Source organism: Microcebus murinus, chromosome 19, assembly GCF_040939455.1.
Source record: "Microcebus murinus isolate Inina chromosome 19, M.murinus_Inina_mat1.0, whole genome shotgun sequence".
NCBI classification, from domain to species: domain Eukaryota; kingdom Metazoa; phylum Chordata; class Mammalia; order Primates; family Cheirogaleidae; genus Microcebus; species Microcebus murinus.
The window spans coordinates 50,612,577-50,751,821 of record NC_134122.1 but is presented as its reverse complement, the minus strand read 5'-3'; the positions used below and the strand labels follow the sequence as shown (position 1 = coordinate 50,751,821).

General features: G+C 42.3%; 2 protein-coding genes and 2 pseudogenes across 3 annotated transcripts; 1 reads left to right on the top strand and 3 right to left on the bottom strand.

Moving 5' to 3' along the window:
- Positions 1 to 53,209: 53,209 nt before the first annotated feature.
- On the top strand, positions 53,210 to 54,074 carry C19H1orf202 (chromosome 19 C1orf202 homolog). The gene has a single exon (XM_075994890.1). It carries the CDS (start codon positions 53,454 to 53,456, stop codon positions 53,826 to 53,828), a length of 375 nt encoding a protein of 124 aa, XP_075851005.1. The 5' UTR covers positions 53,210 to 53,453; the 3' UTR covers positions 53,829 to 54,074.
- A 15,336-nt stretch (positions 54,075 to 69,410) lies between these two features.
- DESI2 (desumoylating isopeptidase 2) lies at positions 69,411 to 129,837 on the bottom strand. Of its 2 annotated transcripts, XM_012751304.3 has the most exons (5): positions 129,658 to 129,837; positions 89,734 to 89,806; positions 87,031 to 87,124; positions 85,131 to 85,272; positions 69,411 to 72,823 (listed from the first exon to the last, which is right to left on the bottom strand). In XM_012751304.3, the coding sequence occupies exons 1-5, from the start codon at positions 129,697 to 129,699 to the stop codon at positions 72,590 to 72,592; spliced, it is 585 nt and encodes a 194-aa protein (XP_012606758.2). In that variant the 5' UTR covers positions 129,700 to 129,837; the 3' UTR covers positions 69,411 to 72,589. The 2 variants fall into 2 exon arrangements, with proteins under 2 accessions (XP_012606758.2, XP_075851646.1); XM_075995531.1 differs by lacking the exon at positions 87,031 to 87,124 and having other exon boundaries at positions 85,131 to 85,267.
- LOC142862464 (heterogeneous nuclear ribonucleoprotein A3 pseudogene) lies at positions 114,006 to 120,547 on the bottom strand (annotated as a pseudogene).
- Positions 129,838 to 132,639: 2,802 nt separating the features above from the next.
- Positions 132,640 to 136,728, bottom strand: LOC142862379 (V-type proton ATPase subunit G 1 pseudogene; annotated as a pseudogene).
- Between the last annotated feature and the right edge of the window lie 2,517 nt (positions 136,729 to 139,245).

The following is a 139,245-nucleotide window of genomic DNA, read 5'->3' as shown; positions in this document are numbered from 1 at the left end:
AATACAGCTTGACCCCATCTTTAAAAACAAATTAGCTGGGCTTGCTCCTGTAGTTTCAGCTACTCAGGAGGCTGAAACAGGAGGATCGCTTGAGCCCAGGAGTTAGAGGTTGCTGTGATCTGCACTCAAGCCTGGACAACAAAGCAAGGCTCTGTCTCTAAAAAATAAATAAATAAATAACACCATATTCTTTTTCATTCTGTGACATTCACCTGTAAGTAAAAACCCTACAGCATGCATAATATTTAAGTCTAGAATTTAATGTGACAACTTGGATGAATCTCAGAAGGTTGAGTGAAAAAAGTCAAACATTAAAGAGTATACACTGTAGCTTACCATTTATTTATTTATTTATTTGAGACAGAGTCTCATTGTGTTGCCCAGGCTAGAGTGCCATGGTGTCAGCTTAGCTCACAGCAACCTCAAACTCTTGGGCTCAAGCAATCCCAGCCTCCTGAGTAGCTGGGAATACAGACATACACCACCATGCCCGGCTAATTTTTCTATATATGTATTTTTAGTTGTCCAATTAATTTCTTTCTATTTTGAGTGGAAACGGGGTCTCGCTCTTGCTCAGGCTGGTTTCAAACTCCTGACCTCGAGCAATCCGCCCTCCTCGGCCTCCTAGAGTGCTAGGATTACAGGCGTGAGCCACCGCGCCCCGCCTGTAGGTTACCATTTATATAAAATTCAAAACCAGATATGTCTGTGCTCTAGAAGTTGGAGGGTTGGGTCAGTGAATGGGGGCAGGCAACAGAGCTGGGTGCCGGCATGTTCTTGACCTGGGTGTTAATTACAAGGGTGTATTCACTTTGTAAAAAATCATCTAGCGGCCGGGCACGGTGGCTCACGCCTGTAATCCTAGCACTCTGGGAGGCTGAGGCGGGCAGATCACTCAAGGTCAGGAGTTTGAAACCAGCCTGAGCAAGAGCGAGACTCCATCTCTACTAAAAAAAAAAAAAAAAATAGAAATTAGCTGGACAACTAAAAGTATATATATAAAAAATTAGCCATCCTACTTGCTGAGGGGATTGAAAAAAAATTAGCCAGGCATGGTGGTGCATGCCTGTAGTCCCAGCTACTCGGGAGGCTGAGGCAGGAGGATTGGCTGAGCCCAGGAGTCTGAGGTTGCTGTGAGCTAGGCTGACGCCACGGCACTCTAGCCCAGGCACTCAAAAAAAAAAAAAGATTGAACCTGTGTTGAATCCCATTCTGTTTACCTAATCTTAATCTCCTCATAATCTGCTTTGTTTAGTGATCTTTTTACCTTTTTCTTTTTTTGATTGTTGTTCTAACACCTATACAGTCATGAGTTGTATAACAATGTTTTGGTCAGTGATGGATTGCATATGTGACAGTGGTCCCATAAGATTACAGCACTGTGTTTATACTGTACCTTTTCTACGTTTAGACATGTTTCAATACACAAATACTTGTCATTGTGTTTATAATTGCCTGCAGTGTTCAGTCCAGTAACATGCTGTACAGGTGTGTGGCCTAGGAGCAATAGGCTACACCCGTAGCCTAGGTGTGCAGTGGCTCTGCCATCTAGGTTTGTGGAAGTCACTCTGTGATGTTTCACAGTGACAACATCGCCTAATGATGCATTTCTCAGAACATTTCTCTATCTTTAAGTGACACATGGCTGCACTTTATTTTTCGAAGAGAAATGAGGTCCAAATTTCTTTTTATTTTTTTAGGTCTCTGTCACTTTCCATCAAAAATTTGAGGCAATTAATACAAATTATTAATTAATCAACAATTGAATTATCAGGTTAGCATTCTGTGTATTTGAGACATCAATCTAGGTATAGAGGGATCTATTACAAGGGTTAAAACATGGTTTCTATCTTTTAGGAGCTTAAAATCAACTTTGGTCATACTGGCGGTTGAGAAGTGGTCACATTCTCTCATGCAAGTGCCTGGCGCTGACCGGCTGCACCCGGAGCTCCGTCTCCCTCTCTCCTCCATCTGAGACCTTAGTATGTCCCCGAGGTCCTCTAACAGCTATCCAGTAACCTCTCCCACACGCCTGTGCCACGGTGACAGGCCAGCGGCCTGCGTTTTACTGCCAGGGCCACATGGAAGGCGGGTGGGATGTGGGCCGGAGGAAGCCTAGATGTTGGGGACCCCTTGGGGCACTTAACAGGCCCAGAACAAAATGTGTTCCTGGGGGCGTTCTTGAAGGAGAAAGGCTGGACTGTGGCTCTGGAGCCGAGGTGTGGGTTCCGAGAGAGCACCAGGCTACCAAACACCCAGCCCTGGGGATCTTCTAGCTGCAAGTCCTGGCCCGCGGGTCCTCCTCTCCTCTTTCCTTTCTTCACAATCCATCAACACTCCTCCTGTCACCACCCAGACGCGGGATATGGCGGCAGGAAGGACGTGTGATTCCAGGGAGTCGCTAATGAAATGGTACATGAAATCTCAAAAAATAGCCAGAGTGAGTAATTCCTATTCACTTAGACAAACGCACACCCCTGTACGTGCGTGGACACAGTGTCATACTTTAGGGCTCGCTGGAAAGGTGTCAGAATGGAATCATTAACAGCTAAGGTCAAAAGTCAAGGTTTTCTGTTGTATTATTTATTGCAGCCTTGTAGAAAGACTCTAAAACTCAAAGCATCTTTCTTCCCCCCAGCCTGTGAACAATTCGTGAGATGTTCATTTCCTTGGCAATACAAAGCATTTGCGATCCATGATTTATTGACAGAAAGAAGTTGCATCACCTATTCTTCTCCGTTGAGAAAAGATAATCAGCGATTACAGGAGAGCCTCCTTCTCAGCTAAGATGTGGCCCTGTTGAGCTTAGCATAAGCTCATATCAATAAAATAAAACGTATTTTACAGGAGGAGAATGCTACAGTATTTTCACTGCATATGGGCGCTGTGTGCAAGTATTTATCTGTTGGACTGAACCTTCCAAATAAAATGTGTTAGTATTGGCACTCACTTATGTAGAGCATGATCAAAGAACTGAATAATCTTGCTCTCTCTTGATGCTCAGGTGGAATCACGGGAAGAATTTAAAATCTCCCTTTTTCCTCATTAGTACAGTGGTAAAAGAAATAAAACGAAGGAAATTTTTACAAAATTATATATAAAAAAGGAATAAAATCCCTCCTTTTCAGTGCAGGCACAGATGCTGAGGGCAACAAATTGCGCACCCTAGTGGCCAATTTTAGTAATTATCATTGTAATATTGTAAGAGTAAAAACAAAGTTACAAAAAGCCCTCTATGTATTTATGTTGTTGTGAGAAGATTTCACATATTTCTTTTCTTTTTTGAGACAGAATCTCACTCTGTTGCCCGGGTGAGAGTGCCGTGGCATCAGTCTAGCTCATAGCAACCTCAAACTCCTGGGCTCAAGCAATCCTACTGCCTCAGCCTCCCGAGTAGCTGGGACTACAGACATGTGCCACCATGCCTGACTAATTTTTTCTATTTTTAGTAGAAACCAGGTCTTGCTCTTGTTCAGGCCAGTCTTGAACTCCTGACTTCAAGTGATCCTCCCCCCTTGATCTCCCAGAGTGGATTACAGGCGTGAGCCAGAGTGTTTGGCCCTTCCACTTTCTTTATATTATTTTTAAGCTTTTCGTTGGAAAATAAAACACAAATGCAGGAAATATCACAAGAACAAACATATAGCTTAATGAAGGCAAACACCTTTGTAACTACAATCCAGGTCAAGAAATAGAACTTTGCCATCCACTGAGAAGATCTTCCACACTCCCCAGCCCAATCCTGTCCCATTCTCACACCCCCCGCCCCCAGCCTCCAAAGAACAAGACAAGAAACAATCACTTGCTTGTGTTTCTTTATAGTTCTTTTGCCCACGTGAACACCTGGGACTTCACAGTTGTCCATTTAAAAAATTCGATATGATTTTAAGTGTCTGAATCTGCAAGTTTCCCCTCTATTCCTCGTTCTTACAATCTCTCTGTTGAAAAACCCGAGTCCTTTGACTTGTGAAATTTCTCACAATCTGGCTTTTGCTGACAAAATGTTCTTGGTATAGTTCAACGCGTTCTGAGTTTCCTACAATTTGGCAGCTGGATCTTGAGGTTTGAAGACTTAGCTGCAGTCCATTTGGCAGGATTATAGGTCATGATTTGATCTTGAATCAAGAAGCTCTGGTTGACTCTCTTGTTATGTTAGCACTTATTGATGCTTAATGCCTAATTCATTAATTCATTGGGAATTACAAAATGGTAATATTCTATTAATAATTCTATCACTTCTTTTTCATTTATTTGTTGTAATACTTTCATAAAGAGATACCTCCTCTCATGTACCTTTTCATTACCCAGTTGTATAAATCATGTAGGGAAGGCAGAGAAAATATGTTTAAATATTTTCTATTATTTACAAGATCTTCAAGATAAAAAAATTGGTTCCTCACATCCTACAAATGTGATTTTAAAAATTTTTGAGGGGGGCTACAGGATCTCAGTCTGCTGCCTAGGCTAGTATGCAATGGCCTGATCACAGCTCACTGCAACCTCAAACTCCTGGGCTCAAGAGACCCTCCTGCCTCAGCCTCCCCTAGTAGCTGGGACTACAGGCACATGCTGCCACACCCAGCTAGTTTAAAAAAAAAAATTGTAGAGAAGGGGTCTTGCTATTGCCCAGGCTGGTCTTGAACTCCTGGTCTCAAGAGATCCTCCCACTTTGGCCTTCCAAAGTGCTAGGATTGCAAGCATGAGCTGCTGTGCTCAGCCACCACTAGGCTGTGTTTTGACGTCTCTCAAAAAGCTCTATTTATGCTAGTTCATTTGCCTTGTAAAAGGAGGAGGGAAAAACATGACCAATACGTCCATGTTGACATGGTTTATACATAGTAAATAACATTTTATAATGCCTACTTAATAAAATTCAACCTGCAAACTCTGTGAACTCTCTTGCACATATGAGTTGGAGAATTTCACATTTATGACCCACTATCCAGTCTTTGTGGTTGTTGTTGATGGTGGCGGTGAGGAAAGTAGGGAAAAAGAAAGCTGACTTCCTTCCTTCCACTAGCCTGGACCAGTACTCAACCTTAGCACTGCTGGCATTTTGGGTCAGATAATTCTGTGTTGCGTAGGGGCTGTTCGTGTTCTGTAGGATGTTTGGCAGCATCCATGGACTCTACCTGCTAGATACCGACAGCACTCTTATTCCCAGTTGTGACACCAGAAATGTCCCCAAACATTGCCAGATGTCCCCTGAGGACAAAATCACCCCTGGTTGAGAACACCTGCCCCAGATGTTGCTGTTTTGACCCTCATGGATTGGATATATTGTCATTTTAATCAGTTAACCCCTAAGTAAAAGGGACATATTGTAAAGTACAAAGTCCAAACTAATGATGTCATTTTCAAGTAGTATTAAAATTCCGTGAAAGGGAAATCTGTAGCTGAGAGCTAACTTTGTAACAATTACTTATATTATAATAATAGCTAATATTTATAATAATAGTCGACATAGTATAACATAATACAAGACATTTTTTACTTATTCTATTATACTATTAAGTGAACTAAGTAGGGATTATTAAATCTTCCTGTTTTGTAGATGAGAAAGGTAAGGCCCAAAGTGGTGAAGTATCTTGCACAAGGCCAGAATAACAGAAAGCAGCAGAATAAATCACCAGGTTCTCATCTTCATTGACCGTGTCTTGGGTCATGTCTATCCTTAATGCACAAGTAGAACCACACACACACACACACACACACACACACATACGCATTTTGACACATACTCATGTTCACACATATTCATGGTCGCACATACACCATTTCTTGTTGCTAAACCTTTGGAATGGTTCTTAAAATTTAAACATTGTTTAATTTTATTTCAGGAATAAACCAGGAATCCGCCCTTCGAGGAGGTTCATGATGTGATTGCATATCTTACCACCAGGTGTCGCCATAGTACACTTACACACGTTTCTTCCCTTGGTGAATTCCTCCTTTCCTAACCGCTCCCAGGATTGATAGCTCAGCTAATTGAAATAAGTGTATCATGCAACTCGAAACAGCCAAAGAACACAATGAGGATTAAAAAGATGAAGAGGGTGATGTTATGAGAACACCAAGGAAATAGGAACCACGGTAAAAAGGGATTATTTTTCCCCACTTTACATAAACCAGGAAGGCAAATGCTTGGCACAGAGCCCATGCTGTTTTTCCCATTGTGATTTTCAAATGATGTAGGTATACATTTGTTTAAGGCCATTTAAACATTGCTTTTGGATTCCTAAGTACTTGAGTTTAATTCAGAACAGTCTGGAGAAGGAGGGTGAGGTCTGGGTGCAAAGGCTGTTCCTACTTTCAAGAAGCTTAGGGTCTACCTGCGGAGATAAAAACGCCCTTGTGAAAACAGAGTCTCCAAGGCAGCTTAGGATCAAGGACCAAATGGCTTTTCAGATGGTAAGGTTTGTGTTGCAGGCTCTGAGATGGATGCCGAGACCATGGTATTTATGACAGTCTGCCCTTGGGACCAGCACCTGTGCAAGGGAGGGACGAAGCCAGAGGGCAGAGGGAGAAGCTGAGCTGTGATGTGGGCCAGGGACAGCCTCGGCCAACCCCCAGGGAGCTCTGCAACAAGAACGGCCCTTCAGAGTCATTTTGAGTTGGGCTGAGATGGCTAGACCTGCGGATGCCCTCATTTGTCAGCAGTGGATGTGGGCCACTCCAGAAAAGGGGTGAATATCGACATATGAATACTAAATCGAAATGGCATGCCTTGAGTATTATTGACATTTTTATGCTGGTAAGATGGATGAGTGATCACCAGATCATTCGCTGGTCACCAGTTCATGGAGACCATCAACATAAATGACATGGAAGTAGATAATTTGATCATCTGAAGGTCAAGACCAAACCAAAGCCAATTACCAGATTTGGGCCAAATACTGAAATCAAAGCTCAACTTGAGTGGGTCTCTAATCTTTTGACCTGGAACTCCCACTTATAGGAGTCTACTCTAATTGTAGAGGACACATGCGGACTGCACCCCTTCCCTTGGGGAATTTCACCTTGGGCTGGGAGGCTCTCCGCTGCGCGGTCCCACGGCACCTGAGCAGCAGGGACAGCAAGTCTCATTTGAAGGGGAATCGGATGGGGGTATCACAGTGTCCTCCACTGGCTACATGAAGTTGTCACTATGGGAGGGAGGAAGCCAAGCAGACCCAGATGGGAAGGGGAAGAAGGAGGCATCACAGGGGAAGGGGCGGAAGGGGAGAGACGGGGCAGGCGAGGGCAGGGTTTGTTAGAGGAAGCCTACCCAAGAGGAAGTCATGTGATCAAGCTGTCCCTCTCCTGTCTTGCTCATTCATGTGGAAGGTGGAGGGGTGGATTGAGTTGGGAAGAGGAAGGTGGGAAGAGGGGAAGATTGTCAAACAGTTTGTCTCCAAGGCTGTCATATCCTCGATGGCTCTGGCTGTTGCTACCTTCAGATTCAATCTGACTTTGTGGCAGGCCAGTCACGAGAAGCAAGACACCCACCTGGCTCTCCGGTTTCTCACTTGCTTCACCAGAGCCTGTTTCTTACTGCTGGAACACCATGGGTAAGTGCCACCGTGTCTCACTGTCTTCCTCACTTGAATCGATTGCATAGAATCAGTAACGTCGTAGAGATCGTACTGATTGATCTTAGAAGTAGCCATGGTTTCTGCCGTATTGTTTCGGATTATGTGAAGTCACATATAGCCCTCTTGGGGTTCAAAGATAATGTAGACACTGGAGAAGGTGAAAATGAACTGTAAGCATTTATTTGCTACTTTGAAAAGAAATTTATTATCTATTTTTATTTCAGTAGATTTAGAGGGTACAAGTGTTTTTTGTTTACATGGATGAATTGTATAATGCTGAAGTAAGGGCTTTCAGTGTACCTGTCAGCAGAATAGTGTGTATTTTACCTGACAGCTAGATTTTTATCCCTCACCCCCCTCCCGTTCCTTAGTTTTCAGTGCCCGTTACAGCACTTTATGACTATATATACCCCTTGTTTAGCTCCTACTTATAAGTGAGAATGTGTGGTATTTTTTCCATTCCTGAGATACTTCACTTAGGATAATGGTTTCTAGTTCCATCCAAGTTGCTGCAAAAACATTACTTCATTCCTTTTTAATGGCTGAGTAGTAGTCCATGGTGTGTATGTATACGTGTGTGTGTGTGTGTGTGTGTATATATATATATATATATCACATTTTCTTTATCCACTCATCAGTAGACAGGCACTTAGGTTGATTTCATATCTTTGCAATTGTGACTTGTGCTGAGATAAACATTCGGGTACCTGTGTTGTCTTTCGAAAATGACTTCTTTTCATTTGGGTAGATACCCAATAGTGGGATTTCTGGATCGAATGGTAGGTCTACTTTTGGGTCTTTGAAGAATCGCGCTACTGTTTCACATAGAGGTTATATTAGTTGACATTCTCACCTACAGTGTACAAACATTCCCTTTTTATCTGTGCCAACATCTATTATTTTATGAACTTTTTCTTTTTTTCTTTTTTTTTTTGGAGACAGAGTCTTGCTCTGTTGCCCGGGCTAGAGTGCTGTGGTATCGTCATGGCTCACTGCAACATCAAACTCTTGGGCTCAAGCTATCCTTCTACCTTGGCCTCCTAAGTAGCTGAGACTACAACTGCATACCACCATGCCTGGGTAATTTTTTTCTATTTTTTGAAGCTTAGTTTTGCAGGGAATAAGATTCTAGGCTGGGCATTGTTTTGTTTCAGAAGAGTGAGAATGGGACCCCAGTCTCTCCTTGCTTGTAAAGTCTCATTAGAGAAGTCTGGTGTTACTCGAATTGGCTTTCCCTTGTATGTTACTTGCTTCTTTCATCTTACAGCTCTTAGAAGGGCCTCTTTAGTTGATATTTTGGTCAGTCTGATGACTGCATTTCGTGACGTCTTCCTGTTTGCATTGAATCTCCCAGGGGTCCTCTGAGCTTCTTGAACTTGTATATCGAGATTTTGAGCAAGGCCTGGGAAATTTTCCTCTATTATATCTTCAAATAGCTCATCCAACCCTTGAGTGTTGTCTTCTTCCCCTTCTGGTAAGCCTATGACCCTCACATTAGGTTTCTTCACATAATCCCACATCTCTTGTAGGCTTTGCTCTTTTCTCTTGTTTCTCTGCTCTATCTCTGTGACGGTTTTATTTAGTTGGAGGGTGTTATCTTCAAGCTCTGAGATTCTTTCCTCTGTTTGATCTACCCTGTTCTTGAGACTTTCCACTGTATTTTGTAGTTCCCCGAATTGATTCTTCATTTCCAGGAGTTCGGTTAAACTTTTCTTCATTGTGTCAATTTCTTTAGTGAACTTTTGTTCCAGATCCTGGAGGCTTTTTGTGGTTTCTTTGTGTTGGTTATTGAGTTGTTCTTGCAGGTCGGTGAGTGTTCTTATGATCCACATACGAAATTCCTCTTCTGTCATTTTGGTTGCCTGATCTTGGTTGGTGTCCATTTCTAGGGGGCTGGTGCTCCTCTTTGGGGGTGTGTTTTCCTTTTAGTTCTTCATATTTCCTGAGTTCCTTCGCTAATTTCTTCCCATGTCGATCAATTGTTGTTTCTTTCCTTTAGGTTAATGTTTGGGTATTCACACACCTTGTTTAGTTTCTGAGCTGGTAGGTGGTGTCTGTGGGTGAGATTCGACCACTCCCTGTATAATGAGTCAGTAGGTGCCATGAAAAGGCTGTGCAGGATGTCCTCCCTGTCAGTAGATGGCGCTTGCTTGGAGGAACAGGCTACGCTGTTGTTTTTGTGTCCTGTTATCATCTCTTGTTCCTGTAGAGAGAACTCTAGTGCCTCAGGTGGTCGGTGGGGCCCTGGGACTTCCAGGTGTGTCCTCTTCTCCCCTTCAGTGAGGGCTGGTCTGGGAGAGAGTCTGGGCGGAGCTGGGTTGGGTCAGCCTGCCCTCAGGCACCACCAATGCCTGTAGCAGGGGTCAACGTTCTGTTCTCTGCTTCTGGGAACAGCTGTCAGGGAGGGGCTGGAATGGCCCTGCTTAGTCAGAGAGTCTGTGTGTGGGGATGGGGCTGTCTGAGACCCACAGTCTGGAGCAGGCCTTGCTTCTTTACACCGTCCCCAACTCTGTGGCTTCTCCTGGGCCTCTGCCAGCAGGCCAGACCACACGCCACCAGGCCTCCCCGGACTGTGGTGCCGTCGGGGAGGTTCCCTGCGCAGGAACGCCACCTGGGCTGGGCATATGGCCTCCTTTTGGGAGGAGGGTTGCCCTCTAGGACGCTGATCTTTCCCTGAAGGCACACACACCTCAGGAGGCTGTTCACGTATGTCCCTTCTGTGCCCCGGGCAATGCGAGACCTCGGTGCACGGGATCTGGTCTGCAGGTCTGACCTCTGGGTCCCAGAATTCAAACTATATCCCCACCAGGGAGAGGAGTGCCAGTCCCAATTCGCCCACAGGGAGCCCAAGCTGGGTCTATGTCTCTCAGCCTCAGGGTCTGCCCCGTTCTCCTGGGATCACTGTGCCAGCAGCGCCTGGGAGGGCTGGTGGGTAGGGAGCTCACAGTCTGAGTTCCCCTTAGTCAGCTGTAGGGTTCCAAAAGGGAAGGTCCCATTTCCTGGAGATGCCTCCGGCTGGTGGTTGTATTGTCTCTTTGGGCAGCCTCGGGTAGGGTCGGCGGAGGGGAGGAGGAGGCAATATGGCGCCTGCCACGTGGCTCGGGTCTGTGCACACGGAGGTGCCCCGAGGGATTTGGGAACCTGGTGCCGCGTCCGCTACAGGCTCACCACTAGCTGGCGGCGGCCGTCTCTGGGCTGGTGTCCACAGGTCTCTCCACCCGCTGGGGAGCCCACCAGCAGTCTCAGATGCAGGGGAGGGGAAAGGTGACTGATCCACCTACCCTTCCCGCTGGTCTCCGGGCTGCTCTGGCGGTCTCAGCTTCCAGTTCTCCTCTGCAACCTCCTTCCGTGGAGTCTCCCAGGGTCTCAGGTACCCCTCCTTCCGGCCCTGGTCCGCTGTATGCTCGTCTTCTTGCTTCTTTTTTTCTAATTTCTGCTAGAATCTGTCTTTTTTGCAGAGACACTTTGTCTGGCGATGTTTCTCGTCCGCCATCTTGATCCTCCCCTATTTTTCTATTTTTTGTAGAGATGGGTCTCGCTATTGCTCAGGTTGCTCTCGAACTCCTGTATGACTTTTTTTTTTTTGAGACAGAGTCTCACTTTGTTGCTCAGGCTAGAGTGAGTGCCGTGGTGTCAGCCTAGCTCACAGCAACCTCAATCTCCTGGGCTCAAGTGATACTACTGCCTCGGCCTCCCGAGTAGCTGGTACTACAGGCATGTGCCACCATGCCCGGCTAATTTTTTGTATATATATTTTTAGTTGGTCAATTAATTTCTTTCTATTTTTAGTAGAGACGGGGTCTCACTCAGGCTGGTTTCAAACTCCGGACCTTGAGCAATCCACCCGCCTCAGCCTCCCAGAGTGCTAGGATTACAGGCGTGAGCCACCGCTCCCAGCCCCTGTATTACTTTTTAATAATGATCATTCTGACAGGGTAAGGTGGTATCTTATTGTGGTTTAAATTTGCATTTTCCTGAGTAGTGACGTTGAGCATTTTTTCATATGCTTCTTGGCCATTTGTCTATCTTTCTTTAAAAAAAAATCTGTTCATGTCTTTTGCCCAGTTTTTGATGGGGTTATTATGCTTTTATCTTGCTGATTTGTTTGAGTTCTTTGTAGATTCTGGATATTAACCCTTTGTCAGATGTATAGTTTGCAAATATTTTCTCCAATTCTGTAGGCTATTTGTTGCTTATTTTCTTTGCTGTGAAGAAACTTTTTAGTTGAATTAAGTCCCATTTATTTATTTTTGGTTTTGCTGTATTTCCTTTTGGAGTCTTAGTCATAAATTCTTTGCCTAGGCCAATGTCCAGAGGAGTTTTTCCTGTTACCTTCTAGAATTTTTATGGTTTCAGGTCTTACATTTAGGTCTTTAATCTATCTTGAGTTAATTTTTTGTATATGGTGAACTATAAGGATCCAGTTTCAGTCTTCTGGATGTGGCTATCCATTTTTCCCAGCACCATTATTGAATAGAGTATCCTTTCCCCAGTGTATGTTTTTGTCTGTTTTGTTAAAAGTCAGTTGATTATAACTATATGGCTTTATTTCTGGAATCTCTATTCTGCTCCATTGGTCTATGTATCTACCTTTATACCAGTACTATGCTGTTTTGGTTACTATAAGCCATAGTGTAATTTGAAGTCAGGTATTGTTTTACCTCCAGATTTTTCTTTTTGCTTAGGATTGCTTTGGCTATTTGGGCTCTTTCTGGGTTTATTTCTTCTAATTCAGTGAAAAATAACGTTGGTATTTTGATGGGAATTGCATTGAATCTTTGAATCCTTAAATCACTTTGGGCAGTATGGACACTTTAACAATATTGATTTTTCCAATCCATGTTTTTCCATTTGTTTGTGTTATCTGTGGTTTCTTTTGCCAGTGTTTAGTAGCTCTCCTAGTAGAGATCTTTCACCTCCTTGTTCAGTATACTACTGGGTATTTTATTTTATTTGTAGCTATTGTAAATGGTATTGAGTTCTTGATTTGACTCTCAGCTTGACTGTTAATAGTTTATAGAAATGCTACTGATTTGTGTACATTAATTATGTTACCTGAGACTATACTGAATTTATTTATCAGTTCTACGAGTCTCTTGGTGGAGTCTTTGAGATTTTCTAGTTACAAGATCATGTCATCAGTGAAAAGCATAGTTTGACCTTCACCTTCCTGATTTGGACACACTTAATTTATTTCTCTTGCCTGATTGCTCTGGCTAGGACTTCCATCACTATGTTGAATAGAAGTGGTGAAAGTGGGCACCCTAGTCTTGTTCCAGTTCTTAGTAGGCATGCTTTCAACTTTTCCTCATTCAGTATGATGTTCACTGTGGGTTTGTCCTATATGGCTTTTTATTTTTTTTATTTTTTTGAGACAGAGTCTCATTTTGTTGCCCAGGCTAGCATGAGTGCCATGGTGTTAGCCTAGCTCACAGCAACCTCAAACTCCTGGGCTCAAGCAATCCTACTGCCTCAGCCTCCCGAGTAGCTGGGACTACAGGCATGCGCCACCATGCCCGGCTAAGTTTTTCTCTATATATTAGTTGGCCAATTAGTTTCTTTCTATTTATAGTAGAGACGGGGTCTCGCTCTTGCTCAGGCTGGTTTTGAACTCCTGACCTTGAGCAATCCACCCACCTCGGCCTCCCAGAGTGCTAGGATTATAGGCATGAGCCACCGGGCCCAGCCCATTTTCCTAGTATTTTCTGAAGAATTTATGCATGCATGTTCATAAGGAATATTGGTCTGTAGTTTTTTGTGTTTTTATTTATTTATTTATTTTTATTTTAGTGTGTTATGGGGGTATAAGTGTTAAGGTTACATATATTGCCCATGCCTTCCTCCCCCCTTGAGTAAGAGTTTCAAGTGTGTCCATCCCCCAAACGTTGCACATCTTACTCGTTGTGGTTGTATATACCCATACCCTCATCCCTCCTCCCACCCTCCCAATACCCAATAAATGTTACTCCTATATGTCCACTTAGGTGTTGATCTGTTAATACCAATTTGCTGGTGGGTACATATGGTGCTTGTTTTTCCATTCTTGAGATACTTCACTTAGTAGAATGGGTTCCAGGTGTATCCAGGAATATACAAGAGGTGCTATACACCATTGTTTCTTAAAGCTGAGTAGTACTCCATGGGATACATATACCACATTGTAGTGTTTTGTGTTTTGTTTTGTCCTTTCTTGGCTTTGGTATCAGGGTGATACTGGCTTCATAGAATGAGTTAGGGAAGATTCTCTCCTTCTCAGTATTATGAAACAGTTACCGTAGAGTAGGTATGAGTTCTTCTTTGTAGAAGAAGGTAGAATTCAGCTGTGAATATGTCTGGACTGGGACTTTTTTTATTGGGAGATTTTTTTATTACTGTTTCAATCTTGCTACTTGTTATTGGTCTGTTCAGTATTTTTATTTCTTCTCTATTCAAGATTGGGAGGTTGTGTGTTTCCAAAAATTTATCCATTTCCTGTAGATATTCCAGTTTGTGCATAGAGGTTTTCATAGTAGTCACAGATGATATTTTTTTATTTCTGCAGTATCAATTGTAATGTCTCCTTTTTCATTTCTGAATGAGCTTATTTGAATTCTTAGCTATTTCTGGTTAATCTTGATAGTGGTCTATCAATTTTGTTTATCTTTTCAAAGAACCAATTTTTTGTTTTGTTGATTCTTTGTATTTAAAATTTTTTGTTTAGTTTTGCTCTGAGTTTTGTTATTTCTTTTCTTTTGCTAGCTTTGGGTTTGGTTTATTCTTTTCCTAGTTCCTTGAGGTGTGACATTAGGTTGTGAATTTGTGATCTGTCTTTTGATGTAGGCATTTAAGGCTATGTACTTCCCTCTTAACATTGCTTTTTTTTTTTTTTTTTTTTATAGACAGAGTCTTGCTTTGTTGCCCAGGCTAGAGTGAGTGCCGTGGCACTGGCCTAGCTCACAGCAACCTCAAACTCCTGGGCTCAAGCAATCCTCTTGCCTCAGCCTCCCAAGTAGCTGGGGTTACAGGCATGCGCCACCATGCCCGGCTAATTTTTTCTATATACATATTAGTTGGCCAATTAATTTCTTTCTATTTATAGTAGAGATGGGGTCTCGCTCTTTCTCAGGCTGGTTTCAAACTCCTGACTTCGAGCAATCCACCCGCCTCTGCCTCCCAGAGTGCTAGGATTACAGGAGTGAGCCACTGGGCCCAGCCTTAACATTGCTTTTGCTATAGCTATATCCCAGAGATTTGGGGATATCTTGTGTCATCTTAGCTGATGAATTAAAAAAATCTTTTGGTTTCCATCTTAATTTTGCCATTGACCCAAGAATCGTTCAGCAGAAGTTGGTTTAATGTCCATTTATTTGTGTGGTTTTGAGAGTTCTTGGAGTTCATTTCTGGTTTTATTCCACTGTGGTCTGAGAAGATACATGGTATGATTTTGATTTTTCTGAATTTGCCCAGACTTGTTTTGTGGTCTAACATATGAGCTATCTTGGTAAATGTCCCATGTGCTGATGAGAAGAATGTGTATTCTGCAGTTTTTGGATAGAATACTTTGTAAATGTCTGTTAGGTCCATTTTTTCTAAAGTCCCATTTAAGTCCAGCATTTCTTTGTTAATTATCTGCCTTGATGATCTGTCCAGTTCTGTCACTGGAGTGTTGAAATCCCTGGTTATTATGATGTTGCTTAAATCATTATTCCTTGCTTAAATCTAATATAATTTTTTTTATGAATCTGGGAGCTCGTATGTTAGGTGCATATATATTTAGGATGGTTATATCTTCTTGTTGAATTGCTCCTTTTATCATTATATAATGATCGTCCTTTGTCTTTTTTTTTTTTTTTGCATTGTTGATTTAAAGTCTATTTAAAATGATACGAAGATAGCTACTCCTGCTGCTCACTTTTGGTTTCCATTTGTGTGAAACATTTTTCCACCCCTTTATGTTGAGTCTGTGAGAATCTTTGCAAGTTAAATGGTTTTCTTGGAGATAGCATACATTTGGGTTATGTTTTTTCATATTTCAGCCAATCTATATCTTTTAAATGGAGCATTAAGACAGTTAACATTCAATGTTAGTATTGACATGTGAGGTATTGTTCTGTTCATCATGTTGATTGTTATGTAGTTGCTTTGTTTTCTCCCTTGTGTTACTATTTTGTTTTATGAGAGGCTGTGGGTTTTAACATTCAGGTGTTTTTACTCCGGTGGGCATTGATTGTTTTATTCTGTGCATAGAGCACTTTAAAGCATGTCTCGTAGGGCAAGTCTAGTGGTGAGAAATCCCCTTGGTGTTTGCTTGTCTGGGAGAGACTTTGTTTCTTCTTCATTTATGAAACTTAGTTTTGCAGGACCTCAAAATGGCACCAGCCGCAGGGCCAGTGTTTGGCAGCCAGCCGTGCCTCCCTCTGGGGCAGTGACACTGCACAGCCTCTGGTCAGGGTTGCTGCAGCGGACGGTCCTCCGTCACTCCGGGTGCAATGTCCACAGGGGAAGCATGGAGCCCCAGGGCTCTCTCCTCTGTCCCCCCACCCCAGTTACCTCCGGTCCCGCTGAGGGCTCATCCCACTTTCCTCTTCTTCACTTCTGGTGCCTCCAGTGGCCTTTCTGTTAACCCCCGGAGCTCTCTCTCAGACAAGCGATCTGAAGTTGAACGTCCACTCGCCGCGTTCGAGCCTCCCACGAGAGCCGCGTCGTGCAGGCTGCTTCTACTCTGCCAACTTGGCCCTTCTCCAGAAACTTGTTTATTTTTTAGTTCATTGTAAAGATAATATATACTAGCATTTTAAAATTATGACAAGACAGAAAAGTATAAAGAATAAAATGAAAATCACCAGAAATATTCCATTTTCATATGTGTGTGTATCCCTACATCTCAGTGACAATCCTAATGTAGTTATTGTTTTAGTTTTGTACCTTGCCTTTTACTTCACAATATATCACAAGGCTTTCCATGTCGCCAAATATTTCTAAAAAACACACATTTTAAATGTTATATAGTATTCCATCAATGGATAAGCCATAATTTGTTTACCTGTTCCCCTTACCAGGCACTTAGGTTTTCTAATTTCTTCCCATTATATATACCACTATCATGATATTCTTTCTTTTTCCATGCAGGCTAGAGTGCAGTGGCATCATCATAGCTCACTGCAACCTCAAACTCCTGGGCCCAAGGGATCCTCTTGCCTCAGTTTCCCAAGTAGCTGGGATTATAGGTATGTACTACCACACCCAGCTATTCTTTCTATTTTTTGTAGAGATGGGGTCTTGATATGTTGCTCAGGTTAGTCTGGAGCTCCTGACCTCAAGCAGTCCTCCTAACTCAATCTCCTAAATTGCTAGGATTCTAGGCGTGAGCCGCTGCATCCAGCCCATGAACATTCTTCATATGCATCCCTGATCATTTCCTTAGTATATAAATAAGAACCTCTCCAGCCTGAGCAAGACCCCATCTCTACTAAAAATAGAAAGAAATTAATTGACCAACTAAAAATATATATACAAAAAAATTAGCCGGGCATGGTGGCGCATGCCTGTAGTCCCAGCTACTCAGGAGGCTGAGGCAGGAGGATCGCTTGAGCTGAGGAGTTTGAGGTTGTTGTGAGCTAGGCTGATGCCACGGCATTCACTCTAGCCTGGGCAACAAAGCGAGACTCTGTCTCAAAAAAAAAAAAAAAAAAAAAAAGAACTTCTCAGTTGCAAGTGATAGAAGCCCAACTCAAACTAGCTTAAGCGAAAAAAGAAAAAAGAAAAGAATGTCTTTGCCCACATCATGGATGGGGAAGCTGCCCCACCGATGGCTGGCCCCAAGGGCTCAAACAGAAACCCCTCTCTCTGTCCTCTCCATGTCTCTCTAGGCTTGGTTTCATTCTTTCCTACTCTATATAAGCTTACTGTATGAGTTAGGGTTATGCTCTGAGGTAGCTCCAGATTTAAGTTGCCCCAGAGGGAAGAAAATACTTTTTTTTTTGAGGCAGTGTCTTGCTCTGTCGCCAAGGCTAGAGTGCTGTGGCATCAGCCTCGCTCACAGCAACCTCAAACTCCTGGGCTCAAGCGATCCTCCTGCCTCAGCCTCCCGAGTAGCTGGGACTAGAGGCATGGGCCACCATGCCCAGCTCATTTTTTTAGTAGAGATGGGGTCTCGCTCTTGCTTAGGCTGGTCTGGAACTCCTAACCTCAAGTGATCCTCCCACCTTGGCCTCTCAGAGTGCTAGAATTACAGGCTGAGCCACCTCGCCCAGTACATAAAAGACTCTTATCTCCAGCCCAGCACATAAAAATTCCTGGCACGGGCTCTGACTGCCTGGCTTGGGCTGTGTGTGGACACCCACTTGGGACCAGACATTGTGCCCAGGGGCTGAGCTCTGTAATCCCGCACAGAGCCCCGTGGTTCTGGTGAAGGTTTCATCAGAACCACATGGTTGAAAACGAGGTGGGAAATTCCTCAAGGAAAGGGGCTGCTGTCCCCACAAAGATGGATGCTGGGCATAGTCAACATATGTCCACTACAGTCGGACTCCTAGAAGTGGCATTTCTAGGTCAAAAGGTTAGAAATGTACTTGAGTGTTAGTTTCAGTATTTGGGCCCAATCTGCCAATTGGCTTTGGTTTCGTCTTGAGCTTCAGAAAGCCAAACCCCTGTTTCCATGTGATTTATGTTTATGGTGTCCGTGGGCTGATCACTGATCCTGTGATCACTCATCTGTCTTACCAGTGTAAGAATGTCAGCAATAAGGCATGCCATTTTGATATACAATTAGTATTTTAACATTCACTTTCAAACATAGGTAACATTCTTGATGTAACTTGGGGTGAAAATCTCCTTATGCACTTCATGTCGGTGTTCTGTCAGTTGATGCAGCACTCGTGGAACACAGAACCTGTTCTTCAGCTAAGGTTATGAGCGCGAGAGGGAGGGGAGGAAGGGAGAGTCCACAGGGCTTCAGCCTGGCAGCCATCTGCCCTTGACCTTGTGTGCTGGGTTCTGTCCATCGCCGCCAGCTGTCTGGCCAGGGGCCAACTGGGCTTGAGAGGGAGGGGAAGGCTTTTGCTGAGAAGGGAGAAGATTTTAAATTTTGCTGCATCTTTTATGATGACTATTTAAGATGTTTGCGTTGGCCATATTTCTGCACCTCAGGCAAATTCCCGATGTCCTTCCCTGGTTTTGATTCTGTGAATAGGGCGCAGCGCAACAATAACTGCAGGAAACCAAATCCTGTATCCTGGCATGGTTCTGCTTTCAGCCAGGCTCTCTGCTAGGTCTGTGGCTCAAAGTAAATGACACTGAACAGAGACAAGAAATCTGGCTTCTACCCTCTGCTCCGCCTCCAACTAGTTGTGCAATGGGAGATGAGCCATTTAACTTCCCTGGGCCTCAGCTGCTCTCGTTTCTTCTTCCTTTTAAAAAAGATGCACTTCTAGAGGGAAGTAAAACTCAATAGAAATATACCAGGGAGGAGGAGGGGACGGGTGAAAAACTACCTAACGGGTACAATGAACACTATTTGGGTGTCGAGCACACTTATAACCATGACACATGCATTATAAAAGAGATCCATGTAACAAAAAGTATTTGTACCCCTGTAATACATTGGGAAAAAAAATGCACTTCAAGTGCACAGAAATGGCTTAATTATATTGCTTGCTCATAACATGTTTTTTTAGTTGTTGGTCAATGCAAAGCTCTTTTTCATTCATTCATTGGTTCATTTATGATTTAACATCTATGGATATACCACCCAACACAAAAACCAGGTCCCCAGTATTTGCTCACTGTTACCTAGTTAGTAATCCTATCCCTTCCCACTGCCTGCTTCCTGCTTCCCACAAACTCAGGAAACTCCCGTTCTAGGTCTTACACTCATCATTCCCTTAATTTTTTTTTTTTTTTTTTTTTTGAGACAAAGTCTGGCTCTGTTGCCTGGGCTAGAGTGCCGTGATGTCAGCCTAGCTCACATCAGCCTAGCTTATACTCCTGGGCTCAAGTGATCCTTCTGCCTCAGCCTCCCCAGTAGCTGGGACTACAGGCATGCGCCACATGCCTGGCTAATTTTTTCTATGTATTGTTAGTTGGCCAGTTAATTTCTTTCTATTTTTAGTAGAGACGGGGGTCTCACTCTTGCTCAGGCTGGTTTCGAACTTCTGACCTTGAGCGATCCACCTGCCTTGGCCTCCCAGAGTGCTAAGATTACAGGCATGAGCCACCACGCCAGGCCCTTACTTTCCTTTCTATATAATTTTATCATGTGTATGTGTATTTCTAAAAAGATATATTTTTTTGTTCCAGTTGTTTAATTTTAGAAAAAGGGTATTCTGTGTAGGCAATCTTTTAGTTCTTATTTTTTTCACTCAAAATTAAAAATTTAGACCAGGTACAGTGGCTCATGACTACAGTCTCAGTGCTTTGGGAGACTGAGGCAGGAGGATCCCTTGAGCTCAGGAGTTTGAGGTTGCTGTGAGCTATGATGAGGCCACTGCATTCTGACCTGGGCCACAGAGTGAGACCCTGTCTCAAAAAAGAAAAAAAGGGCTGTTACATTTTAATCCAGTTGAATTTTGGGGTGGTTTGCTATACAGCAATAAATGACAAGAAAATATGATTGCATGAAGTATACTTGTGTATATACTGTGTATATACTTGGTGTATATTGTTTCATTCTGTGACTGTAACACAGGTTATTTATTCATTCTCCTGTCAGTGGGCTTTTGGGGTGTTTTTGTGGTTTTGCTATTGCTATTACAAATAGTGCTCTTATGAAGATTTAGGTGTATAAGCATCTTGGTGTTCAAGTGCAAGAGTTTCCTTGGGTATATATCTAAAAGTAGAATGCTGGATTGCAGGATATATAAATGTTTAGCTTGATAAGATTATCTTAAAATGTTTATCAAAATGTCTCTATCCATACCTGCTCCCATGAGCAATGGATAGCAGAGCTGTTGCTCCATACCCTTCCTAACACTTGCATCGTCAGTCAGAATTTTTGTCCTTCAGATGCAGTTAAAGTGCTATCACCCTGTGGTCTTGATTTGCATTTCTCTGATTGTTAATGAGATTAAATATTTCTATGTCTGTTTATTGCCTGTATGTGTTTTCTCGTCTCAGAAATGTTCTTCATGTCTTTTGCCTATTTTTTTTAAAACTGGGTTATTTTTCATTTCTATTGTTGCTGTTTATTGATTTGTTGGAGTTCTTCATATATTCTTAATACTAATCTGTAATTCTTATTTGTTGAAAATATTTTCTCCTAATTTATAACATGTCATTTCACTTTCTTTAAGATGTCTTTGATGAATAGACATTATTAATTTTAATAAAGTCACATTTATCAATTTTTTTGGTAGTTGTACTATTTGCACCTTGTTTAAGAAATCCTTCCTTATCCCAAGGTCCAAAATATATTTGCTTATACTTTCCTTTAAATATTATTGACATTTAAGCCTTTAATTGCCCTGGAATTTGTTTTTGCATATAGAGAGAAGTAGAGCTCTAATTTCTTGTGTTTGTATGTGTGTGTGTTTGTAACCATTTTCCTCCCAGCTCCATTTATTAAATAAAACTCCTTTCCCCACTGATCTGCCATGGAACCCCAGCCCTACACTGAAGCTCCATGTCACGTGGCTGCCTTTCTGGGTTCTTTGTTCTATCCCTCTGGTTAATTGTTCTCTCTCGTTATATCATACCACACTGTCTTAATAACTATAGACATAAGTTCTGGAAAACTCCTATCCTAAGATCTCTTGACTATTCTTGGTCTTTTACTTATCTACATAAATTTTAGAATCAGTTTATTAATTGCCATGAAAAACTGTTGATATTTTAGTTGTAACTATATTAAGGCCATAGATAAATTGGGAAGAATTGACATATTATATTAAATCTTCTAATTCATGATCATGGTATCTCCCTTTACTTAGGCATTTATTTATTTTTAGAGACAGGGTCTCACTATGTTGCCCAGGCTGGAGTATTGGAGTATGATCACAGCTTACTGTAACCTCAAACTCCTGGGCTCAAGCAATCCTTATGCAACTACACCTGGCTAATTTTTTTATTTTTTATAGAGACAAGGTCTCACTATGTTGCCCAGGCTGGTTTGAACTCCTGGCCTCAAGTGACCCTCCCACCTCAGCTTCCCAAAGTGCTGGGATTATAGGTGTGAGCCACCATGCCTCGCCTATGTAGGTATTTTTAAAGCCTTTCAATGTTTTACAATCTTCCCCATCTGGGCCTCTGATTTTCATCTGTAAACAAAATATTTGAGTCATTTCCAACTATAAATATTGCCCAATTCTTCATATTCCACTATCTAAACTGAATGGTGAATTATGCTATTGCCACTGTTTGTGTTTGACTCTGTTACCCTCCTTGTGGGGCCCATTTAAGCATCACGTTTGGCCGGTTCTGTTGTTAGCCATCTTGTGTTCATGGTCATTTCTGGGATATTATGGTATTACCAACATGATTTTAGTGTTGTTAAAACCCCAGGCTCTAGAGACAGATAAGATGAGCTTAAACGGATCACAAGCCTTTGGGAATATTTTGATCGTTGCTGTGATACGGTAGCCTTGGGTTGGCAGTACAGTTTTCAAGTGAGTTTCTTTAATTTTATTTACTTACTTATTTTTATTTTTAATTGTGGTAAAATACATGTAACATAATATTTACCATCCAAACCATTTTTAAGTATATACAGTTTAGTAGTGTTAAGTATATTCACATTGTGCCACCAATCTCCAGAACTTTTTCATTTTGCAAAACTGTAACTCTGTACCTGTTAAACAATAACTCTCCATCCCCCCCACCCCGCCCAGCAACCATCATTCCGCTTTCTGTTTCTATGAGTTTGACTACTTTAGGTACTTCAGATACATCGACTCACACGGTATTTACCCTTTGGTGACTGGCTTGTTTTGCTTAGCATGATGTCCTCAAGGTTCATCCATGTTGTGGCATATGTCAGAATGCCCTTCCTTTTTTATGGCTGAATAATATTCTATTATAGATAATACCGCATTTTGTATATCCGCTCATCTGTCCATGGACACTTGGGTTGCTTCTGCCCTTTGGCTATTGTGAATAATGCTGCAATGAACATGAGTATAAGGTGAATTTATTTTTAACTAACTCTAGAGAATTAATGTTGAGAACTCTAAAACCCATCCTGTGAAGGCTAATTCCCCCCAGCACTCGCTTGCAGTGAATGACGATTTTTTTTAACAATGTTGAGAGCCTTTCCCAAGACAGATGAGTTTGAGAAAAATAAGAAAACATAAGAGCCAGCTAATGATCTCTTTTAAAGTAAATACAACTATAGCAGAAGTCATCTTTTCTCATGCAACCAGCACCAATAATTGGTGAGTCAATGAAGTAAAAGTGGGAATTAAAAAGAAAAAGATCCACATCAAACATTTTAACCTAAAACACAAAATGAATATTGCTTTGTTGATCTCTTAGTGCAGTGGGCCAAGGCCTTCTCTTCGAGTGTGGATCAGTTGATTGGAGTTCTGGGTACTTTCTTATGTAGCCACACTCATAATTCATCATGAACAGTATCCAGTTTGGGTTACATAAGTGGAGCAAGAATTCAGACAGATGCTAAACAATCTGAATGCTGAATCCTTCCAGATTATCACGGAATTTTCCTCTTAATTTTTGACATGTATTTTGCCCATAGATAGCATTTTTAACACTATAAAAACATGCGTTTATATCTAGTCTTTCTAAAGCTTTCCACTTAGTTTTTATGGAAAACGTTTACCTTTATGTTTCATTAGTTTACATAATTTTTTTTAGGTTACATAGTTGTAATAAGTGAGATTAGTATAATATAAATAAATTTGTGAGCAACAAGTTTGAATGTTTGCAAGCAAACAATTTACACTGGCCAAGGGGGAAGCTCCTAGGGATGGGCAAAGTAATATTTACAGAAATAGAAAAGATTAACGCAAAGTACTTCATTTCTTTTATTTGTCCAATAATATTTCATTGTATGGACAGACCACATTTTGTTTATCCATTCATCAGTTGATGGACATTTGGGTTGGTTCCAGTTTCTGGATGTTATGAATAATGCTGCTTTGAACATTTATGCTCAAGTAATTGTGTGGATGTGTTTTCAGTCTAGAAAGGGAATTGCTGGATCATATGGTAACTCTAGGTTTAACATTCTGAGGAACTGCCAAACGGTTCTCCAAAGTGTCTGTATCATTTTTACATTCTCAGCAGCAGTATGTGGTTCCAATTTCTCCACATCCTCACCAATATTTGTTATTTGCCTTTTTTTCCCCTTAAGACAGGGTCTTGCTCTGTTACCCAGGCTGAAGTGCAGTGACACCATCATAGTTCACTGTAACCTTGAACTCCTAAGCTCAAGTGATCCTCCTACCTCAGCCTCTCAAGTAGCTGGGACTACAGGCATGGACCAGCACATCTGGCTAATTTTTCTTCAATACAAAAAATGCTATTTTTTGTAGAGATGGGGTCTCACTATGTTGCCCAATCTCCCAGCCTCAAAGCAATCCTTCTGCCTCTGCTTTCTGAAGTGCTGGGGTTACAGGTGTGAGCCACCATGCCTGGCCTAGAGTTCTTTATATGTTTGAGTACAAGTCCTTTATCAAATACATGAGATGCCAATTTTTTCTCCCAGTCTGTGGGTTGGCTTTTCACTTTCTTGATGGTATCCTATGAAGCAGAAAAGTTTTTAACTTTGATGAAGTCCAATATATCTATTGCTTTCTTTTGTCACTTGTGCTTTTGGTGTCATATCTAAGAAGGCTTTGCCCAACCTAAGGGCATGAAGCTTTACCTTTTCTCCTATGAGCTTCTTAGTCTTAGCTTTTACATTTGCGTCTATGATCCATTTGGAGTTTTTTTGGTATAAGGAAGAGGATATCTAGTCCCTGTACAACTTGTTGAAAAGATTATTCTTTCCCCATTGAATTGTCTTGGCACTCTTGTCAAAAATCAACTGACCATCAAAGTTAGGGTTTATTTCTGGACTCTCAATTCTATTGAACTTATCTGTCTGTCCTTATGCCAGTACTATACAGTCTTGATTGCTCTACTCTGTACTAAGTTTTGAAATTGAGAAATGTGAACTCACCAACTTTGTTCTTTTTTTTTTTTTTTTTTTGAGACAGAGTCTCACTTTTGTTGCCCAGGCTAGAGTGAGTGCCGTGGCGTCAGCCTAGCTCACAGCAACCTCAAACTCCTGGGCTCAAGCGATCCTCCTGCCTCAGCCTCCCAAGTAGCTGGGACTACAGGCATGTGCCACCATGCCCGGCTAATTTTTTTTTTTTTGTATATATATTTTTAGTTGGTCAATTAATTTCTTTCTATTTTTAGTAGAGACGGGGTCTCGCTCAGGATGGTTTTGAACGCCCAACCTCGAGCAATCCGCCCGCCTCGGCCTCCCAGAGTGCTAGGATTACAGGCGTGAGCCACCGCGCCCGGCCTGTTCTTTTTTGTCAAGATTTTTTTGGCTGTTCTTGGTTCCTTGCATGTCCATATGAATTTTAAGATTAGTTTGTTAAAAAAAAGTCAGCTGAGATTTTGATAGGGATTGCAATGAATCTGCAGATTAATTTGGGAAGTATTGTCCCATATTAACAATATTGATTCTTCCAATCCATGAATATAGGATTTTTCCTATTTATTTTTGTCTTGTTTAATTTCTTTCAGCAATGTGTTTCAATTTTCAGAGGACAAGTTTTGTACTTATTTTGTTACCTTTATTCCTAAGTATTCTATTCCTTGCAATGCAATTATAAATGGAATTGTTTTCTTAATTTCATTTTTGTGCTGTTCCTTGCTAGTATATAGAAATATAATTGATTTCTGTACATTAATCTTGTACCTTGCAACCTTGATGAATCTATTTATTAATTCTAATAGTGTTTTTAGTGGATTCCTTATGCTCTTCTATATGCAAGATTATGTCATCTTCAAATAAAGACAGTTTTGCTTCTTCCTTTCCAGCAGATGGCTGCCTGCCTGCCTGCCTGCCTTCCTTCCTTCCTTCCTTCCTTCCTTCCTTCCTTCCTTCCTTCCTTCCTTCTTCCTTTCTTCCTTTCCTTTCCTTTCTTTCTTGCCTAATTGTCCTCCCGTCAGATTTCTAGGGCTGTTGTTACCATCTGGATTGGTTGAGCCCTTGATATTTCAAATGATATTCCAAATTTCACATTTCCAGTCATGGGCTGAGATTTGGGTTTCTGGCTGAGCAGAGCCAATGGCCTCTATCCGAGTGGGGGTATCAGCTTTTCTCCCAAGCTCTGCTAATTAATACTTCAGTGGAGGAATAATCTGAGGTCAGTTTCCTTCACAGTCCAAGCAGAGAGTCTCACCTCTGAACCCCCGAAGGCACACATCCCCTGCAGGCCCCCGGTGAGGTGTCCCCAGCCCTGTCTTTGCCTTCAGCCATCCCAGTCTTCTTTTTCAACACTCTCTGCTAATCCCTGCCACTCTACAGTTTGCAAGGGACCAAGCTCCTTTTTTCTGAATACTTACAACACATTCGAACATTTTAAAACTTTTCACAGTAGAGAAATGTGGGTGTATTCTCATTTTTAACTCACAGGAAAGATTTAGGATTAGAGGGATGCTGACATAACTAAGTCTCCATCATGCACATGAACACACACACACACACACACACACACACACACACACACACACACACACACGAGTAGAACAAAGAGCAGAAACGCCCCGTGACTGTAAGGGAGGAGGAACGAATGTTATCTTCTGTCATTTTCTTTCTGCACAGACCTCACTGCTGTGACGTGTGCAGGCGCAGGCCCAGGCCGGGGGAAGGACTCCCCAGGGACTGGCCTGACAGCCTGGGTGCTGGCATTCCTGGGCTGCTTGTGGGTGGGCGGGCAGGGCAGAGTGGCCGCCTTCTCCTTCGCTGTGTGGGAATCTTGCCCTCCAGCAAAGCGGGGAGGAATAAACCAAGGGCGGGCATTTTTCTGGCACTGGCAGTTGCTGGGGCGAGCTGCGGGCTCCTCTCCCTGCAGCTCTCTTGCCAAGTAGAGCTCAGATCAAAACCTCTGGAGTGCCAACGCGCAGCGCAGAGCGGTTATGCTAGACACCTGTCACTCTAGCACGCTGGGGGCTCTGTCTCCAGAGCAGGGGCGTTCAGTTGCGGGGACGAGTGAGCAGAGGATCTGCTGATCTGTTCGTTTTCTTGCTGTCCCTGGCAATCGTTTGTTTTCCTGGCCAGTCTTTGCAGCTGAATTGATCACATTGCAATCTGCATTTTGACAGAGTGGTAAGCGTTTTATCCGATTTGTGTATATCATGATGTTAGGAGCACCCGAGGAAGACTTAACTGTTCAGAAAGAAAGAACTGTCACTTCCATGGTCACCTGCCTTCCCCTCAGGTCCTGAGAGGTCGATTTGTCTCAGAGGGACAACAAGAGGAGTCACCCCCTGCCCCCACCAGTCCCTCGCCATGAGCGGAATGGCACGTCCTTGCCCCTCGGTGCGGGATCTCCCGCATGCAGGTGTGGTGGCCTCTGTTTTCCATTAAAGTCTGGGAATAAAACCATGTATGGTTGTACGGATTGCCACTCTTGAATTCAGTGCCGACAGAAAGACCTTTCTGCAGAGACGGAAGTGCCCTGTGCCTGCAGTCTAATACCTTGCCACTTGCCGTGTGGCTGTTAAGTGCTTGGGATGTGGCTAGTCATTCCGAGGAACTGAATTTTTAATTTTATTTAATTTCAATTTAAAGAGTCATATGTGGTTAGCGGTGGCAGTGGCGGACAGCTCGGCTCTAGACAAAACAGGAGACAGACACCAAAGGCCCCCATGACTGAGACGCGTCCACTCCCAGGGCGGCGTTGCAATACAGAAGGTATCGCCTCGAAAGTCTGACACATCTAAATAAATTAAGTCTTTTTTTTCTTTTTTGCTAATGAGGATAAAATGTGTCAATTCCCTTAAAACATTTTTTTTTGAGACAGAGTCTCACTTTGTTGCCCAGGCTAGAGTGAGTGCCGTGGCATCAGCCTAGCTCACAGCAACCTCACACTCCTGGGCTCAAACAATCCTCCTGCCTCAGCCTCCCAAGTAGCTGGGACTACAGGCATGCGCCACCATGCCCGGCTAAGTTTTTCTATATATATTAGTTGGCCAATTAGTTTCTTTCTATTTATAGTAGAGACGGGGTCTCGCTCTTGCTCAGGCTGGTTTTGAACTCCTGACCTGGAGCAATCTGCCCGCCTCAGCCTCCAAGAGTGCTAGGATTACAGGCATGAGCCACCACGCCCGGCCCCTTAAAACATTTTTTTAGCACCAGGAAAAGGTTTCATTGCAATGAAAAGAATTCAGAATGTTTAAAAGAAAAAAAGATCTGACTTTTTTTCTCTAAAAATATGATCTTAAACAAACTTTTAACACCAAAATAAAAGGGTTTTGGGGATTGTGGAAATAATATACTAAGAGGAATTACAGTGGTTCTCAGCCCTGGTGGTACATTAGAATCACCTGGGCATCTTTTAACAAAACACTGGTACCTGGGCCCCCTCCCCAGAAATTCTCATTTCTAAGTGGTCCAGGCTGAGCCCAGACCAAACTTCCTAGGTGATTCTAATCACTAAGGACTAATTATCTAACACCACCAGGTGATTCCGATATGCAGGTGAGATGGAGAGCCCCTGGTCTGGAAGGCAAAGCTGTGACTCTGGTCGCCCTGATCTGCCAATAGCATTAACTGAGATACAGACTCTAAAACTGGCTTAAATAAAAATTCGAGAGTCCTACATTTTAGCTTACCTCCTTCATGTGGGAAGAGAGGGATAATAATCCCCTTCTTGCCTAACTCGAGAAAACTCAAAAGTGTTTAGAAAACCGAGAGGGCAATTTTAATGGTATTACTACCAAGGAAAAAAAATCAAAGGAGATGATCAGTATTATAAATATTTTAAAGAATAAAGATCTTTTTCAAAACAACCTCTGAAATCTGAGGATCTTAGGAGCTCATTTGCTTAGAAGTAATACTTGCAAGGGTGGTGCTGTGGATTGAGCGTCCTTCCAAAACTCGCGTTGAAACTTAATTGGCGTAAGAGTGTTGAGCAGTGGGGCCTTTAAGAGGCGAGTAGATGACGATGGAGGCTCCACGCTCGTGCATGGATTCGTGCCATTATCAAGGGAGTGGGCTAGTTACCACGGGAGTTCGGCCCTTGTTTTCTCTTGCTTGCGTGCTCGCTGCACGATGCCTTCCACCAAGCTGTGAGGCAGCAAGAAGGGCCTCACAGAGGCAGTGCGGCGGCCTTGGATTTGCAGCCTCCAGAACCGTGAGAAAGACATTCCTGCTCCTTACGAGTCACCCGCCTGTGGTGTCGTGTTATAGCGGCAGAGAGCGAAGGAAGGTGGTTTAGGATGCAGAGCAGCACCTGCTTTTTCCAGCTTCAGCGAAAGAGCATGCTTTCCTCCTTCTCATCTTCAGGTGATCTCTTTCAACGGCGTTGGAAGAGCCTGCAGTTTTCAAGGCTAAGTGTTTGCATTCCATCAGTAAGCAATGAGAGAGCGGGATGAAAAGCAAGCTGAGGCATTGAAAAATTTAAATATGGATTGTTTGTTTAACAAAAAAGGGCAGAGAGGAGTATTAAATGGAGTTTGGGGCTTGTACTATTTTGCAACTGCAAAATATTAGTTAACTAATTAGTTAATAGTTAACTGTTAGTTCAGAGGTCTGGTCTGGAACTAACCATTTCGCCATGGAGTTTGCAGCATCTATGTGGGAGCATCATATTTGTGGCTGTTTTCCCATCTCAGACCTTTCACCCAGAAATGTTCAGGGTGTCTGCGACTAGATAAAGCAGGACACAGCCATCCTTAAAGATCTGTATTGATGAGATGTCACAGCTTCTCTGGATAAGCCTGCCCCCACGGCTGCTACGTCTTAGAATTGAACAAGTCTGTGGGTTACCTTGGCCCTTCCTTTGCAGCTAACGCATATTTTTCCCTGTGTTAGCTTCTGTGGAGACAGTGAGTGACCCGTCTACATCCTTTCGATAGTAAACAAGCTCTTTTAAATCACTAGTGACATTTTTCCAAAGCCAAACACCTGCAACTTTTCTTACTACTAATAAAAATAATTTCAGTTCTCCAAGTGCCTGCTATGTGTCAGGCATTGTACTAAGTACTTCACACAAACTATCTCACTGAATCCTTCAATAGTCCTATGAAGCAGGTAGCATTATTCCCATTTTACTAATTAAGAAACTGAGGTTTAGTGTTTTTTCCAGCATCAAAATACTAGATGTGCTGGGCATGGTGGCTCATGCCTGTAATCACAGTACTTTGGGAGGCTGAGGCAGGAGGATCTCTTGAAGCCAGGAGTTCAAGACCAGCCTGGGCAACATAGCCAGACCTCTTCTCTACAAAAAGTTTAAAAAAATAATTAGCTGGGCACAGTGGTACAAGCCTGTCATCCTAGCTACTTGGGATGCTGAATCAGGAGGATCACTTGAGCCCAGGAGTTTGAGGGTTGTGATTGCACCACTGCACTCCAGCCTGGACAACAGAGAGACCCCGTCTCATTAAGAAAAAACAAGAACAAAACCCCAAACCCCAAAACTTGAGAGGCCAAAGTCATCCCAGGCCCTGCTGACTCAGTAGGCTCTCTCTACTGCCTTGCCATGCGTAGGTTCCAAGGACGAGGGTCAGAGGGGGGCCCCACTGCGGTCCTATTTCTGCGGTACACGAGGGAACAGGCTCTGAAAGCCACACTCGTGTGAGGGCGGAGGTGGTTTGGCCGTGGGACCCCCGTTTGCGCGAGCACAGGCCTTCCTGTCGGAGCAGCGCGCGCCTGCGCGCGCCCACCGCGTCCTGTGAGGACTTCCCTGGACACCGGGATGTGGCAGTGACCCAAACAGACCAAGATCCCACCCCCAACCCCCGCCACTGGCATTCCAGAGCGAAGACAGACCGTCACCAAGGGAAGCCACGCAACGCGCGCGTTCAGCTGGCGGTTGGTGCTAAGGCGGTGGAGGTAGCAGGCGCGGCGGCTGGGAAACGCTGGGGGGGACGACATTTCAGGAGTGGCTTGTCCGGGCGAGCAGCTTGCCAGGCAGAGCAAGCAGAAAGTGCCGGCCCTGGAGCGGACGCCTGGCACGAGCGCAGGGCAGTGCGGCCGCGGGGCCGGCGCGGGCGCCCGGGTGGCGGCGGGGAGATGAAAGGTAACTGGGTTTGGGGTGCACATGCGGGGAAGAGTAGTTGAGGCAGGCCCGCGAGGAGGTCAGCTACTTCTCCCCACGGAGCCAGGTCCCTAAGATAGGGGTCGCCACAGAGGACAAGGAAATTGATAGGCAACAGAGAGAAATAAAAGAATACGCAGAGACTAAGGTATAGTTTGTGGTTTTATATATATAAAAGGTCAGATGTAACCCAGCGGGGCGTACCCAGGAGACTGGCGGATCTCCACAAACGCCAGCAATATGGTTAGATTCATACGGGTTTTTATAATCACAGACATCAATTACCAGTTGTCAGGGTAACATATTTGCATATCAGGGAATGCAGTTGCTAGGGGAGACAGGTAGTGGATTAGGGTCAAAAGTCCTCTCAAGGGGCTTCTAATCTATCTCGGTGAACAAACAGGTACAAAGTCTTTCAGGGGCTAACTTCTAAGTTCTAAGAGGTAGTTGTCAATTAACAGAGATAAAACAAAAGAGGTATAGTGACTCTATATATCTTTAATTAGCTATGGTGGACTTAAAGGTAGACAGACAGGAGAGAGCAGGAAGCCCATCTCTAATAAAACAGGTTGTTTATAATGACCCCAGGGGCTTCTCAGGGCAAAGTGCACTCATTGTCTCCGGCTCCCATCCTGTGGGCCATGTTTGCCTTGCCTTGTCTTTCAAGATACAGGGAAGCTTTCAAGATACAGATTTTGAGATACCGGGAAGCCTTCCTGGAAAACATCCCTACCAGAGATTTGAGAGCTCTCCCATGCGAGCAGCCTCTAATAAGTGAACCATTGAGTCCACACATTCCTCCAGGGCAAAACCCTGCAAACTCCTGTTTCTGTCTTTAATAGAGTGATATTGGGCTATACAATAAAATAATGATCTTATGAGCCACATTTCATTAATTCCTCAATCATATTTTCCCAACATACACATATTTGGAAAGCATAGCCAACATGGTTTCCTGATGAACTGGAGGTGGGGCGCGAGAAAGAGCTGGGATGGCAGCAATGCCTTTGGTCTGAGCAACTGGAAGAGTAAAGTTGCCTGGGACAGAAGCGGGGAGACGGCCGAAGGGCCCGCACGCGGGGTCGGGCTCAGCTAAGCGGAGACCGCGAGCCACCCACGCGAGGGTCTGGGCTGCCGGGGCGGGTGTGGGGCTCAGGAGGGTTCTTGCCTCCCTGAGAGAAAAGTCTGAGAGTCGTCAAGGTATCCGGCACGTCCGTAGACAGCCATCAGATGCCCCCAGCGCCGAGTGCAGACGTGCGAGAGAGAGGGAAGACTGCGCGGGCGCGCGGGCGATGGGCGCGCGGGGCGGGGAGGGCGGCCAGGGCGCGAGGGCGGGAGTCCGGGAGAGGCCGGGGCCGTGGCCGCGCACGCGAGCAGCCGGCGGGTCCAGGCCAGCGAGCGCGTCAGCCGCACGTGCCACTGGCGGCCGCGGGCAGCGGCTGGGGCCGGGGCAGCGGCTGGGGCCGGGGCCGGGGCCGGGGCCGGGGCCGGGGCCGGGGCCGGGGCCGGGGCCGGGGCTGGGGCGGTGGCACCGCCTGCACCTCCGCCCGGGAGGCTGCGGCGGGCGAGGCCGCGGTTCCGGCGCGGGGCGCGGACGCTGGGCCCGGCCAGCCCCGCAGCGGGCGGAGGACGGCTGGTCGGCGACGCGGGATTCTCTAGGGACCCGGGGGCTACTTGGCGTCAGTTCTTTCGAGGAGTTCCGCCGTGAAAGGGGAGAGAGGGCGAGAGGGGGCTGGGGCGTGACGAGACCGTTCTCAGGCGGGCCCAGTGCGCACGGAGAGGACGCGCGGCTGGAGGCCCTGGGGGCGCGGGCGGGACGGGGCCGCGCGGGGTGTGTAGGAGTTCTTCCCGCCCGCCGCGACGCGGCCGCGGGAGGCGAGCTTGCTGGAGGGCGGGTGGAGCGGAGGTGTTGAAGGTTTGCGGAGAGAGGAGAAGGTGTGAAATCATCACCTGGGAGAGTGGGCGGGAGAGGGAAACGCTTAGATGGGCGCAGTATGTCTGTGCGCTGTCATCAGGGCCCGCTGGCTTCATCACGAATGCAAAGGGAGGCAGGAGAGTGTGCGCCTGGGTCGGGGGTCGGCTCAGCCAGCGCAGTGTTTCCTCGGGGACAGCCTGAGCGCGAGGGGGCGAGGGGGTCGAAGGCCTAAGGGACGAGGGACCAGAACGAGTGGCCATGGAACAAGGGGCTCAGGAGGGAGGCGGGCATGGAGGAGGCTGGGAGGCAGTGAGAAGGTGGGGAGGCCTCCACAGCGCAGGTCTTGGTGGGGACAGAGGGTTGCAGGCACCGGGGAGCTGACGGAGTGAGCGGGATAGACAGGCGTGGCCCACGAGTGGTTTGAGAGCGCATTAGGGGGTAATGACACGGTTAGGGACGTGACTATGGGGTGCCTGACACAGGAGGGGGGGTGTCCAGGGCCTGGGAAGCCGGGGTTGCCCAGGCTGCGCTAACCCGGCTCCTGTGGGCCAGTCAGGACCCTGGAGAGCTCCTGGAGGGTTGCGTGAGCGCCCTGCTCTTTGAGCACAGGTGCCAGCGTCTTTGTTTGGGAAGGGGCCCCGTGGTTAACCAGTGGGACATAAAGGACAAGGAGAGACAGAGGAGAGGATCAGAACAAAGAAGAATCTGCTTTTACATTGGGCACCAAATTTATGATTTTGACTGCTTAGCTATATCTTCCACTCTGTGATCACAGGCAACTGATGAGTGATTGTTGAGTGAATGACTGATGTACTCAATGAGACAGTTTGTGAGAGGGTGCAGCTCTGCAGCCACTGCCAGGCTTGAAGCCAGGGCTTGCTGAAGGGCGCCAGGACAACTAGCTTTCCCTTTATTCCACCTCACCAGAGTGTTCTGGGTTTGTTTTGCAGTAATAACTGGCAGGTGGGGAACAAAGAGGTGCATATTCAGTTCCAGGAGAGGCAGGTGAAGAGGGGAGATGTGTGTGTGCATGGGGGTGTATACTGGGGGCAGGATAAATAGGTGCAGCGCCCAACCTGGGAGAATAGCTGAGGTGAGCTTCTTTTGTCTACTGGAATTCTCACTTTGCATACATGACCTCCAAGGCTGTCCTTTCCTGAGGACCTGCAGATCCGGGCAGATTCTACCTGCCTGGGAGTCAGCCGTGCTGTCTCTCGAGTGGTACAGCCATCTCTGCAAGTTCCTGTGCTCTTTGCTATGAAAGAAACTATCTGCTTTCACGCCTGTTAGCATTTTGCCGTCCATCACTCCATTTGCCTGCTGTGATAACCATGCAGGCTGGTGTCCATCGAGCTGATGAAGGATTTGATTTACTTGGACTAAAGAGGCATTTGACTTTGGGAAGTCACTTAATCTCTCTTGGGCTTAAATTTCCTGATCTGTAGAAATGAGTAATAATTTATACTTTTTAGGGAAGGGGATAAAGTGGGGAGGTTTAATGGGTAAAAAAATACAGTTAGATTGAATAAGATCTGGTATTCAGTAGCACAATAGGGTGACTATAGTGAACAATAATTTTTTGTATATTTTAAAATAACTAAAAGAGTGGAATTAGAATGTTCCTAACACAAAGAAATGGTAAATGCTTGAGGTGATGAATACCCCAATTACCCTGATTTGATCATTACATGTTGTATGCCTATATCAAAACATCACATGTATCCCATGAATATATATAACTAGATGTACTAATGGTTGTTAAAAATTTTTAAAAATTAAAACATATTTTCTATAAAGTTGCTAAGATGTTCCAACGAGATATTTATGAAAGTGCTTTGTAAACTGTAAAGCTCTAAAAAATGTTACTTGGTATTGTTTCTTGGTCTTTGTAGAAATAGCAGCAAATGAGTACAAGAAAGGTGAGAGAGAGTGAGGGAAAGAGGGAGAGAGCAAGAATTACATGCAGGTTAGAAGGAGACCCTAAATAATGCAAGTCCAGAGGAGCCAGCCATCCTAGACCAGATTCCCATAAAAATCAAACCAGGAAGAAATAAAAGGAGTTAAAGTTCATTGCTGAAAAACCATGTTTTTCTTTGGGCCCCTGTGGGAGGGAGGTATTATTTTAGTGTGGTAACAGGACTGCAATTCATTTTTTCCCAATCAGAGCCTTTTGATGTGTTGCCATGATTCACAGGCTGTGACTCACATATTAGAATTCTCACTAGTATATTACTAATAGTTTATATTGCTTTAAAAGGATATAAGATGAAGATTACATAATTATTTTCATTTCAGCTTATACCCTGGGTTTATCTGACATGATAATTTCAGAAAAAGACAGTTTCTCTCCTCCTACAAAGAAAAAAAATCTCATTACTTTCTTCAGAATCACATTTCCAGAATGGTTGTTAACCTCAGTGCTTTTGTAGTCACATTTTATAAACTACTGTGTAAGAAATTAATTTCTCTAAGGTCAGCAAGAAAGTTAAATTGAAGCAAAATATCCCTCCCACCTCCAAGATTTCTTTACAGTCAATAGTCAATCTAAAACACATTTGTTATGTATGTTTGACTTATATTTGTTTTCTTGAATTTATGAAGATTTGAAAAGCCATCAGTTCATCAAAATGCAATTAAATACATTACTTTCCAACCACCCACCAAAAGGATCGATTGAATGTAATAAAAATGCCATGCCAGCCACACTAAAGTTATTTGAAAACAAATTTTATTTATTCCATTTTATTGAAGATTTCAGCTTACCTAATCACAAATATTCTAATCTGATAGATTCGAAGCCTGTTGATGACTTGAACCTTGTCTAGATTCTATATAAATGTCTGCGGTTGAATGTAAGGCTACAGACTTCCTGCAGAATAAAGGAGTTCATGCACTTTTTTAGTTCGTCCACCTTGACTTCATTAGGCCAGGTCTACACTGACTTCACAGGATATTGAAATGATGATGATAATGATGAATACATATTATTTACCTGAGTAACTGTAGTGACTTAGGCACTTTGCATATATGCATTTTTTTAAGAGACAGGGTCTTGCTCTGTCCCCCAGGCTGGAGTGCAGTAGCATGATCATGGCTCACTGTAACCTCAAACTCCTGGACTCAAGCCATCCTCTCACCTGAGCCTCCCAAGTGGCTGGGACTACAGGCACACACCACCATGCCCAGCTAACTTTTTTATTTTTTAGTTTTTTATAGAGATGAGGTCTTGCTATGTTTCCCAGGCTGGTCTTGAACTCCTGGACTCAAGTGATCCTCCTGCCTTAGCCTCTGAATGTGCTGGGATTACAGGTGTGAGTCACTGAACCTGGCCCATATACACATTTTAATCCACCCCCAACACTACAAGTTTGAGGAAACAGCCTCAAAGAGGTTAAATAATGTACCGAAGGTCACTCAGCTAGTGGATGGCTGAGCCAGATTCCTAAACCATGTCTACCTCTCTCCAGCATATGACATGATGCCTAAACAAATATTCTACCAAATGAAAGGACAAGCTTATTTTGGAAGACTTTTTTTTTGAAACAGAGACTCACTCTGTTGCCCCGGCTAGAGTGCCATGGCATCAGCCTAGCTCACAGCAACCTCAAACTCCTGGGCTCAAGCAATCCTCCTGCCTCAGCCTCCTGAGTAGCTGGGACTATAGGCATGCGCCACCATGCCTGGCATATATATAATTTTAGTTGGCCAATTGATTTCTTCCTAGTTATAGTAGAGATGGGGTCTTGCTCTCGCTCAGGCTGGTCTCGAACTCCTGAGCTCAAATGATCCGCCTGCTCGGCCTCCCAGAGTGCTAGGATTACAGGCGTGAGCCACCTCGCCCGGCTGAAAGACTTTCAACAAGACACTTGATTCAGACCAAAATTTTAATTTGGAGTCCAAATCATTCAGATTGGCTCTCTGCCTTGGTTACCCTAACCTCGGCCTAGTCGATTTCTATTTCATTGGGTGCCTGTGGATTTGGGTCTCAAAGAATGTGCACTTGGAACAATTAAGAAGAAAAAAATTCCTTTGGACTGTATGCCTTCAAAAAATTAACCAGAGCACCCTGTTGGCTGTGGCTCTCCCTCAGAATCAGACACGATTCAGGTCCTAAATCAGTTTCTCTCTGCCCAGAACATTCAAAGCAAAGCGACAGTGTTCAGAAGGGGACTCAGGGAAAACAGGACAGCAACAAAAATGGGAGAGATTTTGACTGCAAGGTTCTCTGTGATGTTGCTTCACCTTGCTCAGCTCGCCCCCGAGTTTGCACCTGGCGCGCCTGTGGTGACTGCCCCGGGCCCTGTGCTTTGGCAGTGGCTGAGTGCCCCAGAGCCCAGCGCGGTCCTTCCCGGCAGGGACGACTCCTAGGGCAAAAGAGATGCCTCTCACCCTACCTGGGCTTTAACTTAATAGGATGAAAACAAGAGGCAGATGACTCAAATTCCCATCCAGGAATCCTGAGAGGCTGATGGGTACCAGCCAAGAAAACGGAAGTTTCTTGGAAGGAACTCACAGCAATATTATCTTCTGAGACATTTCAACAGGTGTTTCTAATAGACCAAGTACCCGCTCCCACCACCCCCTTTAAAACACGTCAAATTGAAGCATAAAGCTTTCAGAAAGGGGCGTAGACCCCTAGTGTATAACTCAATAAATTTTCACAGTGTGAACTTACCTGTGTGATCAACATGAACTCTGGCATGACCCAGAAGCCCCTTAAAGCCCCCCTCCTTCCCCTCCAGAGCAGACATTCATTCTCCTGACTTTGTTGCAGAATAGATTCATTTTACCTGGTTTTTTTTTTTTTTTTTTTTTTTTTTTTTTTTTTTTTTGAGACAGAGTCTGGCTCTGTTGCCCAGGCTAGAGTGCCATGGTGTCAGCCTAGCTCACAGCAACCTCAAATTCCTGGGCTCAAGCGATCCTCCTGCCTCAGCCTTCCGAGTAGCTGGGACTACAGGCATGTGCCACCATGCCTGGCTAATTTTATATATATGTGTGTGTATGTGTGTGTGTGTGTATTTTTTAGTTGTCCAGATAATTTCTTTCTGTTTTTTAGTAGAGACTTTTTTCTCGCTCTTGCTCAGGCTGGCCTCAAACTCCTGACCTTGGGTGATCCTCCCACCTCGGCCTCCCAGAGTGCTATGATTACAGGTGTGAGCCACCATGCCCAGCCCATTTTACTTATTTTTGTACTTTATATAACTAGAATATAATATCATACCATGTGATGATTAATCTTATGTGTCAACTTGACTGGACCATGGGGTGCCCAGACTCTTGGTTAAGTGCCATTCTGAGTGTGTCTGTGAGGGTGTTTTGGATGGGATTAGCATTTGAATTGTCAGCCTGACTAAGCAGATGCTTTCCCCATTGTGGGTGGGCCTCATCCCATCAGCTGAAAGCCTGAACAGAACAGAAGGCTGACCCTCCCAAGAGTAAGAAAGAATTCCTTGGCCTGACTGCCTTTGAGTGGGCATAATTGATTTCTTTTTCCTGCCTCTGGACCCAAACAACAACTCTTCCTGGGGCTCGAACCTACCAGCCTTTGGAATGAAACTGCACCATCGGCTCTCCTGGATCTCCGGCTTGCCAACTGCAGATCTCAGGACTTCTCAGCCTCCACAGTTGCGTGAGCCAATTCCTTACAATAAATCTCTTTATATATCTATTGCTGTGGTTTGAATATTTGTTTCCTCCAAAACTCATATTGAAATTTAATCTCCAGTGTGGCAACAGTATGGAGAGGTGGGGCCTTTAAGAGATGATTGGGCCTTGAGGGCTCTGTTCTCATGAATGGACTAATCCAGTCATAGATTAATGGGTTAACGGGTTATCATGGGAGTGAGGCTGGTGGTTTCTGAGCTAGCACGCACAGCCCTGTCACCAGGTGGTATACCTTGTGCTGCCTGGGCACCCTGCAGAGAGTCCCCACCAGCAAGCCAGCCCTCACCAGATGCAGCCTCTTGACCTTGGACTCCTCAGCCTCCATAACTGTAAGAAATAAGTTCTTTTCTTTATAAATTACTCAGTTTCAGGTATTCTGTTACAAGCAACAGAAAACAGACTAAGACATCTGTATCTCTATATATCTATACCCTCCCAGTTCTGTTCCCCGGGAGAACACTAATATGTATCCTGCTGCATTTGCAATATTTTTACCTAATGTAATGAACAAAGTCTTTGTTTGACTTGAACTGAGTGCCTGCAGTATGTGGAGTACTTAGCGAGCATTTGCCATATATTCTAAATGAAAGGTTTATTTCCCCTAGGATTATAACATTGATAAAGTTGAAGCATCCAGAGGACTATGCATCCCATTTTCAACATAGCTGGGATGGCAGAATTCACACCTCCTCAAATGAGGACAATTAAAAACCACTGAACTAGCAAATGCCAAATTCCATCTACACTCTGAATGGACCTGAACAACCACCTGAATCCAAGCCAGTAGCCGGAGGTATGCTCACTGAATGGATGATTTCCCTAATCTTGAGGTGAGCTAAGAACCAAACCCAACTCAGTGAGAAGTGTTGAGTGAGTTTTATCAAATAAAGGGTTTGTGACTACCCGTCATCCTAGAGTCCCACTTCGCCTTCACCTTAACACTTCCTCAAATAGATGCAGTGGAGGGCGTGGAGGACGCAGGACGCGTGTACTGGGGCCGCTGAGCCATCACAAGCATTTCCGTGATAACTCTCCACTTGGTCAATCAGCCATTGATTGGAATGTAATCCAAATGCCAGCCAAGGCCTCCCTGTCCCTCTGGCTCCTGCACACACATAATGTCTCAGAACCTCACGTTACCCTGCATGTAAAACTTGGCCCCTTCCCTGGTTTCCATCAGAAATCCACCCATAACAGCTGTTTTGTGAGTTTCAACATCTTACTGAACGTTTCCGGGGCAGGTGCTGGTCATTGTAATACGATGTGCAGTGTCCCTGTCTCACTTTCCACTCCTTTTTTGCCTTCCCATTTTCTCAGAAGTTCCAGAATTTACTCTTTTGATCTTATGGATGGTAATTTAGCAAACCTCTTTTGTTGCTTGAGAATGTCCCAGGAGGGTTCACCCTCATCCCCAGTAAGCTTGTCAAAGGGTTTCTTCCAAACACGCACAGCACTTTCCCAGAGAGATCTAACAAAATAAAAAAAAATTCCTCATCTCTTTATAACTTGATGGATGACATGATTTCTATATGCTCAGCATTAGTCTGGGCCCGGGGAGAAACACAGGGGAATAGAAGATACTCCTGTATATTTCATGTATAGGCAATGCCTATCATGAATCACTGGGAAACACTTCGGTGCCAAGCTGGGGGGCATTGTCTGTGCGGGGCTTGAGGGAAGGGCTGGGTCAGCTCCACGCAGCTGGGGAAAGGGTCTCCATCGTGTGGGCTGGGCTGAATCTGGTTTGGCTCAGTGGTGGGAGGAGAAGGGTTCAGGGTAAGAACACAGCATGACAAAGTCATGAATATGGCAAGAAGGGAGGGAGAGAGAGAGATAGAGAGAGAGAGAGAGAGAGAGAGAGAGAGAGAGAGAGAGAGAGAGAGAGAGAGAGAGAGAGAGAGAGAGATAACCTACTGGGAGGATACTGGGCACTTGCCAAGTGCCGATGAGAAACAGACCTGGCTGGGAGGCAGAGTGAAATTGCACAGGGCCTCAAAAGCCAGACAGAGACATGGACCTTGGGACCAGCAATGAGCTGGAACATACGAGGAACCACATCAGGAAGCCCCGACAGCCCAGTACAGGGTACTCTGTAGAGGACTGCAGTCTGCTACAATCAAGCGCTCGGGCTGAGGTGTTGAGTATCGGGTTAGGAGGGGCGAGGGGAGGAGAGATGAAAAGGCAAGCGCGTGAAGAAAGGCGGCTTTGTCAGCTTCACTCTCCAATCGGCCACTGGAACAAAGGAAAGGGGCTTGGGCTGAGGGAGGCAGCCCCTGTCTGGCTGCCCTGCTTGGAAGTAGAGTGAGGTGGGCACCGGGCTGGGTTCAAGATGCTTTTAGCCTAGATGTTTGTTTTTCCCTCCACATCCCTCTCTAACCCTCCCATTGTCGTTCTCTCATCTTCTGTGTTAATTCTTACCAGGGTGGCCTCTTGAGGCTCAGCCCAGACAAAGGATGAAGGGAGTTGGTCCTGTGTCATGCTGGGAGGGAAATCCTTTCTAAGATCTTGAGAGCCCTGAATTGTTTGCTCTAAGGAAGGGATTTTTTTTTTTTTTTTTTTTTTTGAGACAGGATCTTGCTTTGTCACCCAGGCTGGAGTGCAGTGGCCTTATCACAGCTCACTGCAGCCTCCAACTCCTGGGTTCAAGTGATCCTCCTGCCTCAGTCTCCTATGTAGCTGGGACTACAGGTGACCCAGCACCACACTTGGCTAATTTTATTATTTATTTAATAGAGATGGGCTTTCACTATTTCCCAGGCTGGTCTTGAACTCTTGAGCTCAAGTGATCCTCCCGCCTCAGCCTCCCACAGTGCTAGAATTATAGGTGTAAACCACCGTGCCTGATGTAGGAAGGGATTCTTAACTTGGGGACTATGGATAGATCTCAGGAAGTTCCGTGGACTTAAATAGGACATTTACTAACCTCCAAGTGAAACTGAGCATTTCCTTCTATTATAAATGCCAGCAGCAAACCACAGAAGCATTGTAAGTCCTTGTGAGTTGGTCACCAACAGAAATTACAGACTTTTTTTCTTTTTCACCTGACAGTTGTTTCAGATATCATGAACTATTTTTTGCACTTCTTACTACTTCACAAGTTTTTAAAAAGTTAAAAAATTTTTTTCTTTCTTTTTCTTTTTTTTTTTTTTTGTCGAGACAGGGTCTCACTATGTTGCCCAGGCTGGTCTTGAACTCCTGGGCTCAAACGATCCTTCCACCTCCCAGCCTCCCAGCCTCCCAGGTGCTGGGATTACAGGTATGAGCCACTGCACCCCTACCTTACAATTTTGATAGTTAGATCAGACCTGCTCCATCTTGTTATTGAATGTGTTAATTTATCACAAATATATTAGTTATCACAAATTTCAAATATTTGATATGATCTGTTTCCTTTATGATGCTACATATTTTACTTTTAATGCATCTAGAAACATTCTCAGAAGGAGGTCATAGATGTCACCAGACTGGCAAAGGTACAAAGAAGGTTAAGAAACCGGCTGAGGTCTCATTCGTGTGGGTCTAAGCTGCAGCATGGAGTTGCTGCAGTTCACCATAAATATGACTCACGCATCAAAGAACTGCCAAGACGTGGGACTCAGTGGAACATGGTTGCCTGGAAACTAAAGCCCTGTCAGATTGGTACTTTTTGTTTTTTTTTTTTTTAAAGAAAGAAAGAGCCCGATGCCTATAGAAGGCTGACACTGGTCTCTTTGCTGCCATGTACCTCAAAAGACTACCCCCAGGAATCTCCGGCTCCCACCAGAGGCCAGAGGCCACCCCTTCCTCCCCGGCAGTCATGGTCCTCCACTGGGGGTGGGGGAGGGGGATCAGCACACTGTGAAATAGTCCTAATAATCCTCCTCCTCCTCACATGTTAAGTATTTCCTTAAATAAAGGGCCTCGTGCTGGGTGCTAATATATTACAATGAGCCTCACTCTCCTCGTGAATTCATAATAATATCTCACTTTTCAGTGCAGTTAACAAAATACTTTCACACCTCCCAGTTAATTCTCACACCTTTGAAATTGATAGTATAATCACCCTCAGTTCACGAATGAAGAAACTGAGGCTCAGAAAAGGGAAGAGACTTCCCCCTGGCAAGTGGCAGAGCCCGGGCTTGAAAACCAGCCCTGTGCTGCTGCTCCCGCAGGTCTGGGGCCTTCGTCTGGGCCTTGATTTGGGGACGACCCCTCCGACCCGCCGCTGGGACCAGGTTCTCTGACAAACGTGCCCTGAGACCAGTGGCATACCCTGCCACGGTGGCTGGGGGATGGGTGGGGTTTGTGGCCCTGGCCTCCCTGATGACCCCACGAAAGGGGCCCAGGCGTCCAAAGTGACATCTGGCAACTTGGAGAAGATCAGGGGCTGTGGCCTCCCCCGTGCTCCTGAGCACGGCGTCTTCATAAGCTCTGCAGAAATAAATCCTCAATCCGCAGGGGAAGCTACCATCCTAGCCCGGTGCCCGCTGGCACCTTAGTGGACCCTAAGTAGCCCTCAGAAAGGTGCCCCCTGGTGGAAGAGACACATTTCTCAGGCCCCAGCCCAGTCTGGGGCAAATGTCTCCCCTGAACCTCCAATTCCTTTTGCTTCTCAGTTAACCTTCTAACTGCGGTTTTCATTTCTCTGACTGTTAGCACAATCCATCGACGTCTGTAGATGGATTATTTGCGGCGGTGCTGCTGGATTGGAAGATGATGAATTCAGCCTGGGTCATGTTGAGTTTAAGGAGATTCCCAGGTAAATTGTCCACTTGTGAGATGGATCCTGTCACATTGCATGGAAATATGAATGCGGTGAGCTCTTCATAGAAATCCAAGCCGCTAACTCTATACTTTGTTGTGAAAACAACTCTGGTGGTGGTTTTAAAATATGGATGTCAAGGAAAACCACATCCTATTTTTTCAGACTTCTCAACAGCTTCATGCCCCAAAAGACTAAGTGTTAATGATTTAATTGGAAGACCTTGAGGAATATTCCAATTACAAAGAGTGTTAAGTATTCTACAATTTAGAAGTAAATATTCTTAAAGCTATCTGCGTTACCTTTCAGAAAATTTTTTAGAAAGTGCAATCTGCGAAATTGTACTGTTTCTGTCTCTGAGATACCAGGTGAGCAGTTCACCCTTGATAAGATTCTGTCACAGAGATTTTTCTCTGTTCTAGCAAATGCTTTTGTAGGATTGGAAAGCTAAAAATAGAGCAGAAGATAACATTCATCACCTAAAATACACATAATTCGAAAGGTCTGCTGGGTACAGCGATTTCAGGGCTGGCAATTCTCTGTGGAATGCGTCTGCTTTGATAATCCTCTAAATCTCTCAGGCTACAATGCCACTTAGCGTCCTGCACTGTCACACAGTTTACTTCACATTATCCGGGTAATCGAAGCTATGTATGTGCAGCATTCTAAGGGAGGAAGTGTTTCTCATTCGTAGGGTATAAGACAATTCTGGATTTCTGAAATCTTAATTCCAGCTGGCTTTTCTGTGAGTTTTTTGTTTTGTTCTTTTTTGAGAGAGGATCGTGCTCTGTTACCCTGGCTAGAGTGTAGTAGTATCAGCCTAGCTCACAGCCACCTCAAACTCCTGGACTCAAGTGATCCTCCTGCCTCAGACTCCCAAGTAGCTGGGACTACAGGCATGCGCCACGACACCTGGCTAATTTTTTCTACTTTTTTTATAGAGACGAGACCTCACTGTTGTTCAGGCCAGTCTTGAACTCCCGGCCTCAAGCAATCCTCTGGCCTCAGCCTCCCAAAGTGCTAGGATTACAGGTGTGAGCCATCGCACCCAGCCATCTATTATTGAATGACCTTGAGAAATTGCTTCATGTGTCTGTTGAAAACTTTTAGTTTCTTCTATCCAATAGATGGCTATTTCTTGTTTGAAAAGGTTTTGAGTACATCGAAGGGATAGATACCTCTGTGTTTTATATATATAACATAACATAACATAACATAACATAACATAACATAACATAACATAAATCTCCACATCTGTAAAGTGTGGGTGTGCAGGGACAGAGGCTCTTGGTCCCCTAAGGGTTCACTGAAAAATCACTGACATGAGGCACTATTGATCTCCTATTGATTAATAGGAGAATCGACATACACATTTATTTCATGTGTATACACAGGAACCTTCAGAATGAAGACCCAAAGATACAGGGGAAATTGTCCACTTTGATGCTTAGGTTCAACTGTATGGACAGCCATGTAGAAATAGGATTGGACAAAAAGGGTATGATCTAAAGTTAATGGACTAAGTGGGGAAACCCAGCAAGGCCTGTCTGTCTAGATTCTTCTTGGCCTCTCTGAGCTGCATCCCTTCCTTCCGCCTGTGGGGCAGGACCCTCTCTGGAATGGGGGTCTTATGACCTGCAGTCAAACAAGGTAGGTCAGGTCATTTCTTTAGGGCTAGTTTTTACACAGAATAATTTTATGTTTTATGACTGGATTTCAGGAATAAAACAGGGGTCTTAGGGGGTCCTGGCTTTTTAAACCCAGTTTGGGGAGGAGGAATTCTAGTTCCCATGGCCAGCGTCTGGGGAGAATGGGACTGAAAGGCAGGAGGACAGAGAAAAGCATTTGCTTCTGAGGCTGCTTCTGAAGCCCTCAGCCTGGGGCCCTGTTTTCTGAGCTCAGCAGGTACAGTGGCAGGTACAATGGTGTCCTCACCCCCATATCAACATGCCCTTCTGGCCCTAATTCCCGGTTCCAGGGCAACTGACTTTCTTGGAGGCAGTTTCTGTTCTGGGAAGAGTGGGGTCACTTACCAGGAAGGCTGAGGGCCTGGGGCGATTCTCAGTGGGGGGGCGTGGGCTGGGGAGGCGCCCACTTCCATCTCTCCTCCTGGGGAGCTGTTCTGTCACTGGGCGCTTCCTCCCCAGCTGAGGGAGCAGGGCTCCCGAGTGCAAGAGGAAAGCCATAAGAACTGCAGCCTCCGTATCCCACCACCTCCCCACGTCTCCACGGCGGGAAAGTCTTGAAAATCTACCTGGCCCTGCCATCTTGGCAGCCTAAACCACAGAGACTGAAGCCTTCGTTTCCTTTTAGAAACAACATTACTTACCCAGATGTTTTCTTTAGAGGCTGTGATGACTGTTGAGTGTTCAATAAGGAATTTGTTGATTGAAGCAAATGTTTTGGGTTTCCTTAAGTACACTATTTGCCAAAATAAATGCAGCCCTTGGCCAAGTCTCTCTGACAAAGCTGAGGTTGGAAAAGAGCCATGTATCCTGGCCTTCTAGAGCTCAGCCCCAGTTTATCTGAATCACCTGGATTTTATGCCCAACTACCTCAGGGTGGTACCTCTTCCGTCTGCACCTCAAAAACTCGGGCTGCTGACGGACTCCCGGACTCACGCAGCTAACGGCCCAAGGGCTGGGGAGGCACCAGGGCCGCGTGTGGCTTCATGTCATTGTGGAGCTTGCTGCTTTGCACTCATGGCTACACCCAAAGCCTCACAGCTGTCCTCGGAAGGGTTCAAATCTGACTGTCCCTATTGCCATTGTTATTTCACACTTTTAAACAAAATTTCAGAATATTATGGGGCTACAAATGTTTTGGTTACATAAATTGCTTTTGTACCGTTTGAGTCAAAGTTATAAGTGTGCCCATCCCCAAGATAGTGTGCACTGTCCCCATTAGGTGTGAATTTCTCCTTCCCTCCTCCCCTGCCTCCTGCTTCATTTCCAGTGCATGTTATTTCCATATGTGCACACGAGTGTTGATTGATTCGTTCCAATTTAACAGTGGGTACGCATGGTGTTTGTTTTTCCAGTCTTGTGATACTTCACTTAGAAGAATGGATAGTTCACACTTTTCCACATGTGGAAACAAGACACGAAGAGGAAAGTAACTTGACTTTATGGTAATCATTTTAACTTTGTGACTTGGAAACTCGGAGCAGTGTGAGGACATCATCCCCTGGGTGTCTGGAAGGAGGCTGGCCTGGCGTGGCCCCTGTGGTAAAATGTGGGGGCACAGCCTCCCTCCTCAGAGCTTGTGTCTTGGGATTTCCTTTGTGCCACAGATGTTGCCAAATTAGGTGGAAATCTGGGTCAACGACTCAGGCAAATCTCTGTCTTCTGAAATGGCTCAGAGTTGAGGAAGGTGGTTTCCATCTTCTGTCAAACCACCAGGGTAAGTGTGTCTGTTTTCACACCGCACTAAGAAGATCCAATAGCTAACGCTGTGTATGTGAGCCTCTCCAAACACCTTCCTTTGAAAATCCCCCGATATGCATAACAATAGGGAACACACCTATTCCCATGTACCCATCACCCCAGCTGTAACAGATCATCTCTGTTGTGTCAGGCTTGTGTCACCCATTGATCTCCCCTCCTTGTTTTCCTGGATATTTTAAAGTAAGTTCCAGACATCATGATGCTTCATGTTTAAATTCTTCAGTATGCACCTAAAAATTTTCTACTGGAAAATTATAATGCCATTATCACACCTAATCAAATTATAAATTCCTTAATACCATCTAATATCAAGTTTATATTCAAACTCCCCCTTTCCAAGTTGATTTATTAATATTTAAATCAGTAACCTTACAAGGCTCATTGTATGGGTTGTTATGACCTCAAAGTTTTGGTGGCGAAGTCAGGGCAGCAGGCAGGGAGTGTGGCCACACTGTATCCCAGCCGCCTCCGCTCTGAATTTACCTTCTTTTAGGAATTCTCTCTGGATCCCTTCTGCCATTACCTCACCTGGATACAACCTGTACACAGTTCCCATTTAAAACTTTGTCCCAGTGACTATTACAAAAATTCCCACCTGTCTAAATCTTTTAATCATAAGTGAAGTAGGCTGGTGTCATCTAAGAGAATATTAAAAAGATATCAATAGGAAAATTGAAATTAATAAGGCACAGAAGGAACTTGATAGTATATAACGTTATGTTTACATCCTAGAGGTTAATACCCTAGAATGGTTAGTATGATTAACAAGCAAACAGAGCTGGCTCCTTTCTATGCTCTGGTTTAACAGAACTATTTTTTATTCCCAGGAATCTCGTACAGCTTTTTCTGGGTGTTTTTCCTTCCACAAGGCCAGGGCCTTATTTCCCAACACAAGACAGCATCTAATTGTGCACTGTGTCCTTACCTAAGAACAATATCAAAGCTGCTTCTCTCATAAAAGTCCCATACTTTTGCCTATTCAAATCTTGCAGACCTCCTTCTACCTAACCCTGGTAGTTCCTGGTGGTCCATCTGGGAGGGAAAATCAAATTCCCAGTTGATCCTAAGGCAGGGATTGTATCCACAAGCCTTTCTAGTTTAGCCTGTCATCTCTGCCTAGCTGTAGAGCAGTCGGTGGCAATTTATACTTACTGTCCTCACCTGTGAAATGAGAGTGTTTCTATCGATCTCATACGCCTGCTGAGGCTGAAATGAGCTCATGCACGTAATGCCCTTGCATTAGAACAGCCAGAGTTAATGAAAGGCCGTGATGACCGTGGTGGTAGTGGTGAAGGTGATGACACTGACTCAAGAATATTTCTGCCTCCTTCCTCACTCACCCAAGCCACAACCTTGGATCTTATAGGGAAGTAACTGCAAAGGTCTACATTACAACAATAGCAACAGCCTTACTGGAAGGGGGTGGAAAAGAATTCTTAGATAGAAATATTGATCTCTAAGAAAATTATCAGGCAGGCTTGGGGCAGGGAAAATCCAGCTGTCTACAAGTGTCAAGATAACCATGGAAGGGGGAAGCTCCTTTGCCATGGACAAAGGGAAATAAATATTTGTTTCCTTCTTCAGAAGAGGAGGAAAGAGAAGTAGAGAGTAGAGTATCGAAGATGCGGGTTAAAGAGAGCAAGGAAGGGCGGGCACGGTGGGTGGCTCACGCCTGTAATCCTAGCACTCTGGGAAACTGAGGTGGGAGGATCGCTTGAGCTCAGGAGTTTGAGACCAGCCTGAGCAAGAGCAAGAGCAAGACCCCATCTCTACAAAAAATAGAAAAATCAGCCAGGTGTGGTGGTATGTGCCTGTAGTCCCAGCTATCTGGGAGGCTGAGGCAAGAGGATTGCTTGAGCCCAGAAGTTTGAGGTTGCTGTGAGCTACGATGACACCACTGCACTCTACCCAGGGCAACAGAGCAAGACTCTGCTAAATAATCAATCAATCAATCGAGGAAGAATGAGAAAGGCTGGGGTTTAGCCACTGAGGTTGAAGGCACCTTGAGAACTGTGATATTTACTGTTCTTTGGGAAGTTGTTTGCATCAAATCTGTTTCCAAAATCTCCATGAAAGCCTATGAATTTCAGAACATTTTATGCTTCATGTGGGAGGGGGTTTTGTGAAAGGCAGAGAGGGAGGCAGAGAGAGGAGTATGTGTAGAAAAGGGAATTAGGAGACAAAGGATCTGTAGAAATTTGGGGGGAAGTGCTTTGCATGTCCACAGACCATGGATTCGGGAGCCTTCCAAAGGCCTGTCTGACATCAAGGTTACACTAACGTTTCAGTAGCCTTGACATCCTGCTGAAAATATCTGCCCACCCCACACACTGGAAGGGGGAGAGAATTTGGTTCCCTCACATTAATAGCTGTTATTACATCATATAAACATTTGAGGGTGTAGTTACCCAGTGTCCTTGGATGTAGAATTTACTTTCCTAATATGGGAATCATGCCTTTGCTGTGATGCATTTATTTCGTCAAAATTGTATCTCAAAATATCTGGAGAAAACATTTGGTTCTTATAATAAGGAGCAATTTTGAAATGTTAACCTTGTAGAGCCTATAGACTGGAATGAGGGCAATATCTGTAAAGAGAAGAGGCAAAATCTGTTCTATTTTGTTCCGATTCCACACCCCACTTCTGGCCCAGTTATCTGGGTAATGGCAGGTGTCACTCCAGGTGATCTCATTCTCTCACTTCGTGTTTCTGCTTACACGTGTCCCTGTTCACATATAGAGATGTCACCCACCCGGCCTTCCTGGGATCCAGCATAGGTTTAACCTCCTAATCCCACGGCTTGGCTGGCGCCATTCCACCTGCTCCTGGTCACGTGGTCAGCAGGTGTCTGAGACAGGGCAGCGTTAGGATGCAGAGGTGAGGAAGGCTGTTCCCTGGGCTGGGTCCCCTTGGCACCATGCTCCCTCCTGCAGAGCTCACTGACCTTTTGCCGTTCATACCACCAAAAATACAGAAGCCATCTGTTCTTTTCTATCACATATCTCCATGTCCCAAGTTTTCCTGGGAGAGTTTCCAGGAGTTTGAGCTCACAGAGCTTGTCATTAGCTCTAGGCCTTCGGAAACAAAGGCTCTGCTGGGACTCATGCTATGAGACCAGGCAGAAATGAGAGATGCCATGGCTGCAGCCACCGCCACTTACGCAGCACCTGCCTCATGCCACGCACTGTTGTGAGCCCTTCTGTGCCTTGTCTCATTGCTCCTCACAACACTGCAAGAAAGGTAGGGACAGTGACCCCATGTACTGACAAAACAACTGGGGTTTAGAAAAGCCTATGACTTATTGCAAGGCCATACTGGTAATGTGGAATCAGGTCTGTATAACCTCAAAACTTATGGTCTTAAATATACTATTCTGCCTTTTTCTGGATTTTGGGGTACCATGAGCTATGTCCAAATCTGCCGTCACTTCTTTAAATTCCTGGGGAGGGGATGGAGGGTCCCATACCCCATTGTTTTGTAGGGTGAGCCCTTCTCAACTTGGCAGACTCTGGGTCTCTGGTGCTATTTGGGCACCTGGGCGAGGACAAGGTGGGCCTGGGAAGCCTGCTGTGGCTTGGGGTTACTGAATGTAGACAGTCCCCAGCTTCTAGACAGCTTTCGGCCCAGGGGATCTTCTGAGGGACGTGAAGGAAAATTCCCCCAACAGGTCTTTATGGGAGGGCACTGGATCGCCCCACGACCCTGGCAGGGTAACAAATAAAACTACAGGATGCCTAGTTCCATTCGAATTTCAGATCAACAAATATTTCTGTTTAGTATAAATAGGCCTATGTGGTATTTAGACTTGTATTAAGACATTATTTCTTGTTTATCTGACATGCAATTTCAACAGGGCATCCTGCATTTTTTCTGTCAGTCTTGGACCCAGGGTCCTCTGGGACCAGCCTGAGCAGCTGTGGATGGCGACAGGTGTCTGAAAGCTCAGATCTCCAAGTCGGGCCTGAGGCTCTGTCTCAGGCTGCCCAGACCTTCCCTGGTGGGGACAGTGGGTGGCCTGAGAGCAGTGGCAGACGCCCAGCTTGGCTGGAGAGGCACAGAGAGCGTCCACAGGAGGAACCTGTGCACGGAGGAGCTGAGCACTGGGGTGCCGAGGAAGTGCCTCCCAGTGTCTTGAGGTGGAATAAGAGAGGGGTTTGAAGCAAAGTAGAATGGGAGGCAAATGCCAGTCAGCCAGTGTAGCTATTTTCTAGGGCCACCACAATACAGTAGCACAGAATAGGTGCCTTAAACAGCTGACATTTTATTTTCTCACAGTTCTGGAGGCTGGAAGTCCAGGATCAAGGTGTCCACAGGGGTGACTTTTTCTGAGGCCTCTCTCCTTGACTTGTAGGTAGCTGTCCTCTTGCTGTGTCCTCACAGGCTCTGCCCGCTGTGTCTATGTCCTAACTCCCTCTAAGTGTAAGGACACCAGCCCAGCCTCATGCCCTCACTTTAACTTAATTGCCTCTTTAAAGGCCCTATCTCCAAATACACTCACATTCTGCGGGTCTGGGGTCAACATATGAACTAGGGGAGGGTACAATTTAGCCCATAATAGCCAGAGAAAGATTCGGGAAATGTGAAGTGGTTTGTACAAGAGACTAGCATCTGGGGACCTTGTACAAACCCATGCGGGCCAGGCTTGAATTACAGGTGAATCTAAGTCTGGATCTAACGTAATCACCCTCGGATCCCCTGGGAACTCGAGGGTACAACAGAAGCTTGTGAGGAGCCGTAAGACCATTTTCCACTTGTCTCCTATCTTCCTGGGAAGAGGTCATGAGTTCATCTCCTGTCACCTCTCAGGTTTGAGAAAGAAAAAAACAAACAAACTTTTTGTTTAAGGAATGTGAGCCCCTTTAAATGATTAGGCCCAGAGAAGCATTTAAAATATAATGGCAGTTACCTTTCACATCTTCTTGATCTAAATAATTATCTTTTGAAGCCACTTGCTATGTGGGCTCTAGACTAAGTAGCTATAAAACAACATACACAGGACACCATGACTCACACCCTATAGTTCAACAACGCGCAGCCAATCACTAACCAGTGTTAACTCTGTAGACCAGGGGTCCTCAAACTTTTTAAACAGGGGGCCAGCTCACCGTCCCTCAAGACCATTGGAGAGTGCGCACTGTGGGCCCTGGACGATTTGGCTGCTAAGCAAGACAGGCAGCTGAGGCAAAAACACTAGGAGGGCCGGATAAATGTGCTAGGTGGCCCATATGCAGCCCTGGCCCTTGGAGGTTAGTTTGAGGACGCCTGCTGTAGACCAGTGAGAATTCCTGTCAAACAACTCCTTGTCCCCTTTACCTTTAAAATCCTGCTTGTAACAAAGGCTGACAGAGCATTCCCCTAGGAGGTTTGGAAGTGTGTCCCAAGCACCTGTCTTTACTTTAGCTCAAGTAAACTCTTTAAATTGTATTTTGTGCCTCAGCCTCTTCCCTTTAGGTCCACAGGGGATTGGGGTTTGTAGGAGTGATGGTGGAGACAGATTATGGGAAGGTGAGGGAAGAAAATTGATGGTGAATAAAGGTAAGCAGATAAAAGTCTCTCAGTGATTAGTCTTGGAGTAGCTTTCTTCCTGGTACAGATGCTTTTACTAATGAAAAATTCCTTTATAAATGTAAATTTCCTTTACAAAAGAGAAAATGTGTACTTTACTTTAGGCAGTTGAGGGGAAGGTAAAGAGCTTTTCTTGCATTGGCTCCAAATAATCAATATGCCAAAGTGGCATATTTTGAGGTGACATTCTGAACCCCTTCATTAACTTTTAAAAGCTGTTATCTCAGGTAAATGATTTTAGCCCCCTAGGCTTCAGTTTTCTCAGTCAGCAAAATGGAAGTATCACTATACTTAGTAACCACTGCACTTCAGTTGTGAGGATTGTGTAATAATATTCACTGTGCACTTACTATGTGCCAACCACACGCTAAATGCTCCACATACATGTGATTATCTCATCTAATTTTCACAACCCTCTGAGGTAGGTTGTTGTCTTAATTTTACAGATGGATAAGCTGAAGCACTGAGAGGTTAAGCAACTTGCCCAAAGTTGAAGCTAGTAAATGTTGGAGCCATAACTCAAACTCAAGAGTACCCACTCCAGAGCCTGCTCACTTGTCAGTGGGCTACAAGATGAGAAAAGTTAAGCAAAATGTTAAGCAGAAGGCTTAGCACAAAGTAGATATGATAGATAGTAGCTATTATTATCACTTCAACTTTTCTTTACTTGAATTCGAGAAATTTGACAAGAGCAAAAGAAGGATACAAAGCAGGAAAAAAGGAGTTTTCTTTATTGTATTAGTATTTGCCAAATTTTCTTCAAAAATCTTATGTTTGCGATCTTGAAAAAAATATTGGGGGAAAAAAATCAATCATAACCCTACAAGGAAGAGAAGAGGCCTTTGGATGAGGCTGGATGAAGAAAATCAGATTTCGAAATCTTTCCCGAAACTCTGGTTCCCTACTCGCAGAAAAGTACAGAACACCCGAAAGCAGTTCACAAAATATAAACCACCGGGCAACACAAGCCTGAGCCTGCGACGCAAGCCTTGATCCGGTGGATGCCTGGTGTACTCGTGAACGAGGAAAGGCCCTTTCCTGCCCTTCTGAGGCCATGTCTGAAAACCACTCGACAGCGACTCGGGCCTACTGACCTAGGCACTGAGGAATTGTTTGAGTGTCCGGATTCTGGCGACTCCCCGGTGGCAGAGGGCGGAGGGCTCTGCCGGGCATTGTGGGGTCACCGTTCGGGTTTCCCTGGCAACCTAAACCGGTGAGGGAGGCCTTGGGGCACATTCCCCGGAGGAGGCCGCAGAGCGGGACGCGAGGGCCCCTCTGAGTCCTGGAGGCTGCCGAGCCCGGCAGCTCCCGACACTTGGGCCCCGGCGCGCTCCGAGAGGAGGCCCCCGCGCGGCATGGCGGACTTGCGGCCCGGCGGCGCCCGGCGCGGCGGCGCGCAGCACGGGCTGCTGGCGGAGGTGGCGCGCCTGCAGCCCGAGGCGGCCCGGCGGCGCGCGGGCGCGGGCGACGGCGGCTCCTGCTCCGGCTGCTGGTGCTGGCGGCGGCTGTTCCGGGGGGGCGCGGCCCGCGGCCCGCGCAGGAAGAAGGCCAAGCACGCGCGCTCGGGCAAGGCGGCCCCGGAGCGCGGCCTGTGGGGCCGCTCGAGCCTGCGGAGGCTGTTCCAGAGGCTGGCGACGTGGAGGCGGCGCTACCTGCGGCGCGGAGAGCGGCCCGAGCGGCTGGAGGAGATCCCGCTGCTGGTGCTGCAGCGCGCGCGGGGCGGCGACTAGGCCGCCACAGGCCGCCCGCAGGCACCGGCCGCCGCCGCCCCGTGCACTCTGAGCTTGGTTTTGTTTTGTATGAAAATAAACCCGTCACCGTATGAATGAAAGAAGGGATGGAGCCTAGGGGGTCGCGGTTGGAAGCCGAGGCCGTAGTGGAGTAAACCGGGTCGCTCCTCCCTGGCGCTCTGGCCGAGGGCCTGGGGCGGTGCTGGGCCGCCCTGCTCCCCCAGTCGCCGCTTCCCAAACGCCACAGGGGAGAGGGTGGCAGGTGCAGCGGTTTTCCATGTGTGCAATGCCCTTGGGATTTAAAAAAACTTTAAAGTGTGATGCTGAGCTCATCCCACACCGAACCGAGCGAAATGTACTTTTACCGTCTGTTCACCGGCATTTGTGAACCGGTTTAGGGGGGGCACGCGAGGAGTCTGAACACTAGTAGGAGTTAAAAGAACCAAGGGAGAGGACAGCAGGAGACTCCTGGGTGGGTCCTTAACCTCTCCATTTTAATCGTTATGCCCCCCTTCCGCCCCCATTAAGGATACTCTGGCTCTACCAGACTTGTGAGGATGAAAGTTAAGTAAACTAGTAGAAGTGAAAGTGCTCTAAGTACTGTACCCCTTAGAGGCAGTTATTGAACTGTTAGAATTGTCCTCCTCAGGCTATTCCCAGACCACTCTCCACACCTGCCCCCTTCCCTTACTGCCTCAGCCGCCAGGGCTGCCCTTTGCACTAGCCGGGCAGGAACGCAAGTTCTCCACCTGCTGCTGCTGCTGCTGCTGCAGTGGCCTTCGGGCGCCTGAAGCCTTCCAGTGAATCCCTGGGGACGGGGTGGGGGTGGGGGTGGGGGGGTGGAGGCTTCCGAGCATGGTAGGCGAGTGATGACTGATTTCCTGGGCAAGAACCTAAGAAGCTGAGAAAAGCAGAAGGAACAAGGTATAGGCCAGAAAGTTGGGGCCAGGAATGGAAACCCTACAGGACAGAGTTCTCTGTAATTCTATGACTTGGGGTTAGTTAAGTGTATTTTGTATTTTTATTACCTGCTTTATTCTTGCCATTGCCCAGATAGATTAAATTATTCTGTAGGTCTGTGATAGAGTAAGGTATTTGTATCAAAAAAGCCATTAAACCTCATAGCCAGCCCTATATTTATAAGGCATCCAAACCTGCCAATAGCTGACGGGGCCTAGGATCCCGTGATGCCTGCATTAAAAGCTGTCCTTAGGTAGCAGCCCAGTTGAGTCCTCTCTACTTGGAGAGGTTGAAGCTAAGAGGCAAAAACAAACAAACAAATAAAACCCACAACCCACTAGAAGAATACCAAATTTCTGAATCCTTCAGTACCAGAATAGAGCTGTGTTAAATAATGTGTAAAACATTCCAACTATTTAATGTTTCCTGGGTTTGTTTCAGAAAGAGCCAAACTAAAGCCCGGTTATTGATAATTCTCTGACCCTTAATTCGAATGTAGCTGTGCCATTGTGTTCTCTGACTATTCCATGGCTTCCACAGTACTTCCTCTTCGCTAGGCTAAGGAAATTGGCCTAGATTGAGTCTTAGTCTGTGTGGACCCGCCTCGGCCAACACACATCAGCTCTGTGTATAAGCACATGACATAATGTAAATGCTCAACGTAGAGAATTTATGAAGTGGTTTAATGTGTGTCCTCTTTCTTCCTAGTTTCACTCTTAGGTGTCCACACAAAGCCTTACATTTTTACTACTGCTGCCAGGCTTTGATTGGTTCCTCCTGGTTATTGATTATAATGCATCCCTCCTAGGCCAAGAGGAGAGTGGTAGCTTCTAGATTTGGTGGGTTGATATGCCGACAGATATCCCCACTAGTGCCCTGATTTAGCAGGTCCTTGGGTGCAGATGCTACGTCAGAGTGCTGGGATTGAGTACCTGCTGGTGTTCCCTCCCCTACTGTACCCCTACTCCAAGGCTAGGAATTTTATAGTATTTCATGTTGACAACTTTGATCTTTCAGGGCTGGAGTAGTACCAGCATGTGACTTGTTCCTATGTCTATCTTCTTTCTAGCAGAAAACAAATTGTTGTTTTTTTTTTTAAAGTGCCTCATTATCCAGCCCTTTTGGGTTGAGTGTTTTTTGGTGTAGATATTCCAGAAACATGACTCTTGGCCAGGTAAGTCAGGTTGAGTTTTTTGTGTTAATGAAGCTCGTTTAGTTGTCTCTTTTAGAGCCCTTTCTGTCTAGCCTCAGATTCCCTTTAAGCCTGTAGGTATTATAACTCTGCCTCAGAGTACTTCAAGGGGAAAACTATTTGTTGTTAGGAAACAGTGCTGAAAGGGGAGCTAAACTTTAGGCTCTGAGACAGCTCTGGGACAGGCCTCTGCCTCTGCCTCTTCTGAGCCTTGCTTCAGAGCTCCACACCAGGTCTGCCCCTCTTCCTCCATCACCGTTCATATGATAGCCAATCACCCAGTGTTCTCCCAGCCAGATCTGAGGGGCGTGGTCTGATTGACTTCGGTAATTACCACCATTGCCACTGGCGAAGCCAGGCTACTTCATGGGTGGACAGCCAGCCTGGAGTCTAGCTGCCTTTGCACAGGAGGCCCTACCTCTGGTCCAAACCTAGTTAAGAGAAGCCAAGAAACTCATGGCTGTCACTGTGTTTAATCCCTGAGGGGGTACCCAGAGAGGAGGAAGGTGTCCTCACCAATTCTGTACCCAGGATTCTATGAGATAGGGTTTCTAGAACTGCTTCTGCCCTAACAGGTGGCTTGGCCTTTCCTTCTCACTTTCCCTCTTTCTGTTTAACAATAAATCTTTTTCTTTAACTATAACAATGGCAACCTTACTCCCATGTTCATCTGCAGTTCTCAGGTGATCTGTGTATAGTCTTGTGAATTTGGCAGGGCCAGGAGTCTTAACTTCATTGTAAAATAAGAACTATGAGGCTCAGAGAGGTTGTACTAACTTCTAATGGAGAAACATGGATTTGGAAGTGTTTCAAGTCCAGCGTAGATCAGAAATGCTGTGATGCTAAAGGGCCTTTATAAATAGAAAAATGTTCTTAAGTTTCTGGTACATAGTTGGTATGCTTATTGAGTGAATGAACAAATGAAAGAATCTCGGAGAAATGGTAAACTTTCCTTCCTATGGAAAATGTCTTTCCAAAGGGAGAATGTCATCAACTTCAGAACTTTTTCTCAAATATCAGAGCTGCCATTGATGGCAGATTTTTCTTTTTCTTTCTTTTTAAAATGAGACAGGGTCTTGCTAGGTTGCTCAGGCTGGTCTCGAACTCCTGGGCTCAAGCTATCTTCCTACCTCAGCCTCCCGAGTAGCTGGGATTACAGGTGCTCACCACTGTACCCAATGAAGGCAGCTCTTTTTCTATTCTGTGTAGAGCAGGAAGATATCAAAGGCTATTCCATACAATTTGGGGAGCCCATTGACTCCACAGACAAAGTGAGGCAAATTGGTATAAGAGAAATTAATTTCCTTTTTCAATATGGTTTAAACTCCTGATCTTGAAGGAAGAAGAAAAGCAATGTCTGTGCTTAATTAAATAGATCCAGCGAGGCTGTGGCTGGAGATAAATAGCTCTGAGGAGCAGGATTCCAGCTCCCCACTGACCATGGGACCCACAGCCTGGCATGCCTGCACAGTCTGGTCTTGGGGGCCTGAAGGAATGGGCTGGTGAGGGACAGGGAGGCCCGTCCCACCTCACCCCCCAGCCTCTGCATGGTGCCGGACGTCAGCTTCGAGCAGGCCAGCACTGTGTGGGGGCCAGGTGCTGCTGCGAGCAGAGGGCAGCTCGTGCGGGAGTGGGGGAGTGGTAGGGGAAGATCCATGATGCTTGGCGAAGAGAACTTAAGAGATATGTTGCATTGCAGCAGTGGGTTAGGGTACTGCCCTTGAGAGGGAAGGGGAGGGGAGTATATCTGGGTTACTGCTGACGTGCCCAGCTCTGCCAGCAGGTCACTGTGCTTGCTCTGCCGCGGTGCCCCAAGGTATGCCCACAGGGCTAGATCCAAGAGGTGGGACAGCCTTCTGCCCCCAGGGGAGAGAGCTTTCACCTCCATAGTTAAATGTATTCCTAGGTGTTTTTCAATAGCTATTATAAATAGAATCGACCTCTCGATTTGGTTCTCAGATTGATTGTTATCAGTGTATAGAAATGGTACTGATTTTTGTATCCTGAAACTATACTGAATTCATTTAGCAAATGAATCATATTATTGGCAAACAGAGATAACTTGGTTTTCTCTTTTCTAATCTGGATGCCTTTTATATCTTTCTCTTGCCTAATTGCTCTGGCTGGAACTTCCAGTACTGTGTTGAATAGGAGTGGTCAAAGTGGGCATCCTTGTCTTGTTCCAGTTCTTAGGGGAAATGCTTTCAATTTTTCCTGTTCAATATGATGTTGGCTGTGGGTTTGTCATATATGGATTTTATTATTTTGAGGTATGTTTCTTCTATGCCTAGTTTTTTGAGGGTTTTTTTTTTTTAATCATGAAGTGATGCTGAATTTTATCATATGCTTTTTCTTCATCTATTGAGATGATCATATGGTTTTTGTTCTTAATTCTGTTTACGTGGCAGACCACATTTATTGATTTATGTATGTTGAGAGTGCTGCAAGTTGCAGGGCAGAGTCCCCAACAGGAGAAAGCCACGTAGAAAAAGAGCTCCAGAATTCTCCACAGGGGTACCCTTGAAACTTTGAATGTTAAGCTACAAGGGATAGGGTGAGACTCCATGAGTCTGAATAAGGAGTGAGCTGGAAGCTTTAAGCTGAACAATTTCCAGAGTTCCATGGAACAGAGATGTTCAAGCTCTGACCAGCCAGGCTAGAAAGGCCTTGTTGATCACATGGGTTATTCAGTAGAGATTCTCGAAGGGTCACACCTAAACTATCCCTAGAACTAAGGCTATGAGAAACCTGCCTCAGCTTAGAAACCTGCCACAGCTTACAAACAAGCCTCAGAAAGATTAAGCTGATCTGTAAATAATTTAACTGATAACCAGAAAAAAGCCCAACATCTTGTAAAATCCAGACACTCTGCAATGTAACATTTGAAATACATAGCATCCATTCAAAAATTACTATATTTATCAATAAGTAGAAAAACATGACCCATAACCATAGTAATGGACACCATCTATACTGAAACACACAAAAAAGACAACAAAGCACCAATGAGTTGTGAGCCTTGAGACAATATCAAGCAGTCTAACATATGTGTAATGGACTTTCAGAAGAAGAGAAGGAGAGGAGGGGCAACAGTGCAGAAAATGAATTAGAATAAAGAATAATGGAAATAGTAAACATGTGGGTAGATATAAGATTTTTTTTAGCTTTAGAATGAAATTTGAAATTTGAGTTTCTTTAAAAGATAGCAGACTATTTAAAGCAAAAACAATGACCAGGTATCATGTGATTTATAACATGTGTAGAAGTAAAATGTATGACAACAATAATAAAAAGAATGGGAGAGAGGAAATTAAAGTATACCATTTTAAGGTTCTAACAACATGCATGAACGTAGACAATAATAAGCTAATGATGCATACTGTAAATCATGAGCTACCACTAATATAACCAACAAAGACATATAATTAAGTAGATATAATAAAACACTATACTGAATCTAAAAGAATGTAGGAAAAGAGTAAAAATTTGGGAGAAGTGGGAAAAAATAGCAAAGTGGTAGATTTAGACTCAAATGTATTGATAATTACATTCCATGTAAATGTCCAAGAACTCCAACTAAAAGGCAGAGGTTGTTAGACTGGGATAAAAATGCGGGTTCCAAGTATGCTGTATATAAAAAAAATCTACTTTATATATAATGACACACAGAGGTTGAAAATTATCAGCTGGGGATGGTAATGCATTCCTGTAGTCCCAGCTGAGCTGGTCTGAGGTAAAGGGACTGCTTGACCCCAGGAGTTTGAGGTTGTTGTGAGATATGATGACGCCACTGCACTCCAGCCTGGGCAACAGCGCAAGACTCTGTCTCAAAAAAAAACAAAACAAAACAAAAAAAAACAAAACAGGCCGGGCGTGGTGGCTCACGCCTGTAATCCTAGCACTTTGGGAGGCCGAGGCGGGCGGATTGCTCAAGGTCAGGAGTTCAAAACCAGCCTGAGCGAGACCCCGTCTCTACCAAAAATAGAAATTAATTAATTGACCAACTAAAAATATATATATACAAAAAATTAGCCGGGCATGGTGGCGCATGCCTGTAGTCCCAGCTACTCGGGAGGCTGAGGCAGTAGGATCGCTGAGCCCTGGAGATTGAGGTTGCTGTGAGCCAGGCTGACGCCACGGCACTCACTCTAGCCTGGGCAACAAAGTGAGACTCTGTCTCAAAAAAAAAAAAAAAAAAAAAAGGAAATATGATTAAACACAAATCATAAGTTTGTATGGAATGGCTATATTAATATCAGACAAAGTAGAGATCAGAACAGGAATACAACTAAGGATAAAAAATATTTTCATAATAATAAAAGGGTCAATTTGTCAAGACACAATTCTAAATGTTGTAGGCATCCAAAAACAGAGCTTCAAACTACATGAAGCAAAAGGTGACAAAAACTTGAATGCTGAAAACATTCCCTTTAAGATCAAGGCAACACTGCTTGGGAGATCTTAACCAAAGGAATAGATAACTTAAAAAATATTTTTTTTAAAATCTGAATTTGAAAGGAAGAAACAGAACTATCATTATTTGCAGATGATACAGCTTTCTTTTTTTTTTTTTTTTTTTTTTTTTTTTTTTTTTTTGAGACAGAGTCTCGCTTTGTTGCCCAGGCTAGAGTGAGTGCCGTGGCGTCAGCCTAGCTCACAGCAACCTCAAACTCCTGGGCTCCAGTGATCCTTCTGCCTCAGCCTCCCGGGTAGCTGGGACTACAGGCATGCGCCACCATGCCCGGCTAATTTTTTTTTTTTATATATATATCAGTTGGCCAATTAATTTCTTTCTATTTATAGTAGAGACGGGGTCTCGCTCTTGCTCAGGCTGGTTTTGAACTCCTGACCTTGAGCAATCCGCCCGCCTCGGCCTCCCAAGAGCTAGGATTACAGGCGTGAGCCACAGCGCCCGGCCGATACAGCTTTCTAAGTAGAAAACTCTAGAGAATCTCAGACATACTACTAGAACTAACAGAAGAGTTTGGCAAGAAGGATGGATAACTCTACCTATAAAAGTCAATTCCAGCCACAGACTGGGAGAAAATATTTGCAAGATGCGTATCTCATAAAGGACTTATACCAAAATATACAAAGAACTCTTAATAAGAAAACAAACATCCCAATTAAAAAGTGGGCAAAATATCTGAACAGACACATCATTAAAGAAGATACACAGATAGCAATACACATATGAAAAGATGGCTCAGCATCAAATGTCCTGAGGGAATTGCAAAATAAAACCACCACACACCTATTAGAATGGCTAAAATCCAAAACACTGGCAATGCTAAATGCTGGCAAGTATGTGGCACAACAGGTACTCTCATTCATTGTTGATGGGAATGCAAAATAGTATGGCCACTTTGTAAGAAAGTTTGGCAATTTCTTACAAAACTAAACATGTGCTTACCACATAATTCAGCAGTCATGCTCCCTGTTATTTACCAAAATGAGTTGAAAACTGTCATCACACGAAAACCTGCACGTGAATGTTGATAGCAGTTTTATTCATAATTGACAAAAATTGGAAGCAACCAAAATGTTCTTCAGCAGCTGAATGGATAAACAAACTGTGGTACATCCATACAATGGCATATTATTCAGTGATAAATGAATTATTAAGGTGTAAAAAGACACAGAGGAAGCTTAAATGCAAATTGCTAAGTGAAAGAGTCTAGTGTGAAAAGGCTACGTACTATGTGATTCCAACAATATGATATTCTGGAAAAGGCAAATCTATAATAACAGTAAAAAGAGTGGTGGTTTCAGGGATTAGAGGGGAAGAAGAGAGAAATAGGCTGAGCACAGAGGATTTTTAGGGCAGTGAAACTAGTCTGTATGATACTGTCATGGTCAATGTGTAAATTATGCATTTGTCAAAATCCATAGAACGGTATAGCACAAAGAGTAAACTGTAACGTAAACTATGAACTTGAGTCAATAATAATGTATTCATATTCATCAATTAACAAATGTACCACAATAATGCAAGATGTCAATAATAGAGGAAACTGTGGGGGAGAAGTTAGTATATAGGGACTCTGTACTATCTGCCCAATTTTTCTGTAAACTTCAATCTGCTCTAAAAGATAGTCTATGAATTTTTTTAAAAATGAAAAGAAGTTGGCCAGGCATGGTGGGTCATGGCTGTAACCCTAGCACTTTGGGAAGCTGAGGCAGGAGGATTGCTTGAGGCCAGGAGTGAGTTCTAGACCAGCCTGGGCAACAGCAAGACCCTGGGCAGCCTGGGCAGCAGCAAGACTACTTTTTTTGTACAAAAAGTACAAAATTAGCCAGGTGTAGTGGTGCACCCCTGTCATCCCAGCTACTCAGGAGGCTGAGACAGGAGGATCATTTTAGCCCAGGAGTTTGAGGTTATAGTGAGCTATGATCATGCCACTACACTGTAGCCTGGGCAACAGAGTGAGACTTTGTTTAAAAAAAAAGTCAATTGCATTTTTACATATGAGGAACAATGAGTCAGAAAATATAATTAAGAAGTAAAAGATACCATTTATGCTAGCAACAAAAAAACGATAAGGAACCTAGGGCTAAATATAACAAAATATATGAAAGCCCTTTATGAAGAAAGCTATACAATTTTATTGAAAGACATTAAACATCAGTTCACATGGAGTGATATACATCCATGTTCTTGGATAAAGACTCAATAAGGGAGAATGTTGATTCTTTACAAGTCAATATGTACATTCAGTGCAATTCCAATACAGTGCTCCTGATGTGTGTGTGTAACTTGAGAAGCTGATCCTAAATGTGTATGGAGGCATGAAAGGCCAAGAAGAACACGGGCCCTCCTGAAGAGGTTGGGGAACTTGTTCTACCACATGTTAAAACTTAAAAAGCTTTAGTAATTAAGATAGTGTGTCATTGGTCTGGAGATAGTAAGTAGAAAAATGGAACTATAGAGAACCCAGAAAGAGAGTCACATATATATGGAAATTGACTAACAGAAAAGCAGGAATTGTAGAATAGTAGGTAGAGAACAGATTATTCAGTGTATTGCATTGGGACAAATAGTTCTCCATATGGAAAAACAATTAGATACCCCCCCCCCCGCCTCTCTCTCTCTCTCTCTCTCTCTCACACACACACACACACAATCAATTCTGGTTGGATAAAAGACTTAAATGCAAAAGACAAGTATTACAATACTTAGAAGAAAATGTAGGAGAATATCTTTATGATTTAGGGAGTGAGATTTCTTTTTTTTTTTTTTTTGAGACAGAGTCTCGCTTTGTTGCCTAGGCTAGAGTGAGTGCCGTGGCATCAGCCTAGCTCACAGCAACCTCAAACTCCTGGGCTCAAGCAATCCTCCTGCCTCAGCCTCCCGAGTAGCTGGGACTACAGGCATGCGCCACCATGCTCGGCTAGTTTTTTGTATATATATATTAGTTGGCCAGGCCAGGTGCGGTGGCTCACGCCTGTAATCCTAGCTCTCTGGGAGGCCGAGGCGGGCGGATTGCTCGAGGTCAGGAGTTCGAAACCAGCCTGAGCAAGAGCGAGACCAGTCTCTACTATAAATAGGAAGAAATTAATTGTCCAACTAATATATATAGAAAAAATTAGCCGGGCATGGTGGTGCATGACTGTTGTCCCAGCTACTTGAGAGGCTGAGGCAGGAGGATCGCTTGAGCCCAGGAGTTTGAGGTTGCTGTGAGCTAGGCTGACGCCACGGCACTCACTCTAGCCTGGGCAACAAAGTGAGACTCTGTCTCAAAAAATAAAAATATATATTAGTTGGGCAATTAATTTCTTCCTATTTATAGTAGAGACTGGTCTCGCTCTTGCTCAGGCTGGTTTCGAACTCCTGACCTCGAGCAATCCGCCCGCCTCGGCCTCCCAGAGAGCTAGGATTACAGGCGTGAGCCACCGTGCCCAGCCGGGAGTGAGATTTCTTAAGATGCAAAAATTATTTACCATAGAGGAAAAAATGCTGATATTTCTGACTACTTTAAAATAAGCTTCTGTTTATCAAAACACCTTGCAGACAGTGAAAAGACAAGTTTCAAACTCAGAGAAAATATTTGTAGCTATAGAACTGTCAGAGAATAGTAGCCAGAATATGTGAAGAATTCCTATAAATCAGTCAGAAAAATAGCCTAATAGAAAAATGGGCAAAATATAGGACAGACATTTCACAGAAAACATATATAGCCCAAAAAATATATACAGATTCTAAGCCTTATTAATAATCAGCAAAATGTAAATCCAAAGCACAGCTGGATGCCAATTTATGCTGACCGATTGGCAAACATTGCAGAGTTGGTCAAAATCAAGTGGCGGGATATGGAGGGAACCGAAATCTGCTGGTGGGAGTGTGAAGCGCTGTAGCCGCTTTGGAAAACAAAGTGATTACCTAGCGTTGACTAGATGAAACACAAACTCTGACGACCTGTTGAATAATATATCTAGCAGGGAGTCAGGGCTTTGCTTTTTCCATCACGCACATGGAAGAAAAGTGCATGGTCCTCTTCTGATCTGTTAGAGAAGTCTTTTAAGCATGCATAACTTTTAGGAATACTGAAATGCCACTTACAGCATTATAACCTTAACACAGACTGGGTACAAGGCATGAAATTATCTACAAGTGGCCAAATATAGGTTCCTTTTGGAAGTTGTTTTCCCACGGTGGTTATGTTTACAAATTATTTGTTAATTTATCCCCTAAAGTTGCAGGAGTCTAATGAGCCCCAGGGTTGCAAATAGTGATGAATGTTTACGTGTCCACTCTACATACAAGAACAAGACATTGTACTGAAAGTTCTTAACCAGATCAATCAGGTTCTTTGAACTACTTTTGTGATACTGAGTATTGAATTTCCCAGTGGCTGCGTGGGAATTGGGCACATTTCTCATCTCTGTGACTCCTTTAGTTAAGTATAAAAAATATTCTTAAGGCCAAGCTCTAGAATTTATGACATGACATTATAAGAGAATAACTACCTTGTGGAGCCCTATTTGATTAGTAAATGGAGAGAGTGCTGAATAGGATTTTATTTAATAAAAATGTAATAAGAGTATATTTTTTCCACATTACTAAAATTAAACATGCTCATTCCTACAATGCAGCAATTCTATTCCTAGAGAAATCCTTACATCTGCAGCAGAAGATGTGCATTATCCTGTTCATGGAAATATTGCTCATAACAGCAATAAAACTGGCAACAGTCCAAATGCCCATTAAGGGTAGAAAATGTATAAATAAAATTGTGCTATGTTTATACAACAGAAAGCTAGACAGCAGTGGAAATGAATGAACCACAATTATATACATTAATAGTAAATTATAAAAACATAGAATTAAAAAAGTACAAAGAGCATATATACAAGGTGACTCCATTTATATAAAGTTCAAAACGGGCACCACCAAACAGCATGGTGTCGCCTAGGGGTGCACACGCAGGTGGCAGAGGAGCGATGAACGCCACACGCAGGGTGGCAGGTACCCTTCTGGCGGAGGGGAGAGGAAGTGACGGGGCAGGGCCTGATCCTGCCCACGTCCTGTGCACGCTGAGAGGCGCGTGCGGGGAAGTGTTCCTTTCCTCATTCTTTACATCGCACACATACGTTCTATCCAGTCTTTTGCATATTTATTTCACAGCCTAAGTGTTTTTTAAAATAGTGAAGGGACATGAAGGTGGCGAGCACTCTCGTGGGGAGGGTACATACGGGATGTGCCACTGCAGTGGAGGCACATGGGGAGGGGTGGCTTTGTCTCTAGGTGGGAAGCCACGGGCGCTGGCGGGCACGATCCTGGGCGAGAGGGCTGACGGCTGCTGCAGCTGAGTCCTGGGGAGGTGACAGGGAAGGGGTTGGCCGTGGTAACAGGAACCTTCTCTCATGGTCACAGGGGCAGTGACTCTGGGCACAAACCAGGTGAATTTGTGGAGTGGGGGATTGGAGGTCAACCGCCTAACCTGCGTTTTCCCGGCGGCATCGGTGCGGCTGTCGAGCGGACGCGCGCGGGGGCGCCACGTGTCGTCGCGGCGCAGGGAGCAGCCGCCGGGCGCGCAGGCGGGGCGTGGCGCCCAGCCGGGTCGCCGTGAGCAGGGGCACCAAGCTCGGGCCAGACGGCCCCTCGCGTGGTCCTCTCCGCAGCGTTCAGGCCGGCGGGCCCGGACAGGAGGTCTAGGCGCCAACAGCGCTGGCTCCGCGGCCGCCGCCGCGGGGAGGGCGCACAGGGGGGCTCTGGGGAGGAAAGGATGTCAGTACTGCCCGCGGGATCTAGGCTGGGCGAGGAGAGGAACGGAGATGGGCGGAGGCGACATCAGTTAGACAAACGCTGCACTTAACGGATTTGGGATCTCGGTAAGGCCCAAGACTTGTTGCGGCGCAGGGTGGCAGGGCGAGCCGGGAAGTGAAAGTCAGAGACGCGTGCAATGGCTCAAAACGTTGCTAGCGGTGCCAAGGCAAAGGCCCCGGTGCGTGGCTGGCGTGAGGAGAGGAGCCGCGGACGGTGTCCCCAGCCAGGCCGGGCCCGCCGGGGGCGAGGTGGGCGGGGACGCGGGACGTCGAGCCTGTGACGCTGCAGGAGCGTGGTAGCCGGCATCAGGGGCGGGTGTAGAGGTGCCACATGCCTCGTGATATGCAGGACTGTCCAGCAGCAGCGATCGTCCCAGCCCAAACAGCGCAGGGCCCCAGCTGAGCAGGCTGGCGGGGTGCTGGATGGGCAAGTGGGCAAACACGCGGGGAGGCGGCTTCTCGAGGGACGGTCAGGTTCCAGGTAAAGCAGAGAGGGAAGGGAACATTTGAGAGAGTGGCCTGTGGGGGCAGGTGCCCGTCACAGACCGGGAGTCCCAGAAGGCACACTGAAGGGACGGATGAGGACGAACAGCGGTGCTGGGCGGCCGAGGGGCGCACGGAGGGGCTGGGGATGAGGGCCGGGGCCGACGGCCCGCCCGGTGACTCGATGACTCGAGGTAAATAGGGCCGCCTGCCCGAAGGGTGTGGCCCAGGCGGTCTCTCACAGCAGGGAGGGCATCAGTTGAAACCACAGTCCAGAATTCTTAGTGGGGGCTTCCAGGTAACTAACTTCTCCCTGTAGCAACTCCAGAGGGTTCAAGTTCATGCTTCGTGTTTATTGGGGTGGGTACTCTTTGAATAATTTATATGGGTTGAGTCAAACCCAGTAAAAATCTAACAAATTCTACCACACGTCTGCTGACTTCTGGAGGGGAGTCAGCTACCAGGTCCTTCAGACGTTGGTGCGTCCGGGCTGCCCAGCCGCCTCATGCAGGAGACCCTCACTGCGGCGGGCAGCGTAGGTTCGAACCACAGACCCGAGTCTCACGGAATGGGGCAGTGTTCTCACACACTAATGTGGTCACGATTCTTGCTAAAATGCTGATTCTGATTCCACAGGTCTGGGTGGACTGGGATCTGCCATTTCAGAAGAGCAGTATGCTGGAAAGAGGAGCTTTAGACTGGCCAGGTTCAAATACACGGTCTTGGCTCCCAAGGGCCTGTGTAAAGCAGGGATGCTGTCACAGGCCGTTAGGATTAAACCTTGTGGATAAAGTACCTGGCACCACCCCAAGCACACAGCAGGGGTAGAGGATTTTCCTTTTCCACCTCCATTGTCTTGTCCTCAAAAACCACTCTGTCCAGACTTAAGGTGACATTCTTTTTATATTTTCTGGGACACTGGCCTTTTGTAGATTATCAAGTGCTTGCCAGGGTGAGAAGCTGGGGCATTTCTGTGGTGCTCACGCCCTGATCTGGGTGGAGGAGGAAGGGATGAGTCATCTTCAATCTTTGTTCACTGCTGAGTCTAGCAGCCGGGCTCCCTTAGACCTTCTTATTCTAGTGTTTTGATCTGGAAAATCCCAGCCCCCGTTTGAGTGGATACTCACTGGCAACCTAGACTGAGGGCCCTTCGCAGACTGAATTGCTCATCCTGGTCCATTTTGTTCACTTCCATGTTAAATGCACGTGCCTCTTCCAGTGCAGAGTAAGCAGACCTCACTCACTCACTCCACTTTGAGGAGCCTGGCTTAGTGACTTTGGTAACTTTTCTCCTGCGTTCTAAGCCTGTAAGAACAGCCTGTTGTATGGCTGGCGCTTCAGAAACACCTAAAGGTTGTCCAGGTACTAAATCCTGCAGATCACCTGGGAGTTTGGGGATGTGAAGGACACAGTGCAGCAACCAATGGTTTCAGTAGAACCAGGCAACTGTCCAGAGGGGTGTCAGGAAGGAGCTCAAAGCTGGCAGCTCTACTCCAGTCCTTAACAGCACAAGAGTGGTACATGTTTGATCGGGACCATGAAAACCTCCCACATCAGGGCAGGGCTGCAGAGGACAGGTGGGCCTGCTCGTTGCATCTCTGCAAAGCTAATACCACCCTCATCAGGCTGCGAGGAAGCTCTTCTTTACCCTAGCTTTCCTTTTGGCATAGACAGAAAGGAAACTACTCAAATTCAGTGTGGGGTCAAGGGTATGATCCTCTTTGGAAGGATTTTCCTTTTGGGGAAGTGAGCAAAGGCTCAGCAGTTCTCTGGGTTTAGAATCCATAGGGAAGTAAGTAGCTGTCACTAATTTCCCCTCTTGCAAAGTCTAGCATGAAGCTGTTAAACTTTAATTAGCGCAGACTTCTGCAGTGTTAGAACAAGGCCAATATCTGGGTGGTAAAGAGAACTTCAGGTGCATGTAATAGTGGAAAAAAGGGGACTACTGTCTTCTCCATGTACTTGGCTTTCTTTCTGCAGGCAAGACCGTAAAGTTGCTTTACCAGGTATCAGTTTGTATCTTTATAGTCTATTAGAAACCTCTATTAGACTGGGGGCAGAATTCTCCTTTGCTTCTTGTCCTTGAGGTGAGAACAAATGAGTTGTAGAACATTCTGATTTGGCAAGAGTGTGGACAGGCATTGACGGACCACATGACTACCACTCATTTATTTAACAATACTTAATTCAAGAGCTTGTGGAATTAGTGGAGAGAAGTATCACTCAGCTAGGTGCAAAGAAGCCAGTGGAGGAGAATGGTGGGAGACTGGGGGGGAAGGGTCAGGTGGGAGGTACCAAGCAGCAGCAGATCGGTTCATGGGAAATGAGGAGCCCGGTCACTCAGGCCCTGCCTGCTGCTCCCAGCTGGGGGATTGCGTGTGTGGGGAAGGGGCTTCTCCTCTGCAGCTCTGTCCCCTGCACTCCTGGAGGGGAGTCCTTTCCAGCCTGCCCCACCCTGCCCGCATTGCCCTTGCTGCCTGTGAGCAGGTGTGGCTATGCTCTCTTTGACAGCCAAGGCGTTGGCCCAAGGGCCCAAGTGCAAGAGGAAGACACGGTGGAGAGGGGCTGGCCGTGTTCCTGCAGAGCAGGTAGGATTCCTGGGTTTTAAAAGTATACCCACCTCATCCAACACAAATACACAACAACATAGTCTCCTGAAGGTCAGAAAGCACTATGAAACATTTCTTATAAAAGTATTTTTAATAAATCAATGTATTTCAATGTTGTAACATGATAGCCCAATGCTATATCAAGGTAGCAAAAGTGAAGATTCCTGGTATTTTTATATAAACACTATGAATGACAGTACATTTGCATTCAACTTCACAAGAAATTATCTTCAGGTCCATGAAGATTCTTTGACAGCTGTAACACCCTTCAAACAGCGAAGATGTGTGTTGAACGAGTAGACAAAGTCTAATAATTGAGTTGTACTCTAAAACCAACCATACTGAAGAAAGGGGGATACGATGGCAGTATGGCCAGCTTGCTGAACAAAAACCCCTTCTTTGAAACTTAGTCATTTAACGAAAATACAGCATACATTAAAACTAGAGTATCTTACAGAAATGGAGCCATAAGGAGAGACACAGATTAGAACCCTGAAGCAGTGAATGTGTTTCTACCCGTTTTGAGATGGAAAGAAGCCATGGAGTTAGAGTCCCGCAGCTGTCTGTCATGTTGAATCTCCTCACACATGCGATGCACCGACTGACTGAAACCAGAATTCCCTGCTCTGTACAAATGCTGGTGATGGGTAACGTGCACTATTGCTGTGAGGCGGAGCAATAGTTGGCTGGAGTTCAGGCATCAAGTGGAGGCTAAGATTGTGTACCACTGCCTTCCACGGGCCCACAAGTCACACTTTCCAAAGCTGATACTCCTTTGGAAGGGTTAAAACAAAAACAAAACAAAACCCAAGGGTATTTAAAACAAACAGTAGAAACCAGAAGCTTCTGCCCCTCTAACACTATATTACTATCCAGCCCCCCCGTGAGGATGTTCCACTTGGTTACAACAAACAGACTCCGTCATATCACATGCATATGACCAGATTTTTGATACAGGATTTTTCTTAACGGAAATTAAGTTGAGAACAAGATTCTTTTCCTCCAAGGGCAAGTAAAAGCTGGTTAAATGCTAATTAAGTCTATTCTCAATTTTGAACTGTAGAGAAGGCCTGACTTGAATGGGATTTTCTGAAGGAAGACATTTATTTCTCAACCTCAGGCATAATTAGATTGCAAGGAATCTCATGTCCAGAATTTTATCTGCTGATTGTTAGGATAATTGGCCTTATAACACTATTTCTACTAGAACCCTTTACAGTATTTTTAAATTCTAAATGCTGCAGATGAAAGTAAATACAAAAAATTAATAATAAAATCATCTGTATGCTGAGTTGCTGGATTCTGGATAAGTGCAGATGGGATGTTCCCAGATATTCACCAAGAAGTGTCTAAGTAATGGCTATTCCTTTGTGTCCATAGCCCAGGTTTAAATCATGTATATTTGAATGAATTAGAAAAAACTATAATCCACATTAACTACATCAAACACTTTCTGCTAACCTGGGTTTTGGTGACAGGGCTCTTTTTAGTGAACATCTCACTGTTAGAGCCTTAGTGTTTTGTCTCAAATGTCACTTTGAGATCTGAACCAAGTCAACATTTCATAACGTTCATATATTCCTTTCTTCTTTCTGTCACAACTTTTAAAACAAGTGTTCTGCTCCCTAAAGAACTGAGAGAAGTTTGTGAAGGCTTTCCTCTCTGCAAACAGGACAGTCAAAAGCATAAATTAGGTTAAGTGGCTTCCCTGTCCTGAGGCCAATGCTTATAACCCAAGCTTTATTTTCCCTATGAACAGGGTGTGCTTAAGTTGATAAAATGAACGAAAATCAGCTTATGGAAAAGTTAAAAATGTAGTTTACTGAAAGATATGTATCTTCACACAGAGCAATAGCAAACAATCCCATCTAAAAGTTTAAATAAATGTAAATGACTTTAAAACTAACAACATATATATGAAGCTGAAGTCACTGCCTTGGATAATTTATATGCTGCATCTATCATTTTGTGTAGGACATTCATTCTTAAGGCAATGACTTGGTTCTTACAGCCAAGGGTAAAATAGAGTAGACTAGAACAGACAGATTCCCTGCTAATGAGGATTTATCTGTGGTGACAATTTCATTCTTAGAGTATGCTATGTAAGAGACATACATTTGAGAACATAGGACAAAATTTAACACACACAAATATAACAAGATGTCCATAAGACTAAGCATTCTATTATGAGGTGAAACAACTCCCATAACAAATTAACAAGCTCTGACATATTTTGATATGGTCCATAAAAAATATGAAATATCAAAGAATTACCTTTTGGGGGTGTGTTGCTTTAAACTCTGGTTTTCAAGGTCCAGTATAAAAAAGGTAGCCTGAATAGTTAAAAGCAGTTGAATGTCAACTCATACTGCTACTCAGAAGGCTACCACTTAGGATATTCCTACACCACCAACAAAGTCCTGTGCAGCGAGGAAATCGATGTGTATTAAAATAAGAATGAAGCCCCTCCCCCAAACATGTGCAAAAACACTTGTCAGTTACTAACAAGAATATCTTTAACAAAAAACATAATTGTAGAACAAGAGGCAGCAAAGCCAGAAAGACATAAGAGTATACCACCCTGCCTACATGGACGGATATTCGGGGTGAAACTGATCACTCCGTGGGCACCCTGGGAGACATGCTACTCACAGTGGCAGGAGTGCGAGGAGGAACTGGACCCTGGGTCCCACGCCCTCGGGCTGTGTGTGCTCCCTCACAGGCCAGCTGGCCCTCTGCATCCCGGTGCCAACAATACGAACAAAACAAACAGAAATCTAACGGACAATTCTTAAGCAGGTAATGACGACTATAGCTGTGTAAGTACCTTTTTGTGTGCCTATTATTTATGCCACAGCTCTGGCAATTGTCAGAAGTGTACAAAGATTACCTGCCTAACTTTTGAAGACATGAAGATTTTCTTCTTTCACGGTGGCAGGAGTCCATGCAAGATTTGTAAACAGCGATACAAAATACTGTAAACATAACTTAACAGAGCTTGTATAAAACAGAAGAAGTAAATCCAAATTTACAAGTGGGTAAAAAAAAAAAACAGAGGGCAGCTTCAGACAAAGTTCTCCCTCCTGCGCCAAGTGATTTTTTGATTACAAATATAATCCTGAGCTGAAAAACTGGGATTTGGGGGAGAGCCATCTTTGCATACAAAATATCCAAAGGACGCTTACTGTTTACTTTTCCCTACTGATATTCGACTGCCACAGACAGTTCTGAAAGTGAGACTCTGGAGACATTCATAGTTTAGTGTGGCGCCCGGGTCTGGCGCCCGCGGCAGCGCTCGCCATGGAAGCAGATGCGGCAGCATCCTCTGCTTCCTCCAGTTCGTCCTGGAGCTCCTGGCTGACGCTGGACTGCAGGGCGGCGGGCGTGAGCCACTCCTTCGGCAGGCAACTCTGTAGAAAGGGGATGCAGGAGCTGAAGTAGGCGAGTCGATTGATCCAGCGAGGAATCTCCTTCCCACAAAGAATCTACAAAGGAGAGAGAGTTCTGCATTAGGTATGAGAGGTTAAGGTCGTGGGGTCCACCGTCAAAGAGTGGAGGGGGACGTGACCGGGCAGACTAGCCTTTGGTGCGGTCACTCCAAGCTTTGATAACAGCTAGGGGGCCCCACTGTCGGCTCCATTCCTTTTTTCTGAAAAACTGTGTTAAGCTGCTTACTTTTTACGTCTGTAAAATCAAGCTAATTCCACTTGGTTCCTCTCTTTGATCCTTGCGACTGCTTTGAAACGCGTGTTAAAGTGTCTTTGAACACACAGAAGATGCTTGTTAATGCAAGATATTATTAGAGTAATAGAAGCTCCAGGCAGTGTGAACAGTCAATCTTGGATATCTTCCCATCTGTGAATTCTCCTTGTTCACAGGTTCTTTTCTACTTTCCTCCAGTCTCTGTCTATAACTCTTTTTCCTGGTCCTCATTTTTTACCCCTTTACTTCTGTCCCTGACTCACTTGTTTCAAGGAGCTCATAGTGGTCCAGAAAGAGGTGTATCCCCCAGTGAAGACCTGGCTCCCTAACTCCTTTGCGGAAGCAGGCCTGTGTCAGCACAAGGCATGGAACCTGGCCACGCTTCAGCCTGAAGACTCGATTAGGAGTAGAAACGGGTGCCAGGAAGAATCCCTCCCAGATGATCCATTTGCCCACTTCCCATCCTGTGGTTAGGACTTCTGACCACACCCCCAAGACATTTCAAACAGTAACAACGGAGTCTTTTATAATACTAACTTTACTCTTATTTTCTTTTCTGCAAACACCACTGGGCTTAACTGAGACCATACCCCACTTTTTCTTCTTCTTCTTTTTTTTTTTTGCCTCCAATTATGCCAAAGATAATGATCATGTGATCTGAAAGTGTCACCTTAGATATTTACATATCTTAACTCTGGAAAGAGGTTTCAAAGTATCTTATGTCCAAAAATTAGCTCCAATTTAAGTAAGCTGGCACCTGTAATTATGCAATGTAACTTTTCTCCCCAAAGATTTAGCCTAACCATTAATGGTTACTGCATTTATTTTACTTTATTTATTTGGTTCTTTTTGAGACAGAGTCTCACTCTAGTTGCCCCCGGCTAGAGTGCCATGGCATTAACCTAGCTCACAGCAACCTCAAACTCCTGGGCTCCAGTGATCCTTCTGCCTCAGCCTCCCAAGTAGCTGGGACTACAGGCATGTACTACCATGCTTGGCTAATTTTTTCTATATATTTTTAGTTGGCCGATTAATTTCTTTCTATTTTTAGTAGAGACAGGGGTCTCGCTCTTGCTCAGGCTGGTCTTGAACTCCTGAGCTCAAATGATCCACCTATCTTGGCCTCCCAGAGTGCTAGGCTTATAGGCGTGAGCCACCATGCCTGTCCTACTGCATTTATTTTAAATACTGTATCTCTGTCTTAGCTATAGGGATAGTGAGATGGTCTTGAGGGAATGTAACACATTCTAACCATTTCTGATTAATCAGCATCTATCCCAGTGCCGGGGAGTAGAGAGAGGTAGACAGGTACTTAAAAATATTTGAAGAATATGTACAAGAACTAGATCTGGGAGAAAGCTGAACAATGACCTTATATGATACCATATTTGGAGGTTAACCATGTAAGTGGTGACTAAAAATATTTAGGTTAATGTGATAGCCACTGCTGTCTACTCAACAGCTATTTCCCTCATTCTCCTTCCAGAGTCCTAATTTTATTTAGTAATCGACCCCTCTCCATATATCCATTCTATAGCTGAAGTTGACTTCATCCCAATCCCTGGTGGTATGGCCTGATTAGCCTAAAACAGAATTCTGTAATCTACAGTCACCTGTTTTTGTTGATAAAGTTTTCCTGAAATACAGCCAAGTCTATCTGTTTCTGTATTGCCTATGGCTCTTAGGCTGTAATGGCAGAGGCAGAGTTGGGACCATGAATATAGTCTACAAGACTAAAATATTTACTATCTGGTTCTTAAAAGTGTGCCAACCCTTGGTCAAGCCAATATTTTAAAAACTTTGAGTCATGACCCTAAGTAGGTCATTTAGCATTGCAACCTGAATTTTTAAAATGAAATAGATTGTAGGTTTTAAGGTAACTATTACTCTTGTATTAGTTGGGTCACAACGTAAAATGTATTTCTTACTGTGGCTAGTGGTTAAATAGTATTTAGTTTATATGGTAAAATTACTTTGCATTTAAGCTTTAATCCAGCAATAATTCTTCTATCCCAGAGATACTGTGGTAAAAATAAGAGGACATATGTACAGGGTTATTCATTGTAGCACTTTTTGTAACAGCAAAAGATTATAAAAACAACCCAAGAGTCATAAATAGGAAGCTGGTTGAAGAAATTATGGTATGTCCATAAAACGAAGTCTATTCAGCTGAGAAAAGAAAGAAGACTATCCCTGTATACTACTACAGAATGAACACCAGGATATACCACTAAGTGAAAATAGCAAAGTGGAGAAAAGTATGTATAGGATGCTCCCAAGATATAATAGTGGGATAGGCACAGAGTAATATTTACCGACATTCCCATTCCAAAAGGAAGAAAATGGAAGGAAAGAGTTATTAGTCCTAAGTAATTCTGAAATCCAACTAGGCAAATTCCATTAGGTTTCAAGGTCTGGGAATAATCCTCTGTGGCCCTGGCGCCTGCCTTCTGGGTCCTAGATTCTATCCTTGGGAGTTATCCTTTTTTTCTCTTGCTTATTTCCTGCCTATAGAATTTTCAAAGTCCAATAGCCTTCTTTCATTTTCTTTCAGTCTCTCCACCCAAACTGGCATATATTTCTGCTAATATAACACTTTCAAAAACATGGGACTCAAAAACTATGCATGTCATGGGATTGACTCCGTTAGAAAAGGGGGTCCTCTGCAGATCTTTCCTGGATAATCTCATCTCTCTTCCTGGTTGAGAAGATCTGAGTCAAATATTTATCTCTTCAGCCATAGCAAAAGGTGTTCTAGTCATAGCCTTGGCTTTCTAATAACACCGTCTGTAATCTGGATAGGCTGAGAAATTCCCAAGTCTTTAATATTAATTCCTTTTTTTTTTTTTTGCTTAATAGTTCTCTCAATTTTTCTTTCTCTCGTTTTACCAAAAGCAACAAGAAGAAAGCAGGCTGCATCTTCTACACTTTGCTTGGAAATCTCCTCAGCTAAATATCCAACTTTACTGTGCTTACCAATTCTCTTTGTCACACTTATCTCTAGGACAGAGATAGCATAGACAGCTAAGCTTTCTGCCACTAGATAATAAGGATCCCACTTTGTCCAGTTTCTAATAAGGTGTCCTCATTCCTTCTCAGCCCTGACAAGCAGCACCTTTAATATTCACATTTCTACTAACAGTCGATTCAAGGAATCCAGGCTTTTTCTATGAAATCCCTAAAACTTGCTCCAGCCTTTATCACCTAATTCCAAAGCCACTTCCAAATTTGTAGGTATTTGTTATGGCAGCACCCTATTGCAGGTATTAATAGTTGCCCTGGCTCTCCATGGCTGCTGTTAACAGATTATCAGAAACTGTGGCTTAAAACACTACAAATTCATTCTCTTAGTTCTAGAGGTCAAAGAACAAGAGTAGAGGGGAGTGGAAGAGAAGCTAGACTTCAATGAATATACTTTGTTTTTTAGATTTGACTTTGGAATCATGGAAAGATTTTATAGAAGTATAAAAGGAAATTTAAACAAAAAGGCAATCTCTTCAACAAGAAAAAGAAAGGAAACAAAGCAACCTAACTGTGTACTGAGTTGGTGGCATAACTACACAGAAATTCCTGGTAATTGTGAAACACATGAATTTGATTATGTATTAAGCCATACTCTAAAGAGAGAACTACAAAAAAAACTTCGCTTTCCAGTAATCACATTGTTGGTGGTAGTGGTGACAATATTATTCTAAAGCTATTTTATGTATAGAGTAAAACAAATGAGTAATTATGATGTTGTGCTGAGAACTGGTTTTTTTGTTTTTGTTTTTTAACCAGGAGTAGACAGGATATAGATGTACTATTGAAGTTATGTAAAAGCCCTGCAGCCTGAATTTGTAGTAGAAACATTACTATGAACCTGTAAATATATATAAAAAGTCCCAGCTCTACCTACTAGGGCAGGAGTGGGGTGGGATCTAGAAATAATCCAATTTAGTAGCAATCAACAACCGTAATGGCCAGATTAAAGTTTCTAGATACTTCCTACTAGAGAGAAACAGCTCTGTGGTAGAAATACGTAGATGAGCCTGGAATATCTTGTCTTACCAGAAAATGAAAAGGCTATCAAAGATTATCAGGGGCCAGGCGCAGTGGCTCACGCCTGTAATCCTAGCACTCTGGGAAGCTGGTCCAGGAGTTTGAGGTTGTAGTGAGTTATGATGATGCCACTGCACTCTAGCCCAGGGTGACAGAGCAAGAACTTGTCTCAAAAAAAAAAAAAAAAAAAAAAAAAAAAGAGAGAGAGAGAGAGACCAATCAAAAAAGATTCAGAAGCCAGCTTGAAGAGGCTTCTATTGATCAAAGAAAGATGGGATGGGACAGGAATAGTATCTGAGACATATCAAATATTTTTACATCTGGGGAGGAGGGGAAATTTATGATACTAGATTTTCAAAAAAGGGGAAAAAAATTGGTTGCCTTTGGAGAATGCCAGGGAACTACGTCAGGATCCCCAAGACCACCTCCAGGTCTGATTTGCTAAGAGGTCACAGGACTTGGCATACAGTTGTATTCACACACATGATTTATAGGATATAAAACAAATTAGCACCAGGAAAAGGTGCCTGGGTAAAGTCTAGAGGAAACCAGGTTTCCGATCCAGTCTGAGACATGAGCCGAGTCTGTTGCGGAGGGAGTATCTGAAGGCAGTCCGCTCGTGTGTGCACAGGCTACCTGCCGTGTGAGGGTGGGTGGCATCTGTGGGTGTCCTGTGTGGGACCTGCGGGTGCTGAGGCCACCTGCTGCCTCGCAGTCCGCACTTGTCAGGTATGGGCACAGGCTCGGCAGCCTGTTTAAATTCAAAGTGCTTTGCAGAAGGCAAGCACGGGAAGGTTTTCTTTAGGAAGAAGGTAAAGGGAGTACCAAAAAAGATTATCAGTTTTCACCCTCCTTTGAGACTGCTCAGGTGCTAGGTTTTTTGTTGTTCTTGCTACAAAATCAGTATGTCCCACTTAGCAATTGTAACTTCTTCACATTTAAAAAATTATCCCCTACTCTCATCCAGACCTTTTGTCTGGAAGAGAGGTATTAAAGAGAGATAAAAGTTTTTTTTTTTTTTTTTTTTTTGAGACAGAGTCTCACTTTGTTGTCCAGGCTACAGTGAGTGCCGTGGCGTCAGCCGAGCTCACAGCAACCTCAAACTCCTGGGCTCGAGTGATCCTTCTGCCTCAGCCTCCCGAGTAGCTGGGACTACAGGCATGTGCCACTATGCCCGGCTAATTTTTTATATATATATATCAGTTGGCCAATTAATTTCTTTCTGTTTTTTTATAGTAGAGACGGGGTCTCGCTCTTGCTCAGGCTGGTTTTGAACTCCTGACCTTGAGCAATCCACCCGCCTCGGCCTCCCAAGAGCTAGGATTACAGGCGTGAGCCACAGCGCCCGGCCAAGATAAAAGTTTTCATAGGAAATATTTTTATATAACTTCACCAGAAAGACATGTCATTTTAGGAATTGGTCAGAATGAAATCCTGAATTTTCAGAGAATTTCAAAATGGGTTTATAGAGCCACTCACAGCTTGCATCCTGATCATTCATCTAATGAGTGGCCTATAAAAGATTATTACAGGCTGGGCGCACTGGCTTACAGCTGTAATCCCAATCCCAGCGCTTTGGGAAGCCGAGGCAGTAGGACACTTGAGCTCAGGAGTTCAAGATCAGTCTGGGCAACATAGCAAGATCTCAACTCTTATAAAAAAAAAAAAGGCCAGGCATGGTGGCACACACTGGAGTCCCAGCTACTTTGGAGGTTGAGGTAGTAGGATCTCTTGAGCTCAGGAGTTCCAGATCACTCTGGGCAACACAGTGAGACCCTGTCTTTTTTTTTTTTTTTTAATTCGTTCCATTTCTGGGAACAGCTGCATTTAGTAATCAAACTGCCCCCCTAAGGTATATACACCAGTAGAAAGGTGGTGGAGCAGAAATAGGCTATCGATCCACTGTTGCAAACTGCAACTAATCTGGGAAGCCCTAAGTCAACGCAGCGAAACATCCTTGAGAGGGGTGAGAGTAAGATCTATCGGGGTCACAGTCCTGTGCTTTCCCCCAACTTGTAGCTTTTGTCAGTAACCAAAAGTAACGTCCCTATATTTGTCAGTACCTATATTAGAATTACAGAATTGATCAGCAGCTTGATTTCAAATACCAGAGAAGCAGCCCTTTCCTGTGGACACCTGCAAATAACCCAGACAGTTCAGTCAACATTCAGGTTTTTGTACTTTAGAGCCCCGCAGAATTGTGTCCTAACCCTACAATGATCCCCAAGTAGAAGCCTTGTTCCCTGAGCCTGTTTCTGCTTTCAAATGAACCCAGCTTATACTGAGGCTGAAACTGTGTAGCAGACAATGTCAGGTTTTAGTTTAAGAGCCAAGTCCAGACAATTAGGACTTGTGAATAAAAGATTGAAAAAAAAGAGCCAGGGGCTCTTCTATGGCAGCAGTAAAGCTGAAATGCAGAAGGGCCAGAGAGCCAGGTTTCCAATGCCAAGTGACAAGCAAGGCTTTCCCAAGCCCTGAGACCCGCTCAAAAATATGCACAATCAGCTGGATAATCACCAGCCTCCAAGGGTCAGACAGCTGATTTTACAAGAGCTCACTAACAATCAAAAACTGGTTTAGGCCGGGCTCGGTGGTTCACGCCTGTAATCCCAGCACTCTGGGAGGCCGCGGGCGGATTGCTCAGGTCAGGAGTTCGAAACCAGCCTGAGCAAGAGCGAGACCAGTCTCTACTATAAATAGGAAGAAATTAATTGCCCAACTAATATATATTTTTATTTTTTGAGACAGAGTCTCGCTTTGTTGCCCAGGCTAGAGTGAGTGCCGTGGCGTCAGCCTAGCTCACAGCAACCTCAAACTCCTGGGCTCACACGATCCTCCTGCCTCAGCCTCTCAAGTAGCTGGGACAACAGGCATGCACCACCATGCCCGGCTAATTTTTTCTATATATATTAGTTGGCCAATTAATTTCTTTCTATTTATAGTAGAGACAGGGTCTCGCTCTTGCTCAGGCTGGTTTTGAACTCCTGACCTCGAGCAATCCTCCCGCCTCAGCCTCCCAGAGTGCTAGGATTACAGGTGTGAGCCACTGCGCCTGGCCTGGCCAACTAATATATATACACAAAAACTTAGCTGAGCATGGTGGTGCATGCCTGTAGTCCCAGCTACTTGGGAGGCTGAGGCAGGAGGATTGCTTGAGCCCAGGAGTTTGAGGTTGCTATGAGCTAGGTTGATGCCACGGCAATCACTCTAGCCTGGGCAACAAAGTGAGACTCTGTCTCAAAAAAAACCAAAAAAAAAAAAAAAAAAAAAAACCTGCTTTAAATTTTTTTAAAAGTATATTTCCATCTGAAGATTGCCTCTCTTTTTATGTTGCCTCCCTTTTGTCAGAGGCTCTGATAGGCAAATGTCACAATAAAAATCATTAGTTATGAGACTTATTTTGCTTTCAACACTCAAAGGATTTCAATTTCCATCTAGCCTACAACAGACAGCAAAAAGCAAGTAAGTTGTTTCCCACTAACGCTTTTTCTTTGCAGCACTGCCTGATTGAGATGATCCCTCTAGCATTTGCAAAATTATAAGTAGGAAACATTTTACATCAATTTCTATCATATACCCATAGATGTAATAACTGCAAAATACAAGGCCATTAACCACCCCCCACTTTCCTGATTGCAGATGTTTCAAACCCTTTACAGTAAATTTAGCAAAAGGTTTGACATGACAGATGCCTGGGGAGATCCTAGCTGGACTGGGGGTGAAGGGGTACCCGGGCAATGGCTGGCTAAAGAAAGACTGGAGTGTGCCCCCTGCCCTTTTTAACTTTGCTCCAGCCCTGGGAATGGAGTCAACCTTTTTTCCTCTTACTTGTGAAGAAAAAACAACACAATGTTTAGCATTTTTGGCCTAATCAGAGTTCATCTTTGGGAATTCTGGGGCCTTTTTTCTTCCCACTTGGAGGAGAGAACAAAACCCAAACCAATTACCTGGGGTGAGCTGCTATTTTTTTCCCTCCCTCCTCACTGTAGCCTGCATGGCCAAAAGTAGCTAGGGGATCTAGTGAATCAGCTCTCCTGGAGTTGACTTTATTTCAAGTTCCTTAAGTAATTTTTATCTTTCACAACAGACAAAAAGCTGAGCTGCTGTATCATATTATGGATGACTCCACAGCCACCCAGGCACCAAAGGTTTGCCACTCCCCACCCCCTTCATCCCTTCTCTTCTCAATCAATCATATCTTAGTGAGTCTCAGGGGGCGCTGACTTGGTGATTTGCTAGGACTCAGGACCCGGCATCTAATCATACTCATGGCTATGACTTACTATAACGAAAAGATACAAAATAAAACCAGAAAAGGGAAAATGTACTCGGGGTGAAGCCAACAGGAAACCAGGCACAAGCTCTAAGGATCCTCTCCCAGTAGAGTCACACAGGACATGCTTAATTCCCCCAGCAATGAGCTGTGACCTGTGTGAAATGTCTACCAGGGAAGTTCACTACAGACTCAGTATCCAAGGTTTTTACTGGGGGCTGGTCATGTCAGCACCCTCGGCCAAAATTCCAGATTCCTGGAGGAAAAGCAAGTGTTTAGCATAAACCAAATTATTTGTACAAACAGGTTAGGCAAAGGGAGCCACTCTTACCAGTTCTAGGCACGGTGCGAAACCTTCCGAAGTCTAGGTTCCCAGATGCCAGATTAAGGCTAAACTTGCAAGCAGGCCTTTCTAAGGCCAGTAGTCTCAGGCCTGCAATTTTAACTCTTTTCTGCACAGGAACCAACTCATTTTTTTAAAACTTGTAAAGAGAAAGAATCAAACATCTATTCTGTCTTTTCTGTGGGACTATACCTCACAGTAATCAGCTGTATGAACTTTGTTTATACCTAGATTCAAACTACTAAAAAGTTATGACAAAGGCCAGGCACGGTGGCTTAAGCCTGTAATCCTAACACTCTGGGAGGCTGAGGTGGGAAGATCGCTTGAGCTCAGGAATTTGAGACTAGCCTGAGCAAGAGTGAGACCTATCTCTACTAAAAATAGAAAAATTAGCCGGGTGCCGTGGTGTGCACCTATAGACATAGCTACTTGGGAAGCTCAGCAGAAGAGGATGGCTTGAGCCCAGGAGTCTGAGGTTGCAGCGAACTATGCCATGTACTCTACCCTGGGCAACACAAGTGACACTCACATTTTATAATTGAAATTAAATGACATCTGGGATTTGTTTTAAAATAATCTGAGGATGGAGTGGCATTCTGGGGTGGGTGCTTATAGATGAAACAAGATTAGCCATGAGTTGAAAATTTTTAAATCTAACTGATAGGTGTATAGGGGCTCATCATACTATTCTTTCTACTTTTATACATGTTTTATATTTCCCACTGACAATCCAGACAGTTTCTTCTTCCTTTGATGTGCTAAAATTATTGCAGCTATCTGAAAACCACAAAGGGATGTAGCTTGAAGGAAGAGCCAACATCCTGAAGATGGCAGCTTGGAGAAATGAAAAGACCTCAGATACCTAATAACACTCACAGTTGAGACACTGATCATATTGACTTGGAACCTGCCTTATCCTGGACTTCTTGTTTTGTGAAATAATGTTTCTTCATTGTTTAAACCAGTTGGAATCAGATTAGAATGGCTCTAACCTGTAGAGTGGAGGTTGGCGAATTTTTTCTGTTAAGGACCAAACAATAAATACTTTGAGCTTTGCAGGCCATGGGTATTTGTTGCAACTACTCAACGCTGTCATTGGAGCCCGAAAACTGTCAAGATAATAGGTAAACAAAGAGCATGGCTATGCTCATCAATAAAACTTTGTGAATACTAAAATTTAAACTTTGCATAATTTATATATGTTACCATATATTCTGCTTTTGACTTTTTTCAACTTTTAAAAAACATAAAAACCATCGTTAGCTTGCAGGCTGTATAAAAACAGATGGCAGGCTGTTGGTTCGCAGGCCGTAGTAGTTTGCTAATCCCTGCTATCGAGGAAGCATCTGAACTGATAACACTATGTTAAATGATGATAATTCTTAGGGTTTTTGGAATAATGTTAACAGAGTATATATATCAACAATCAATTATAATTAGCAACTACTTTATCTATCTGCAACTGGTTATATGAGAGACTCCAAACTGTTGACAAAGATGTAAAAGCACATTAGTTTTACTATATTCTTTACAGTGTCTAATATTAAATTTATTTGCCTCCATTATATGGAGTGTTCTAAAATAGATCCTTACACATCTCTTATTATCCAGAATTCTAGTTTCAGCATTGCCATTAACAAGTTGGGTATCCCTGGCTAAGTCACTTAACTTCTGGGTTGGATAGCTTAACAATTCAGCACTCATATGAAGGAAAGCATAAAAACTGTGGCCTAAAAAGATGGCTCCAGGAACATCTACAATTGCTCTTCGGGCTTCCTAGTCTCAGGGTTAGACTAGGGCTGAGGTAGTGATATAGATGCTCAATAAAGTTATTTTATTTGGAAGAACCCGAAGAAGTAATGATAAAGTATAATAAACACTGGACTAAATAAAGTCAGGGTCTAATCTGAGTTCTCCATAGTAATCTTTGATAAGTCATTTTCCCAATCCGGGCCTGTTTCCTTATCTGTAAAATGAGACTAAACACTGTCTAATAGCTCTACCAATTTTTTTTTTTTTTTTTTGAGACAGAGTCTCAAAGACAGAGTCTCGCTTTTGTTGCCCAGGCTAGAGTGAGTGCCGTGGCGTCAGCCTAGCTCACAGCAACCTCAAACTCCTGGGCTCGAGCGATCCTTCTGCCTCAGCCTCCCTGGTAGCTGGGACTACAGGCATGTGCCACCATGCCCGGCTAATTTTTTATATATATATCAGTTGGCCAATTGATTTCTTTCTATTTATAGTAGAGACGGGTCTCGCTCTTGCTCAGGCTGGTTTTGAACTCCTGACCTTGAGTAATCCGCCCGCCTCGGCCTCCCAAGAGCTAGGATTACAGGCGTGAGCCACAGCGCCCGGCCAGCTCTACCAATTTTAATATTCTATGGGTCTTCAAATGTATTCTCCACAAATGTATTATCTAGGATCAAGAAAGCTCAGAACCACCTTCCCTGAAAATCGACTAGGTCACCTCTGTGGTATCTGTGCAGCCCATAGACTAGTGGTGCTTCTCAAACTTTTATGTTCATATGAATCACCTGGGGCTCTTGTTACAATGTAGTTTCTGATTCATCTGTGATAGAGCAGTGACAATACATATCTCACAAATCCCTAAGAGATGCTGATGCTATTGGTCTATGAAATACACTTAGAGTAGCCAGTAATAGACTACTGTAGTCCTGCTTGAAAGCTATGTTGTTGTAGAAGCCATCAGGGAAGAGAAAAGGGCTAAGTAGCTAAGCATTTATGCAGAGGTGCTTACTGAAATAGCAGCTCGTTTTCTCCTTTACACCTTTCACAATGTCTGTGGTACCTTAATGCCACCACTGCAATCACCTGGTAAGGGCTCAGAAAGTTGGGGAGCTGTTTTAAGTGCTATTTAATTCTCTAGACCTTTTGTTATAATCCTTTTGATTTCTTCCTTCCACTTTCTTTTCATGGTTCTTTAATTTCCATCTAGTTTTGATCTTTTGTTTGGAATCCAAGAATTGAGAAGGGAAATAAGTCTGTGCGATATGTCAGTAGAATAAAATTTCAAGATGGAAGAGATGAATTACTTAAGAGGCAGAAAAATATTCAAGTTGGCAAGTAAAATTTAGCAAAAGAGAAATCATAGTGGCTAAGAAGCAGAGGTCCTAAGCATCTGTTGTTTTTTTTTTTAAGTGAAAGTTTTAGGTTGTAATAAAATAAGAAGAGGCAATTATTTGTACTCACTCTCTACCTACAGCAAAGTAATGAAAAGAATTACTATTTAAAACTGTGCTAACTCTAAAGTTACTTCCCAACTCTGGAAAGGTCATTCATTCAAAAGAAAGAAATACAGTATCATACTTTGCCCAACATAAGATCAGAAAAAATGAATCAAGATTGAAAACAGTGGGAAAGCAAGCATACTAGTATATGTTATTTTAACAATTTTTAGGATAAAAATTTAATTTACCTCTGATAAAGCTGAAGAAAAGTGATTGCAGTTTTTATGCATCAAGTGGTAAGCGTTGCCTTTATATTCTTTTCCCAATTCTTCTACAATTTTTTCTATATCATCTTCTAGGAAGTCAGTGCTCCCTAAAACAACAGCTTCTCTTAAAAAACAAAAAGAAAAAATTAAGAAAAAAAAGGACATAACTGTGTTTCAGTTATTTATAAACAACATGTTTAAAGACTTATTTCCAGAAATATTATGATTGATGTAACAAAGCAGGGTTACTATAATAAGACAAAGAAAAATGAGAAACTCTGAAGATCTCAATAATTTTAGTTGCAACTTTTCTGCAAACCCTTAAGTACATTACCTCTGAAAAATACAAATGCATAAGTTGTCTTTAAGAAACAATGTCTATTATTATATAAAAATGTAATATCACAGTTATTTTTACAACTATTGTATTAGTTGTTACATTATGAGAGAACCAGATCTATGCTATAAATTGCAAATATGCCTGCGTAACTGCACTTGCCATTAAGGGCTGGCCACAGTCTCAAAAATAAACTTTGAAGTTATCTGCCACTATGCTGCAGTGAGATGAACTGTCAAATCTGACTTAAGTTTTTTTTTTTTTAAAAAAAAAACATTATCAAAAAACCCTTGTAAAGACACAAACAAAAAGTCCTACCTTGGAAATGCAATAGACAATATTCAAGGGAAAGTGGAAGTTTAGTCAAATATGAGTTAGGCATTCAAGAAAGGTGAAAATTACTTAGAAAATCATTTTACTGAGTAGTCTTACCAAAAGGGAGCCCAAAGGAATGGATTCAGGATGGCATTTTATAGCACTCCTGTGTGTAAAAGTTTCAATTCAGTGATAGGCTGAGAGAACCATGAACTTGGTAGTGTTAAAATTATGTAGCCCTATACTGAATTTCAATGTTATAACCTCATTTCACTATTTTTCACTTGGCAAGTTATCTATCATACACCCAGAAGTTTCTTTAAAGCTTCTTGAAACAAAGATTCTAAATATCACTTTAAATACAAACCTTAATTAAAGAATGGAAATTTGATTAACATTCAAATTTTCCCTGCATTTTACTACTCATAAACTCCAGAGAACATTTATACCCATACATACATTTTAGGTTTATCATTACATGTGATACATGTACCTCAACAATAGTTTCCAGGCTAATCAACTATTTAGTTATTTCCAGTTTATACACAGTGTCCCTTTCATTGGGAAAATAAAGAGATTCTTATTTTTATTTATTTATTTTTTGAGACAAAGTCTTGCTCGGTTGCCCTGAGTAGAATGCAGAGGTGTCATCAGAGCTCACTGCAACCTCAAACTCCTGGGCTTAAACAATCCTCCTGCCTCAGCCTCCCGAGTAGCTGGGACTACAAGCGTGCCACAATGGGGTCTTACTCTTGCTTAGGCTGGTCTTGAACTCCTGAGCTCAAGCAACACTCCCATCTCAGTGCTAGGATTACAGGTGTGAGCCACCAACGCCCCACCTAAAAAGATTTTTAATAGTGACAGGTAGGTCACAATAAAACTTTCCTCCTTCCAAACAGGAGATTAAGGGGAAGAAGTCGTTAGACAGGAAAGTTTTCTAAGGCAGGCCTGAGTTATACAAAGGTAAAAGCGTTTTCACAGTAGACAGCATAACTTATATGGGTCCTGAATGAAAACAGCAGAAAGCTATTTTAGACACTTTATTTGGCTGATTCCCATCTCTACACAACTGAAATGGATTTAATTTCAAAGTAAAGTGTCAGCAACTAAAACAAAGTTAAAGAAACATTTTTAACTTCTTAGATTTTAATCTACAGAATGAATTCTGTATGCCTGGAAACAAGCTTTGGCACCTAAAACAGCATAATAAAAATTATCCTCCCTACTTACTTAAATTTAAATGTTTCTCCTAGTTCAGAAGCATTTCCTGGGGAAATTTCAAATATTCCAGAAAAGGGGTAAGGATGGCCACCATAAGCAAATTCTGAAAAGAGAAAACTCATGATTTTTAGTATTTATCACATAAAATTTAACCAGAATGCTGAATTAGCTTTAATAAATGATGAGGATAATAATGAAACCATCTATATATTTCTTAGTTTATAAAATGCCTTTCACAAACATCTCATTTAGTTATTACTAGTAATAGAACGGTTTTCACAAAGGGCCTGAAAAATCAAATAACAGTCAACTAATGCAAGACACTCAAACGTAATCTTGACTGCCATATTTACATTGCTTATATTGGCAAAGGGAGAATGATTGACACTCAAAGGTGAATACAGTCTCTCTTCATAGCCATCATGCCAAACTAAGAAGGTGGTCAGTTCAGTGTTTTGTCACTTTCTAAATTAAAGTGATCTAATTTCAAACTAATACATTACTGGAGAAAACTATCTAATAACTGAGTTTTCACGGTTTCTGGGATGAAGACTGTTGGTTTATCTTTGAGTAGTAGTGCAACATTACCAAACCTGAAACACTACTCAATTCCCCTCATTCAAGAAAAAAATACACTGCCAAATTTTAACATATACACCACTACCTCCTGATCTGCACAATAAATCTTTTAGCTAGGAGGAAACTATCTGTACTACATACAGTGACTTTTCATCCAGCTCAGATATAAACTCTCATCTAGAACAAAAATGGAGAATGGTTATACAAATAAAAAATTTCTGGCTATAATCCTGATATCTCATCCAGATTTAAGTGGCTAAGTCTTAGTGGACATATTAATATTTAAAGAATCCAAACAAATGTATAAGTTACCACTTAAAATTTATTAAATATAATCTTAAAGCTGTTAGAACAAAACATGGAAAAGAACAATGCAGATACTAAGTTTATTTTCAATTCAGACCTCAGAAAAAAGCAACAATGTAGTTGAGAATTAAAATGTTTAGCATTCAATTTTGAAATTAAGTTTTTATTTTTTAATGACAGATTTTTATAAAATATTGTAGACAATCAGGTTGGAGGGGGAGATTATATTTGGATTCTTAACTTTCTCAATTATAGTAAGGAAAGTCATAGACTCATTTATTCTTTTATTTAAGAAGCAATCATTCACTTTCAGGAATATATTTGGTTCTAGCTTTGCTAAATTTATGTGGTCATGTTTTGAATCATGTTGTAATCATTACTAACAATTTTATGAAGGGGAACAATGATTAGGCAGATAATAGAACAACGGACTACATACAAAAACACCTTGGTTCAAGCCCTACTTGTTAGCGTTATGACTTTCAGGAGGTTTAGGCCTTGGTTTCTTCATCTGAAAAAGAGAAAATGCCACAAGCCCTTATCTATCTCACAGCATGGGCATGTGGGTTAAAACTTGATGGTTACTTTAAAAACTGTAACACATTATACAAATTCAAGTTAAAAAGGAATACACATGCAACTTTGGCAATGATCCCACCCATAGCAATACTCTAACCAATGAAGCAAGAGCCCCTCATCATTTCTTGGGGTTATTTGGTAGAAATGGAACTTAAATGGCAAATTGATTATTTATTATTTCCTCTGTGGGTCAAGCATTTTCTTTTTTGTTTCTAAAATTTATTTTAAAAATTTATTATAACCAACATTTGATGGGCTAAACTGCACCTCTCCAAGCAGTTAATATGGAATATAAAAAAGATAGTATTAACACCACACTGACACATTTAAGTAAATGGATCTTTTTCTTTATATTAGCTAAAAATGGTGTGTATTGTTCAAGGATAACCTTGAGTGAACTGCAATAATATATTCTAAGAGGTCACAAAGACTGCATGGCTGAAGGAAACAAAGACGTTTCTGCTATAGGGTGAGTTTATGACTCAAAATGATATATTACCACAACGCTGATGAAATCAGCAACATGATCTGTCTTATGCAGACCATTACTAGTTACAACTTGATCAGGAGTAGATTATATTGCACCAAGAGTGGGAATTATAACAAAAGAAAAAAACTGTTGAAAACACGATTGGTTTGAGTGGTTCCTGACATGTTTATCATAATAAGGGGTAATAAAAGTAACAAGTATGAAAAGGGCTGAGTTAATGACAAAGGCCATCATTCTTGAGCAAAAAGCTAGATTAATCAACAGCAGGATTTTCTCAGCAATGTTTTTAGACTTTATAAACATACAGATCTACAAAAATAAATTTATTACTGAAATTCCCTCAGGAAATTGGTATTTCAAGTTTGATACTCTATAGCACCAAACCCTTTCCAACCAAAATGATTGTTTTTATCATGCTATTTTTCAAAGTACAAGGTTTCTTAGGAACGCCAATATATATTAGAGCAAAAAAATAGTCATGGTATAATAAATAATATCAAAAGGAAAATATTTTTTAAGACACAATATTTAAAATAAAAGGTAAGTAAATGAATGCATACACTTGTATTTTGAATATTTTTCTCCCCAAATGCATTCTGCTTTGGGCATTTTCCCAAAACACAGTATAAACAAATATGGGAGATTTTCTTCTAATTTATGTAATGAGTGGTTAAAAAAAAACCCTATAATTATTATTTTGCAACTCCTTTAAAGTACAAAATCTTCAGAAAGTATATTCAGACTATGTGTACACATACCTCTGCCATATACTTCGATTCCTGAATGAAAAACTCCAATTCCAATGGATGAGGTGTATTCATTCATCCAGTACTAAGGGAAAAAAAAAAAAAAGATTCAGAACAGCTGTTTATTTACAACTCAACTCCACATTATAGGAAGTGACAACTCCCCAGATCTCTCACTAGATATGTAGGTTTTTCCAATCCTATTTCTTAGTATTTTTCCTCACAATTCTGAAACTCCTATGATAACAATCCATTTAGTCCTACCTTCGTGCCTTTGCTCATACCACATCCATCTGCAATGCCTTCCTGGGTCAAAATTAATGTCTTAATTTAAGTATAAAAGCACATTATCTATGGCTTAGAGTATAAGCATTAAAATCAAAAGCCTGGTTGGTTTTGGGAAAAAAATTTTATAAAAGCTCTCCTATTAGTGGTTTTTTTAAAAAAAATCACACGCATAATGTATGCCTTTATATCTATTGTTCTACGCTAAGCTTTTCCTTTCATTCTCTGGTGAGCTTGTGGAAGGCAGGGATATTGTATTCTTTTTCAATAAACATTTATGGCATGCAACATATGTCCTGATTCTGCCCGAAGTTTGACAATGATATTGGGGTGGGGAACTTGTGGTCTTCTGATTTCAAGATTGTTCTTTTTTAAGCACCAAAGGAGGCAAGAAAAGCTTCATCTTTCTCTGCTGCACACTTTTTAATAAAAGGATTTGTTCTGTAAAATTTGGATTTAGTCAAAAGGCAGTACTTACGGACCTAGAAGGCCACACCCCCATACTGCAGATTCCCCACCCCAAGGACAACATTCTCATTGTTAGCATGAAAAAAAACTTCCTAGAAAAGGCAATATCTGAACTGGGTTTTTATTCTTTTTTTAAAACACAAAATTGTATTTATTAGAGTTTCCATTTGGGGTCCAATTAGTCAAAAAAGAAAGTAATCTATTTTCCATCTTTCTTTCCCAGACCTGGTGAATGGCTCCACCACTCACCTCATTCATTGCTCAAGCAAGAAATCTGGAAGTCTGTGAGACCTACATTGCTCCCTCTCACATTCACAGAATTCTATTGATTGTGCCTCCTAAACATCTTTTCTTGACATTCCCAATGGTGCCCACTTAAGTTTTGATCCCATGATATCTCAACTAACATGCCATCAGTATATTTTTTTAGATTTGTAATATAGTATTTCATATTTTGGCTTTTATTTTTATTATTTTTTTAATTTCAGCATATTATGGGGGTACAAACGTTAAGGTTATGTATAGTGCCCATACCCCCCCCCGCCTCCCAACACTCAATAAATGTTATTCCTATATGTCCACTTAAGTGTTGATCTGTTAATACCAATTTGCCGGTGAGTACATGTGGTGCTTGAGATACTTCACTTAGTAGAATGGGTTCCAGCTCTATCTAGGAATATATAAGAGGTGCTATGTCACCATTGTTTTCTTAAAGCTGAATAGTACTCCGTGGTATACATATACCACATTTTATTAATCCACTCATGTATTGATGGGCACCTGGGTTGTTTCTACACCTTTGCGACTGTGAACTGTGCTGCTATAAACATTCGAGTGCAGGTGTCCCATTTGTAGAGTGTCATTTGATCTTTTGGGTAGATGCCCAGTAGTGGAATTGCTGGATCAAATGGTAGATCTACTTGTATCGCTTTAAGGTATCTCCATATTGTTTTCCACAGAGGCTGAACTAGTTTGCAGTCCCAGCAGCAGTGTAGGTGTGTTCCTCTCTCTCTGCATCCACACTAACATTTATTGTTTGGGGACTTTTTGATAAAGGCCATTCTTACTTAGATAAATGATATCTCATTGCAGTTTTGATTTGCATTTCCCTGATGATTAGAGATATTGAACATTTTTTCATGTTTGTTGGCCTTTATTCTGTCTTCTTTCGAAAAATTTCTGTTCATGTCCTTTGCCCACTTTTTGATAGGGTTGTTTGATTTTTTCTTGCTGGTTTTCCTGAATTCTAAATAGATTCTAGTTATCAGCCCTTTATGGGATGTGTAGCTTGCGAAAATTTTCTCCCATTCTGTTGTCTTGAACTGGGTTTTTAGAAACAAATTAAATTTCCCCAGATAGAAAATTGGGCCATGAGTGTGTGTGTGTGGGGAGGGTGGTGGCAGTGGTGAGAGAATGGGAAGAAATGCCAGGAATAGGGTAGAGGATGTACATAGGTAGTATATGATATGAAATAACAGGGAATGACTGTGAAAAGCACTAAAAGGGTGAATGAACTGGAGGGGGTTAAACCTAGAAGGAGGTAAATGAGTTAAGAGCTTATTAAACACACATTTAGGTTGCACTGAACAGTGTTACAAATCGACTGAAATCTCTAAGTTAGAGGATGATACTTAATTTTTTCTGGATTATTCAAGTCTTAACTTGGCTCTGCACCCCTAGCCAATTTTTCCCAGACCCGGGCACATTCTCATATACTGCTGGAGGAAGCATAGATGGACAAGTCAGTTTTTTTTCCCCCTAAAATGTACCTGGAAGAAAACTTAAGGAAAAATAAAGAGATATTTTTAAAAGAACAAAGGGACTTTCCAATCTAGATATCAAAGTATTCATTAAAACAATAAAGTACTGTTGTAGGAGCAGATGCTTATATATATAAGAATTTGGTGTATGGTAAAGGTGTTATTTAAAATTAATGACAAAGTATGTATTAAAAATGTGTTGGCCAGGTACAGTGGCTCACGCCTATAATCACAGCACTTTGGGAGGCCAAACTGGGAAGATCGCTTAAGGCCAGGAGTTCTAGACCAGTCTGGGCAACATAGCAAGACCCTGTCTCTACTAAAATTAAAAAATAAAAATGTGTTGACAAGTTGATTACACATAAAATAAATTTCACGTATCTAAAAATAATCATATATACTAGAAGAAAGTAAAAATATTTAAAATTGTAGATGGGAAAAAACAAAGCAAAAACCTAGAATTTATAGAGGAAAACATCAACAGATAATCAACATAAAAATGTACAACTTTTTATTGTGTAAAACTACCTAAACAAGATCAAAAGACAAACACACAGGAAGAAAGACAATTCTAACAGATACAGTAAAAATTAGTATGAGAATATAAGTATCCCTCTCTATCCAATCTTTTGAGTTCCTGATTTGGACAGGCAGAATTTGGATGGCAAGTTAGGAAAGGGAAACATACTCTTTTATCTGAATCAGTTTGATTTTAGATGGAGAGTAGTGAGATTACATACAGCAAGGATTCCTCAAAACCTTTACCCAAATCTATTTAATCCCAAAGTTTGGAAAGCAGAAGTTCAGACAAGTGAGTATATCTGTAAATAAAAGCTCCATTAAAAACAAAAAACAACCAAAACCCCACAGACATGTGAGCAATTACAGAAGAAACTAATGGCCAGCAAACCTGAACTAAAAATCTCACTAGTAAACAGAAAATTACTAATTAAAACAACCAACCATTTTTTTTTTATCCATCAGATTGGCAAGTATTAAAAATACTGCTAATACTTGGTATTGGCAATGAGGAAGACACTTCGCAAGAGTAAATCAATGACAGTTACTTAACCACTTCACCCCCTGGAATATATTCCTCAGAAATATTTGTATGTATAGGCCAGGTGCCATGGCTCATGCCTGTAATCCTAGCACTCTGGGAGGCCAAGGTGGGAGGATCTCTTGAGGTCAGTAGTTTGAGACCAGGCTGAGCAGGAGGGAGATCCTGCCTCTACCAAAGATAGAAAAAAATTAGCTGGCATGGTGGCACAAGCTTGTAGACCCGACAACTTGAGAGGCTGGAGGCTGGAGGATTGCTTGAGCCCAGGAGTTTGAGGTTGTGGTAAGCTAGGATGACACCACTGCACTCTACCTAGGGGAGAGCTAGACTCTGTCTCAAAAAACCCAAACCATCCAGTAAGACTCACAGCTTAAAAAAAAAAAAACAAAACCCAAAACAAGAAATACTTGTACGTATGCAAAGACATGTTGCAGGTCATTAACTGTACTTGTCTATAATATTGAAAGACTGGAAATAATAAATATCAGAGAAATGGTTAAATAAATTTATGGGAAATCCATATTATAAGCTATCAAATAATTATTAAAAAGAATGAGGTAACTCTACATATGGACATAAAAAAAACCCCACATAAGATAACCAAGTTATTATCTGTAGCATGATCAAATTTTTATGAATAAGCCCTGAATGTTTACATGTTAAGTATGGAAAGACAAAATAAAACCACCACCAACTGCAGCAGAGAAAAAGTCTGAAGCATATAGATCAAACTGTTAACAATTTGGGGGAGCAGAGTAGATATGGTTAGGGTGGAAGTGGAGTAGCAGAAAGTAATATTTTAAGCTTTAACTTCATATACTCCAGGATTGTTTTTCTAAATTTGATATAAAGCATATTACTTTTATAATTGAAAAGGTTATTTTAAAGCAAAATACTCTTAGTTTAGCAGGTTTTCATTTACCTGAATTTTTACACTATGGTAAGAGAATAGGTTTTATATATAAAAAACATAAGCAGAAGGTTAATTTGCAATATTAATTAATTAATATTGCAGTATTATCTGTGTTAGCCAAATACTAGTAACAACCTACATAAGAATCTATAAGGAACTAGTTGAATAAACTATGATATATCTATACAATGGAACATTGTACAGCCATAGTATTCCCTATCCTCCAGTAGAGATGCTCTGGAGGAACTGATAAGAAGTAATTTCCAAGATGAATTTGCTAGGTGAACAAAAAGCAAGTTGCAAAATAATATTACTGACAAAAATCCTTTGCTTGACGAAACTTTAGTCAAGCATGAAACTTCTAGGCCCATCTGTGCATGTCCCTATAAAATCCAGTTTTAGCAAAGAACCCTGCTAAGTCAGTTCAGCAAGAACCCCCCATCCTCACTATCTGACCACCTCCATATCTGATCAGGTTCCTTATCTTCCACCATTCCCCAGGTGATGTCTGATCACCCTGGCCTGTCTTCAGTAAGAATCATGTTAGGTCTGTTTACTCAGAGTCCCTCCTACCCCTGATGTTTCCTCTTACTAATTTTCCATCCACTTACCCCAACCCTGCTCCTTGGCTACAAATTCCCATTTGCCCACGCTGTGTTGGAGTTCAGCCCAATCTCTGTAGCCTACTGCAAAATCCCACTGCAGTGGTCCTTATACACACCATAGTGGTCCTGAATAAAGTCTGCCTTACCATACTTTTAACAAGTATCACTGAATAATATATTTGACACTAAGCTATGCATATGCTTTTGTAAAGAATATCTGTATTTACCCAAATCTACATTTTAGAGTCAGCAAACTATTCCTTTAAAACTAATCTGGCCCACCTCCTGTCTTTGCAAATAAAGTTTTACTGGAACATAGCCATGCCCATTCATTTGTAAATTGTCTATGGATGCTTTCATGCTACAATGGCAGAGTTGAGTAGTGTGACAGAAACCTAAAATATTTACTATCCTGGTTCTTTACAGTAAAAGTTTATGTAAGACCCATCTTATGCAAATATCTGATTTTGCTTAATTTGGCAAAAAAAGAAACAGAAGGAAAAAAAACCCAGAAACTCATGGAAAGGGTTACCTATAAGAGATGGGTGAAAAGAAAAGAGAGAGACTTCCAGAGTCTATCTTTAACATTTTACACAAAGTTAAACATAAAAACAGAAAAAAAAAGCATACCTTGAAACCGAATTCAAACAAAAACAAATGAACCTAATGTGTATCAAACTGATAACATATCCACACAGCAAATAAAAAAGAATTTAACTTATAAATATAGTAATCTGTCTATGTACCTTTAATAAGATATATTTTAAGAAAAAGTACAAAGAAATTCTGAGCAGAGTGGTAGTTGTTAGGCTTAAGGAATTCACCCTCCCCAAACCTTCTACAAAACCCACCTGCTCTCCCCTCCCTAGGGGTGTACTAGGCACGCAGCCTTTGCCAGACCCTAGGGAGATAAAGGAATGGAATGCAAGAAGGAAACTTTCCTTAGCCTTCCTGATAAGGATGAGGCTTATCCTCTCAGTTGTTTGAAAAGAATTCATTATAATGGCTGTTCTGGCTCAGTTGCTCACTCCCCTGGGAAAAACCCTCTATAAAACTCAAGGTCTCCCCTCCCTCAGTGCGGATGTTTTTTTCAGCCTCCACCCAACTGCATCCAGATGCTCAAATAAACAGCATTTTGCTACACATGGGGCTTCGTGAGTCTCCCTCTCAGCTCCGGACCTAACAGTAGTGGTGTAATTCTAAAACTATTTTGCATGTATTGTAGCATAAAGCAAGTAAGTAAATATACTGATGATGGTGGGAATGAGAGTTGTCAACATGGGTGGAGGGAAGAGAGAAAATATAAATATATATATAAAATATGGAAGAGAGAAAAGTAAGAACAAATCCTGCGATGCTGAATTTTAACTGAAGGCATCTGTATGAACTCATATTACTACCTAGCTTTGCCCACTGAAGTAGAAGCAATGAACATATTGTCCAGATCTTGGTTTTTCTACTAAAAGGAATCAGGACTCTTTGGAAAAACAGCTGACTCCAAGTTGGTGCAGAAAAAGTGCAAGGCAAAAATTGCTCAAAGAAGGATGGCGACAAGTCAAAATGATATAGAAGCTGGCTTGTGGGGGCTTCCATTGGCTAACTTTGGGAAAATGTGATCACAAAGAATGATGACAATAACGGACCACAGCATATTAAAAAGATAATCTCAGAATCCATAGTAATACTTTAAAAAAGTAAAAGGAGGGAAAACTTTTTTATAGAATAAAGCAGCTAATAAAAGTAGGTGTAAGGGCAAAATTAGGTAATTGCCATTTTGCTGCCCTTAGTTGAGTCAGGCAAAGATCACAGATGATTAAAACCATTAGAAGAAAGACTGCTGTAGAATGATATTCACCTGGTCTCAGAGTAGCACCCCATTCCTCACCATTTTCCCTAAATAACTAAAACAAAAAAAATACCTTTGCAATGGAAAATATGGTGAATATCACCTTATCCAAGTAATTAAACTGTGTGTCATCAGTAGTAGGACAAACTGATGTTATGTATCTCTGGATGTGATAAAATACTATACAAAGGCTACAACATTTCCTTTGTTGGTTTTCTTGTCAAATGCATTAAACAGAATGTAATCATAAGGAAAAATCAAGTAAGTCTGGACTATGGGACATTTTACAAGGAAAGTGGACTAGTCTTTTAAAAAATACATGAGTAGATTAATAAAATATGGCATATGTATACCATGGATCTACTCAGCCACACAAAACAATGGTGATATAGCACCTCTTGTATTAGAGAAGATGGATATATACACACCTAATGGTTGCGGTACGCACCGTCTGGGGGATGGACATGCTGGAAGCTGACTTGGGTGGGGCAAGGGCAATATACATAACCTAAACATTTGTACCCCGTAATATGCTGAAATAAAAATAAGTAAATAAATAAATAAAAATATTAGCAATAGGAAAGTCAAAAGGTGGCAGAAAGGGTAGCTATTCTTATTAAATGCAGTTAACAAACCTTGATTAGATCCTAGTTTTTTTTTTTTTTTTTTTTTTTAAAGCTAAAGAGGACATTATTGAGACAACTGGGGAAAATATCAATATAGACTCTTGTGGTGTTATATATATATCTTGGTTTGCATTCATGGTTCCTGGATCATAACCCCCATAGCCCTTTGTTACAGTCTCCTGTTATAATGTTGGGTGTGCCAGGCCTCAGGAACCAATCTCTCTGACCTTCTCCTGCCCTCCCCACCCTCCCTTTTCACCTGTCCCAAGGCAGGACTCTAATCTTCCCCACCATTTTGATTGTGAGTCAGGCCCATCCCATCCAGGAGGCCAATCCCATTTTGATGGCTCCATAAAAGCCCAGAGGACTGGGTTTGGTGAACTTAGATAGCTGAACACATGGAGGTTCCTGGAGGGTGGTGCACCCAGGGAGGGCACAGAAGCTCTGCACCCCTTCCTCCATACCTCACATATCTCTTCATCTGTATCCTTTATAATAAATTGGTAAACTTAAGTGTTCCCCTGAGTTCTGTGAGCTGCTCCAGCAAATTAATTGAGCCGAAAGAGCGGGTCACGGGAACCCCAACTTGAAACCAGTTGGGCAGAAGTTCTAGGGGCTCAGGCTTGCAACCAGTGGCAAGAAGGGGGCGATGTTGTGGAATTGAGCCCTCAACTTGTGGGATCTAAAACTATTAGGCTGGGCAGGGTGGCTCACACCTGTAATCCTAGCATTCTAGGAGGCCGAGGTGGGAGAATTGCTTGAGGTCCGGAGTTTGAAACCAGCCCGAGCAAGAGCAAGACCCTGTCTCTACTATAAATAGAAATAAATTAATTGGCTAACTAATATATATAGACAAAATTAGCTGGGCATGGTGGCGTGGCGCATGCCTGTAGTCCCAGCTACTCAGGAGGCTGAAGCAGGAGGATCGCATGAGCCCAGGAGTTTGAGGTTGCTGTGAGCTAGGCTGACTCCATGGCACTCACTCTAGCCTGGGCAACAAAGTGAAACTCTGTCAAAAAAAGAAAGAAAGAAAAGAAAGAAAAGAAACAAAGAAAAACTATTAACATCTCCAGGCAGATAGCTGCAAGTGACTTGGAGGACAACCCAGTGGTGTTCACTGCAGAACTGATGGCTCACTCGGTGGTAGGGAGAACCCTCCCCACATTTGGTCACAGAAGTCTTCTGTGTTGTTGATTGCTGCAGTGTGTTTTTTCCTTTGCTGTGCAAAGGAGAAAACGGTTTAGGAAATATATACCAAAGTATTTAGAGATGAATTGCTGTTTTGTGACTTACTATGGAGAGAGAGGGAGAGGGAGAGAGATATTAAGAGAAACCAAACATGGCAAAATGTTAAAAACTGGTGAATCTAAGAGTATATAGATTGTACCCTTCTTTCAACTTCTTTGGGAAGGTTTTATAATTTTCAAAAGAAAAAGTTGAAGGAACTATGAATAGTCTAGTTCTTGGCTCCTTAGAACAGAAGCAATGCTTTCAAGTTTCTTGCTGTCCTCCTTTCTCCACCTTTGCAAGACAAAGAGTAGAAAATACAAGGTATCATGCTAGTTTGCATAAAAATTCTGCTAGTCTTTTTCTAGTCAGTGGTTTCCTTGGCAGCCAACTTCCAGGACTTAAATTGCCTTTTCCGATTGAGAAATCCAATTGTTTATACAGTTGCAACCAATAATTTGGTCTGTATACCGCTGCTTTTAACAACGGCACTAACAGGCTTTTGTTCTGGATGCAGGAAGCTCTATTTTAAAGTGGACTTTTCTCTTTTTTTCAGTGTGAGTTTCTCTTTCAAAACAGGGTATTTTCCAAAAAGAGATACATACATAATGGTTTGGCTACAATAATCAAAAGATTTTAAACTCTTAGTAAATTGAACATTTCCATTTAATAATGTTCCATATATCACTTCATTTTAACAACCTCTCTTTTAGTTGAGCAGTAAATAGCCTTCCAAAAGTACTCTATAGTGAATTTCCACAACAGGAATCCAAATGTTTTATTAAAAACTGGGAAAGGCTTTCACAGAAAAAAAAAAAAAATACACACACACACGGTGACTTTTGGCCAAAGTGTCAGGATGGGAATGCACTTGTTAGAGTAGGGATCCTAAGAAATCTTTTATTTTCTGCTTTTTCACAAGTGAAAATAATTTCTTCTATGCTTAGGGATTCTAAGCTTTAGAACCCCTATATGTGTTGCCTGGATACAAGTAAATCTGAAATTTCCTTGCATTCAAGACTTTTTACATTCTAAAAAATAAAAGGGTATGTTTTGACATATTTCGTAAAGGAGAATTATCTGTGAAATGAGAGAAACTTCAAAATGAGAGAAATGTACCATCCAAAAATTTGGTCAGTACTCTGGAATTCACTATAATGAGATCTGGCCTAAATAAAGTTTCTAAAGAATTGCTGAGACAGTACAATGAAAAATGAATACCTGATAGCTTTGCGGGTGGTAGTGTTACCTCCATTCTCAGATGGAAATTTGAATAATCAGGTCAAGTGTTTTTGCTCAAGGTTATAGGAAGCCCACAAGCTGCTAGGAAAAGATTTTTTAACCTACAGATACTCCTTTGGACAGTATTAAACAGTGTAAGTTCACCCCCATTCCTAACAATTTTCTAAAGGGTCTGTTTCAATATTCTGTGCTGGGTAATGTTGATGTTGCTTATTCACTATTAGCAATAATAATGAGGGACTCAGTAGTTCTTTGCTTTTCCTGTTTTGTTATATTTTCTATCCCTAGAAAGGCCCCCAAGTTGAAGAGTTAATTTCTTTGTGAGATAAAAGTAACTTTATTTACTGGTCAGAAATCTATGAAGTGACACCTCTACCGACCTTATAGAAATAAAAAGGATTATAAGGAAGACTAAGAACAACCATATGCCAACAAATTATAACTGAGATTCAAAGGGACAAATTCCTGGAAAGACACAAACTGCCAAAACTGACTCAAAAAGGAACAGAAAATCTGAATATACCTCTAAGGAGAGAAAAGAATGAATTCGTAATTTTAAAATTACCCACAGGGAAATAGCCCAGGACCAGATGACTTCACTGGTGAATTCTACTAAATAATTCAATAAGAATCAATAACAATTCTTCACAAACTCTTCCAAAACACAGAAGAAAATACTTTCCAACTTATTCTATGAGGCCACAAAAATACATGAGCCTAATACAAAAAACATTGCATGAAAACACAAATATTTCTTATGAATAGAAAAAAAAAATCCTCAACAAAATGCTAGCAAATCAAGTCTAGCAACATACAAAAAATATTATATGCTATAACCAAATGGGATTTATCCCAGAAATGGACAGTGGGCTAAATATATATATGTCAGTTAATGTAATATACCATATCAATAAAGAACAAAATCCACATGATCATCTCAATAGACACAGAAAAGCATGTGACACAATCCAATACCCTTTCATGATTTAAAAAAACAAACAACACAACACAAACAAACAAAAACAACAAAAAACAAAACCTCAAGGAAACTTCCCCAACCTGATAAAGGGCATTTATGAGAAATGCCACAGCTAACAATATATTTAATGGTGAAAGAATAGACTGAATACTTTCCCTTCAAAATCAGGAGTAAGATACTAATGTTTGCTCTTGCACTTCTACTAAACACTGCTTGGAGACTCTAGCTAGGGAAATTAGAGAAGAAAAATTAAAGGTATCTAGATTGGAAAAGGAGAAATAAAATTATCTCTGTTTACAAAAGACATGATCTTGTATACAGAAAAATCATAAACAATTCACTAACAAATTATTAAAACTAATAAGTATACATGCATGGTATAAGATCAATATACAAAAAAAAGATCAACGTACAAAAATGTTTCTATACACTTGCAATAAAATAATAAAATAAATTGCATAAAATAATAAAAATTGCATTAAAAAATAAAATAATAAAGTAATTGCATCAAAAAACAAACTAACACAGGGATAAATTTAAGAAGTTTCTACCTTGTATCTGAAAACTACAAACATTATTGAAAGAAATTAAAGACCTAAATAAGTGGAAAGACTATGGACTAGAAGACTTAACATTGTTAAGATGGTAATACTCCCCAAATTAACCTGAAGATACACCGCAATCCTTATCAAAATTCCAGCTGCCTTTTTTCTAAAACAGAAATTGACAAACTAATCCTAAAATTCATATGGAAATTCGAGGGACCTAGAATAGCCAAAATAATCTTGAAAAAGTTGTTAGACTCTGACTTCCTGATTTCAAAACTTAGCACAGAGCTACAGTAATCAAAGCAGACACACAGATAAATGGAATAGAATTCCGAGTTCAGAAATAAATCCTTATATTTTTGGTCAACTAATCTTCAACAGGGTGTCAAGACAATTCAATGGGGGGAAAGAATACTCTTTTCACAAATGGAACTGAGACAACTGGACATCCACATACAAATGAAGCTGGATTCCTACCTCATGCCACATATAAAAATTAACTCAAAATGGATCAAAGGCCTAAATGCAAGAGCTAAAACTATAGAACTCTTAGAAGAAAACATAAAGATATTTTCATCCTTAGGATTAGACCTAATATTAGGATCTTAGATCTCCATTATCCTTAGATTAGGATCTTGGATTAGACAATGGTTTCCTAAATATGACACCAAAAGCAAAGCACAAACAATAAAAGTAGATAAACTGGATGCTAACAAAATTTAAAACTTTTGTGCTTCAAAAGACACTATTAAGAAAGGTAAAAGGCAACCCACAAACTGGGAGAAGACACTGGCAAGTCATGTATATGATAAGGGACTTATATCTAGAATACATAAAGAACTCTCAGAACTCAAGAACAAGACAAATCATTCAATTAAAATTGGGCAAAGGATCTAAGTAAGCATTTCTTCAAAGATATACAAACCAAAACCACCATTATATATCACTTCACATTTATTCAGTTAACTATAGTCAAAAAGACATAATAAGTGTTATTAGTAAGGATGTGGAGAAATTAGAACCCTCATACATTACTGGCAGGAATGTAACATAGTACAGATGCTTTGGAACACAGTGTGGCAGTTCCTCAAAATGTTAAAGTTACCACACGAACTAGCAATTTCATTCCGGCATATACCTAAAAGAAATGAAAATATATAGCCACAAAAAAACTTGTAATCAATGTTCATAGCAGCATTTCTTATAATAGTAATAACAGAAACAACCTCCATGTCAATTGACTAATGAATAAAATGTGGTACTATCCATAAAATGCAATATTATTTCTCAAAAAAAAAAAAAGGAATGAGGTATTGATGCATGCTACAACATGAATGAACTTTGAAAACCTTATGTTAGGTCAAAGAAGCCAATAACAAAGACCATATTGCATGATTCCATTTAAGTGAAAGGGCCTAGAATAGGTAAATCTATATAGACAGAAAGTAGATTAGTGGTAACCTGTGACTGTGAAATTTGGGAGGATATGGAAAGTGACTGCTAATGGGTATAGGGTTTCTTTCCGGGGGTGATAAAAATTTTCTAAAATTGCTTGTAGTGATTAAAGTTCCACAATTTTGTGAGTATACTAAAATCCATCGAATTGTATTTTAAATAGATGAATGGTATGGTATATGAACTATTCCTCAATAAAGCTGTTAATTAAAACACACACACACACATTAAGAATAGGAGTAGGGCTGGGTGCAGTGGCTCACGCCTGTAATTCTAGCACTCTGGGAGTTCCAGGTGGGAGGATTGCTTGAGGTCAGGAGTTTAAAACCAGTCTGACCAAGAGCAAGACCCGTCTCAACTAAAAACAGAAAAAAAAAACTAGCTGGGTCGGAAGGTTGAGGCAGGAGGATCGCTTGAGCAGAGGAGTTTGAGGTTGTAGTGAGCTATGATAACGTCACTGCTGACTAACCCGGGAGACAGAGGACTCTGTCTCAAAACATAAAAAATAAATAATTGCCATGAGAAGCAAAACGACTCTGAAAAACAAAACAAAAAAACAATAAAAAAGGAAAAAAAAAAGAAGTAAAAGATCTACTAACTCATACCAAGTGGCAGAAGAGTATATCATTTTATAGTTGGCAAACTTAAACAAAAATAATTCTCTATATATATCTTGAGATGCCAAGGATACACTTTCCTTCAGACACAAAACATACTTTGTTCCTTAAAAATAAAAAAAAAATAAAAAAAGGAATTTGGCAGTATAACAAAGTTTTCCATTTGTTACCAAAATGAGAACCAGAAACTCATGAAAAAAACCTTTCCATTTCCTTGTCCTAACTATGAGATGTGGTCCAATATAAACTTTACTATGAGTGAAATATACTGTACTATATATGGGAGTGGGGCTCTCGATAAAAAAAAAATACCTGCCACCCTAAAACATTTTCTAATAACACAAAAGATGGTCCAATTAGTTTCTTGAACAACTCGTTATCTCCAATCAAAAACCTTTAAATAAGTTACTTCTTAAATTACAGACTGCATTCCTAATTCTAGCCAGCTGTCATCTAAAAACATCTGCTTTTAGTCATAAGGAAAACAGAATATAAAAGAGTAATACATCAACAACAGCAGAAAAAACCAATTCTAAATATATACTCTGGTCAGCCACCTCTTCACATATGAACGGCAACACATTTCTGAAGAAATTTTTAGAATTCACATTATAAAGTGAGTAAATTAGATGTTTTTCTTTCATGTGGCTATTTTCCTAAATAGAATGAGAAGATAAGAGGGTAAGACTTTCCAGAAAGAGTTGGTCTGAAAAAGAGATGCCCTTCAAATGTCTCTGCTCTTGTTAGAGATTCCTAGGTCTGTTATCAGAGAACACGCCTGGAAGGCTCGATCTTCAATAACTAGGCAGGCTGCCTGTGGAAGACACAGTTTAATTCAAGGTCAGGATGCCTTTATACAAACAGTGCCCAACGTTTTCGGCACTAGGGTCTGGTTTCATGGAAGACAATTTTTCCATGGACGAGGAGGTGGTGGGGCGTGGTTTCAGAATGATTCAAGTGCATTATATTTACTGTGCAGTCAGACCTCTCTGCTAATGATGATCTGTATTTGCAGCCACTCCCCAGTGCTAGCATCACCGCCTCAGCTCCGCCTCAGATCTTCAGGCATTAGATTCTCATAAGCAGTAAGCGACCCAGATCCCTCCCATGCAGAGTTTACAGTAGGGCTCGGGCTCCTATGAGAATCTAATGCTGCCACTGATCTGACAGGAGGTGGAGCTTATGTGGTGATGTGAGCAACGGAGCGGCTGTAAATACAAATGAAGCTTCCCTTACTGGGCCACTGCTCAACTCCAGCTGTGTGGCCTGGTTCCTAACAGGCCATGGACCCCTACCATGGCTTAAGGGTTGGGGACCACAGCCTTATACAGTCCTTTTGCCTCAAAATCCTTCCAAGGCAGGACAATACGGATGATATCTATTTTAAGTGAAGATCTAATGAGATAACTGTAAACAAAACAAAAAAGGTATGAGGATTGATCTAATTTTACTGGATGATTTGTTGGGAAACTCTACAATAATTATTTACTACTGGTAGTTATTCATGCTGAGTAACTGCTATCCTCTCATAGTGAAACTTTTGAAATTAATAGTAGCGTTTTTTATTTCAGCATAATATGGGGGTACAAATGTTAAGGTTACATACATTGCTCTTGCCTTCCCTCCCCCCTTGAGTCAGAGTTTCAAGCGTGTCCATCCTCCTGATAATGCACGTCACTTATAATGTGTATATATATCCATCCCTACCTCCCCCCTCCCACCTGCCCGACACCTGATAAATGTTTTTGTTGTTTTTTTAAAGCATTTTGGTTAGATTTTATAACTTTGCCTTTACCTAGCAAGGGTTAGAGGTATGCCCTTCCCCTCCACAGTTCGCTACATCCCTCAGATGTGGGTCTATCCCTCAACCCCATGAATCTCTGGTGAATACCACCACCCTTTGAGCACCATATTGATAATATAGGAATGCTCCTCTAACTTGGTTTCCATTCTTTGTCATTACTTTTTTTTTTTTTTCAGTATCAAGAATAATCTTTATTAAGACCAAAATTAGTAAAAGTTACAGTGTTTTAAAAATATCCCAGAATCTACCATGGGGAACAAACGCTGGGGAATAAACATAAAAGCATAAGAGCAAATAGTGCCCTCATGTGTTGTTAAACTTTTCATTTGTTTCATTAAACCCATCTTTTCTCCAATTAAGGCAAAGGTTATATAGCAAAAGATGACATTTGTCACATGAGTGGTTCATAAAATAGAAGTGGCTATGCTTCGGAATCTTGTTCACAGTGTCTTCCACGCATATTACGAAACACTTAGATATCCTGGGTTTGCTCCCTGCAAGGAAACCAGATGATTGTTCCAACTTTACAAGAGAAACAGACATGGAAACCTTGTCCTTGTAACTAGTTCTCATAGATGTGTGACTCATCTATATGCTCCATGGGCTAAAGAGAAACAAATTATGTGTAATTAAAATAGAAAAAAAATAAATTCAGTTCTTGTCAGGTATAAATGTACATTTAAAATTTCCTAGTAAACAAATAATACTTCTATTAATATAAGTGAAGAATCTCCCATATTTCCAAATAATGTTGAACAGACCTTACAATGAATTTTATATTTGATCTCTTTTTTGTAAATATAGTTGTGAAAATTGAGTTATATATTCTTCTTCTTAAGTTTTCTTATTTTGTGAGAAGACTAAGCCCTTACAAGAAGTTTATATTTCGTTGTTAAAACCCCAAAGGAAAACAAAGCGGGGGAAGCAGTGAGGAGGGCACGTCTGCCTGCTCTTCCTGGTGGTGGTGCTTGGTGTGCCGCATTGTCTAGACAAGTGTGTGTTAAGGGGAGAATTTTTAAAAAGAAGAATATATAACTCAATTGTCATTACTTTTAAAAATTATTTTACTACCATCAAAATTCATGTCACATAGCATCTCGAGTAGAAATCTCCCTACAAAGCTCAACAGAGCTTCTCAAACTTGCTATGAGGAAAATTATTCTTTTGTAGAACACCATATAACACTGACATGTTTAACTCCATTTTACAAACTAGAAACTGTTTTTGAGAAGAAAATATTATAAATATGCAAAAAGAAATCACAGCCAGGAACATGTATCCATACAGCCACAAAAAACAAACAAACAAAACAAGCTGCTAAACTAGATATGACTGGATGTCACAAGATTTCTGTTAACTTTTGCTGTATATGTCTTGATTTGTTACCTCAACAGTAGCAGATGCCAAAAGTTTAAAAATACATACTTGAGAAAAATGGATAATCCAGGACATTTTTATCCAAATAAAGTCCTAGAAGTTGGCTTTTTATGTGAACTAGGGAAAAGATTACTTTTATTCTTAGAGCTTGGTTCAAGTGTTAAGAGTACAGCTAGCATTCCGTAGACTAGTTTAGGAACTACTGTTCTGAGACAATTGCAGAAGGTGGGATGAAGAGTTATATGTTAATATTAATATAATGACACTGGGGCTAGCCTTTCAAAGAAAGTTTATAACACAAAAGTGGCGCTGTGCAACGGAGCAATGACACAGAACACTGGGACAGATATACTAAAGGAGGCTACATATTCAAGTTAACCCAGTGCTGACAACTATATAATCCTCTCAGGACTCTATAGGTAAGAGGAATCCATATAATAAGAAATCTATTATATGAGAAATCAGACATTTTCATTTGAAAGTTAAATTTACAGTTTGAGTCTTCTCAAACCTTTCCTAACATACCAAAGGAAAACAGTCAACCAGCCAGAAGCTACCACAAAATAGTACCTCTCAAACCACAAAACAACAGAAGATTTACCACAACACCCCTATGTCAACCACCTATTTAAACCATTTGTACTGAGGATGTCATTTGGTCAGTTTAATCTAAGGAACTCTTTCCCTTAGGGTCAAACTAGAAAACCTATATTGTTCCTCTAGTTCCAGTTTAGATCATAAGGGCATTTCTTCTACTGTATTTGAATTAAATTCAGAGATTATTGCTTGAATACAAAAAGATTATCCAAGTATTACACTAACATAAATTGAAGCATTTGAACTATAGTGAAAAAGACACCGGATTAAGAGTTGGGAGACTTGGGCACTTTGCCTTGGCTTGTTCGTTCATATATATTTGATAATTTTTAAAGGTACTCAATATGTCTCAAGAAGTGTTTGACCCTAATTCAGAACCCTGGGCCCAGAATATGTTGGTTCAAATTCACTATCTACTAACTGTGTGGCCTTGGGAAAGATACTTAACCTCTCTGTCTTTTCATGGAGTTATTTACAAAATGGGGATAATAAATAGAATATACCTCAGAGGACTGTTGAGGATTAAATGAATATGTCTACAGTACTTAGAAAAAGTGCTTGGCCCATGGTAAATATTGTTATTAATAGTTGCAGCAAATACATATACTTATTGACAATATGATCCTCCCCTAATATTTTTGTTCTACATATTGGGAAGGGTTGTATGCACGTGCAAATAAGCAGATCAATTCTGGTTATCTGTGAATTCTCATAATTTTCAAGAATCTTCAGGAGTTGATGTCAAATTACCAAGAGTGGTGACTCACCAAACTGAATAGCAAACAATGGCAGAGTTAATATGACTCTACATTAAAACTCCTACAAGAATTATTTATATTCTTGACAAGTACAGATTTGAGTAAAAGCCCTCTTTAAGGCAGTGATTTTATAAGATGCCTATATATTTGTGAGAGACATGAGCAGAGCCCTGGAGAACCACATCTCACTTTGGTGCTATACTTTACAGACCTGCATGTCCTTAAGTCCATGGAGATGGTAACTAAATAGAAGAAGGTCAAGGAAGACCACCAATAAATACCTATCAAAAAATGGGCAAAGGACATGAACAGAAACTTCTCAAAAGAAGACAAAATAATGGCCAACAAACATATGAAAAAATGCTCAACATCTCTAATCATCAGGGAAATGCAAATCAAAACCACAATGAGATATCACTTAACTCCAGTGAGAATGGCCTTTATCAAAAAGTCCCCAAACAAGAAATGCTGGCGTGGATGTGGACAGAGAGGTACACTCCTACACTGCTGGTGGGACTGCAAACTAGCTCAACCTCTGTGGAAAGCAATATGGAGATACCTCAAAGTGATACAAGTAGATCTACCATTTGATCCAGCAATTCCACTACTGGGCATCTACCCAAAAGATCAAAAGTCACTTTATGAAAAAGACACATGCACTCGAATATTTATAGCAGCACAATTCACAATTGCAAAGCTGTGGAAACAACCCAAGTGCACATCAATTCATGAGTGGATTAATAAAATGTGGTATATGTATACCATGGAATACTACTCAGCTTTAATAAACAATGGTGAGAGCTGGAACCCATTCTACTAAGTGAAGTATCTCAAGAATGGAAAAACAAGCACCACATGTACTCACCAGCAAATTGGTATTAACGGATCAACACCTAAGTGGACATATAGTAGTAACATTTATTGGGTGTCAGGAGGGTGGGACGGGGGAGGGTATATACAACCACAATGAGTAAGATGTGCAACGTTTGGGGGATGGACACACTTGAAGCTCTTACTCAAGGGGGGTGGGGGGCATGGGCAATATATGTAACCTTAACACTTGTACCCCCATAATACGCTAAAATAAAATAAAAAAAATACTTACCTCCTTTGATACCAACCAGTGTCACTGATGTCTAGAAGGCTTTTAAAAAGCATTCTAAAGTATTTATAAAAGAATAAAACTTTTGGGAAAATGATCTTCTTAAAATATGTGGGAAGGAGATAAACACATAAACAAGTGTAACTACTTTGCACAATCTTGCTTCAATGCAAAAATGTTGGCCTAAATATTTCTATTCATTGTTTTAAACATTATTTACAGAAGTGAACTTATTGTGTTTATATTAATGTCATGTTATTCTTCTGATAGAGAACTTTCATTAGACTTCATTTTTGTCAATGATCTGCTTTACCAATTTAACAAAATTTTATGCTTCCTGTTTGAAAGAAACATTGAGAAATGCTATCTGCCTAGCCTGGAACTTGAAACACTTAATATAACTATTTAGGGCCTGGGCCTGTCTTCTGTAAAAGGCAGTATTAAATAATCTGAATGAGCATAAAGTATGACTGTTTTCCCCCAAAAAACCAGAATCAGTGATCATGTTAGATATTGAATGGATAGAAGCAAGTATTTGACTTACTTCCCAAAAAGGGGTACCCTAAGGGAAGAGAAGACGTTTCAAATATTGAGCTAAAAGGCCCCAAATAAATTGTGAGCAGGGGAAATCATGGGCTAATTACTATACTGCTGTCTCATATAAAACCAATCTTTGATGTTCACACTGTTAAACTAACTTAAGAGGTCTTCTTGGTAACAATAGATTGAGTTTAAGACAATCTTATAGCAAAGGCTACTTCACAGTAACTCATGTTGGCCAGCGTGGTGGTTCATGCCTGTAATCCTAGCACTCTGGGAGGCCAAGGCGGATGGACTGCTTGAGGTCAGGAGTTCAAAACCAGCCTGAGCAAGACCCCATCTCTACTAAAAACAAAAAAGAAATTAATTGGCCAACTAAAAATATATATACAAAAAATTAGCCGGGCATGGTGGCGCATGCCTGTAGTCCCAGCTACTTGGGAGGCTGAGGCAGTAGGATCGCTTGAGCCCAGGAGATTAAGGTTGCTATGAGCTAGGCTGATGCCAGGGCACTCACTCTAGCCTGGGCAACAAAGTGAGACTCTGTCTCAAAAAAAAAAAAAAGTAACTCATGTGAATACTATCTATAACACCTTAGCATCAGCCTAGTCACAGGCAGAGTCAATAAAAACTCATTGAATGAACTGATCAAGATAATTTAGTATCTTTTTTAGATGAAATCATAAACATCAAAAAAAAAAAAAACCCCACAAAATAAGAAATTATAAACATCCAGGGCTATGTCTGTTATCTTGCTTTATACTGTAAGAAAGATGACACCACATATAGATCCTATTTTACTGTTATTTCTAAGAAAATGTCCAATATTTTCATTACCAGAGATTTTTAAAAATAAGTGCATCACTCACTAGGTCTTAGGGAAAAAAACTATGTAACAAAAACATTTGCATTATGTTATTTATATACTGTTGATAACTTCTGGTATTAAAAAACCTCACTCTGAAAGTAATGACTCCTGATTACAAAAGATTTGCCAATAACTTTAGTTAATAGTGTTTTAAGTTTTGCAAATGTTCTATAAAGTATTTTTTTCTCCTTTTGAGAATGTAGCCAAACAAACACATGTACTGAAGCTAGGGTGGCATACTTCTTAATTTGCTGTCATAGTCCCAATTGTGGCATGTTTTGCCAAAACATGCCTTGCATGTTATGCTGTTTTGGCATAATTATTCTGCCTGTACCCTCTTTTACTCTCGAGTTCCAGTTCTGGTGATAAATTTGAAGGTTAGCCTAAGGCTGGTCTTCTTAAGGACTGTTCTTTGAGTCTTTTTTTTTTTTTTTTTTTTTTTTTGAGACAGAGTCTCACTTTGTTGCCTAGGCTAGAGTGAGTGCCGTGGCGTCAGCCTAGTTCACAGCAACCTCAGACTCCTGGGCTCAAGCGATCCTTTTGTCTCAGCCTCCCAAGTAGCTGGGACTACAGGCATGAGCCACCATGCCCGGCTGATTTTTTTATATATATATATATATATATTAGTTGGCCAATTAATTTCTTTCTATTTTTATGGTAGAGACGGGGTCTCGCTCAGGCTGGTTTTGAACTCCTGACCTTGAGCAATCCGCCCGCCTCGGCCTCCCAGAGAGCTAGGATTACAGGCGTGAGCCACCGCGCCCGGCCTGTTCTTTGAGTCTTAAAAGCACCTAAGCACTGTCCTAAACCCTTGAGTGGGAGTGCACAGATAACATGATAGCTTAAAGCTAAGGAAAATGTGGTGCTATGTATTTTGGATAGAGCTAAAGCTGCTGCTTCTTTATCCACTAGGAAAACTAATTTTTAAAAACAAATTATCATGTTTGCCAAAAGTCCCAATTTTTAGGAGCCACAACAGGCTAGATACAGGATCATTGTGAACTGTTAAATTATTTAAAAGCAAACAGATTTTTTGAAGTCTACTCATCAGGGAATCAAATGCTCCTTAAATATTTTTAAGACAATTTATTTCATATAACCCACAGTTTGATTCTTCTAGTGATGAGAAATGGATGAGGCAGAGTACTGTCAACTCTTGGTCCTGACATCGTACGTATAGCAGAAAACCAAACTTGGCAAATCTTTCCTATCAGGCGCTTACTTTAGTTTTGTCTATGGCTGGTGTCAAATATTTTGGTAAAATCTTGAAACTTTTTTAAAGCCCTACTTGTACTTAACCATCCCCCTGGATTAAGTGCTAAACTGTAAGAGCTCAGAGACAGCCTTATTTAATTCTGTATCCTCCATATTGCTTAGTGCATTGTATTATACCTAGACCACCACTCAAATACTTAATGAGCTGAAATGTAGCAATGAGGATGTAATGTTTACCCTGTCCTGTTCTTAAATGTGACCCATTGGAAAAAGCATCTCCATTCAACAAATATTTATTGAACACTTACTATGTGCCAAGCACTAGCAAACATAGAAGCAAACATGAGCTTGCATTGAGAAATGTCTTTTAAACTGCAGGTTGCAACCCATTAGAGAATTCTGAAATTATTTCAGTGGGTTGCACCAGTATTATTTTAAATGAATGAAACATAATGGAATAGAACTTTTTGGAGGACACATAATAAAGTGTTTCCTGAACATCTGATTTTAGTTATGTGTGTGTATACTGAGTGTGATGTAAAATCTGTTTCTTAGTTGGTTCAAGATAAAATTGAGAAACACTGTTTTAGAAGGGTCCCCCCTAAATTGCATCTCAGTTTAAATCTCATTTTAAATGTCTACTTAACCAGCAAAATTATAAACAAAACTTTATTGAACAAAATATATGTACATCTCCTATGTTGTGACAGGAACTCTGCTAGGCAGTGGGGATACAAAGATGCAAGGATGACTAATTCACAGTCCCTGTCCATAAGGAACTCATTAACAATATAAACAATCACAATTTTTTTTTTGTTAAGAAAGTCATGTATAAACACAATTTGATAAGCGTTAAAACAGAACATGTACACACAGTAAATTAATAACTCATTTTTGGGATGTCACTCTAAAGTGTACTTTCAACTTATTCTGTCTTTCACAATCACAGTCCATGTAAAATATGTAAATTACGTTAGGGATGTTCAGGCAAGTAATTTCCCCCACGTCACACAATGAGCGGCTAAGCTGTAAATAAAGCCCAGGGTTCTCAACCTTCACCTACTGCTTTCTCTCTCACGCAACTCTACTTCCTAATAGATATCCTCATTGGCCTTGATTTTCTTTACATGATCTTAAAATATCCTGAACAACTTTAGAATAAGATGGAGGTTATTACTGTTAATTCACCATTTTCCCTAAAACATGAAATTATGGTGGCCCCCTCACGTAACAAGCTAAAAGCAGCTGCCCTTACTGTTTGCCTAATTATCATATAATGTGCCCATCTCATAGCTAATTTAGTAATGCAGAAATCTTCTATTCTGGGGACTGTAACCTAACTCTGTATCTGAAGAGGAAAAATCTAGAGGATATATATTCCTTTTGGAAACTAGCATTTCAACTAGACTACTCTTTTTACACTGTTCAGTAAGCTAGAATACATACAAGAGATTATACGGAGAACCGCTGGAGCCAGGGCCCCTCCAACCTGTCGCTCCCACCTCGGTGCCCCCACCCTTCTTCTGCTCTAATAACTGCCTGCGGGGACCCAGGAGCCACCAGGCTGGGCTGAACTGCAGTGGACTACGGGTGGGGGCTTGAGGGAAGGATGAGGGTTAAGAGGGCGGCAAGTATAGGCTGGGGGAAGAGGTGGTGGAAGAGAAAAGAAAAACCCAGAGACATGCAAGTGGCTCCCTAGCCAGCTGTTCCAGCTGCTGCTTCCTCCAGCGCAGGGCAGGCAGTGTAGTACTCAGGCCCCGCCCCCAATCTTTCTCACCACGACCTGTCCCTCCAACCCAACCCAACACACACATTTCTCCCACACCCCACAAGAATCACATGTCCAGCCTGTACCAGGGTAGTAGAGAGGAGCTGGAAGCAAAAAAAGAGAAAACCCCGTGCTGGAGACAATAAACATGATAAATTCTTTATCTGATGGTTCTTTTAATGTATTATTGAACAATGAGCTAGAAATTATAATTACATCAAAGTATGTACAAACCAATCTCAAGCTAAGATGTTTATTATTTTTACACTTTCCACAAACATTTAAAGACTTATAGACTAGTTCAGTAAGTTCATTTGACTGAAAGGCTGAAGACCAGATGTCAGCTCTAACACAGGAGGGGAAAAAGGGCTATACAACTAATCTCAATTTTATACATATATTATGATGAAGATTTTGGAGTTAGTGTCAAACACAAAATCCTGCTTTCTAAAATTATTTAAAGAGTTGGGGTCTCACTATGTTGTCAAGGCTGGAGCGTAGTGACTATTCACAGGCTTGATCACTGCGCACAGAGGCCTGCAATCCCCGGCCTCAGCGACCCTCTCACCTCAGCTGCCCCAGTAGCTGGGACTACAGACATGCACCACGCCCAGCCAATCCTGATTTTTTTTTTTTTCAATGAACTAATCATTTTATTCAGAAAGCCAAGACACAAAAAATAGATAAAACATAACAAAACAAAATAAAACCATATAGAATTATGTATGATTATATAACATGGAAATTGGCAAAATACTCAGTCAAAACTTTATATTGATACTTCTTGTTTTAGTTCATGGAATATAGAATAAAGAGATCTTTAGCTGTGTTTCTAAGCTGCATAGACTGTTTGATTTACTTTTAATGCCATTTTAAGTTATGTCTGTTTAAAAATCTAACACTCAATTTTGATACTAGAGGCAGTTCTGAGATCAATATCATTTATAGCAATCCTGATTTTAATGCTTCAATTTGGGTAGAACTTTGTTCTCTGTAGTGTTAACACTCCTTCAGATAATAAATGAGGACATTCCAAAGATCAAGTTACTCAGTGTTGCAACTGCTGAAAACACACAAATGGCAGCTCCTTTAGTTTATATACTCCTGCAAATGACAATGGCAATAACAATGGCTATTATAATATTTTCCAGTGCTTATCATGTGCCAGCTTGTCATTCTATGCATTTTATACTTAAAATGACTCATTTGATTCTCACAATAATCCTATGAACTAGGTACCATTACTATTCCTGTATTAGAAAGGAACAGAGGCACAGAGAAGTAAAGTAACTTTCCCAAGGTCACACAGCTAAAAAGCAGAAGATAGGATACAAATCCACACATCTTGATTCCAGGGTATACCACAAAGACAAAGAACTGCATTATACTACCTCTTATCATAACAGATTCCAGATAGCAGGCTTGCCCTTTCTTCAGTCCTGACTCTTACATTGCACCCGTGCAGATAGCTCAGGGCTCTCACCTGCCACCTGACAGGCTGGGGAGACCCATTAGACAGAGAGAAGGGGGCCCCTAGAGGTTAGCAGCAGCCAGAGGCTGGAAGACAGAAGCCACTGCTGGTGCCCACAACGTGCTGCTACTTTATCTTCCCTCGAGCAGCAGCAATGAACAAGACCACACAGTGGGGACAGGAATTGTTTCAGGCTGGCAAGTACTGGGGGAACTTCAGGCAAGTACAGCAAACCTTTTTAAAGCAATTACTATGTACCAATCTCTAAGGATAAAAAGAAGAGTAAGACACTGTCTCTGCCCTCAAGGTCAATGCAGAGTGAGAAACTTAAAAACCTACACTGCTGCATTATTGTTTGATAAAAGAGCAACAGGTCCGAATGAATGGGACTGAAATACCAAGTTCTTGCTCCCTTTCTTATTTGTTGGACTCTTAAAAGTAATATCTTTCCAAAGAAGGTGATTTAAAAGGACAAACTTCCAACTTGAGAGCATGGTACAATAAGGTTGATGGTAAATAGAGATAATATTAAAGTATAATACTACTTCTCAGTTTAAATGGATGAAGACTGGAAAATATTATAGCATATGCATTTGCTGATTGGAATGATACAGTAGATAGGAAAAAAACTGAGGCAGAAGAGAGTGGTGATAATTCTGAGAGAAGTCCTTGCATAGAAAGGATGGGATCTAGTACAGGGTGGGAGGCTTCATCTCAGATAGGGACATGGACAATACATTCCATGTAGTAGGAGGGAAGGCAGACTCAGTAGACCAGTGGTGGAGGAAAGATGAAAGTTCAATTGCCTTTTTTTCTCTTCAGTACTTTGAGTTGTTGTTTTAGTCAATTGCTTTTTTCCTCCAGTGAAATAAGCTGTGAGGTCATCTCTGAGACCAAGCTCAAAGTACTGAATGGAGAGTGAGTATGACAAATTGTACTGTAGTTGTTTTGGAGAGTGGGGAAGTCAATTGACTAGAGAAATAAGGAAGCCTTGCCAGATAGTATTTAGGGCCCTCTTGGGGTTTGTGGTCACAATTCTAAAGTGAGATCAGTCACTACGGTTGTGCCTTTTTCTCTAGCCCTGTTCAGCTGCTGAGGTGTAGAGGAAGAGCTGATTTTAACTATGGTTGCCAAACAAGTATGACAGAGAGAGTGATGATAATGGCAGACTACAGAATCTAACCTAGTCAGTGGGGGCTGGTAAGTCTGAAATCTACAGGGCAAGCTGCAGACTGCAGATCCAGGAAGAGCTGAGATTACAGCTCGTCTGGAGGCAATTTTTTTTTTTTTAAAGTTAAAAATTCCTTAATTTTTTATTACTGGTACCACTACCACAATTTACAGGGCAATATACCTGATGTAATGAAAAGAAAAAGACAAAGCTACAACAGATAAAAGACCTCAGGAATGTACATCTAATTGACACTACATTGCATTAATCAATAGCTGCACTTTTTGCAAACTGTGGCTATGACAGTCCTGAACAAGAAGTGTTTCCAGTTTAAGCTGCAGTAACTTTTCTGACTATGGATCATTGTTCCTTCTGTGGCAGATTTTTACAGTTCCTCTAATGCATTTGGGACGACTGTCTCAAAGTAACCTGCAGCTTTCCTGACAACTCCTCGCTCTCTCTCCTGCTAAGAACTGTAGCCCTTTTCTGTTTTTAGAACCTCCTGCTACCATATCCACCACTTCCACCACCAGATCCATAACCACCACCATATGGACTGCCCGAGCTTCTTCCACCAAAACTGCCCCCTTTCATGGGTCCATAATTTGATTGCTGTTGTCCACTATAATTTCCAAAATCATTATAGTTCCCACCACCACCATAGTTACCACCTCCAAAATTTCCTCCTTCATTGTAACCATCATATCCTCCTCCACCACCGCCATATCCACCACCTTGGTTTCCATATCCTGGTCCACCACCATAGCCCCCTCTACTACTATAACCAGGACCACCGCCATAGTTGCCACCATCACCTCCAAATCCATTGTATCCACCATCACCTCCTTCATAACTACCTCTGCTGCCACCACCTCCACCACCATAGCCTCCTCTTCCACCAAAGTTTCCACCACGGCCAAAATTACCTCCACCACCTCCAAAGTTTCCTCCACGACCCATAAAGTTGCCAGATCCACCTCCCTGACCTCTTTGCGATCCAGCAGACTGCATCTCTTGTTTTGAAAGGGCCTTTTTCACTTCACAATTATGCCCATTAATAGTGTGGTATTTCTGAACAACAATTTTATCAACAGTATCATGATCATCGAAAGTTACAAAAGCAAATCCTCTCTTTTTTCCACTCTGCCTGTCTTCCATAACTTCTATGGTTTCAATCTTTCCATACTTTTCAAAGTAGTCTCTCAAATTATATTCTTCTGTATCTTCTTTAATACCACCAACAAAAATTTTCTTCACTGTTAGATGGGCACCAGGCTTTACAGAATCCTCTCTAGAAACAGCTCTCTTTGGTTCCACAACACGCCCATCAACCTTGTGTGGTCGAGCACACATTGCTGCATCCACCTCTTCAACACAAGAGTAAGTCACAAAACCAAAGCCCCTAGAACGTTTTGTTTGGGGGGTCTCTCATTACCACACAATCTGTGAGTGTGCCCCATTTCTCAAAATGTTCTCTTTGTAGTTTCAAAGCTCAGACCACCAATAAACAGTTTTCTCAACTGCTCTGGTTCCTTTGGATCATGGCCCTCCTCCCCCCAGAGGCGGCGACGGCCGGAGTCGGGCTGGGGGCGACCGGACGGCGGTTTTACCTCCATTTTGAGACCGGACCTGGAGGCAAAATTTGTTCTTCCTTGGGGACCTCCATCTTTTCTCTTAAGGTCTTCAACTGACTGGACAAATCCCATCTATATTATGGAGGTTAATTTGCTTTACTCAAAGTCTATATATTTAAATGTTAACCACATCTTTAAAATACCTTCACAGCAACATTTAAACTGGTGTTTGACTAAAGTTGGGTATGATGGCCTAGGCAAGTTGACATATAAAATTAACCATCACAGAAATATTATTTACAGAAAAGATTTAGGATATAAGGGATCTTTTTGGTCACTGTCCAAGCATGAGTTCCAGAGAGCATAGCAGAAGTTAGTTCAGGGAGGGGTGTGAGATTAGGACAAATAAAAAGAGAATTAGCACTTTCCTGGGATGGAGGGGATGAGATGAGGACTGGTTAAGAGGACAGATTTTAGTCTCAAGAGTTCTTGGTTCAAGATTGTGCTCCACCACTTACAGCATGTGATTCTGAACAAGTTTTTCACCTAAGCCTTAGTTTCATCATCTTAAGAAGGGATAATAATGAGGAAATGGCTTAGTACAGTGGCTAGCATACAGAAAACACTAAAAAATGTTAGCTTTGTCACTAAAGCTGGCATACAACCCCCCAATGCTAAATTTGACTGGCTTAAAAAAAAACCTTAGCCTTTATTATTACAGGAAGACTCAATATTGTACATCTATCAATTCGTCCTCCAAATTATTCATAAATGTAATGTTATTATACTTAAGTCTGAGAAGATGCAGTAGAAAAAAAAATTTCAGTGAGGTTTTTGATAAATTGCTTCTAAATTATATTTGCAAAATGAATATGTAAGAAAAATACAATTCTGAGAGAAATGTGCATCACTGATATCAAAACTTGCTAGAAGACTACTGCAATTAAACTTCTAATAATAGTGTAGGAGGAAGCAACTAAGTAAATGAATAGCCCATAAAGTATTGGAATAGACCTAAATATTCATGACAATTTAGTACAGATTAAATGTATTATAGCATGTGCCTCAAATAACATGGGGAAGTATGGATCATTCAATAAACAGTGTTATGATAATTGTCATTCCACTTGGGAACAAACATGTAGATTATTTCTATAATTTCATGCTATAGAAAACCTTTCTAGAAAATGACATGAAGCTGAAAGGTTATAGAAGACCAAAAGTTTGACCATGTATAACTTAAAATTTCTGTAAGGAAAAGGACACTATAAATACACTCATCAAGCCTAATAAGGGATTTTACTTATTTACTGTCATTCCTTAACTTATATGCTTGGTTCTTTTTCATTTTATATTTTTTTCTTCCTCTCTTACACCATATGGATTATGTTTTCTTTGTTCTTTTCCTTGCAGGTCTGATTTTATCCCAACAATGTTTACATTGTGGGATAATGTAAAAAATTTACATACACTCAAATATAATCCAATACCAACAAGAATCAATTATATTTACCCACTCACCTCCTCCTATGTAGGACTACTAGATGATTTTACCCCCTTTTCTCACCTAAGGTTTATTCAATTTTTTTTTTTTTTTTTTTTGAGACAGAGTCTCGCTTTGTTTTCCCAGGCTAGAGTGAGTGCCGTGGCATCAGCCTGGCTCACAGCAACCTCAAACTCCTGGGCTCAAGCAATCCTCCTGCCTCAGCCTCCCAAGTAGCTGGGACTACAGGCATGCGCCACCATGCCCGGCTAAGTTTTTCTATGTATATTAGTTGGCCAATTAATTTCTTTCTGTTTATAGTAGAGACGGGGTCTCACTCTTGCTCAGGCTGGTTTAGAACTCCTGACCTCGAGCAATCCACCCGCCTCAGCCTCCCAGAGTGCTAGGATTACAGGCGAGAGCCACCGCGCCCGGCTCAATTTTTTAACCATTTCAGTACGAGCGAATTGACAGCCACAGATGAACGCACACAGCGATTTTAGCTGACAGCCATGATATGACTTTTCTTATTTTTCATTGATCAAAATAAAATTGTGAACATTTAAAAAGAATGGAATGAAAATACACATGCATATGTTACCTATTCTGATTTACATTACAAGTAAAGCTGCCTATAAAGTAAAACAAGCTTTCAGTGCTTTCAAGCTTTTCTCATCACACAAGTGCAAAACGGACTCGTGTCAATGTGCGGACTGTGAGCGTGGCTGTGGGCAAGGTTGCGGGCCGGTGAGCACCCGACCGAAGTGGTTAAAAAAACATGCTTATTCTCTTTGAAGACTAATTCTCGATACTGGCTTTGTTTTTAACCACATTTATAATAAGATTTAGCCATCTTAAATGAGTTTTGATATTTGTAGCTTTTTCTTTTACACTGAACCACCTCATTCTTAAGTTCCTGAATCACCTTTTAGCCTCCAGAATGGTACATAGATATTGTTTATGCCCTTTTGTACATGAACGACAATTGAAGAAGCTATCGCATTTAGGCATATATCTTTTCCCTTTCAATGCTGTGTAGATAATGCTCCATTTTATTTAGCCTTTGGTGTCATGGAAGAGGAGTCTGAAATTAGCCTGACTTTTGTTCTCTTATAATAACTTTTTTGCCTTTGTGTATTTGTAGGATTTTTTGCTTTATTAGAATTTGAAAGTTAAACCAGGCTTTGGTTGAATATTCTTAACTTTTAAAAACTTCTGCCTAGCACTTGATTCTTTTGACTTTTCTAATTGGAACTGACTTTCTAAATCTTGTTGTTTTCCCTTTAGTTTTCAATCTAACTCCCTTCGTAGTTTTATTTTTTTTTTTTTTGAGACAGAGTCTCGCTTTGTTGCCCAGGCTAGAGTGAGTGCCGTGGCGTCCTAGCTCACAGCAACCTCAAACTCCTGGGCTCGAGTGATCCTTCTGCCTCAGCCTCCCGGGTAGCTGGGACTACAGGCATGCGCCACCATGCCCGGCTAATTTTTTATATATATATCAGTTGGCCAATTAATTTCTTTCTATTTATAGTAGAGACGGGATCTCGCTCTTGCTCAGGCTGGTTTTGAACTCCTGACCTTGAGCAATCCGCCCGCCTCGGCCTCCCAAGAGCTAGAATTACAGGCGTGAGCCACAGCGCCCGGCCTCCCTTCGTAGTTTTAAATTAGGCAATGGTGCTTTTCATCCTTGTGGAATCTACCCTAACCTCAGATTGTGCCCTTTCTGGTACTGCTTGTTCTATTTTCTTTTTTTTATCTTTTTCTTTTTTAACCACAATCAAAGCTTATGATGTTTGTTCTATTTTCAATGATCCTTATGAAGCTACTTGAGAACATAAATCAGAAATGCCTTAAAAACTTCTCTTGTTTTTTGCTGTACATTTACTTAAGGAGGTGGCATGTGGCCTGATTCATGATGACCTTTCTGCTTGCTTACCCTCTGTCTGGAACACTTTCTCTTTTCCACATGGTATACCTCACCTTTCAGGAATGCCTTCTTGATGAGGCCTTTCTTGACCATTCTATTTGAAACTGCAGTATAAATTGCAGCTACACAAATCTTCACCTACACTGTCCCTCCTTCCCCTGCTTTATCTTCCTCTTTAGCACTTACCAGCACTTAATGTACCATATTTTACTTATTTATTAGCTTTATTCTGTTAATAGGTAGCTTAAATAGATGAGCTTGACATTAACTTATTTTATTACTTGCATGTATTTTCTGATTAAAAGTTTCAAAAGCCAAAAATAAAAAATCCTGTTTTTATCAAGGGGGGTGTGGGGAAGAATATGATAGAAAATGTGTCAATTACTCCAAATTTATAAATTTAGTGCAAGCCCAATTTTTTAAAAATAATCCATGGACTTCTGGGTATATATCCAGAGGAATTGAAGGCAGACTCAGATATTTGTACATCCGTGCACATAACAGCATTATTCACAACAGCCAAAAGGTAGAGGTGACCTGTGTCCACCAATGGATGAAGGGATAAACAAAATGGGGTATATATACACAGTGAATTATTATTCAGCCTTGCTACACCACAGATAAACCTTGAGTTCATTATGCTAAGTGAAATAAGCCAGGCACAAAAGGACACATACTGTATAATTTCACTTATATAAGGCATCTAGTCAAATTCATAGAGACAGAAAGTAGAATAGTGTTTACCATGGGCTAAGGGAAGGAGGGCACAGGGAATTATCGTTTAACGGGTACAGTCAGTTTTGCAAGATGAAAATGTTCTAGAGAACAGTTGTGCAATGATGTGAATATACATACCACTACTAAACTGCGTGGTTAAAAATGGTTACAATGGTAAATTTTATGTGATGTGCATTTTAACACAACTAAAACAAAACAAAATCCTATGAAATTTTTTCAGAGAGGCTTATAAAGTATTTCTAGAAAAAGAAATGAAGGCCAAGAAAACTTAATAATGAAGAGAAACTGGCCTAGCCAGATTCGAAATATAATACGAAATATAATAAAAATAGACCAGGTACTAAGGCTAGAATCAACAATTCTATATGGGCAAGAATTTAGTATTACAAGGATGACATCAAAATTTAGTGAGGAAAGACTTCAAATAACATGGAGCCAATTAGCTGACTTTTAAGTTACTGTTCTGAGGGTAGGGACCTCCCCCTCCCCACACCATATAACAAAATACAGCCCAGATAAACTGAAACAGAATTATTTTCATGTATCCCATTTCTGCTTTATTATTTTTTTTTTGCCTTTCTTATAGTTTGATTATTTTGGCAGTCTTCCCTTTGCATTCTATTAACCAAGTGGTTGACATCTGAATAATCATGTTGCTTTGGAATTCAAATAATCTTGCAGAGAATCTGACAGTCAACAAATGGAAAGTGTAAATACATCCTACCTTAAGAAAAATCCATTAAACAAACAATTCATCTAAATAGTAGGCTCTACTTGGTATTTTAAAAGTAATTTACTTGTTTCAAAAGTTCTATTTTGTTAACTTTATTAATCATAAATGTGGCCATGGAACTGATATACACTACAGTATACCACTGCAGCTGGAAGGAGCTTTAGTCGTCAATTGCTTGGATCCTATTAAAATCTGAATATTTGCCAATCATAAAAAGTTTCCATGTTTTATTTTTTGAATACTTCAAATTTTCCATTTTAAGTTGCTAGGTTAATATTTATTCCATGCTAAGTCAAAGGACTGCTAAAAGGGAACACTGAACATTTCTGGGTTTACAAAATACTGTTCATGGATGGTATTACAGGCAGAATGACTCCCCAAAACATCCATACTCTAGTCCCCAGACACTGTGCACATGTTATGTAGCAAAGGGAATTTGCAGATGTAATTAAAATTATGGACCTTAATATAGGGAAATTATCCTGGAATATCTGGGTGGGTCCCCTTTAATTACAGGAGCCTTTAAAAGAAGAGAACTTTCTCCAGCTGGAGATATGGCAGAATAGATATGGCAGAGGGGAAGTCAGATAGTTGAACCAAGAAAAGGATTCAACTCACCATTGCTGGTTTGAAGATGGAGGATTGCAGGACACTTTAAGCAGCTGAGAGAGGCTCCCAGCACGCAAAGAATGGGCCCTCAGACCCACAATCATAAACAACTGAATTCTGTTAACAATCTGAATGAGCATGGAAGCAGATTTGCCCCCAGAGCCTAACATCTTGATTTTAGGTTTGTGAGGACTGGAGCAGAGGAACCAGTCTAATCTGCCTGGACATCTGACTTACAGACATGTGAGGTAACAAATTTGTGTTGTTTTAAACCACTAAGTTTTTGGCAATTTGTTATTGTAGCAATAGCAAACAAATACATATATATTTGTATTTTTTCATATATACTAAACAACAACAACAAAAAGATAATGCCATAGATAATGTAGGAGGCCAGATTTACGATTGTCCTTTTTGCTTAGCTAGACTTGAGGGTCACTATTTTTATATCAGGTGATGGAAGTGGCACTGGTCCAAGAAGCATACTGGTACAAGAAAATTAAGATTAGTCCCTATTAACTACTTAATCTGTGTTATTATAAAATTCAAGAACTGACAATGTTTTTGGAAAGATGATCTTCCAAGGAACGACTACAATCCAATTTCAGGAAGTAAACAGATTAAAAACATTTCCTCACTGGGCATGGTGACTCATGGCTGTAATCCCAGTTTACCAGGGCTTTGGGAGGATCCCTTAAGGCCAGGAGTTCGAGACCAGCCTGGGCAACAGAGCAAGACCCTATCTCTACAAAAAATTTAAAAATTAGTCAGGCATGGTGGTGCACACCTATAGTCCCAGCTACTCTGGAGGCTGAGGCAAGAGATCACTTGAACCCAGGAGTTTGAGGCTGCAGTGAGCTATGAGGATGCCACTGCAGCCTGGGTGACACAGAGAGAGCCTGTCTCTATTTAAAAAAAAAATTCTCAGTCTAGTCCTACAGTATTAAAAAAAAAAACAAACCACACACACCAAAAAGTTTTGTCAAAGAAAAATATGGTTTTTTCTGTCCCATTCCTACGATCTTTCCCTCCTTCATGTGGTCACCCCATTTCAAAAATCAAAGCTAAAATCTAGCAATGTACTAAAGTAAAAGTACAAGGGGGAAAAACACAGAAATAGGTATTTGGCACAAAAAGGAGGATCACACAATCTTTTCATGCCATTTGCACACTGGCACCTCTCCTAATAAAAACTGGCTAAAATCCCACTCCTTTAGCAAATATTTATAGAACACCTTCTAGTGACAGGCTCTGTTCTAGACACTGGTGACAATATGATGCTATCAAGGAACTTACAGCCTAGTGGGATGCAGAAGATCACAATATATGTAGTAATTGAGACATGTAGAAATTACATCTAGGTCACAGAAGTTCACCCAAGTCCGATGACTAAAGGCTAGAAGCAGGAGGCTGCAGCTGAGCAACGCTGGACTAGCACATTTCAGGCAGAAGGACCAGCATTGTAAAAATACCAGGATATTAGTATAGCCTATTTGGATAACTAAAAGTTTCGTTGTGAAGACAAACTGTGTATGCAGGAGTGGGAGATGGGCCTTTAACTGTCAAGTAGGGCTCACATCTAAAGGGTATTACACTTTATCCTGCAGGTGGAATTTTTTTTTTTTTTTTTTTTTTTTTTTTTTTGAGACAGAGTCTCGCTTTCTTGCCTAGGCTAGAGTGAGTGCCGTGGCGTCAGCCTAGCTCACAGCAACCTCAAACTCCTGGGCTCAAGTGATCCTCCTGCCTCAGCCTCCCGAGTAGCTGGGACTACAGGCACAAGCCACCATGCCCGGCTGATTTTTTTTTATATATATATATATATATATTAGTTGGCCAATTAATTTCTTTCTATTTTTATGGTAGAGACAGGGTCTCGCTCAGGTTGGTTTTGAACTCCTGACCTTGAGCAATCCGCCCGCCTCGGCCTCCCAGAGTGCTAGGATTACAGGCGTGAGCCACCGCGCCCGGCCCTGCAGGTGGAATTGAAGCAGAGGAATGACACAATTGCTTAGGTTTCGAAAGGTTACTTTGGTAAGAGAATGGAAGGTGGATTAAAATGAAGTAATAGCAGAGATTGAAACTAGTAAGGGTAATATAATTTTAAATGGAGATAATGAGGGCCTGAACTTGAGAAGCATCAGTAGTAAACGGAGATAAAGTAACCCATTTAAAGAATATTCATAAAGTACTCTCCGCCTTCCTTACCCACAACTACCATAAAGGCTAGAAAAGCCAGATATCGGCTTACTTAGCTTCATCACAGTTACACAGGAGCCAATTCTGGATAATCTCTTGGGGAAGGAGATGGCTCTAGCAAAGCTTTTCCTTTCTGTTAAAAGGAGAGAGGTGGATGTAGAGAAAGGCCCCATTCTCTTCTATCTTCCTTCACATCATGCTGAATGAGGATACCATGTTTGGTGCCACAGCAGTCATTTTACAACTCTGAGGGGACAAACCAAGGGGAAAAGCCAACATGGTGAGATGGCAGAGTAGAAGGCTAGAAAGTCTGCATTCTTGATGACGTGGCTAAACTGTCAAATTAATCCAGGACCTGTTTACCTCTTAACTTAAGACAAGTATCCTTCCAGTTTAAGCCACTGATTGTCAAACTATTACTTTCAGACAGAATCAACCAAACTAAAACAAAGAGATATGGCCTGGTGACTGACTGAAGGGCTTGTAAAAAAGAATTTAGGTTTTCTCCCAGATTTCAGGTTTGGGAAACTAAGTAGAAGAAAGTGCTAGTTATCAAGATAAAATTACAACAAAGGTTTTTTAGGGGTGAATGGGGTGAGAGGGAAGGATGTGAAGTGTGAAGAGAAGGAAAGAAGTTTGTTCCTGGACATGTTAATTAGACATATTATGGAATCATTTAGCTGAAGCAATATGAGAATCTGGACCTTGTTTAAAAAGTCTGCATTAGACCTACTGATGTACAAGAAGTCATATTTATCAGACCTGCGTGGCCTCACACTCTCTTGGAGCAGTCTCATGGAGATAGGAGGGTCAAAAGAATGGAGTCCAGACAAAAAACCGCCTTATCTGAAGAGTCCTAGAAAGTGTTTCATATCTATTCTTTTAAGACTCTGAAGATGGGCCGGGCACAGTGGTTCATGCCTGTAATCCCAGCACTTTGGGAGGCCAAAGTGGGAGGATCCCTTGAAGCCAGGAGTTCAAGAGCAGCATGGGCAACACAATGCCACTGTCTCTATAAAAAACAAAACAAACAAAAACCCTAAAAGCCAAACCTCTGATGATGTACAGATATTTAAAAATAGGAAGAAATTTGTTTATAGAATGAATTTACAAACATTAACACCTGCATATTTTTATTTTATAAGAATTCATTAGTAGCCAAGATAATCTGAAAAGCACGAAATCATGATCTATGAAAAATGAAGATTGCTAAAGCAACTACACCAGAGGTCTGCCTCAGTATAAGAAACTAATCTAAGTCATGTGCTTTGCTATATATGCTAGTAAATTAGGAATATTTGAATAACCTCTTTCCCAAGACTTCAAACTCAAGGACATGTTTTATTGGTGGTAGATTACCCTAAAGTACAAAGAGAAATATAACCATTGAGAAGACTGGAAGCAATAATTTAGGAGCACTATGCATGATTAAATAACCTTTTGAAGATTATATTATTCCTCCATCAGAAGGAAGTTAATACAGGTGATCCCAATACAATTATTTTCAAATATGTAACAGACTTATGAAAGAAAAGGAATCATCTGCAGCAGCCCAACCTAGTGGAAGAAATAGTCAGAGGTGACAATCTGACGAAGAGGCACAACGACACATGGCAAGAGGTCCCTATTAACAGTGATTATTACAGCAAACCTAAGGTTGACTTTCATATTTACAAAGTTTGAACCAGCCAGCTGATATACTAGGCCTGTACAGATGACGGCAATTCTCATCAAAGGCATCTATGATGAATAGGAAATATTATTAAAGATAAAAGGAATTCACCCTTGGCATCAAGCAAAAACATTTCACAAACCAAAACTGACTTGAGAAAAATGAGTAAAACAGACAAAAATTTGTACCTCAAATTTGTACCTCAACCTATTGGTCTTCATTCTAAGACATAACCCTGATCATACTATTCCCCTCCTTGAAAACTTAAATGGTGCCCCATGCTCACAGAGTCCCCTCCGTCCTTCACTCAAGCCTAATACTAATCTAACTGATGAAGTTCTGATCAAACTTCCTGTTTTGTCTCCCTTCGTGCATCCTACACTCTAATACTGGGCCAATTGATATTTCCTAAATTCAACCTGTGCTTTCCTACTCCTGCCATTTTGTTCACACTGATTGTTCTGCCCTCATGCATACTACCTTCAAGTTTTCTACCTTTTCTCTTTCAGTATTCCTTGATCCTATAACCACATATACTCTCCTCCTTTGCACCCTTTTCTGCTCTTATCAAAATCATGCTATTCTGCCTTAAATTGTTATTATTGTTTTATCTCCCTTAAGATATTCTAAATTCCTTAAGGAAGAAAGGACAATTAACTCATTCTTGTGGTTTCTACAGGGTCAAAAAAAATAAGTAATGGTAGGTTGCTGAATTAGTGACATAATATACACATAGACCAAAGCCTTCAAAAGAACATACAGTCCTGAATCAAGAACCTGAAAGGGAAAAAAAAACCCACGAGGTCAAGTTTATTGGAAGTCTAATAATTCAATTATTTACCATTCTGATAACCATTCATATGCTTTATCTCCTGCTGATAGGAAAAAACAATATATAAGAAATAAATGCAGCTATTCAGTAAAGAAGATAGTGAATCAAATTGTGGTCTAGAAATTCTAGATCCTACTTTTAGTTGTCTGTGCAGGTCACTTTCCCTTTTCTCTGCCTGTTTCCTGATTCCTCTGTAACTACCTACTTTACACAAGTGATGTGAAGAATAAAATCTTTGTTAGTTAATATTTTAACATCGTTCAGAACACTCCACCCTTAAAAAATAGTGGTTTTGAATATCACTTCTAACCTGTCCCAATTTACCACAATTAGCAAGGTATCTTCCTGATTCACCGAATATCTAAAATGTAAATCAGCACACTATATACCAAAGAAATGCATTTTCAGTTCCTTTGCATACTACTAATTTATACAGGGATTTAATAATCTAATTCTAGAAGAAAAGGCACACTGTGCTCTCAATCAAAAGCAGTATATGTCCTGAGATGGTGGGCACAGAAAAAGTAAAAAGGCAATAAAAAGCCTTGAAAAACAAAAGTGTCCAGTTAAACACAAAAAACTTAAATCTGGAGAATTATTTCTTGACATAGATCAAAGATCTTCCAAAGTGCCATGCTTTTCTAGGATCTCTTGTTCTGATTATTCTTTTAACTTTTTCATGATGCTCTACTTTTCTCAGTATGTTAAACCATCTCCTTTTAACTCCAGGCTCACACCAGAATTCAATCAGAGGACTCACTTTAAATCTCAGGTGGTCCCTTTACCCTCCTGTCACAATTCCCAAATAACGCATAAGGAATCCCTTTCTACTCAAGACATTACACTGTAAATTTAGAAACGTATAAACAATACAAGGTAATAAAAAGTTTAGAACTGTTAAGACTCCTGACCTGTAGTACTTCTGTCCTTCTGCATCTTTAAGCCAACAAAAATAACGATGGGGAATTTTTCATTTGTCAGTCAACTTACAAGGAATTTTAACCACCACAGGCAGAGATAATCTTCGACAGAACAAAAACTGATCAACCAAAAGCAAGCAAAAACACCCAACCATGCATCTAACTGCAACCATAATCCTCTACCGGATACTTTCTCTGGGTGTATCTCAATTGCAATTATCAGGCAAACCAGTCCTTGAACTTGATTCTGTGTGCTCACAGCACTCTGAAGTTAAGATGACACAATAAACAAGTTCTTCTGTTGCCTCTCCTCTGGTCACGTCACCTGTTGCATCACCTGGAAAGTGGTCTTCCCCTTCTAGGAAAGGAGCACCACCTAATCTCTACTCAGCTGGGCTATTTTCTTGCTAAATTTAAGCCTCATTCATTTTAATGAGGTTGCCTTTGCAGGCAAGGGTGTGTGGGCTCCTGCTCACCTTTGATGCAATTCTAGCATAGGCAGCATGGGTAACTGTGACTTTCTGGACTTGGAGGGGCTTGGGAGTTTTTGAAGACTTAGGCACGAAGAGAGAAGCACGGTTCGGCAGAAGAGGAGCTGGGGGCGCAGGCGATCGGGACCGGGGAGTGGGGCGGCCGGGGGCCGGGCGTCGGAAGCGCGACCCAAGCTTTGCGGAAAGGACACTGCTCGGCTGCCAAGAGGTCGGGCCCAGAGCCAGCGTCCGGCCGCCCCGAGCCTTGCCCAAAGCCCTCGGGCTGAGCAGGAAGCAGTATCGAGAGCATCGACGAGGGAGAGAATTAAAAAATAATACTACTGCCTCCTGGCCCCGCTCTTCCCCAGAGAACTGAGCTGGGGGCGGAGACGCGAGGCAGGAAGCGCCCGGGCCGGGGTCCGAGCCCGGCGGCGAGGGGAAGCCGGCCCGAGCCGGGCCGGGGCCGCCAGGGGCCGCACTCACCATGTCGTACACGTTGAGCACCACTAACTGGTTAGCCCCCATCCTCCTCCCCGCGGCCGCCGCCTCGTCCTCCCGCCGCTCCGTCTCCGCGGGGCCCGAGGCCGCTCTCACCCCCGCGGGCGCTTCAGGGGGCCTGAGCCGGGCACTAAGCGCACAGCCCGGCCCGCGGCGGCCGGGGCGGAAGCATCGGGCAGCCCGGCAGCTCCGGGGCGCCGCCGACAGGAGACTCCGTGCGGACGCGGTCGGCCAGCGGCGGGCCCGCTCCGGCTGAGGCGCCTCCTCTAGGCGGCAGACACGTGGGGAAAGGCGGGGCCTCGGCGAGGGGCGGGCGCCAGGCGCCCCGGGGGCGGGGCCGGCCCAGCTCCCGGCTGAGCCCGCCTGCGCTCTGCTTCTCGGCCGCCGCACCTCCGGACCTAAAATGGCTGCAGTCTTGGCGCCTCTACAGGCTGCAGAAGCGGGGGCTCTGGAAAAGACTACAGTTCCCAACATGCAGTGAGGCTCAGTAGCCGTGCAGAGGCGGGGTCTCAACAACCCTCGACTACAGCTCCCAGCATGCTGCGGGGCACCAGTCCTACCAGACCAGGTCTCCCCGGCGGACTACAGTTCCCAGCATGCAGTGCTAGGCATCTGCTGACTGACCCCTGGCTGTCCGTCTTCGGCAGGCGGCTAAGTTTACCTCCAGCTTCTCAACGCTGGTCTTGTTGAAGTTAAATAGTTTACGTCGCGTTGAGCCCAATGAAGCCAATGAAACGTGACAAAAGACCGAAGTGATGACCCTAAGTTTTCCGAACTCCTCTTTTTTTTTTTTTTGCAAAGGGAAGGTGGGGAAATAGAGGAAGGCGAGTTACTTGTTGTGGGATGAGATGTAACATGCATCTAGTTACTACTCAATATGGAATTTACATTTTGTGCAACTGTCTGCTGAAATGAGAAGAGAGTGCAGTATCCATAGATTAGCACAACCCGAGGACGCAGTACGCGCTATCGCGTGGTGGGCCCAATCTAATCACAAGGATCTCTGTGCGAGGCAGATGCAGGTGCGCAGTGACAACATCGAAGGCAAGGGAGACAGAGGTAGACAAGTTGGAAATAGTAAGGTGTGGGTGTTCTTTTCTGATTTATTCTGATTTTCTCAATGAATTGTGAGGCAAGATTATCATCAGAGTGAAAGGAGAGGAGAGGGGTATAGGGAGTTTGAAGAGATGTAAAATAGGGAAAATAAATATACTAGGAAAATGTGGTTCGATTGCCAGGTGATGTTGAGGGGAAAAAAGTAAACGCTGTGTCCGTCTTTGTTATTTGACTGACCTTGGGAAGGTAGTGGATAAAGTCTTTGTATCAGCTGCTTTGCTATCCTTTCCCGCTGTGGCATTCCTCCCCACCGAAACCCAACTGAACAAAGTGCTTAACTTAGTAACATCTGCTAAGTCCTTTTCCTATGAAAGGTGGAAAAAGGCACTATCCATTTGCACGTCATTATAGTCCTGGCTGCACTACTGTGAGGACTCAAACTGCTGGTTCACTTTACCTCCTACTCTACACACTCTGCCCTTTGTGAGCTCATCCACTCCCACAGCTGTCGCGTGTATGCTGAAGAGTCCCAGGTCTTCATCTTCAACCCTCTTCTCTCCCCTGAGTGCTGCCCAATATAACCTGCAGCCAACTGGACTTCTCTACTAGGATGTATTAGTTTCCTGTGGCTGCTGTAACAAATTACTACAAACTTAGTGGTTTAAAATAACACATATTTATTATCCTATGGTTCTAGGGATCAGAAGTCCAAAATGTCCTGGGTCTAAAATCAAAGACAGTGTTCCCTCTGTAGGCTCTCAGGGAGGATCTGCTTTCTTGCTTTTTCCAGCTTCTAGAGGCTGCCCTCATTCCTTGACTAATGGCCACATCGCTCCAATCTGTTTCCATCATCACATGTTTCCTTTCCTTTCCTTTCCTTTCCTTTCCTTTCCTTTCCTTTCCTTTCCTTTCCTTTCCTTTCCTTCCCTTCCCTTCCCTTCCCTTCCCTTCCCTTCCCTTCCCTTCCCTTCCCTTCCCTTCCCTTCCCTTCCCTTCCCTTCCCTTCCCTTCCCTTCCCTTCCCTTCCCTTCCCTTCCCTTCCCTTCCCTTCCCTTCCCTTCCCTTCCCTTTCTTTCTTTGTCTCTCTCTTTCTTTTCTTTCTCTCTCTCCTTCCTTCTCCTTCCTTCCTTCCTTCCTTCCTTCCTTCCTTCCTTCCTTCCTTCCTTCCTTCCTTCCTTCCTTCCTTCCTTTCTTTCTTTCTTTCTTTCTTTCTTTCTTTCTTTCTTTCTTTCTTTCTTTCTTTCTTTCTTTCCTCTTTCTCCTTTCTTTCCCTTCCTTCTTCCTTTTTTTTCATGACAAAGAGTCTTTACTTTTAAATGATTATCAGTACACCAAGTAATAACATGTAACAAGTTTTTGAATTCTAGTAATTTTGAGTAAGAGAAACTAAAAGCAGCCCAAACAATTACACTAGTATCCACTGTTCTAACCATTAGCAAGAATGGACTACTTTCAGGTTAGCGGCTGCTTCACATAGGTTATAAATAACTACTTACTACTTTTTCATAGATAAAGCCCCTGACCTTCAAGAAAGCATTAGGGAAAAAAATTACTTAATCCCTTTCTTTCTTCAAAGAATTGTTTTGTTTTGTTTTTTACTAGATCTAAGAAAGAAAAAGTCAATATTGACATATATGGTAATTGAGCTAAAAGACATAGGAAAACAGATAATGTATATCTATTAAATTTCTAAGAAATATGAGGTAAAAAGATGAAATCTTTAGATGAGCTCTAGGTCTATACAAAGAAGCTAGATTTGCTACTCTCCAAAAAGTGAAGGGATCTACTATATAATATGCAGAAATAATTTAATGCCTTTCATAAAAAATGTAACTCAAGTTTTGCTAAAGCTTCTTATTCCATGTGGACATCTAAAATGCCAATTCATGGAATAGGCACTTCTTTCTTCTCCTATCCATTTATGTGGTAGTTTTCATGGATTTCTGGCCGGATGTAGCAGACAAAGGCCAAGAGGTTATCCAAGACTTCATCTCTGTTCTGATGAAAGTAGGTCTGGACCATAGTCATCTTCTCCTGGGTCTCCTTCTCCACTTCAGTGCTGCAACTGCTGTGAGAGCCCCGGGCCGAAGCTTCCTTGGCCTTGAACTCCTTCTCCCTCTGCAGGCCGTACTGTTCAGTTTCAGCCTGAGCCTCTTCTTTGGCCTGCTTCAGCCTGCGGTTCTTTCCCCTCAGACACCTTCTCTGCGGCCCGCTTCTGGGCCTGCAGTAGCTGCTGGATCCCCTGCGACTGACTGACTGGCTGAGGCTGAGGCGGCTGCAACTCTGAAGCCCAGGCGACCAGCCTAAGTCGGCTCCCTTTGGGTCAACTCTCTCTCTTCCCTCCCTTCCTCCCTCCCTCCCTCCCTTCCTCTCTCCCTTCCTTCCTTCCTCCCTCCCTCCCTCCCTCTCTTTCTTCTTCTTTCTTCCCTTTTTTTAAATATAGAGTTTTTGGGGCCAAGGTTGAGGCTGCAGCCTGGGATACACTTCCAAGTTGTCTTGAGGAGTGTCCCCATCATATCTTTTCTGACTCTTCTGCTTCTCCCTCTCACTTATAGAGATCCTTGTGATTAGATTGGGTCCACCTGGATAATCCAGGGTACTCTCTCCATCTCAAGATCTTTTAACTTAATCACATCTGCTAAGTCATTTTTCTCTGTGAAAGGTAATATTCATAGGTTCTGGGGATTAAGATGTGAACATCTGTGGTGGGGTGGTATTCTGTCTTATCACATGGAATGTCCCATGCATGGCCACTTTGAATTTATCAGGCACAAAATAGAATTCATCATCTGATGATGAAAGGAGTTGTATTGCTCACTTAATTCAGATATTGATCCATCAACAATGAATCATCCATCATTCATTCATTGAACAAGTATTAAATGAGTACCTTTTATGTGTTAGCCATTGTGTATCACTAGTTCATCCATGGTAGAACAGGCATGATTCCTACCCTCACAAAGCTTATGATCCAGTGAAAGACAGAAAAAATGGAAATATATATTTGCTTATAATTTTATAATTTAAATTGAAGGAGACAAGTAGTGGTAGAATGAACATAGCAGGAAGACTTCTTGGAGGTGGTTTTCAGGAGACAGATTAACAAAGAATTTAATATAAAGAATTGCAAATTGGGTGTTCGAGGCCTGAAAAGACAAAAAGGCAACACTGAAGTATCAGAGAAGGAGAAGCAGCTATCACCCCTAGGTCTGAGAGAACAAAGAAAAGAGGTTCAAACTTAAACATTTTTGAAGTCTGGGGAAGAGCCCTACTGAGCTGGAATTCAGAACTCTGAAGGGGGGAACTGCAGATGTTTCTGAAGGGGCACAGTGATGCTGGTCCTGGAAAGTTTTAAAAACTCCAAGCTAGAATTCAACCACTGCTACTGAAACCAAGTGCTGCTGCGGGGTGAAGAAGCCCCGCCATGCTCATGCTGATGGGAGGGCAGGAACCAGGAGGTCCTCCCTCCACCTCCTGCCTGCCAGCCGCCTACCAGCGCCCCTCACCAGAGGCCCATGCAACGCAGAGCAAAGCATAGAAAGGTGGTTTGAAACTGAGAGACGGTAGCATTGATTAAAACTCCCACAGTCACATTATTTCTTAGATAACTTGGAGGGAGATATAAGCTGCCCAAGCCATTGTAAAGGAAGATTAATTTTAAAGCTTATGGCTACCTGTGTTAAAGAGAAGAACTGTGTCTTATTGTCTTGTACCAAATTACCCCCAAACGAAGCAGCTTAAAATAAACGTTTCATAGTTTCTGAGGGCCAGGAATCCAAGAGCAGTTTAGGTGAGTGTTTCTGGCTCAGAGTCTCTCACGGAGCTGCAGCCATCGGATGGCTTGACCAGGGCCAGTGGATCTGCTTCCAAGTTCACCCGAGTGACTACTGGCAGGAAGCTTTGGTTGATCATTACATGGGCCTCTCTGTAGAGCTGCTCATGACATGGTGGCTGCTTCTCCCAGAGCAGTTGATTTAAAACAGAGTAGGAGAGTGACCAAGAAGAAAGCCACAGTGCCTTATGACCTGACCTCAGAAGTGACCTACTTCTGCTGTATTCTATTGGTCACCTGACCAACTCTGGAACAGTGTGAGAGAGCACTATGTAAAGGTGTGAATACCAGGAGGCAGGGATCATTGGATCCCATTCTGAAAGCCTACAATGACAAGCGGCTATGCAAAACTCTGTCACTTCCACTGTGGTGGCAGCCAGAGTGAAGAATGGCTTATGTATTCCAGAATACTGCTGGTCCCCTCTATGCTCTATCATTAGAAATATTTGGGAAGCCTTCCTCAGTTCCCCTCCTGCTCCCTCTGCCTCATCCCCTGTTAGATCAGTTGTATTGGTTGACTACCGTGACTACTTCAGCTGGACATGTAATCCAGTGTTGACATGTGAGCATGTGGATTCTCCAGTGATCTTGAAATAGCCCCTTTTCCATTTCAAAATTTCCAGCTCCCTGAGAAGATAGCATAGTTGGATAATTCAGGTGCTTTTGGTCCTAGATGTCTTTAGTTATGAAGTGACTTTTTAAACCATTGGTAAATGTACCAGGTGGCTCAGATGGAAGTGAAATATGATTTGCTAGGTCTTTGGTAATAGTAGTTGTAGCAGTTCCTCAGGTGGGCACTGCTACTTTATATCTGAAATGGGTGATTAATTCAGGCAAGGCATATAACTTTCCCTGGATAGGTGGTAAGGGTTCAGCATGGTTCACTTGTCAATTCTGTGCTCCCCTTGATTTCAGGAAAATTATTCCATATTGGTGACAAGATGGAGATCATCCTTATTGAAATTTGGGCAATCAGCTGCCCTAGTAGCTGTTTCATTCTTCGTGGGTACAAAGTGACCTGGGCCCTACAACAACATCACATCCCAGACAGCTTGATTGACCAGACATGAACTTGGTTTACTGTTTTGGTTATAAATGAAGATGTCTATATGGAAATTCCACTGGATAGGCAGATAACCGAATATTGTTGTCCATGTGAATGTGAACTATTTCTGATTCTCTTTTCTCACTGGGTGGAAAAAGAACACATTTGCCAAGTCTATAGCTGCATGCCATATACCCAGGTCTGATGAATCTGCCCGAGCAGCGATGGCACATCTGGCACACCAGCTGCAATGGGTGGTACCACTTGGTTAAATCTGTGGGAGTCGATAGTCATTCTCCAGGATCCATCCATTTTCTGCAGGAGTTAGACTGGTGATTAAACAAAGATATAACAAAGACCACCAACCCCACATCTTTTAGGTCTTCAATGGTGGCCCTAATCTCCGCTACCCTCCCACCCCCTGGAAAATAACAATTTTCACACTTTGTTGGTGTGTGTTTAGGGGACAGTTTCAGAGGTTTCCATTTGGCTTTCCCCCCACGATGAATCTCCTTCTTCATAGACTAGGGACTCAATGTGGGCTTTATTCCTACTGCGGAATATATCAATCCCAATTGTGCACTTGGGGACAGGGGAAAGGACCCCCAGTGGATAGAGTCTCGGTGGCTCTCATGGGCTCTCACTCTAAAGCCCAGGATGGGGGGGAGCTTGATGACACTTTGGGTCTTTGGGTATCCATGTCAACTCAGACCTATGTGTAATTGTCCTCAAAATGTCTAGTTATTCCTTTCCCCCCAGCACAGTCACCTGAGTTAAATGGCCATGGGTGTCTGGAGGAATTGTCACAGTACATACTTGCCACAGTGTTTGTGGCAGGATCCTTCTTCCTAGGCACCCAGCCATCTCTTCGGTCAATCTCTTCGGGTTCTAGATCTGTAAATTGACTCAGATCTGGGGAGTAAGCAAGGGACTATGACTTTTTATTGGGACAATTGCCCTCAGCCTCCTTTTCCATTCTTGTTCATTATTATTGTTATTACAGATGTCAACAAACAGCCTTGTTGGCTGCCCAACAATTTCGCAGCTTACCCCACCATGTTCTATTAACTTTCTCCACAACTCCTGGCAGGTCGAGCCCTCTTGGCTGCTCCTTGCCTGTCATTATGGTAATGTGGGCTCCTGGCTTCTGGAAGTGAAGTGTTACCACCAGGCCTTTCTCATTTGAGGTCTCATCCTCCCCAGGGATGTTAATGAACCCAGCCCTGTGACTGTCATCCTAACCTGCAGAGGAGGGCCACCACTGAACGTTTGGTGATGCTAGTATCCCTCTCATCAGGGTGTCCAAGGAGAATGGTGTGCCATCTGGACCCTTTCATGGGACATAATTCTCTGCTAGGTCTTCTGGCCTCATATAGCATGTCTTTCCAGCCCGCCCTTCTCCCTGAGCCATTACATTTCCTCCCCTACCAACTGCCAGGGCACCCAGCTTTTTCTACTTTACTGAGAGTTGGTTGTCTTTCTTTTTTTCCAGGCTTCTAAGAGTAGTGAGTTTGCCCCATCCCCTGGGTTCTTTGCTAGGGTGTTTGTTAAATCCCAAGACCTGAGAAAATGCCAAGTCAATGAATTCTTGTTTATCCAGTTTTAAAGAACCCACAGAATCCAATCCCACATATTTCCCTGGCTCCTGTACATGCAGATTAATGTTTGTAATTCTTTCATGCCTTATCAGGCCCTGCATGTCACCAGCTGGGTTTTTCTGCAATTTAGCCCTAGTTTCCAGCCTAGCACACCAAGAAAACTGGGGGGGGGGTGTCACTGGTTGACTCAGCCATTAACTGCAATGGCTCTCAGTCTCTCACTAACCTTCTGCAGGTCTTCAGTATAACTTAGCAGTAACCAGCCAACTTCACTATCTTTGTTATCTGGCGTTTTTCAAATGCCCGTACCATAGCATTCCTCGCCACCAGAACATTTTCCCAGCTCATTACCAACAAAAACGTTAGCAAGTGAACTACTACCTAGAGCCAGGACTACAGGTGCCTCACATAGCTCTCAGGATGGCCTCCTGTCTGCCTGCTGGGTGCTGGGTGGGCCAGTTCCAAATCGCTGTCTGACTACGTGATTTCTCAGACCACTCATGTTGCCATTTGTGTCAATCCAGGTCCTCTGATGAATAGTCACTAAACATAGTATTAAATGTGCAAGGATTCCATTAGGGGAAGTACTTGTGTGGAAGGAAATAGGGAGCTATGGAAGATTAGGAGAGTCATCAGATGGGGGCAGTCAGATCGAGATTGGATAGAAGTGTTGTAAACTGTCACGCAATCTAAGGAAGGTTTGGTAAAGCCTTCTGGAGTCCTTGAGCCAGGCCCAGAGGAGTCCTGTGTCTACCAGCATTGATCAGGTCTGCCTTAGTGCCCCCACTGCACCTGGTCACAGGGGGGGAGCAGCCTGTTGGGGGCCTGGGCTTGGTGCAAATGTGGCGATGAACTTCTGGGGCAGCTGCTGATGCCGTAGGTCAGTCACCCTCCTGCAGCGGGAGGGAGGTCTGTGAGGAGCAATCACTCAGCCACCACAAACCGCTGATCTTCCTAGAGCGTGCCTACGTCTGCAGCCAGGAACTCCGGCTTCCCTCCTGCGACAGCGGCTGGAATGCTGAATTCTGAAGTTTCAGCATGGGAGCGCATCCTCTCTGGCCCACTCAAGGGTTGTGATCCAGCAATGACCCCTTTCTTTCCTGTGTCATTAATTTCCCCTAGCTACTGAATTACTGCCACCCACACTCGGTAACGTCTTCCTGACCTCACCTGTGCCTCCAGGTGCCCTCCATTTCTTTGCTCCCTGTCACAGGAAAAACAGGAACTTCTTGAAATAGTTTTCTATACTTGTCTCCGCTTCTTCATTTCCCAATCTTTTGTTCAAGGTAATAAGAATTTCATTTTTTTATGATTAATGAAATCTTATAAGTTCAGTGTGGTGGGAAACAATAGAAAGGAAGCAAACAGCATCTAGAATCATATTTTAAGTTTGGTGACTATCACCCTTTCAAGTGTCTTTATGCACAGACGTATGATTTACATAAAGAGAAACTTTACATGCTGCTTCTCTATTGTTTCCCTTTCCCCCATTTTGGGGGCTTTCTTTATATCTCTACATTGCTCCATACAGCCCCATTCCCCCTCTTGCTGTGTACACACATACACATACTTGCACATGCAGTGTAAACAAAATGATATATGTACTTCCACACTTTCCTCCATGTTGTCATACAGAGAACATTTATGTAAAAATAGGTTCATGCTATAGATACTTCTCTGCAGCCTGCTTTTCTCATTTAACAAAACCATGTGGAAAAATCTTCTAAATCACCTAGTACAGATTATGTGGTTAATGTACAATTTTTTATTCAACCATGCACCTATTCACTATTGACAGGCATTACCTCTCTAGAGATTTGCCATAGCAACCAATGACGCCATCTGTCTATCTACCTATCCACCCATCTACACACACACACACACACACACACACACAGTTATCCTGATATATTGGTCCTTCCTCATCCCACCCTATATAAGATTCCAAACAGTGGGATTTCTGGGTCCAAGAGAATGTGTATTTGATTGATTGATTGTAGAGACAGGTTCTTACTATGCTGCCCAGGCTGGTGTTAAACTCC

Coding starts and splice junctions, on each gene's coding strand:
- C19H1orf202 (XM_075994890.1), top strand. CDS start 53,454: ATGGCGGACTTGCGGCCCGGCGGCGCCCGGCGCGGCGGCGCGCAGCAC.
- DESI2 (XM_012751304.3), bottom strand. CDS start 129,699: ATGGGGGCTAACCAGTTAGTGGTGCTCAACGTGTACGACATG. Junction 89,807..129,657: donor TGCTCAACGTGTACGACATG/GTGAGTGCGGCC, acceptor TTTTTCCCTTAG/TACTGGATGAATGAATACAC. Junction 87,125..89,733: donor AATCGAAGTATATGGCAGAG/GTATGTGTACAC, acceptor TTCTCTTTTCAG/AATTTGCTTATGGTGGCCAT.